Source organism: Rhinoderma darwinii, chromosome 11, assembly GCF_050947455.1.
Source record: "Rhinoderma darwinii isolate aRhiDar2 chromosome 11, aRhiDar2.hap1, whole genome shotgun sequence".
In the NCBI taxonomy this organism is placed as follows: Eukaryota; Metazoa; Chordata; class Amphibia; order Anura; family Rhinodermatidae; genus Rhinoderma; species Rhinoderma darwinii.
Window position 1 is genome coordinate 29,497,246 of NC_134697.1, and position 144,179 is coordinate 29,641,424.

Sequence of the window (144,179 nt, forward strand, 5' to 3'; positions counted from 1 at the left end):
TGCTATGAGTCTCTCCACATCCATCTTCAGGAACGAATGTGTACTGTAGTCTGTGAGTCTGTGAACTTTGTCTCAAACAGCCATTGCTATGGCAACGGATCCGTCAAAAAGAGACGGCACACGGAAGCCTTCCGTGTGCCATCCGTTTTTTTGACTGACCCATTGACTTCTATGGGCCACAAGGTCACTGAATCACTGACCAAAGTAAGATATGCTCTACTTTTGATGGAATGGAACAACGGATCCGTTTAAATAACTGAAGTGTGCATGGGCCCATTGAAATGAATGTGTTCAGGGTGCTATCAGTGACAAAAACGGATAGCACCCTGAAGGAAAAAACTGAAGCATGAAGCCTAAGAGATTACAATCTAATATAACACTCTGCTCCCTAAGAGCTTACACTCTAATATAATAACACTCTGCCTAATATAATAATAATCTGCTCCTAAGAGCTTACAATCTAATATACCAACACTTTGCTCCTAAGAGCTTACAATCTAATATAACAACACTCTGCTTCTAAGGCCGGGTTCCCATGTGTCGGATACGCTGCGTAAAAATCACGCATCGTATCCGACCTGGAACCCGCACGCAGTACATTCCGTTGTAAAACCGCCGCGCCTGTTCGCAGCGTTTTTTTCGTCTCCCATTGATTTCAATGGGTTTTTTTTAGGCGGAAAACGCCTCAAGATAGGGACAGCGCTTTCTTTTTTCCCACAAGCGTTTTTTTTCACTCATGGGAAAAAAACTACCTCCACCTCCCATTGAAATCAATTGGAGGCAATTTCGGTTTCCCATGGCAAAAACCGTGGCAAAAAACTCTGTGTGAACAGGGGAGTTTTTCTTAAAATCACTTCATGCCCTCGGTTTGCCGCTTTGTGACATTTTTCACCACATTGATTTCAATAGAAAAGAAAATGCTACAGAGAAAACACATCAAAACGTATGTACACAAACGTTTACATACGTAATGACACATTTTTCCATTAAGCGAAATTATGGAGTGGGCTCACCTGCTGAGCTCGCTCCATAATTAGCGGATGACGGCTGTGTAATACAGCTGACACCTCACTGCAACAGGTGGAATCAAAGGTCACTTTGATTCCGCCCGTTTAACACCTTAAATGCCGCGGTCAATCGCTACCGCGGTACTTAAATAGTTAGAATCGGGGGCAGCCCCGTACGACATGCTATCGACCAACACAACGCGATCGCGGAGTGACCATGGTCGTCATGGCAGCCTGGGGGCCTAAGGAAGGCCCCCAGTTCTGCCATCTTTGTACTCAAGGAGACTGTCACTCTGACACTCTGCTCCTAAGAGCTTACAATCTAATATAACAACACTCTGCTCCTAAGAGCTTACAATCTAATATAACACTCTGCTCCTAAGAGCTTACAATCTAATATAACAACACTCTGCTCCTAAGAGCTTACAATTTAATATAATAACACTCTGCTCCTAAGGCCTCATGCACACTTCCATCACTGTTTTATCAGCCGTTTTTGACGGATCCGTGTGTCCGTTTTTGTTTCCGTGTGCACTCCGTTTCCGTTCCGTGTTTCTGTTTTACACGGACGTTGTGCTTCCGTTTGGCTTCGGTTTTTCCGTTTAAAAAACGTAAGGTAAACTTCATTTGAACTTGTCACATGTCCCAGGAAACACCCATAGAAAGGTTACAAGAAGTTTTTGGTGCTGTTTTCTTTAGCTTTCAGAGCTTTGTTTTTTAGGGATTTTTGGAGTGAAATGTGTGCATTTACTTACTTATATTGTGATGCTGGGCACTAGTTCCCTGTTGCCATCTGTGCGTAAAAAGCTCCTTTGCAAGTTCCTCCCACGCGGCGTCCTTTTTGTAGCGGTCGTGGTAGCATTCTGCCCGTGTATCCCACAGTTCTGGGTGATCATGCACCAATGCTATGAGTCTCTCCACATCCATCTTCAGGAACGAATGTGTACTGTAGTCTGTGAGTCTGTGAACTTTGTCTCAAACAGCCATTGCTATGGCAACGGATCCGTCAAAAACAGACGGCACACGGAAGCCTTCCGTGTGCCATCCGTTTTTTTGACTGACCCATTGACTTCTATGGGCCACAAGGTCACTGATTCACTGACCAAAGTAAGATATGCTCTACTTTTGATGGAATGGAACAACGGATCCGTTTAAATAACTGAAGTGTGCATGGGCCCATTGAAATTAATGTGTTCAGGGTGCTATCAGTGACAAAAACGGATAGCACCCTGAAGGAAAAAACTGAAGCATGAAGCCTAAGAGATTACAATCTAATATAACACTCTGCCCCTAAGAGCTTACAATCTAATATAACACGCTGCTCCCTAAGAGCTTACAATCTAATATAACACTCTGCTCCCTAAGAGCTTACACTCTAATATAATAACACTCAGCCTAATATAATAATAATCTGCTCCTAAGAGCTTACAATCTAATATACCAACACTTTGCTCCTAAGAGCTTACAATCTAATATAACAACACTCTGCTTCTAAGGCCGGGTTCCCATGTGTCGGATACGCTGCGTAAAAATCACGCATCGTATCCGACCTGGAACCCGCACGCAGTGCATTCCGTTGTAAAACCGCCGCGCCTGTTCGCAGCGTTTTTTTCGTCTCCCATTGATTTCAATGGGGTTTTTTAGGCGGAAAACGCCTCAAGATAGGGACAGCGCCTTCTTTTTTCCCACAAGCGTTTTTTTTCACTCATGGGAAAAAAACTGCCTCCACCTCCCATTGAAATCAATTGGAGGCAATTTCGGTTTCCCATGGCAAAAACCGTGGCAAAAAACTCTGTGTGAACAGGGGAGTTTTTCTTAAAATCACTTCATGCCCTCGGTTTGCCGCTTTGTGACATTTTTCACCACATTGATTTCAATAGAAAAGAAAATGCTACAGAGAAAACACATCAAAACGTATGTACACAAACGTTTACATACGTAATGACACATTTTTCCATTAAGCAAAATTATGGAGTGGGCTCACCTGCTGAGCTCGCTCCATAATTAGCGGATGACGGCTGTGTAATACAGCTGACACCTCACTGCAACAGGTGGAATCAAAGGTCACTTTGATTCCGCCCGTTTAACACCTTAAATGCCGCGGTCAATCGCTACCGCGGTACTTAAATAGTTAGAATCGGGGGCAGCCCCGTACGACATGCTATCGACCAACACAACGCGATCGCGGAGTGCCCATGGTCATCATGGTAGCCTGGGGGCCTAAGGAAGGCCCCCAGTTCTGCCATCTTTGTACTCAAGGAGACTGTCAGTATAAAGATATACTGCAATAGATTAGTATTGCAGTATATCATGCAAGCGAGTTTTTGTTAATGTTCCAAAAAAAAGAAATAAATGAAAAGTGCAAAAAAAAAAACCCCAAAAGCAATGTTAATGAACTATAATATAGCGTTGTTTAACCCGCTTGGTGAACGCCGTAAAAAATCTATATATGTAAAACACGAAAATTGCTATTTTTTCGTCACCTTAGCTCTCCAAAAAAATGGAATAAAAAGTGATCAAAAGTCGCATTTACCCCAAAATGGTATTGCCAAAAACTACAGCTCACCCTGCAAAAATAAGCCCTCACATTGCTCAATTGATGAAAAAATAAAACAGTTATGGCTCTCAGAAAATGTTGACACAAAACAATTTTTCTTTTAGCAAATAGTTGTTTTTTTTCAAAAAGTAGTAAAACAAAAAAACCATAGAAATTTGGTATCGGCGTAATAGTATCAACCCGTAGAATAAGGTGATCATTTAGTTTTTACCGCCTTGTGAACGCCGTAAAAACAAAACCCCTCAAAAAATGGCATAATCGCAGTTTTTTTGCCCATTTCACCACACAAATTTTTTTTTTCAGCTTCCCGGTACATTATGCGGTACAATAAATGGTGTCATGAAAAACTACTACTTGTCCCGCAAAAGAAAACAAGCCTTCATACGGCTATGTCGATGAAAAAATAAAAAAGTTCTGACTTTTGGAAGGCGGGGAGGAAAAACGAAAATTGGAAAATGAAAAAACAAAGATTGGTCGTGTCCTTAAGGGGTTAATGGTGCAGCTCTGAACTTCACCACACGCTCCCAGAACTACACTGTGTGAACGAGGCCGGGGAGCATGGAGTGAGGAGCTATAGTACATACCTCTAGACTGGTCCTCTTCATGCCGTCAAGTGACACAACCGGTTTCAGTTTTAGAACTTTACACACCGGTAACTGTAGGTGATTAATTGTGATGTCATGAGCCTTGTGAGGTCATGAAGTGTTCTGGGGTGTCTATGATGTCATGTGTCTTGTGATGTCATCGTGACTGACTGCCACTGCTAGTTTATATTATCAGTTGAATTGTTTACTAAATTTGGCAAGTAAGGTGAAATTAAAAACGGCATTTATTTTTATATGGAATTAGGCTGCACCTTTCTAACAAAAACGGATGGAATACATTTTTTGGGCATGCTATAAAAAGCTTTATAAACATTCAACAATAAAACATTTTCCTGATGATCTCAAAGATTTCAATATGTGATTATTTTGGAATGATACGCAACCATACCAAATTGTATATGTTATTCTTTCTATCGAGCACAGAGCACAGTTATGGGTAGAAATATGCCATTTTTATCAGTTTAGGCTTTCCACAACTCAAAGCTGTAATAGATCATTCAACACATTAAAATATTATTGGACAAATTACTGTAGCAGTAAATGTAATAACACAAAGGGACAAATAATAATATTGTATAAAAAGCCTGTAAGGAAATATCTAGAGAAATCTTCTCCATAGTAACCTTTTCAGGCGGCGGTAAATATTCATGGAATTGGGAATTAGGGGGGCAAGAATAAGACAACTACAGAAGAATTCCCATTAGAATGGAGGCAGGGCGTTCCAATTATACCGGGAGAAGGTGTGACACGTGATATGCATAATTCATATTTAGTACCATTATTTGAATAAACTGTGGCTACAAGACAATTGCATGAATCCCTATTAATGTGTAACGGAATATGAACTCGCTATATTGGCACTTGTGATTGTTCGTATATGTAGCAATTAAGTTTCTTGTTACAAGAAGTCCATTTACATAGAGACAAACATGAAAATGATGAGCCTAACCTGATCACGATCATTATTTCTTCACAGATTGAATTTTTACTTACATAACACAACAGTCTGCAGTTTTAGCTTGAAGCGCGGTTCGCTAAAATAAATGTGACAGTTCTACTCCAAATATCTATTATTATTGTCCCTGAATTAGATGAGCTGTCACCATGTCTGTGATAAGGGTTATTTTTACCTGCTTCTATTGAATTGCCTACTCTGTACACGGGAGATTATGAATACAAGGGGTAAAGCTGATGCATAGCACCAGTGTCCATCTACTGGTCCCATAGTGAGTACAATGTTTCTGACTCTAAAGTCTTCTAATGGTTATTCAAATCTAGGCAATAAGTTGCACCGGTACGGCTTCATGCTTAAAGGATTTCCTTAAAGTGTAGCTAAACGTTCAACAAACTTCTGACATGTCAGAAATTCTGATTGGTGGGGGTCTGAGCACTGAGACCCCCACCAATCGCTTAAATGAAGCGGCAGAAGTGCTTGTGTGAGCGATCAGCCGCTTCGTTTCTGTTGGCTTTCTCCGGAAAGCCGATGTATCAGAGTATGGGTTTATAGGCTTTCTATTGAGCCTGTGCTCTGCTACATTAATTTCCGGGAAAAAACTAACAGAAACGAAGCGGCTCAGCGCTCACATAAGCACTTCTGCGGCTTCATTTTAGTCATTGCTGGGGGTCTTAGTGCTCAGACCCCCACCAATCAAAACTTCCGACATCTCACTATGACATGTCAGAAGTTTGTTGAACATTTAGTTACCATTTAAAGGGGTTGTCCAATTTGGACAATCCCTTTTTGGAAGGATGGTCTCCCAAAAATAAGCAGATCACAAGGCATCCCACTGCTGGTACACACAGACGCTCTTTGCAGCTGTTCTCCACTCTCGCTAATAGATGAGAGTCCTAAGTGGGAGACCCCTTTCTTTTTATTCAGAATTCCCTAATTGGGTCCGTCTGATTTTATATAAATTAAGCTTATTCATTGCATAATGAAAATGTAAGCATGTTGCTAATGTACTGTGTGTTTCAATTGCTCCCAATTTTCAAGATCTTTGATCCTGCAGTCATGTGTGTTATTCTCTTCCAATTTGTCCATTTCTTATACTGTCTGTATGGTAGCAAAGTTTGTAGTCTGTAACCACGGAGACACATATGTCTGCATAGGAGCTGTAGTTACAAAACGACAGGAGATTTTAAAATTAAGATTATTTACTAAGTTGATCCACTTTTTATTTGAAATGCATTGGAGTAATACAAAAATTGGCTACAAATGTGTACGTATCCCTTAAACCCACCCATTAAAGTGTACTTGTCTATTAGGGTGACTTTTCAGAATAGGCGTGTGTGTGTGTGCGTGCGTGCATGCGTACGTACGTGAGGAATAACACTATTTCTGCCCGTTCTATGACTTGTATATGACATTTTTACCAGTTCCCCGTCTGCAGGTTCTCTCTCTTATTCTCAGTTCTCCCTGAGCTACTGAGTAAGTGCTGTGATGTCTCCCATACACTTAACAGAGAAAAGAAGAGAAACCTGCTCTTCTATCTCTCTAGCACACCCTCAGAAGCAGCAGCAACATGGAGGACATCATACAGCAGTACTGAGCATATCTGTGAATGCAGCACTGGGGTGAGATTGAACACTTACTGGAAGCTGCAGCAGCATCTTTGTGTGTCTCTCTGTCTCCTTCCAGCAGCTCCATCCCCCTCTGCTCTACATAGACTTCCATTGGCAGCAGGTAGCCTAATCCCTCAGTATGATGGTAATCCGTCTCAAGATGGATATAAGCAGTGAATTTAGTGTGAATGATAAGTGCAGGAGGCAGGGAGAGGAGGAAAAAGTGGAGAAAGAGGCATTTTTCTGTAATGAGGTATATTACAAAGTTTCTTATATTGTACTATTGATTTATGTTGAGTTTATTGAAAGGTTAGTGACCATTTAAAATGTTGGAACTTGTGAGTACAAGTAATAAATAGAGTACCTATAAAAGTGTTTCCTCATCTTTGAAGGTTACTAAACATAAAATGTATAATTCCATTCAGCCTCGGATTACAGGCTCAGTAATCCATTATGTTCTTACATGAATTATAGTGTTTTTATCTTTAAGGAATGTTCTATGTCATGAATATGAATGAGAGTTTGTCACAGCCCTGCGTGTTGCTGGTATGACTGAATGGTAATATGTCTTTGTTTTATGTATTGATCTACAGAAGTACATTACAATATGAGAGGATAACAACAGCCCAGATCCCTGACCAGGGATCAACAAGAACTGCTGATCGAGAAGATGTTATTATTTCATCCTTTAATCCCAAATTCATAGAAAATTATTTAGTTTAAGGATGGACCTAATTTCTCCTGCAAATTTTCTCCAGTTTGGTTAGTAAATTCTCTTTTTTTTTTTTTTTTTTTTTTTATATATAGGGATTCACCCGGGAAATGGGGCTCTGGCCAAAATCAAAATGAAGATAAACCTCTAGGTGAAACGGCCACCATATTCTCCCTCTATCCTGGACAAGGTGCTTGTTCAACTACCCCTTCCAGCGTTAGATTATAGGAAGGTCAAAAGGGACTCTGAGGGCCTCCACCTCCCAGTTCCCTTCAGCCTGTCCTAGACTCCCCCAGCAGAAAAAACATGGGAGTTTGAAAAGATTTAAATTGTACCTCTAATAATATAAATGTTTTAATGATATTGCTACTAAGGAGGAGAAGCCCACCAAATGTTTTATGCAGGAGCTCCCACCAATCTTGATCCATCCCTAATTCTTTCCGATCCTTTATAGGAGGGAGGGGTAGAATGACCCTTGTTTGCTAATCTTATTGTGTCTGTGGTTGGGGGCAGCCTTGAGGACCATCAGTGCCCATATGAAGAGAATTGTTTTTCTATTGCCATCGCAGCTGCTATGAGGCCTGGAGGGTCTTGTAACCCGATCAAGTGCAGGGATGTTGTTCCTTTTTGTGGGAACAAAAACAAGGTTGGTGGCTGTTATCTAGAACTCTTATGTGTGGATTTCAAGTAAAAAATGATATTGCTGTTACACCTTCCCACCATACATAAGTCATGTCTAGGGTATGTAAGCCCTTGTCTATATACAGTACAATGCTCATAGTATAAGAACAAATCCCGTACTGATCTGTCTATAGACAATTTTATTTCTGTATGTTTCCAAGTGAATGGTCAAGGGTAATTCTTTACATTTACATGTTCAAAGGGTTATTCCCATCTAATAAACAGATGGCATATTGGCAGGGTATGCCATCACTTTATGATCACTCAGGGTCCGACGTAGGGAACCCTCTCGATCCTGAGAATAAAGGGGCCACAGCGCTGGTGTAGTGCTGCTTCCCCTTTTAAGTTTTCCCTGCACAGCGGCGCTCCCTGCTATCCGGCTGTCCAGGGAAAAACAGTGAAGGGGACGCAGTGCTAAATCAGCGCTGCGCTCCCTTCATTCTCAGGATCCATGTGGGCTCCAGGGTTGGACGCCCACCAGTCATAAAGTGATGGCATATCCTATCGATCTGCCATCACTTTATGAGATGGGAATAACCCTTTAATGGCTGACTCTATACATAGAATTGGTTGTAAGTACCAGTCATTGTATGTTACATAATTTTCGGAACCCACATGCTCTTTATACGTCTCTCTCTCTAGTATTGCTCAGGCTGTCATTGAAACTCGGAGTGATAGAGTTAAATGTTCTAACTTTCTACAATAAATGGTGATGTCAATGTTATATTTCATATATTTTACATAAGATGCACATTATTTAGTATGAAGTTGCCTGCAGCAATTAAATGGGAAAGATATGAAAGATTTATTGGGTATGTCAGTTTTCTAGAGCAGGTCTTCCTACTTAATGGTCCATGGCTTGGATTGTGCTTCAGGGGTTTTCCAGGGCCTCTGCCCCCCTAATAAATGCACAGCCTCTATGGTTTGATTATTTATAGTTTATATGTAGTCCATCCAATAGACAGGAGGCAATATACTTACAGTGTTCAGAGTTGGCAGAACTGCCTGTGGGCATCTAAAAGGGGAATCTTCCTGCATCACCAGTATTCAATGCTGGTCTTAGACTGATTACAAAAAATATTTGCCCCTACAATGATAGAATTGTAATATTAAGTGGTGTCTGGTATTTAAACAAAATGTAACATGAAACAAATTGAAACCTTAGTAAACACATAACATATTTCTACACCTACATTTAAGAAATAGTTACCCAACACCCATATCACTCATATAGCATATGCTGAAAAATAACTGCGCTTACTGAACATAGCCCAGCTTGAGCGCAGACAGTCATGCATTTCTGGAGAGACTGGACAGAATGGGATTAATGGGACCTATTAGGTAGGAATTGTAGAGGTGGGACCCTCACCGGTCTGACAGGTATGGCATATTTAGACAGGTATGGTATTATGAAAATTACTATATACATGATGGACCACATCACTTTGAAATATCTGTTTTACATAGTGCAACATTAGATAGAGTAATTGTGTGCACGTTTGTAGTTGTAGTACTTTGACGGTGGGGTCTGAGCACTGTGACCCCCACCGATCACTAAAACGAAATCAGCAGAAGTGCTCGGGCGAGCGCCGAGTCACTTAATTTCTGATCGGCTTATCTCGGAAAGCGAGCAATTGGTGTATGGGCTCATAGATTACTTTCTATTGAGACCGTACACCGTTACCTCGGCTTTTCGAGAAAAGCCGATCAGAAACCAAGCGGCTCAGCACTCACTCGAGCGCTTCTGCAGCTTCATTTTAGCGATCGGTGGAGGCCTCAGTACTCAGGCCCCCACAGATCAAAACTTCTGACATGTCATTATGACATGTCGGAAGTTTTTCGAAAGTTTAGTTACCCTTTAAGGCTTCCGCTAAGTGACATCATTAGAGCAGGCCGGTCAATAAAGAGGTTGTGGTCGAGAGCAGTGCTGAATCTGGTCAAGGTAAGTAACACATACAGTATGCAGCTAGCTTCATTTTGGCAGGAGATTTGCCTGCTCTGCTAAGAAACCGGAAGATCTAAACTATTTTGGGAGACTCGTGAACAATCCAGGAGAGTAGGGTATGTGCATAAACATATGGATAAGAGTGATTTAGAAATACAATTGCAGTAGGTCTCTGTATTAGTAAGTGTCCATGATATACCTCCATAGCTAATTTGGTCTTGTTCATGTAGAATATTAATCTCATATTTTTTAATTTTCACTATGGATGTAAATTGTAATGATCTTCTGAATAGAAAATAGCCTATAAACATTTCTTCTAATGTCATTTGGATTTATGCCATGATTGTGGCCATGTTCTTTGGAAGTTTTGTGATTTGACCTCCTAGAAGTTGTCTGACCTGTCTCTTCTTATGAAGAATGGAGTCTCTGAGCACTTCATCATCGTGCTGGGTGTGTGGAGTGTGACAGCTTGATGGATTGTTCATTGCTGGAAATTCTGACAATGAAATGATAGCGCCAATGAGAAATAAAACAAAATTGCATTTTAAATTTTTGCAATTACATTTTTCCCAGTGCAGTGATCTAAACCGGATCTCTATGGTAACATTGCACTAATAATCACATATGTGAATGGTTCACTGCTCTGGACACTTGAGCTTCATTCTGGATAGATATTTAACTCTATTTGTACTGGAAATTAGAACTATTATGTATAAAAACTCTATCCAAGCAACAATCGACATGTTCCAGATGTTTAAAGGAACGTGAAACCTAGAAATTAATGATAAACATAAGTACAGATAAACTTGCCCGGACGGTTTGTCAGCCTGTACAATTTTCAACATGTACTTGAGGCAAACAATATTGCACAAATCCTGTAGAGAACACAGAGGTTACATTTCTTCAGATCCTTCCCATTTTTAGTCTGATCGAAACGAGATGGGCGGAGCTTAGCAGAGGGGCGTGGGTTTATAGTCTTTATCTCCTATTGCAGACAGATGAGTGGGGGATTACTTCTTTAGCAGCCAGTTGTCTAAGACTGGATTCACACATCGCGTACTTGTTGAAGGTTTTGGGATAGATTTTAAAGAGGCTGACCAATCAGTGACCAATCAGTGTCCTACACTTCTCATTGTTCCAGCCCAGCATAATCCACAGCACAGTGAGATTGTGCAGTGAAAGAAGCTGGGCTGGAACAATGAGAAGTGTATGACACTGATTGGTCGCTGATTGGTCACTCATTGGTCATTGATTGGTCAGCCTTATACACTTCTTTACAACACCCACTTGGTCAAAAGTAAAAACACGCCCAGTTGGGCATTAAGAAACTAAATCTAAAATTGCTCATAACTTGCTCAAAAATGATCGTTTTTCAAAATAAAAACCACTGCTGTTATCTACATTCCAGCGCCGATCAGATTATGTAGGAGATAGGGCACTTATAATGCGGTGACAGAGCCTCTTTAAGCCAAAGTCAGAAGTGGATCCAGGAGGAAGGAGAAGTGTAAGTTCTCTCTTTATATTTCCCATTCCTTTAGAAACCATTTCTCACTTCAGATCAAAAATCAGCAACAAATACAGCCTTAAGGCCGGTTTCCCATGGGTCGGATATCCTGCGTAAAAACTGCGCAGCTTATCCCACCTGGAACCTGCATCACCTTCCGTCCGAAAAACCGCACCACATTGAGGGATCTGTGAAAACAGACAAAAATAGGACATGCCCTATTCATCACTGGCCCTTCACACTGTCTGTTAAAACAACGGCCGAATAAACAGCCCCTTAGAAATATATGCAACCGTGTGATGGCTGTTAAAAAAACGTTCGTCACACAGCCGTTTTATACGGTCGTCTCAATAAGACATTAGGGTAAAATGACTAATCTGGGAGACACGTAAAATAATTATTTATGTATTTCTGATGGCGAGATAAGAGAATACATAGACAAAGGAGAAGACGATATTAAAGGCTATGCACACCTTTGAATACTATTTTTTTTTATAAAAATATGTATCAGTGTGTTTGCTGCAACTTTCTAATTACTTTTTAATTAAAAATAATTTTTACTTTTTGAGATATAGCTGCTTTGTATCCTGTATACAGTGCAGCTGTATTGTGCACTGAGACCAGAATCCGTCAGGTCAGTAGGACTGACTGGTTCATTGACAACAGGATCCATCTGTTATTGATTACATCTAAGTTATGAACTTAGATGTGATCGGTAACAGCTCGATCCTGCGTGTCAGAGACACCCAGGACCCGCTGTCACTGAACCTGTCAGTCCCGCTGACCTGACGGATACAGGTTTCAGCGCTAGATACAGCTGCTCTGCATACAGGATACAAAGCAGCTGTATCTCAAAAAGTAAAAATAATTTTTAATAAAATGTAATTACAAAGTTACACCAATCACACTAATACAGATTTTTATTAAAAATAGAAATAAACAAATATTATATATATGGTCCAAAGAGACAATACAATTTTTAGATGTAGAGGTGAGATTGTTCGAACGGAAACTGTCCACGACTCTATATGTAAAACCAACAGATAAGAATAATTTGCTGAAATTTGATAGTGATCATCCATGCTCAATGATTAAGTCACTGCCTTATAGTCAATTTATTAGGATAAAGAGAATATGAAATAGGAAAGGAGAATTGATCCAGCGCTGTTTGAAGATGAAAGGGATACTAAGTTCCCACTTTTATTGATACGAAAAAGTTGTTAGAATTGGAAGGAGACGCAGTAACAAGGTGGTTTTCGTACGGGCGAATGCCCGAGCCTACGCATTTCGAACACTGACAGTGTTCTTATTCATGCCAGAAATTCAACTGCGACGTGTGCCTTCCTGGTCTATATCCAAAGTCAGTGATTGGGGCGGGATAATTCTGAAAAGCACCTGTGGGAATTAAAGATGCAGAACAAAATATAACCCTCAAGGTTCTGGACAGAACCAAGGTAAGAGGAGCTTATGAGAAAAACTCTGCATACATATATTTAGAAAAAAGACCACTGATATAAGTAGGTGCTTTTCAGAATTATCCCGCCCCAATCACTGACTTTGGATATAGACCAGGAAGGCACACGTCGCAGTTGAATTTCTGCTATGAATAAGAACACTGTCAGTGTTCAAAACGCGTAGGCTCGAGCATTCGCCCGTACGAAAACCACCTTGTTACTGCGTCTCCTTTCAATTTTGACGATTTTTTCGTATCAATAAAAGTGGGAACATAGTATCCCTTTTATCTTCAAACAGCGCTGGTTCAATTCTTATTTCCTATTTCATGTTATCCACCGTGGGCCGTCGCGGAGATCCGAGTGAGGTTCGAGTGTGGGATGCCGGATTGGTGAGCTGGAGGTTTCCTCCCTTCTCCTCTTTTTTCTCGATAAAGAGAATAGTCAGTGAGGAGGATTCACTGGATGTTAAATTGGACACACTTATATCTAAGTTCAGAGAAAGGGGTTACCCTAATGCATCCCTAGAGAAGCATCGCAGTAGGGTTAATGGTATAAAACGCAAAGACCTACTGAAGGGAACAAACCGGGGGAATGAAGATAAAAACAACAGAATCCCATATGTGTCCACGTATCGTGAATTGAGTTAACTGATCTCCCAGATTATACGCAAACACTGGCCTATTTTAGGGGGTCCTTCCGCAACATTCCTGAGTTTGGGGTACCACTACTTTTTCGTATCGGCGTCCATGTAATTTAGGTTACAAATTGGTGAGGTCAGAGTTGGGTTCTAGAAAGAAATCTTTACAGACGTTCCTGGGTCCAAAGAAGAAGAGTTGTTTTCCATGCCTTAATTGCATAAACTGTTCCCTCATGATTAAAGGTAGTACATTTACACATCCTACTACACAAAAGATTATTCATATTGACTCTTATTTGACATGTCAGACTGATTATGTGGTATATTTGCTACAGTGTCCTTGTCCTTTGCAATCTGTTCTATGTAGGTGAAACTACATTAGATCTTCAACATAGGATTAATCAACATCGCTACACAATTCGGTGCAAACGCTTGGACCTACCGGTCTCTAAACATTTCATTGAAGCGAAACATTCTGAGAAATCATTGCGCTTTTGCGTAATAGACACAGTCCCCCCAATGAGACGAGGTGGAGATAGAACTCGTTTACGAAAGAACAAGGAACTAGAATGGATTTTTAGGTTGAATACTTTAAAACCTCATGGCCTAAATATTGAGTATACATTGGCAATATTACTTTCCAGTTTTGGATTTTGATTGCATATTCTAATCTGCATAGGATTGAAGTAACAATGTGTCTGTCTTCTTTTTTTGATCCTATAGACGATTGTTTATGCATGGTATATTAATACTTCTCTTTCTTTTCTTCTAGGCAAGAAATCCTTGTCTATGTACATGTATAAAAAAGCCTTTATATGAAATTAACATAATGTGAACCTACTCTATGGAGCTGCATACACGTCATGGTTGTCCTGAGAAAATGTTATTACACTTTTTTGTATATTTATGTCTATACAGGGAATTTTTCCTATAACATATTAATGTTGCCCCAAAAAAAATTCTCTTTTTTCTTTTTTTCTTTTCTTATTATATTTAAAAATACAAAAACAAAATATTAAGTAGCAGGTTATCTAAATGGATGCAATTGGGTGCCCCGTGTGGCGTTATGGTTGGTGATTTGGATTGAACCCCTAATCCCATCATCTGACACACATACAGTTTGGAGAGTGCTACTGCACATTTTCAAACTGTCGAGTGTCTTTTGTAGCTATATACATCTATAGAGGTTACATGAATCAAGAGCACTCTTTTGTATTCTTTCTTTATAACTCCTGGATAGATACAATACCTGTTGGAATATGATACATCTATGACACTGGCGCTTTGCCATTTTCTAAAATGGCCGAAAATGCAGCAATGTCCTAGGGGAATGATCTCTGTACTGAGTTACCTGCGTTGACATGCGCAGTACTTTCGGCTGGACGCCGTTTTTCAATGCTCGAGGCACTTTAACTGTGTTGGATCTCCATAGAGTAAGATGTTTCTTTTTAATTGTCAACATGTGTTTATATGTTTTTATGATTCACTAATTATGTATGAATTATGGCTGTGTAGCCCTTCTGTCACTTAGAATTTATGATTCTACCTAAATACGCTCTTTAAAGAATTTTGTGTATAGGGTATTATGTTTTTAAACTATCCCCGTTTTTTTCAAATATGTATTTTTGTACTTTATTCACTTTTATTACTATAATCATGTTATTACATTGTATCCTATATAAATCACATGACATACTTTGTTATCACTGCTTGAGAAAGGCCCATGCTAGGGCTGAAACGTTGCGCTGCTGATGGGTGAATAAACACAATTTTTCACTTGAAACTATAAACTAAGGAGTGCTGCCTTCCACTGGCGTAGCTATAGGGGTCGCAGCGGTCGCAATTGTGACCCGGCCCCGAAGCCCGGGGGGCCCACAGCCCCCCGCACGACATCAATAAAAAGTTACTATAGTAACTCGGGCCGCGGGCCCCTGTTACTATAGTAACAGACTGTACTTACCTTCCTGGTTCCGGATCGCAGCGGAGGTCCTGGCGTCAAGCGCTGTGCTATGCGCTATGCGCCGCACACAACATCGAGAGGACAGGACCTCCGCCGCGGCTGAAGAGGAAGGTAAGATTAGTAGCCCTGACTGCTAAAGCTGACTGGCGGGGTCCGACTACCGGGACCTGCCAATCAGCTGTTTTGAAGGGGCCGCAGCACTCGTACGAGAGCTGCTTCCCCTTCATTCTGGTCACACTGTGAATCGGTGTCGGCGATTCACAGTGCGAGCGAGTAAGTGAAATGAAGGGGAAGAAGCTCTCGTACGAGTGCTGCGGCCCCTTCAAAACAGCTGATTGGAGGGTCCCGGGAGACGGACCCCGACACATCAGCTATTGATGGCCTATCCTGAGGATAGGCCATCAATGTTTAGGGACTGGACAACCCCTTTAAGTCTACGATGTGGCAGGCTTAGAGGGCCCAGGAGACAGGATCACAGATAGTGTGATGCGGTCTGCTGGGCCCTGTATCTAAGCCAATCACATGGTAGGCTTAGATACAGGGCCCATGAGTGATCCTGTCTGATGGGCCCTGTATCTAAGCCTACCACACGGTAGGTTTAGATACAGGGCCCCAGCACACAGTAATCATATACTGTATAAGATTACTGTCTGCTGGACTCTGTATCTAAACCTACCATGTGGCAGGCTTAGATACAGGGTCCCACAGACAGTATCACACATGGGCCCTGTATGTAAGCCGTTAACACGTGTTACTTATCGTTTTTTTGTGTGTTTTCTTACAGGTTCGGTCGTTGGACTATGTCGAATTCCAGGACTACTTCGATGACGGCTTTTTTCTTTTATTATCAATAAAATGGTTAATGAGGGTTGTGCGTTTTTTTTTTTATTTCATTAAAAAAAAAATTCTATGTCTTTGCGTCTTTTTTTAAACTATATTACTACCGCCTTAGTAATGGCCGCCGGCTGATTGACAGCGTCCATTGCTAAGACGGGGCTTAGTGTTAGCCGGTGCAAAGGCCAACACTAACCCCCTTTATTACCCCGGTACCCACCGCCACCAGGGGTGCTGGGAAGAGCCGGGTACCATCCAGTACTTGACCATCTGTTGTGCACTCTTTTGCTCAGGCATTTCAGCAGTGTCCTAAATCGGAAAAGCTGGCTATGAGGTCACATGCCATGTTGAATGTTGTGAAACCTTCCACGGAAAAAAATAATACCATTAACTATACTTCCTACTGGCAAACTACTTCGGGAAGGAAATGTTTGCGACACAAAATGTTTAATTTCCCGTAAATTATGTAAAAAAAAAATGCCCCCAACCTATTGCCCTTGAACACATAGTAGTGCCAGCATCTGTAGCCCATATCAATGACAGCCACAGTGCCCCTTCTCTTACAGCGGTGGTCGTGATGGCATTGGTAGTTCAGTGTTGGCAGCAGGGATCTCTGTCCCTGCTGCCTGCACAGTATAGGCTGCATACTTACAAATACACGCTTAGACACTGTACTGCTGTGTACACACATGCTACTGTGCAGGCAGCAGGGACAAAATGCTCCCTGTCACTGAATAGCTGCTGAACCTGGGAAAAAGGCCTTTGAGCGTCCGGTAAGTCTCCCTTTTTTTGAGAGTCTCCTAGACATTCCAGGATTTACAGGCATTGGGAGCATTTTTTTCCCCTCCTACCCTTTTTCCTGTGGCTACACTGTCTTTACATTAAAAAAAAAATACGCCATGTATATGGGGCGGCAGGCTAATTACGTTATGGGAGCCACAATAATGGCTGGCTGCCACTCAAGAGCTAAAATCTTGTAAGTACAGAAATGTGGTCGACCCTAACCCCATACTTGTAATCCAGGCAACACCACCAAAACCAACCCTATAAGCTAGTCCTCACTGTTGTGTCCATAAAGAAGTGCAGACCAAATAGTAATAACATCAAAAACAAAGAACTACCCGAAGTGGAGTGCTCAATCTCCTATTGGCTCAGTTCACACTAGTGCATCTTTTCTATTAAGGAACGAAGCTTATGAATTGGATCTGACATCGGCTCCATGATTGTTTCAGTTATTTATCTATTTCTTCTGCACGTCATCCTATACTAGGAAGATCTCCATCACAAAGCAGTCCTGTTCCTTTTCAATGTGTCTTGTAGGCAGTGTCAGACTGGGGTTTCCTGGGCCAATCCGGTATGGAACACGTGCACATTCATTATTAACTTTGTCATAATCTTAGATTAATACGATTTTTTGGTGGATCAACCCGTAAGAAATAGACCCCCAGGTCTTCAACGTCAGCTCCAAATTGGGTGGTTTTCTGCTGGAAATTTGGAAATATTTATGTTAGAGCCTGGAACCACAGCAGGATCCTCCGGCAGGGTAAGTTCACACGTAGCGTTAATATTGTGAATTTTCCGCAACGGTTTTCATTGTGGAAAATCCGCAGCATAATACAGTAGCAGCAAAGCTTTTCAATGGGGTAAACCTGCAACACAAAAGCAGCGATTACGCAAATATAATTGACATGCTGCAGATTAAAAAAATCTCATCCACACGCTGTGTAATTGATGAGCGGAAAATAAGTTTTTGTGTTGCGGGTTTACCCTATTGAAAAACCTGCAACAATAGCCAGGTGTTGCGTTTTTTTTTTTTTTGAGGCAGAAAAGCAGCGATTCCCCTGCCTATAACACAACTCAGAACAAAAAAAAAATGGTATACTTACCGAGAATTCTGTATTTTTTTGTCCAGGCCGGCCTGCTGGGATGATATTTCATCCCATGTAACCGCTGCAGTGAAACACAGGCTGCAGCTGTCACATGGGATAACACGTCATCCCAGGAGGCCGGTCTGCAGATGGACGCGTCGCCTTGTCTACAAAAGTATGTAACCTTTTTTTTTTTATGTGCAGCTTTGCGCAGTGGACATTTTGGCCGAAAAACTGCACCACAATTTGGTGCGTTTTTTTATCTGGAATTCCCTGCGGCGCACAGGGCGGATACGCGGTGTGCTTTTACGCAGCCTATCCGTCCTGTGTGAATATACCCGTATTATGCTAGGCCAGCCCATCCTAGCCTAGCTTGTGGTAATCCAGGATGGTCTACCTGAATGTCAGCTTGTTGTTCTGTTGATAGTCAGGAGCATAATGTGTATGGCCACCCTGGGTATACAGTATATGGGGACCAGTTTTTCTGTGCAGCACATAGGACCCATTCATACAGTCAGGAAGTTGCCAGATTGTACTCATACATTGCATAACCTGAGAAGACCGGTTCTGAAGAGAAGGGCAGATGAAAAATGTAATGCAGTTACGGGACATAGAGCTTCTAGTTTTGCCCTGCTGGCAAAAATACTAGCAAATTAGTGTCTGAGTGGCGTTCGGCTTAAAATGAAAGAAGTCAGCAGACATGCACACCTATGCAGAACCGCAAACAGGCAGGAGTGCAGAGCCGCAATCAGGCAGGAGTGCAGAGCCGCAATCAGGCAGAAGCAGGAGTGCAGAGCCGCAATCAGGCAGAAGCAAGAGTGCAGAGCCACAATCAGACAGAAGCAGGAGTGCAGAGCCGCAATCAGACAGAAGCAGGAGTGCAGAGCCGCAATCAGACAGAAGCAGGAGGGCAGAGCCACAATCAGACAGAAGCAGGAGTGCAGAGCCGCAATCAGGTAGAAGTAGGAGTGCAGAGCCGCAATCAGACAGAAGCAGGAGGGCAGAGCCACAATCAGACAGAAGCAGGAGTGCAGAGCCACAATCAGGCAGAAGCAGGAGTGCAGAGCCGCAATCAGGCAGAAGCAGGAGGGTAGAGCCACAATCAGACAGAAGCAGGAGTGCAGAGCCACAATCAGACAGAAGCAGGAGTGCAGAGCCACAATCAGACAGAAGCAGGAGTGCAGAGCCACAATCAGGCAGAAGCAGGAGGGTAGAGCCACAATCAGACAGAAGCAGGAGTGCAGAGCCACAATCAGACAGAAGCAGGAGTGCAGAGCCACAATCAGACAGAAGCAGGAGTGCAGAGCCACAATCAGGCAGAGGCAGGAGGGTAGAGCCACAATCAGGCAGAAGCAGGAGGGTAGAGCCACAATAAGGCAGAGGCAGGAGGGTAGAGCCACAATCAGGCAGAAGCAGGAGGGCAGAACCACAATCAGGCAGAGGCAGGAGGGTAGAGCCACAATCAGGCAGAAGCAGGAGGGTAGAGCCACAATCAGGCAGAAGCAGGAGTGCAGAGCCGCAATGCAATCCATGCGTGTCATATATAGGTTGTGTATTAAATTGTTCAATATAGTTTATATCCATGTACTTGTGAGACTGAAAAATTGCATTTACCAGTAGACTGGCATTGTCTAAGACAAAAAGCAATGAGTATCGGGCACTACCAGTAGGAATCAGGAGATGGCAGTATTGCCTAATTAGGTAGCATTAAACCATTCAGAATAATTGTGATAATTATATACCGGGATTATACAGGAGCGGCTAACTGTATTTATATTTATAAGCAATTCCTTATCTTGTCAGAATTTAAACAAATAATATGCCCAAAAAAACCTTTTTAAATAGTAACTGCATTTGAGGTGCATAAACCTCCTTTTGCTTTGTTGCTTTATCACGGACTTACCTTTATGGTGATTGTAATCATTCTCCGCACGGGAAGGTCGTCACAGGTCCACCCCTATCATTTTTAGATCCTTACCTGGAAGGCCATTTTCATTAAAAGTAATATATTGAATAAGAAGTAGATGATTTGCACCAAAAATCCGCAACGAATCCACTATGTGTGTGGGTACCCTAAAATCTTACTCATATAGCGCAGATTTTATGCAGATAAAAACAGCAACGGAACCTAAAACAGAAGAAATGTATCCAGGAGAGGAGATGCTTTAAGGACTTAATTTATAGAATTCTGGTTTTGACTTTAAAAATGCATGCAAAATCTGCAGCAAATCTGCACTGTGTGAACAAGACTTAAATACCAGCTATTTAATTGTGAAGGAAATCCAGAAATATACTGTATGAACAGTAAGCGTAAAACCAGAAAATATATTTTAGCTTCTGTGTATTATTGCACAACTTCTAGAAGAATTATAGATTTTATTTAGAATCATTATCCCTACTGCCTTCATTTTAATAATTATATATAACAATACGGTATGTTTTATTAATACAAATCCCCCACTATTGGTACTTTTTATGGATTTATTTTTCTGGCACAAAAATATTGAGTAAGGAGCATGTAGAGAGAAGAGACATGAAAGGAGAGATTTCACCAGTGATTCTGGAGCAGAGTTTTAGCTTTGTTAGAAAGAAAAAAAACGCTTGAAATGAACAGAACAGATTTCCCTCCAAGCTGCATTGTAGACTGTGGATTGCTGTAATTATCTGTGTCAGTTTTCTATTAAAGCCATTACTCACAGCGCTGTATGAAAACCAAACAAGGGAGTACAAATAAGACGTAGCAGACAGAAGCAGCGGAACATCCATATCGACGCAAGAAGGACAAAGACCGATTTTTTTTTTAGAAATGTTCTTTTGTATTCAATTAAAGAGGAACCATTGCCTTGACTTATTTCATTATTGCATAAGGACGCTGTAGAACATAATTACACTGATTACAAACATTTTAATCTCAAGTCAATCATCAATATTTTCTTTAATGTTTCAATTTACAGGAGAAAGCAAAATGATTGAACAAGGTCCGTAAACCGCGCAGCGGGCTGTTTACGTGTAATGACGGGAAAGCTGTGCTTTATTCAGCTTCAAAAAGTCATCATCGTGGAAAGCCTTTAATTCTGTTTGCAAGAGGTGAGGATATAGAACAAGGAAAATACCGGTGATGTGTAGCAGGGTGGAGGCAGAGTCGCAGGAAGGTGCAAAAGAGGGAACAAAAGGTGACAGGTTTGCTGGGAAAAAAAAAAAAAAACATAGCAACTTTACACAATTTCAACCTTTGTTGGATATTTTAATTCAAAGCTTGAGAAAACAAAAATTTATACAACCTCATTTCCATTGCAAAGTACAAATGTGCGTTAATGATAAAAGCGACCAATACTGCACATGACACAAAGCTATACATATTTTTTTTTACAAAAACTGAGAATAACTAAAAGATTGAGGTTGATGATTAATTGAAGACTGATCCTTAGGACAGGCTGTAAATGTTTGGTGGGGATATGACCCCTAGTACTCCCATCGATCAGCAGAATGGAGGGGCTGTGGCGTTAGAGAGTGCCATTGGTGCCCTCATTGTATATTCCGGCACAGCACTCATACGTATGTGCAGCTGTGCCCGGTACTGCAGCTTAACATCATACGCACGATGGGCAGGGGTCGTGAAGGTAAGTGACCCCACTGATCACACATGGATTGCCTATCATAAGAATAGACCATCAATGTTTTAAACCAATAAAACCCATTTTAAAAAGAAAAGTTTAATTTTGACTACCTTTTATACTGAACTGCACGGATATTTAGATAACTGATCACTTTTTAAATCATTTTTTATTTGGAAAAAAAGGTACCAAAAAAGATGTTTTACAGGACAATACATTGTAGGATTGGTTGTTGTGACTAATGATAGCAACAGACCAAACAATAGACCTGCCAAACTCCAGTGAAAGTCTGAGTTATTTTTACCGTTTTGTAGCCATGTATTTGTAGAACAGAGTTGTTAGTGTTATACATGAAAAACGAAGCTTTAACGTGCTCATAATGGTTCTAGCTCTTTTAGTTAGCAAAGTACTACACTTGTTAAAGTAGCAGTCTTTTCTTCCTACTGAAATGGAGGACAGAAAGTAGCATCCATAAACCAGCCATTTTGGAGGCAATGGAGAACGATTTTTGGTCACCCAGTCACCAACCATGAATACAAGTATAAACAAACACTTCCTTGCTTCCTTTCCTTCTCCACCTCTCATTGTCTGACAGTCTTGTGTATCTTACTCTCATTGTTTTGATGCTATAGCTATTGTGCTTACTTGGATTGGTACACAAGAAGAAAGTACTCCTACACTAAAGGTCCGATTACACGGCTTGATATGAGATGTATGTATGTATGTATGTATGTATGTATGTATGTATGGAGGAGCGACGAGTATCAAAACAGCTCGTTTATGGGCGCTCACTTTCTCCTTTCACAATACGGGGACGGACGATTGTTACCACGATAGTTTGTCCCTATATATTTCCATTATGTACAGCTCTCTGTTTACGATAATATTTATTGCTGCATAAATGAGACGTTCAGCCAATTTATATTAACGCTTATTTTCCCAATCATTGGCCCGTATAACAAAAATATGACAGCCCACATGAACCTTGATAGCCAAGTATGCAAACTCCACCTTTCAGGGTTTCCATCGTTTTCAATGGAAGGAGTCAGGCAGAAATGAACTATGGTAAGACAAGAAATTCATACATTCAAATATAATGTTTTAATAGTGCAATCTGAGGTACATCTCGAAGTGACATTTTGAACCAATGACTAGATATCTCCTTTAAATATGTAAAAGTTTTGAATACATTTTAAGCTTTAAGATTGCACATTTGTTTTGTGTTATGAAGGGATCCTTATTGTGCAGAAACAAGCAAGGACACATACACATGACCATATTACTGCATGGGGCCTTTAATGTACCTCAGTATACCTCTGATTTCATATGGTGGGATATAGAGGATTGGACAGAAAGAAAAAAATAAATTAATTGTGGCATGATCCATCGGATGCCGTATGCACAGAGCTATTCTCCCCTAGAAGCATTACGAATGTAGAAGTGCGGTATGGCAGCACACAGAATCCGTACAGCTCCGTACTAGGGATCGAAGACTGGTCTTACAGATAAAAATGTTGAGTACCTGAATCTTTAAACTTGTAGTACGTTCTGTTTGGTTATGATCATATGTATAAATACATCATGTACACCACAAAGCAATATGCACAGAGCCTGTATAGCGGTACACAGAATCTTTTTGGTTTTCTATGACGGAGCAGTAGGCACTGTATGTATGTACCATCATATAATACCTCTGTGAGGCACTGTATTCGCCCTAGTAACCAAGCTTCTAGAGGAGAATACTTATGTGATATGGCATGTGATGGAACACGCCACCATTTTTTTCTTACAGATATTGTAAAAGGCACCCATGAGAAAGATTCCGGCCATGTACAAATCTGGATAAAAAGAGTTTATTTTGCAAAAGACAAGTACGCTACCATTAAAAGATCTTGAGTGCGGATTGAAATATATCTCATTTAAAATCAATAAAATGAAAATGCGAACTATAAAATGTAATTGACATCATGAAACTATCATCCTAAACCAGAGATTACTCTTGTCTTGTTTCATTTCATTTAAATAGATAAATAGAGACTAAAGATAGACCGTATTTTTCGGACTCCACTCCATGATGTGCCGGGAACGTCATGGGTTGGGAAGGGGTTAAGTAATGATGCCGGGTCCCTTGACTGCGGACTATAAGATGCAGGGACTTTTTAGCAAGAATTATTCTTGCTAAAAACTGCGTCTTATAGTCCAAAAAATAAAAAAATATATATTTACTTAAAGGGTAACTAAACTTTTAAAAACAACTTTTGATATGTCATAGTGACAGGTCAGAAGTTTTGATTGGTGAGGGACCGAGCACGGAGACCCCCACAATCGCTAAAACGAAGCAGGAGAAGTGCTTTAGTGAGCGCTGTGCCGCTTTGTTTCTGATCGGCTTTCCTCAGAAAGCCGAGCAAGCGGTGTACGGGCTCAGACTTTCTATTGAGCCCGTACACCGCTCTGAGGAAAGTGATGCTTCGTTTTAGCAATTGGTGGGGGTCTCAGTGCTTGGACCCCCACTGATCAAAACTTCTGACCTGTCACTATGACATGTCAAAAGTTTTTTAAAAGTTTAGTTACCCTTTAAGGATTGCACATCATTAGGTGTTAGTGCATTGGCAGCAAGTTACCAGCTGGCTTTTAGATTGAATGTTGGAGAATTTCCAATACATGCCATAGGTTATGGTTAAAATCATACAGCCCATATGCATATTCACGTGTACATGGGAAACATTTATGATTTTTAAAGTATGGGCTTAGTGCTACAACATTCAATGTTGTCTAATTTTCCTATTGGAGACTCCTAGTATGATCCCTAACACATTATACAGGTTGCCAACTTTAGACTCCTAGTATTCAGCGGTTATCTGTGAGGGAACCCAGCAGAAAGTGTTCACTTTCTCTGCAGTGCCACCACAGGAGAAATTAAGCATTACACAATTACTCAATGCTGACTGTACAATAAACGGACAAACTAGGTCCTCCAGAGCGAGAGACACTGTGTAATCACTCTCGACTCTGGCTATGTGGGTCCTAAATGGAGAACGTCCCTCTGTTAACTCTAATATCCTAATACAGTATTTGAAAATTGATTTTCTAAATCAGATAACCCTTTAAGTCTGCAAGTTTTACTTGTGTTACAAAAGTAACAGATATAATTATTCAAAATAATATACCAAAGTGCTTCTATTCCATAAGACCTGTATCAAGAGGTTTTGATAAAAATTAAAACAAAACCAAAAATTGTAAAGACCATTATATAATTATACAAAATTAGTTACTTTACCATTTAAACACATTATATGAAACATTTTTTTATTATTATTACCATAGCAAAGATTAGTTATTTATCAAAGTTTTGCAAACAATTTTTACTGCACAAGGCCTATATAGGTATCTACACACATATAGAAACAAAAAGATTGGCCAATCAGAATAATGCATTTATAGATATCTATGTACAACACGGAAAAATAAATCACTTAGGGTTCCATATTTGCTGTAAACACAATGATATCCAATGTACTTTTCTGCATTGTGGCCTTATTGATTACAAAGAACTTGGGGTTACTTTTCATACCATTAAGTTTTTTCTCATTAGCTCCAAAAAATGTTTTAAAAAGTATTGTTGGTGTAGATATTCACAGTTTAGCATTTTCTCAAGTTTCTTTGTCTTAACATAATACATCGTGTTAGTGCCAGTCAAAAGACTGATCGACCATTTGGTAGAACCTGTGATTGTGTTCTCTGAAGTAAGAGTAAAGTTGCTCCAGGACGGTTTCATTTACTACAGGGTGGGGACGTCCCTTGGACTCATGTAAACACCTCTCTTTCCCATCACTTCGAATGCAGTAGAATCCCTTTGTTTGGTTAAAGTAAAAATTTGAAGCCAAAATTCGAGAAGGGAGATTGAGGAACCTTTCTACCTTTTGCAGTTCGGTCAAAGGTGTTTTTATTAAAGTATTACCATCCACTATATGAATCTGATTCAAATGAAAGTATTTCAGCCATCTCTCCATATGCACGTCATACAAGCTCCTTTGGATTGCCTTATATTTGGTATTAAGTGCACCATTTTTAATCACTATGCCCTCAAAGGGTTGTACTGGCTTGTGATTTTCAAGTCGGTTGTAGTATACCTGGGTATAATCTGATATGACCCTCTCTGTTGGATCTCTCAGAATAAGAAGTAATTTAATTGAGCTGTTCATACTATGAATCCTTTCCGGTGCCTGCAGAGATGTGAAATAGCCTGGCGTTTTCTCAATAGTAATTTGATTTTCAAATGAGTATGGCATAAGACTCCGGTACCACTCGATCCCTTTGATGTAATTTTCATCCCAGTCAAAAAAATGTACTTCAGTTGCTGCTACTGCAATGTTGGGGTGAATGTCTAACATCTCTAGCAAAGCTCTGGTCCCACCTTTCCGTACGCCAATAATGATAGTCTGCGGTGTTTGACGAATTGTACCTGGAGGTGGAGTAGTGAATGAGAATTGTTCACTCGTGTTATTGATTTCCCCCACTCCCATCTGAAGAGCCTCTGGAAGGGAAGTATTTGTAAGAAGTGGGTAGTCAAAAGGAGCTGCCTGACACTGGGTCAGTAGGAGGAACACGGAGACAAAATATACGGCCATGTAGAGAGAAAGAGAGGTCAGTTCCAGGAGATGTAAAGTTTGACTGGTGTACTCATGCACGCTACTGACTTTGAAATGCGAGAAGTAAATAGGGGGGAACTGCAAAGAGTGTCCAGATACATCTGTTGAAATACAAAAAATACATATAGATTAGAACAGAACATTAATGTGCCTTATCATATACAAAATCAACCAGTATTCAAACAAATCTCTGTACAAGTTTAATGCAATGCATTACATATACTCTTGATATGCATCAGGGGCTCTTTCGCATCATTTTATTGTTAAAGTATTAAACTGAAGTGGTTCTTGAACATTACAATTTCTTATCATATATCTCATCTATAGAGCCACAAAAATAAGTTAACACTAGTCACGACTAACAGGAGCAAATGCAAGTCCACATAGATATTTATATTCTGTACTTTCTATGGAACGTAATGGTCAATTTTTGTTGTTGACACATACACAATGAGAACAAGTCAGGAAACTAGTGAAAAACTAATACCGTCATTTTTCTCATGAAACGCAAGCAAACCCAGAACCCTTTGAATACAATATATACAGCATTTGTGGACAATAGGACCATGAAAAGTCAAAATGACCACTTGTATGCATTTCATGGACAGGATTGGATACATACAGTTAAACATTTGAACCTATTCAAATGGTTTTACCTACAAAGAACATTAACCCAGATCTGACCCCTGAATCAGATCGACCCATCAAGACTCTCTGATGGGCCCAGGCTCTGACTCAATACTGGGGCTCTGCCATAACAATCCATAAGATTTAACAGCATATAACCTCATCTGAAAATAAAAAAAGTGAAGCTTTAATGGGATTAATCCCTATGTCATTTTTAGGCACCCCTCACAGATGTCCAGCAATCCGTCAGTTTCCTTCAAGCGATTTTGTACTACATAGGAGGGATCCGATAGACAAATTTGTTCCCATAATTTGGTGTATGGTGGCATCAGTTGTCATGCCGGTTGTCTCCCTACACTGGATAGAAAAATGCAGCATTTTTCTGTCGGGCAAAAGACGCCGAACTGGTGCACAAAAATTGAATCAGTTGTGTCCAGCTCAGGCATTAAACCGGCAAAATACAAATGATTTAGGTGAACCCAGCATTAATGGTATGGCTTGTGTGCAGAAACCATGTAATTTATGATACAACAAAAAAAAAAAAAGTTAAAAAAAAAGTCCATTTAGTTCAAACTTTAATCCTTACATGCCCAAGCTGGCATGCAAGAACCAGACAGAATGGCCATGTGAATTTGTAAGAAGTCTAGTTTGACATTATGCCAGTTCTCCACACATTTCATTGGCTTCCAATAAAATGGAAAATTGTATTTAAGATTGGCCTTCAAACCTTTAAAACAATCATTAACCTGCGCGCCACTCATATCTCAATTTATCTATATCTCTATACCATACACCTCTACCAGTCCCCTCTGTTCCTCTGACAAAAAAAACCTTGATGTTCCCAGAATCTACCTAGATCTTATGGTGTTTGACACTTCTCACACTGTGGAACACACCCCCCCCCCACCTCAGTATGTTGGACTCCATCCAGGGACATTTTATATATATATATATATATATATATATATATATTAAAAAAATACGGAAGACATTAGTTAATGCGGGCTTATGGGAATCATAAGAAACTGCCTTTGGACTGTGATTTTCCCTAGTTGGGCCTTTGATTCCAAGTGAAGAAAAGCGCTAAACAAATAATTGTACCAATTTGTCACATCTCTTAATTTGACCACCTACATCTCTTATTCCGGAGGATCCAGCGCGTCTATACATTGCAAGGAAAGCCCCTTAATTTCAATCAAAACTGGGTCATGCTTAATTTCCTTTGTTTGGGGAGTTAAACAATTGCTGCCAGGTTACCGTTCAAATTACAGTGGATTTATGAGGGTGGCCGCCACAGGATCAGCTTATTGTCGGGGAACCCTTCTGAAAAGAAAGGATTATCAAAAGAGGACAACCTCTCTTTATACCTAATACAACCTAAGATGACAAAATCAAATCAATGTCTACTTAACTAGTTTTCCAAAATGAGTGGCATAGGAAAATCAGTACTCTAAAAAGTGTTCTCCATAGTTTCAGGGATTATCTTTATCATAATTTAGTCTCACTTTAATAAAATGTAGTATGGGTTTATGACAATAATTCAGATTTTGGTTCTCCGAGAATGAAGGTTTTCAAGTCCTCAGAGGATTGCTGACCACCATGTACATTCCCATGGGATGCCACAGTCAGACAAATGTTAATTACGTAAATGAGACTGCTGGCCGGATCCTAATTACTTTGTAGAATTGAATTAATTGGCAACTGTTAAAAGGAAAAAAAAAATAAAAAAAAAAAAAAAAATATATATATATATATATATATATATATATATATATATATATATAAATAAATAAATGATAAAATAAGACATTTCTCTATTCCAAAATTTTTATGGATTACCATAATTTGGGCAGATGTGTTGTATTAATGAGCAGCTGGCAATTAGATTGCTTATATGAAATCCTTTAGTCAAGATTTTTCCCAGTCAAAGCTGAATGTGGTCGTCACAAGGCAAGAGATAATATGGCAAAGTGTTGAACGGGGTGTAACTATAAGGTGTGCTGAGGTTGTGTTTGCCCAATGATCCCTCTGCTTCAAATCAGATCAGTACTATACATTATAGTCGGGAGGCCCTGTTACATATTTTGCATCCGGGCAAATCATGAACAAAATTTCCAATGACCGAATTTATGGCTAAAAACTTTATAACAGAGTAAAACACAATCAGCAGTGCAAGGGTTTAATTTCTTCTTTGGTAGTTTGGCCACTATAATCTTGTTTTATTCAGAAAGAGTCGGCCATCACCTGTCAAACCCTCTTACTTTTAAGAAGGAAACCGTCTATTTTTTACTTCACCTTAAATTGTTTTCAACTTCACTGCCTGTCAATCAAAAAGATGAACCTTGAGACAACAGCTATTTGAGATGCAGAAACAAAGATTCAGCACACACACACTACTACATTGTCACTCGTACTAAAAGATTTGTTTCTAAAACTTTTCTCTTGTTATTTTTCAACTTTTTCAACTAAAAAAAAAACCCCAATGCACTTAAAAGGCTATGTCCACCATTGAATACCATTTTACGGTTATATCAAATATAAAAAGTATGTAAAGCTGAGATACAATGTATTTACAATATTAAACTTTTTTGTACTGATCCTTCGTTGCCGTTATTGTCATGCAGTGTCCTTCTGTTCGCCATTGGAAACAGTCAACAAGGTCATTATCAGACAGATCCCTACCAGCCTAGATGATCTCGTAACTGATTCTTCTACACCAGGTTACTGCACAATACCTGGTGTAAAGATTGGACTTCCCAGATTGCAAATCATTAAAATTAAGTTCTGTGCAGACCTTAAGCGAGTAAGGAATGGTGGAAGTTGTCAACTCTGAAGCCAGTAGAATTGTGCATGCAGCTCTGGAATGTAATTTATGGCATAATTGAGGATCGGTACAAGACGAGTAATGAAGTGTATTTACAAGATTACTCAACTTTTTATGTAGATTAGATTTCTATGTAAACTGTTAAAAGGTCTCTGAAGGTGGACATACCTATATCCGGTTGTCACACACAAATTCTTGGCTTATTGAAATGTAACAAAAAGTAGTGGTGTTAACCGCTATCAACCAAGAAATATGATGAAGCACATCCAGCAAGGGTTAATATACCATAGAGGCAGAGTGTGTGGCTGCTATGGGGCTCCTGGAGTGAGAGGGCCTAGTCCTGGTTGGTCCAGTCCCTTTTTCTATTGGGTGGCGAGAACTTGTGCAGGAAGACCCTCTACAGAGGAAGCGCATAGTTAGGTTCGGAAATCGTTCAAGGGATCGTAGGAAGCGTGTGGAAGGGGAAAAAAACACAACAAAAAACCTCCAGGCCATTCTCTCCTAAATAATGGGAGGGGGGGGGGGCCTCTTTCTTTTATGTATGCCACTGAAGTCCAGTAAATATTTTACGGATGAAAAATAAACTTTGCGGTGAACAGAATATTCTGATTAGAGATGAGCAAATAGTTTCTGTACAAATAGAGATCGGTCTGAATTTGCCCAATTTTTTGGATTCAGCAAATTCAAAAACTTTTATGGTTTATGGCACCCAAATTGACTAAAATGGCAGTCAGCAAGCGCCGACTACCATTTTACAGATTAGAAAAAGGCTCACATGGCCTCGGGTAACCTTCCCAAGATGCATTGCGGTTGTCCCTCCCGCTACACATATATGTTGGTATCACTTTCACATTACATGCTGCCTTGGCAATAGAGTTGAAAGGGGTTGGAATTAGCTTGGATAAAGTCCTAAAAGACATCAGAGAGCCAGACACGAGTTTTTAGGGCAAACACGGCACTTGCGATGTGAAGCAAATTTATTCAGACAGAATGGAATGGCCGATTTTAACGAAACAGACCAGAAACAAAAGTTATGAGAAACTCACTAGTCTCGAATTCTGATATTTGCAATGTCTGCTTCTTTATGTAACAGCTCCCTGATTAAATTATAACTGATTAGGATATTTATTACAGGTGGGTTGGAATCCCACAAAAATAGGATTCATCAATTGATCCACATTCCTGTTTTTTATTTCATCCATGAACGTAACAAAACATTTACCAGCGAGATTTTTGGGAAGCCTATTGTATACTTAATATGTGTATTTTATTTTCATTCCTGCAATATTTGTATTATGCTTTTACAGAAGTCTCTACGTCCGCTGTGGCAAGGTTGAATTAACTATTGGTTTGAGAGTAATGATTTAGCTAAAGCTTTAGTCTTTTTGAACAAAGAACTCAAAACCCTGGATGCCAGAGCTAGGAACTGTGTACACAACAACAAGCAATAATGTACCGTGCGATGATATTTTAGCCTCTCGCAGACATGGTGAAGTGAAGCTAAGCTAAGCACTCTGGCTGTAACATTCCAGAGCGCTTTGTATTCTAGATTAGAAATAGGGTATATCTCCTGACCTCATTTCTCATCAGGGCAAAATATATTATATATATATATATACACCGAGTGTACTTGACAACTGGGAGGGAAAAGGCGGACAGCTTTTATTCTGCTAAATTCTAACTGACATGTCCCATGCAAGCAACTTGGTGACAAACACTTCCAGACAAAATTGCGATAACCGCAGCACATCCACAAGAACTGTTTAGAAATGTGAGTGGGTGCACAGTCATCAAAGGGCCCAGGTCCATGGACCTCCATAGATACGAGAAAGAGAGAAACCGCGGCACTGATAAAGTATAATAGTGGGTTTATTCACCTAACGGCATGTATGCAATGTTTCATCCGCAGAGGGTCTTTGAAAAAGACCCTGTGGCATTGAAACGTTGCATACATGCTATGGAGTTAATAAATCCACTATTATACTTTTATCTTGGAGTGCTGCGGTTTCTCTCCTTTCCAAACACTTAGGATATGTTCACACAGCTTATTTTCAGCCGTTTCTCGGGTCGTAAATGCCCCTAAAATTGCTGAAAAAAAATGGAAGCTGAATGCCTCCAAACATCTGCCCATTGATTTAAATAGGAAAAACGGTATTTCGTTCGGACTGGTCGTTTATAAAAATGGAGTGTAAAAAAATGCCCCGTAAAAAGAGCTGCATGTCACTTCTTGAGCCGTTTTTCATGGTGTCAATAGAAAAACAGCTACAAAAACGGCCACAAAAAACGCATCGAAAAATGTTTGATGCTTAAAAAATGGCTGAAAATCAGAGACTGTTTTGCCTTGAAAACGGCTCCGTATTTTACACTCGTTTTTAGTTTAGCGTGTGAACATACCCTTTCCGCCCACATCTCCACACGTCTCCTTCAATAGAAAGTGTCTAGTACATTTCCAGAGGGATTTTTTACTGTGATGTTAGGAAATCAGTACCGTTTTCAAAACTGGAAATCTGAAAAGGTTTGCATAGTTTTAGACTAAAGAGAATATGTGACAATAGACAGACTTAATATAGTCATCTGCCACTTTGGAAGTTCTAGATTCTACTCCCAGAACCACATTAGCCTGAACGCTTCTAAATGAGTCCTTGTTCATTTCTTACCCAGGAACCACTCAGCAGCTACAGGGGCTGCCTCTATGGCATGTATGCCCTTGCTGCCTCCATGGCATGTATGCCCTTGCTGCCTCCATGGCATGTATGCCCTTGCTGCCTCCATGGCATGTATGCCCTTGCTGCCTCCATGGCATGTATGCCCTTGCTGCAATGGGGGCCCTTGAGAAGAGAGAACCCAGCTTAGGCTAATAAGTGAGAAGGAAACAGCCAGAGCGTCTCCTATAAGCGATGAGAAGAGAGTAAGGGGGTAACAAGTTCTGGGCCCTCCTGTACCTGTATATTGGGGTATGATGGACTAGAACACTAGCAAAGGGTCCCATTTTGGGTCTGCTATGGGGCTCGCTTTGCTTTATGTGCACCACTACTTTGCAGTCCAGAGTTTAGAATGTGTAAATGTAACTTTCATTTAAAGCGCCTTAAAAGAAACAATTCAACAAAAAAAAAAAGTTGCCCGTTAGGGGAAATCTTTGGACCATCACTGTGTCTACTGGGCAATGCCCAAATATGTTTGGCTCAGCAACAGGCACTGCAGTCAGATCACAGTGTAGGATCTCTTTGCCCTATGGAGACCATCAGAGTTGCCTGCCAATAATCTACCAATAAGTGTACAGTACAATAAAAATTCTATTTCAGATGGCTAGTATGAAATAAGAAGTCCATTCATGGAACAGTCATAAGTTTTCATTATTTATATCCTGTTGCTTATATAGCACCATTTTTTCTGCACAATCTAATTTCCTTCTCTGAAACACACATACGAGAAATTTCACAGGAAGCCAATTAACAGAATGGAGTGTGGGAAGAAACATGCAAACAGAGGAACAACAGACCTACATGCCCTTAGCCAGCACTGGAGTCCCGGATTCTTTTCTGGCAACAGTGATACCCACCGAGCCACCATGCGGCCAATTATTATTGCAAGGTAGAATTGCGGAGCTTACAGTATGTTCACGTGCAGCTAATTTGCTTTAGAACTTTCTGCAACTAAAACTTTATTCCATACACCTGAATGGGATGGTTTCTGCAGCATGTGCATGGATTTCTAGAAAACCCTATTCAAACATATGGGACAGTCACAGAAATGTCTGCAACAAATCTGCTGCATGTGAACACACCCTTACTGGAAGCTCTCCATTTGTAGGACCAGTAATCGGATGACACAAGCAAAAGGGATGAAGTGTGGATGTGAGCCCAGTCAGACAAGTGCATTAGAACCAGGGCAGAGCTCTGCAAAGCACGTAAAACCATAAAAAAAATATATATATTAATGCACTTAAAGTTCGGTCGTAAACATAAACAGACATCTTTGTAAGGCGTAGGGGGATTAAAAAAAAAAAGTTGCCACTTTAGCACTCCTTTATAAACCACAATGTAAACTGAATGAATGTTTAATATATACCGTATGTATAAAACAGATTAACTTTCCAAATGTTTGTGTCTCTTCATCATTTATTTGCATATAAATAAAAGCTATTTTGCATAGATAAAATATACAACTGACATTTGCATTTCTAATCATCAAACACATCAACTATTTATAACTTTGGATTAATTAATATTTAAAGTGAAAACATGGCACAATCATCTGCGGAGCCAGAACGAACTTGGTTTACGTTCATCTCAGCCAGAACCCTTATCCACACTCAAAGTATTTAGGAAATGAAGGGTTCTAGGGATATTCACTTCCTCGGGGCACTGGAAACCTTATGTTATGATATCGAACCAGTTATTAAAGCCAAAAGTATATAGAATGTGCAAAATCTCATTTAAGCCATTTTATCTTGCGGTTAATTTAATTAATAAATTTAGGTTCATTTGTATTTACTGAAGAATTATTGTATTAAATATCTGTGGACATTGTCAACATCTTGCAAAGATTTTTACCTTTAAGGGTAAGTTCACATGTAGCGTAAATACTTTTAATTTTCCGCAACAGAAATAATTTGCGAAAAATCCGCAGCTTAATACAGTAGTAGAAAAGTGGATGAGATTTGAACAAATCGCATCCACACGTTGCATAAATGCGGAGTGGAAAAAAATTCTGAATTTGACGTGCGGTGAAGAGTTTCATTCCGCAGCATGTCAATTGTATTTGCGGAAACGCTGCTTATTTGTTGCGAGCTTCCCCCTTTGAATTCAATGTGGAAGTAAAACCCGCAGCAAATAGCAGAAGGTGCGTTTTTTTGCTGCGGAAAAGCATCGATTCTGCAGCAAAAATGCAAATCAGAAAAGAATCTTATACTTACCCAGAATTCTGTGTTTCTGCATCCAGGACGCACAATTTGGTGCGTTTTTTTGGCCGGAATTCCCTGCGGAGTACAGGGCGGATAAGTGGTGTGCTTTCACGCAGCGTATCCGCCCTGTGTAAACATGCCCTTACTGTGGTGAACTAGGAGTATACCTCTCCTGCACTTGTGAGGTGGAATAACTCGTAAAGAGAATGTAAGGGTATGTTCACACGACAAAGCAAAATACGTCTGAAATTACGGAGCTGTTTTCAGGCGAAAACAGCTCCTGAATTTGACGTTTTTATATGTACTCGCGTTTTTTGCGGCGTCTTTTACGGACGTAATTGTAGCTGTTCTTCATTGGAGTCAATGAAGAACGGCTCCAAAAACATCCCAAGAAGTGTCCTGCACTTCTTTGACGCGGGCGTAATTTTACGCGCCGTCTTTTGACAGCGACGCGTAAAATGACACCTCGTCTGCACAGAACATCGTAAAACCCATTGCAAGCAATGGACAGATGTTTGCAGATGTATTGGAGCCGTCTTTTCAGGCATAATTCGAGCCGTAAAAAGCCTGAATTACGTCTGAAAATAGGTCGTGTGCACATACCCTAAGCCTCCTTTACACACACTTTCTTTAGTGCTTTAAAACACATCTTAAAACTGAGTTTTTTTTGCACATGCATTGTTCCTGGCTTTTTTAAGGTCTATAGAAAAGCCTGCAATAAAAAAAAAATAATAAAAAAATAATAAAAAAAAACACACGACATATTGTATCTTGAGAATGCTGCGTTTTGAGCAAAAAAAAAGCCACTGATTCTAAAAAATGCTACAAAAAAAACACCACAAACCAAAGAGCTGTGCCTGTAGGCTCGCATATATTTTATTACACGCGTTAAAATAACATCTGCTCGCAGCATTTTTAGGCAAGAAAATTCAAATGTTAGAAAACAAAACAAAACACTGTAAACGCAAATAAATGCAGTATGTGAATCTAGCCTAAAGCTGGACATACACAGCCAAAATGTTTGATCCCATTTTAATAAAGAATTTTATGCAGGAACTTTTAAGGACTTCTGATGATCCACTATGGTGAAAGTATCTGTGACGACCTGAGCCTTCCCTTTTCTCAAAGAACAGGTAAACGTCAGACTCAAGAAAGGACTCCAAGGAACAAAACACTTCTCACTAACCAATGAGCATCTTCTCATTACCGGAACTTCCCTTTTACTCATAGAAAATGTAAGGTTCAGATATCCACTATATGGATGGCACCAAAAAAGGGACTCCAAGAGAGAGAGATAACCCACCAACTATTTGACATCTACCTGCTTATCATGCCTTACAGTGTTGCTTTCTTTCTGTGATCTAGAATATCTTTATCCACTTTTAGATTAATGTCTTTAATGACCAAGGTCCTTTTACACCGGCCAATTATCGGGCAAATGAGCGTTCACAGAATGGTCATTCCCAATAATTACTCTGTAAACAGAGAAACATGCTGCTGACATGATAGAATTGTATGGGGACGAGCAATTCTAGTAACGAGCGCTGGTCCCGATACATGGCTGCTTGTGAAAGGAGCAAACGAGCGCCGATCAACGAGTAGTCTGGTTGATCGGCGCTCGTTTACACGACCCACATCAGACCAGGTAAGAGAATCCTAATTCTGGCCACATGACCTTTTTCCAACGAATGCACATAATGGAAGCAGTATCACAATATTACCAGAGCAGATGCAGAGGATATTGGAGAACGCTTTGGAAGCCTCCAAATGCCTAAAAGCAGGGCAAACTGAGTTTTCAGAACAAATATACCAATGCCCTGCACATTTAGAGGGTTATGGCTCATGCACACTGCTATATTATAACTTCATTCAAGCTTCAAAGTTGTATGGCACATCAATATGAGACCCATAGCAAACAGAGCACCGAGATCGCAGTTGTAACCAGGTACTGATGTCTGGGGAGGCCAAAAGGTTCCTCTGCCACATAAGAGGACACCGGTATTATAAATGGCACATGGTAAATGGGGGGCTCGTTAAAGATATGGGTTAACGTCTTAGCTTAGCCTTGCCATAGATCTGTCCAAATTGAGTTAAAGTAGTGTAGAAAATTCAGAAGAACATATGTGAAGCGCTCTGATTCCTAGTGAAGGAAAAAAAAGTGCTATAAAACTATTATTTGCATACATGGGAAATAACCAGGAAATCGGTCACTAAGAATCAGATAATAAATTACAATATTCCACCCAATATGGTATTTTTTAGACTTCAGCAGAATTAATGTATCATACAAAAAGCAGATAATTTGGTATGACATGTGACTGGCACGAGTACATTGTGAAATAGATTTCCTGCACTAATAACAAGCTCAGCGCTAAGAAGGAAGGAAGCTTTTTATATTGTAACTGATGTTAAATTGCAGATCTTAGTACTGCAGGTGCAGACAGAATGGTTGGCGAGATGTTCCAGTGCTTCAGGTCAAAACTGAAAGCAGAGAGAGAATCGTATAGAAAATGTCAGCTTGTAGAATCCCTCATCTGTTATTTAGGGAAGGTTAGATTTTCAATTTCAGCAGGTCAAGAAAAGGTTTCACAACAAGTGAGTAGGAAGGCCGACCGACAAGATGTCACATGACCACAACAAGAACAACGCAAATGTTACTCTTCCGAGGCAGAAAAGAAAACACAGCTTTATCTGTACAGGACATGATTCTTTTCAGACTACTTTCACCAAAGAATAATATCGGCGATCCTAAATTCTAGAATATATCATATTTAGAATTTCACTTTATATTCATATTTAAAGCTTTCCTTAAAAAAAAAAAAGGTTTAACAATAAGAAAAAAAATGCTAAATTATCTCTTTCTTTTTTGTGTCTTGACCGCAGCTGTCAAGTACTCGTGCCAGAAATGCATCTCCAGCCCTTTTTCAACATCTCGTGTAACACAACTGGATCGCCACCGAAGTAGGAAGATCCGAGAAGGTCACCCACAAGCCATGACATCCATTGCTAAGCAGTGGCTAAAACTCAAACAGTGGAGAGTGACCTGAAGAGAGCTCAAGCCATTCAGTGACCATTTACAACGGCGGATTTAGAGGGCTACATTGCTTCATTGAACCTTTTATGCTGGTCTTGATGTTTGCTATTAAGTAAAAGACGGAGTTACATCTTATTTTAAGACAAAACATTTATCTTAAAGGGGAACTCCAGCTGACCATAACTTGGAATCTGATTTTTCATTGTGAAATTTTTAATTGATGCAAATCTTCAGAGGAATAAACTTCGTAGACTTCATCTAAGCCATGAATAGATGTTTCGCAATTATGGTCGTTTCCAGATTTTTCTGTTTATACAAAAAAAGTTTTATCCAAAAACAAAAAGTTTCATAATTTGGAAAACCGAGATATGGTTAGAAAATACCAAATGTCTTGACAATACCTTGAATATAAGACAATAAAAAGAAGGAATCCAGGTATCTGGTTTAGCATACAATTATATTCTCTCTAAACAGTTTTGAGGCCTTGAACTCATTCTATCATTCTCACTCTGATTAAATTAAAAACTTTTATAAACCCTTCCCTGTACTGTACAAATAAATCTACTGTCAGATAAGCAGATCAGAAATGCGGCATCCTGAATTATTTATTTTATGCAACAAATAAATATGCATTCATAATTTTACTAGGGCTGATTCACGATCAAAACATGGAAATCTTGTGGAATTTAGTTTATTAATAGGCAAAATTATTTCTAGTCGGTTATAAAGCAAAAAAAAAAATAAAAAAAAATACTACAGATAAAACTAAACCTTTCTTCAGATTACTTAGCATACTGTAAATCAACGCGCTACTATTTAGCTGCAAGGTGCCCCAAGGCATGACATCATTTTCAGGCGCGTCCAGATACAAGCTGGAATTAAATTCACATAACTTCTATTTTGGCCATAGAAATTTATATTTCCTTCAGTATAGAACTTTAGAAAAAGAAAAATAGTTTTAGGTGTTAAGGCCAATTTTAGTTTTTTCCTCTCCGCCTTCCAAAAGCCATAACTTTTTATTTTTTCGTCGCCATATGAGGACTTGTTTTTTTGGCGGGACAAGTTGTAATTTTTCATGGCACCATTTATTGGTACACACAATGTACTGGGAAACTGGAAAAAATATTGGGGTGGTGAATTGGGCAAAAAAACAGCGATAACATCATTCTGGGGGGGGGGGTTATTTTTATGGCGTTTATCAGGTAAAAACTACATGTTTAGCCTATTCTATGGGTAGATACAATCACAGGGATACCAGTTTTTTTTTTTTTGTTTTACCACTATTGTAAATAAAAAATTATTTACTGTCAGTTGATAGACGGTAAAATTATTTCATTTTTGCGGGGGCGAGCTGTAGTTTTTACTGGTACCACATAAGGGTACATGCGACTATGTGATCACTTTTTATTCCACTATCCGATAAGGTGACCAAAAAACAACTTTTTGGATGTTTTCAATATTTTTATGGCATTCACTGTGCGGCTTAAATAACGCTATATTGTAATAGTCTGGACTTGTATGGATGCGACGATACCAGTTATGTTAACTCTTTTTAACATGGTGAAGGTATGCCAGACAAGCGCCCCAACGCGCGTTTCGCATAAATAGCGTTCTCAATAATAAATTAGCTTTCCCCCTGAGAAAGCTACTTTACACGAAACACGCGTTGTGGCGCTGGTCTGGCATACCTTGACCCCACTCTATGGTTAAGACATTACTTAGTTATAAACGTGTGGCTTAGTGTCCCAAATTTGGGACTCTTTTCCCTTATTTCCCAGCATCTTAACGATGTGGATTTTTGTTTCACTGCACCTAAATACCTATAGTTGATTCTACATTAGAGTCTATACCTCTTTCTTCTGTGGAACTAATTAGTATTTCTGTTTATACGATTTTGCGCAACATTATGGTCGGTTGCATAGTGTTTATTCCATGTATGCAATTGTATGTCTGCCCATTGTCTTATATTACATAAGTATCTGCATACACTTTGTGATTCTACAAAAATTGAGACCTTGTGGTGTCGTTTTAACATTGTATAGATGCAGACAGTTATTTTGGTCTGGATCTTTTGCTTTTTACCATCTATTTTAGCTTTTTGCTACATTAAAGATTTTTTCCTATTTTCAATAGTGCATGACTCCCTGTCCCCTTGTTTTTCATACATTCTAAGATTGTAGGATTCTAGAAGTAACCCATATGTAATAAAAAAAATGAATCATGAGGGTCGGATCTATACATTAGCTGAACCGCACACAATTTCTTCTGGCGCCCAAGATAGCCATCGCAAATTATAAAAGTAGATGGAAGGAACTTTATTTTGGAGAATAGCATGGTATTGTTTTGCTATTATGGGAGTAATATAAACTTCTAGTTTATAGAAGTGGAACTTTTACGGTGTTACCTCACTCTTCGTTATAGAAGCAGATGTCTATACTTCAAATTATCCAATATACAATCATAAAATTTTTTTTATATTTAATTGAATTACAAAACCACCAATAGCTTTAGGTTTACAAAGCCTTCAACTTTGTGCAGTACTTCAGTAATGGCGCATCATCATCTCTAGTGACCTATAGGACATTATATTACGAATTTTATTCCACTATCCGATAAGGTGACCAAAAAACAACTTTTTGGATGTTTTCAATATTTTTATGGCATTCACTGTGCGGCTTAAATAACGCTATATTGTAATAGTCTGGACTTGTATGGATGCGACGATACCAGTTATGTTAACTCTTTTTAACATGGTGAAGGTATGCCAGACAAGCGCCCCAACGCGCGTTTCGCATAAATAGCGTTCTCAATAATAAATTAGCTTTCCCCCTGAGAAAGCTACTTTACACGAAACACGCGTTGTGGCGCTGGTCTGGCATACCTTGACCCCACTCTATGGTTAAGACATTACTTAGTTATAAACGTGTGGCTTAGTGTCCCAAATTTGGGACTCTTTTCCCTTATTTCCCAGCATCTTAACGATGTGGATTTTTGTTTCACTGCACCTAAATACCTATAGTTGATTCTACATTAGAGTCTATACCTCTTTCTTCTGTGGAACTAATTAGTATTTCTGTTTATACGATTTTGCGCAACATTATGGTCGGTTGCATAGTGTTTATTCCATGTATGCAATTGTATGTCTGCCCATTGTCTTATATTACATAAGTATCTGCATACACTTTGTGATTCTACAAAAATTGAGACCTTGTGGTGTCGTTTTAACATTGTATAGATGCAGACAGTTATTTTGGTCTGGATCTTTTGCTTTTTACCATCTATTTTAGCTTTTTGCTACATTAAAGATTTTTTCCTATTTTCAATAGTGCATGACTCCCTGTCCCCTTGTTTTTCATACATTCTAAGATTGTAGGATTCTAGAAGTAACCCATATGTAATAAAAAAAATGAATCATGAGGGTCGGATCTATACATTAGCTGAACCGCACACAATTTCTTCTGGCGCCCAAGATAGCCATCGCAAATTATAAAAGTAGATGGAAGGAACTTTATTTTGGAGAATAGCATGGTATTGTTTTGCTATTATGGGAGTAATATAAACTTCTAGTTTATAGAAGTGGAACTTTTACGGTGTTACCTCACTCTTCGTTATAGAAGCAGATGTCTATACTTCAAATTATCCAATATACAATCATAAAAATTTTTTTTATATTTAATTGAATTACAAAACCACCAATAGCTTTAGGTTTACAAAGCCTTCAACTTTGTGCAGTACTTCAGTAATGGCGCATCATCATCTCTAGTGACCTATAGGACATTATATTACGAATTGTGAGAGCCGGAGAATGAGGGGTTCTGATATACTTAAAAACGTAATAATTTAATGAGATGGTGGGCATTAAGACCGAGGAAAGTCGATTTTCTACCAGAATTTAAAGGGAAACAAAGGCTACGTAAACCTTTGTAGCCTTTTTTTAATATAATGTATGAATTTAGTATTTTTTAACATTTCTGTAATAAATATTTATTAAAAGTTACATGGCGCCGCTGTAAGCCATATTACCCGAATACCAATCAAACCTGAGTTGATGAACTTAGTAAAATGTATATTCCAAAAATGTTTAAAACTGTAAACATACATATAAAACATGGTTTTACCCAGACGGTCATGGTTTACCTGGTATAAGGGTAAGGCCACACGGAGCAGACCCGACTGGGTCGCAACGCAGCTAACAACCGCGCCGGCACCATGTTCGGCGTGGCTGTCAAACTGCCTGTTAGTGGCCGCACGTTAATGTGGGTAAACCGTCCCGTTATCTGCAAAATCATCCGGCCATGAATTATTACACCCTTTATGGCCGCACGATTTTGCAGGTTACAATAAGTTACCCCCTATTCATTCTCTATGGCAGCGCCGGAAAATGCGCATGAGCATGTAACCAGAATATCCCTTAACAAGGTTTTTGACAGTCGCGTGGTTGTTGGCCGCGATGCGACCGTGTCAGGGCCACACTGTGTGGCCTTACCCTAAATGTTGCCTATGCACAGTGCAATGAAAATCAAGAAAAAAAAAATCAATTCTAAAAAAAAAAAAAAATTACAATTGTTGTCAAACTCTTTAATTCTCTCTTAGGACAACAATCCAAAAAGTCTGCACAGAAGAGGGTTATCCTCTCTAAATATATCTGAGAAATAACACCGTTCAGAGATTTTCCCTGCAGACTGTCTAATGCGAAGGACTAACAAATTAATGAACAACATGGGCAATCAGATGGCAGGGAGAACAACCCAGCATGTTGCCTTCAGGATACGTCCAAGAGATCAAAGAACCCTGTATCACATGCTGTCCTGCAGGTCTGACAATATCGCTTTAAAATATCATCTGCATATTAAAACAACTTGGCCGGGGCTAAATTGGACAGTGTTTGCAGCGCTGTCATGTTTTGTGTTGTGCATTTTCCCTTCTCTCTGAACTCGCAGTACCTGAGGCGTACATCTGCTGACCTGCATCTGCAATCTGTATTTTTATCTGTGATCTGCTAGACATGAGGCACTATCCTCATAATGAGAAGCAGCCTGCAGCCAAGGCCCAGTCTAGAACGGCAGACTTCTAATGACATTTTTCGTTTTTGGGCATCCCCCCTCCATTTACAAAAATAATGGTTGCCTATAGTTTCAGTAGAATTTATGTGTTACCTTTTGCTTGCTTAAATGGAATTCAAGAGAATATCCAATATTTTCTCGAAATAAAAACAATATAAAATACACAATTTTGCAGTAACTTGATTTGCTAAGGTTCATACCGTATACAAAGTCTCCTCCAGGCCTAACTCACAGTAGAAATATTAAACAAAAGTACAAGACATTTTGGTATGTATGTATGTATGTATGTATGTATATATGTATCTATGCATGTATGTATGATGGCATTAACTGGGTAGTGTATTGCAATATTATTATTTCGGTATTGTGCAGCAGCATTTTTTATGCACTGTATGGCAATATTATTTGGGTACTGTGTGGTTGTATTACCCGGGATATGGGGGAAAAAAAAAAAAAGACCACTTAAAGTCTATATACACTTTTGATTTATTTAAAAAAAAAAATGTTCAATGTTTTAGGTGATTTTAAGCAACTTTAAACATTTTTTTATAGAAAAAAATGTTTACTTTTTGAGATACAGCTTCTATATATCCTGTATACATTAAAGATGTACCTTGCCGTCAAAGTCGATTCCGTCAGGTCAGCTGGACTGACGGCTTGGCTGAAAGTTGGTCCTGCGAGTCTCAGACATGCAGGATCCAGCTAATAATGATCACATTTAAGTTCACCTCATTCCAGCCAAGTCAATTTCAGTTCATGTAGGTCTCGTATCCTCAACCTGAAAACATGAAGCGAGAGTAGCGCAACACCGTACAATATTTATTACGTTATACATAAAACAAAAAGGTGTCGTACGGTGTTGCACTACTCTCGCTGCATGTTTTCAGGATGAAGATACGAGAAGGGGTACTACAAGACACATATGACCTATCTGGACTAGCATCAGCACCTGTGAACACATGGGAGCTAAACCTCTTTCTCTCTCTGAGTATTTCGTGCAGGAGTCTGACTAACCCTTGGCTGACTAACCCTTTAAGGGCTGAGATTTTTAGATTTGAACTGTGACTATTTTGGAAAGTGTCGAGAGTCATTTCTCGAAGGTCTTAGATTGTGTCAGATATAGGCTATAGGAAAGCTCAGTGCTGAACTAGAATAATAGCGATATTGGTTTTGACACTTAAGCTTTAAAAAAATAAGACCATTGAATTGGTTCTTGTCTTGTCCTACTTCTGTCAAGTTCTTATCTGAACATAATGATGATCTAATACACAACAACATATTGTCACTCACGCCTGCTCCTCCAAATCCTCAGCTTTGATTATTCACTTATCAGGGGACCTTGAAACAGGTTACAGTAAGGTCAGTGTCAGATGGCTGTAAAAAAGCCAGATTTTACCATCTACTAAACCAAACTACTATCCCTATTGGTTTCTATAGTGATCTAGGTTTGTTTCAGAAGAACCCCAAGAGGTCTAGTTCTTTTATCTGTAAAAGGTTGTTGAAATGTGGCCACGTTACAGCCATCTGACAACCACCTTATAGTGTTCAGTGGTGTTCTATCAGTATTCAATATATGGAGTTCTATTAAGGATGAGTAATTGGATTTTATACATTTACACTGCTCCGAGAACAGAAATCACAACACCAATAAAGATTTACATCTATTGACATGCATTTGCTTTGGCAAGATTGTATCTATAGAATAGGTTTTTACAATAAGGAATCGTTTATTTTTCGTAAGATAGAGTAAGCCATGTATGAAGATTTTATCACAATCTCCATATCCTCAAGGTCAGTCAATAACACAATGATAAAACAAATAACCTTTTCTATTTGAGCATTGTAAATGGTTATTTTCCCTTTGTTTATGACCACGCTGGGCTATTGAGTTGTCAGGATTTGAAAATGTTCTTATTATATTACAGGGAAATTTAATTAATTACTTTGACTAAACTGGTAAATAGCACAGGTGCTTTCTTTATGTAAAAACCTCAAGACTTGACCTGTTGGGGTTCCTTAAAGACTGGATTGGAAAACCCTGCCGAAGAGACTAGCGGTGGAAATTTTTCATGCAGTGATAGTAATGATGTCCTAAATTCAATATTAGGAGAATCCTGAAAATAAGACGGGTTAGGAATTCTTGTGGACTGGAGTTGAGAAGCACTGCCCTACCTGAGGGTAGAAATCTAACCTGCCCTGAGGTTCTCCAGTGCAGAATTAAATAGACAAGTGATCTTCAAATTGTAACCCTACAGCTAATATGAAACTGCAATTTCAAGCATTTCCCAACAGTTCAGGCTGTCAGGTCATGTTGGGAGTTGTAGTTAGAAACCACTGACTGAATTAAACAACCTATCTGGGTGAGAGTCTATTACTCAGTGCTGTAAAAACAAGTCTCTCAACATAATATTTGTTATTCTTGAGACATGATTAGCATTTATTATATTCAGGCGACATTATATGATCTACAATGAAATACGGCCATAGCTTTCTACAATTTCCATAAATCACTGCAGGAGGAGCAGACAGTGGTGGCAGCCACGTCAATGTATACCATTAAATATTTGACAGAAGACAAAGTGACGGTCTTATTATAATGCATGTTTACCATGACCTATTGGCATAAGAAAGGGTCAGCGGTGCTTGCTGGGGTGCCACGGCACATCCAGGAAAAGTAGTGTGTCCATACATGTGGCTATGTCTGGTACTGCAGCTTAGCCCCGTCACATGATCAACGTGTATTTTCACTTTAAATTCCGAGATATGTTCTCATAAGGGAAACATTCTGCAAAAATATGTAATGCTGCAACTCCCAGTGGACTGAATGTGCAGTTTTTGTTCACACAATGTCCAATACTTTATCTTACAAAGTTAAATATGTAAGTCATTCAATCATGACACATCACTCTGCAGACAACTGCAAAACATCGGATACCTGCTCCTTGGTCCATCTGTTACAGGTCTTCCCTACCAGCTCAGCAAAGTCTCGCTTTGTGCCTCGGGCATAGGAAGTAAAAATCTAAATCTATGTCATCTTACAAAGCAGTTACATAAGTTACCTTGACAGCCTGAAAGCCCTAACTGTACATTATTAGCATTTTAGAAGTAAGAGTTGCATTACCAAACAACACATTTATATTCTGCATTATTTTATCTGCTTAGGGCCTCATTTACACGAGCGTGATTTTCGTCCGTGCGACGCGCGTGCTTTTCACGTGGGTCGCATGGACCTATACAAGTCTATGGGGCCGTGCAGACAGTCCGTGAGTTTTGCGCAGCGTGAGTCCGCTGCGTAAAACTCACGACATGTTCTATATTTCGGAGTTTTTCGCGCATCACGCAGCCATTGAAGTCAATGGGTGCGTGAAAACCACGCATGTCACACGGAAGCACTTCCGTGCGAACAGCGTGATTCGCGCAACAGCTGTCAAACTCTGAATGTAAACAGAAAAGCACCACATGCTTTTCTGTTTACAAACATCCAAACGGAGTGTCATAATGATGGCGGCTGCGCAAAAATCACGCAGCCGCGCATCATACGCTGATGACACACGGAGCTGTTAAGTGCCTTTTGCACAAGCAAAACGCTGCATTTTTATGCGTGCGCAAAACGCACACGCTCGTGTAAATCCGGCCTAAGAAATACAATGCATAAATAGAGGCTCAGCAAGAAAGTTGTAGAAATCCAAACTTTTTTCATCTTAGTGGCATACAAACACATAATAAACTAATACATAGAGGGAGTATTTTATAAAACGTACCTATAGGCAAAAGGGAAAAAAAAAAAAACTATGTTGTACACAGCAACCAGTTTATAATATGTCTAATGCCTCGTGTACACTGTGTGGGGCTCCTAGGCGGAGAACAGCTCTGTAATCTGACTTCATATGGAGAGTTGTGTGGCATTATCCATTAGTTGCCATAACCATACAGAGGTACAGTAGGGCCCCATAGAAGTCTATGGGGAATTTATAAACTTTGAATGCCAGCTTTCTAGAATAGTAAAGTCGCAAGTTGCAATTTTCAGGAAAAATTCTGACTTCTAGATCAGTTACGCAGTTATCGATACTATTCTAAAAGGGAAAAAAAATAAAAATATTGGAGCTCAGTAAAAGGCCATCAGCAGCCTGAGAAATTTATAACAATCTATTCAAATTTAGGTCCCATGCTAGGGCCCGCATACCCTTCATGATCCCATAATGAAATAAAGGAAAATAAATAAAATAAAAAAAAACTTAATCACCTCATTGCTCCACTTCTCCGCTCAGGATCTTCTCAGGCTCCATCATCAGGCCGTGGCACATACAAGTCCTGGCGCAGGGAAGTGTCAGAGTCTAATATGCAACGCAGCACAAAACGGTCTGACGCTGGACATAGCGTGCTGCTTGCCTGCGTTGAATATAACGTCCTGACGCTGTATGTGCCGCGTCCTGATAACAGAGACTGAAGAGATCAAGAAAGGGGGTGAAGCAGAGCGATGAGGCAAGTAAACTTTTTTCGTTTATGTCCGATTTGGTCGGGGGGCTCATGATAGGGCCGGGCGCACAGCCACTGCAAAGATGCGTCCAATTCTTAATAAATCTGTTGCATCTTACTCCAGCGGAGCAGAGAGCGGGGACTGGTGTATGAAACCCCAGCCTTAGTAAATCTGCCCCTATGTATAATACCCCTGCCAGATGTAGGGGTCATAGTTATGCTTTCTTTTACCTGGGGCAAATATTCAGTTCATTGCCCTAGCCCCACTGGCGTAGCTATAGGGGTCGCAGCGGTCGCAATTGCGACCGGGCCCGAAGCCAGGGGGGCCCACGGCCCCCCGCACCACATCAATAAAAAGTTACTATAGTAACTCGGGCCGCGGGCCCCTGTTACTATAGTAACATACTTTACTTACCTTCCTGGTTCCGGATCGCAGCGGAGGTCCTGACGTCAAGCGCTGTGCGCAGCGCATGACGTCACAGCGCTATGCGCCGCGCACAGCATCGAGACGACAGAACTCCCGCCGCGGCCGAAGAGGAAGGTAAGGTTAGCCCTGACTGGCGGGGTCAGACACCCGGGACCCGCCAATCAGCTGTTTTGAAGGGGCCGCAGCACTCGTACGAGAGCTGCTCCCCTTCATTCCGGTCACACTGTAAATCCGTGTCGGCGATTCACAGTGTGAGCAAGTAGTGAAATGAAGGGGAAGCAGCTCTCGTACGAGTGCTGCGGCCCCTTCAAAACAGCTGATTTGCGGGTCCCGAGAGACACATCAGCTATTGATGGCCTATCCTGAGGATAGGCCATCAATGTTTAGGGACTGCACAACCCCTAAGCCTACAATGTAGCAGGCTTAGGGGGCCCATGAGACAGGATCACAGATTGTGTGATCCTGTCTGCTGGGCACTGTATCTAAGCCAATCACATGGTAGGCTTAGGGTATGTTCACACGGCGGGGGTCCGTAACGGCTGAAATTACGGGGATGTTTCAGCCTGAAAACATCCCCGTAAATTCAGCCGTACCGGCATGTGCAGGCGCTTGAACGCCGCGTCAATTACGGCCATAATTAGCGCTGCTATTCATTGGAGTCAATGAATAGCGGCTCCAATTACGGCCAAAGAAGTGACAGGTCACTTCTTCTACGCGGGCGTCTATTTACGCGCCGTCATTTGACAGCGGCGCGTAAATATACGCCTCGTGTGAACAGACAAACGTCTGCCCATTGCTTTCAATGGGCAGATGTTTGTCAGCGCTACTGAGGCGCTATTTTCAGACGTAATTCGGGGCAAAAACGCCCGAATTACGTCCGTAAATAGGCCGTGTGAACATACCCTTAGATACATGGCCCATGCGTGATCCTGTCTGCTGGGCCCTGTATCTAAGCCAATCACATGGTAGGCTTAGATACATGGCCCATGTGTGATCCTGTCTGATCGGCCCTGTATATAAGCCTACCACACTGTAGGTTTAGATACAGGGCCCCAGCACACAGTAATCTTATACTATATAAGATTACTGTCTGCTGGACCCTGTATCTAAGCCTACGTTGTGGTAGGCTTAGATACAGGCTCCCACAGACAGTATCACACATGGGCCCTGTATCTAAGCCTAACACACGTGTTACTAATCATTTTTTGTGTGTTTTCTTACAGGTTCGGTCGTTGGACTACGTCGGATTCCAGGACTACTTCGATGACGGCTTTTTTTTTTCGTAATAAAATGGTTAATAAGGGTTGTGTTTTTTTTTTTTATTTAAATAAAATATTTTTTCTATGTCTGTGTTTTTTTTTTAACTATTACTACCGCCTTAGTAATGGCCACCGGCTGATTGACAGCTTCCATTGCTAAGGCGGGGCTTAGTGTTAGCCGGTGCAGAGGCGAACACTAACCCCCTTTATTACCCCGGTACCCACCGCCACCAGGTGTGCTGGGAAGAGCCGGGTACGATCCAGTACTTGACCATCTGTAGTGATGGTCGGCCACTGGGGTGGCTGCAGGCTGGTATTATCAGGAGGGGAAAGGCCAGATACAGTGGCCCTTCCCACCCTGGTGATGCTAAACTTCTGCTGCTTTATTGTATCTGGCTGGTTATGAAAAATGGGGGGGACCCCACGTCATTTAAAAAAAAAATAATAATAATTGGAAAGAACGATGTGGGGTCCCCCCCAATTTTCATAACCAGCCAGATACAACACAGCAGCAGCAGGCAGCATTACAAGGGTGGGAAGGGCCACTGTTTTTGGCCTTCCCCAGCCTAATACTACCAGCCTGCGGCTGCCCTGGTGCCCGACCGTCACTACAGATGGTCGGGTACTGGTTCGTACCCGGCTCTTCCCAGTACCCCTGGTGGCGGTGGGTACCGGGGTAATAATGGGGGTTAGTGTTGGCCTCTGCGCCTGCTAACATTAAGCTCCGCCTTAGTAATGAAGGTTGTCAATCAGCCAGCGGCCATTACTAAGGCGGTGATAATAAAGTTTAAAAAGATACAAGCACATAGAAAAAATATTTTATTGAAGTAAAAAAACACAACCCTCATTAACCATTTTATTGAGAATAAAAAACGCCGTCATTGAAGTCCTCGTATCCGAAGTCCAACAACCGAACTTGTAAAAAAACACAAAACACACAAAAATAATTAGTAACACAAAGAAGCAAAATTATTATTCTTACCTATCCTGGGTCCAGCGCTGGAGATGCAATGTCAGCGAGCTGGGCCCTGTATCTAATCCAATCATGTGTGATACTGTCTGCTGAGCCACTGTATCTAATCCTATCATGTGTGATACTGCCTTCTAAGCCACTGTATCTAATCCTATCATGTGTGGTACTGTCTGCTGAGCCACTGTATCTAATCCTATCATGTGTGGTACTGTCTGCTGAGCCACTGTATCTAATCCTATCATGTGTGATACTGTCTGCTGAGCTGTGTATCTAATCCAATCATGTGTGATACTGTCTGCTGGGCCCTGTATCTAATCCTATCATGTGTGGTACTGTCTGCTGAGCCACTGTATCTAATCCTATCATGTGTGATACTGCCTTCTGAGCCACTGTATCTAATCCTATCATGTGTGATACTGTCTGCTGGGCCCTGTATCTAATCCAATCATGTGTGATACTGTCTGCTGGGCCCTGTATCTAATCCAATCGTGTGATACCGTCTGCTGAGCTGTGTATCTAATCCAATCATGTGTGATACTGTCTGCTGAGCCCTGTATCTAATCGTATCTTGTGTGATACTGTCTGCTGGGCCCTATATCTAATCCGATCATGTGTGATACTGTCTGCTGAGCCAATGTATCTAATCCTATCCATAGTTTATAGGGTCGTAGTGCTATAGATATGCTATGCTGTCTCCTATACACACATTTTTTGGGGGCGGACACATATGTATTGGGGCTATTTCCCCGACATTTTAAGCCCTGAGGGTATGTCCACACGGCAGCATCTGTTACGGCTGAAATTACGGTGCTGTTTTCAGGAGAAAACAGCACCGTAATTTCAGCCGTAATGGCATGTGCAGGCGTCTTTCGCTGCGTCCATTACGGACGTAATTGGAGCTGTTTTTCTATGGAGTCCATGGAAAACGGCTCCATTTACGTCTGAAGAAGTGGCAGGCACTTCTTTGACGCGGGCGTCTTTTTTTTACGCGGCAAAAAATGACCGTCGGCACAGAACATCGTAAGACCCATTCAAATGAATGGGCAGATGTTTGCCAACGCTTTTGAGCCGCATTTTCGGACGTAATTCAATGCTAAAACGCCCGAATTACGTCCGTAAATAGTGTGTGTGAACCCAGCCATAGTGACGCCCCCGGCTGCTAGTGCTGCATTGTTGGGTCACTTAGGAGACCCAGCGATGCAGCTGAAAGCTGCGGACCGTCGGCCATGAGAAGTTTGCGGGGGGGGGGGCCCAGTAAGAATTTTTGCATCGGGGCCCATGAGCCTTTAGCTACGCTCCTGCCTAGCCCTGTACCTAAACACCCTGTCAGAGGCAGAATGGCTTGTTGGCGCCCCCTCTGACTCTCAGGGCCCCGCAGATCTCAGGGCACATGCCATACTCCCAGTTCAAGTTAAATAGCGTTCCATGGAGAGAATATTGCTTGCTGGTACAATATTAAAGTGTAGCTTTACTGGCTCTTTAAATATTCAAATGATTCAATTGCTCATAAAGTTAGTAGTTAATAAGACTTAGAATTTATTGATGTAGTTTGAGAAATATAGTATTTTCTCAGCATAATTGTAAAATCTGATATTTTGTGAGTTATGGGAAGACGTTATTCATGCAACCTCAGCCATATCCTGCAGTGGAAAGATGAATGGGAAATATATGCACATGTAAATGCCTGTTTTCAAATCTGTGCCATCGATCATACCCAACAAACCCAGTTTTTCCCTTTTACCATAATATTTTGTCATTTTAATGTAAGTTGTTACGTACAAAATTCTCATGCATTAACATTGCAGATAAGCACCGTGAAAAATGTGTTTACTCTCTCAGATGTCATATACAATTTTTTCGGCATAAAGTACTTTTGAAATATTGGGAGCTCGATGGATCATTAATTATAAGTATTTGCAAATGCATCTTACAGTAGCAATAAGAAGGGGTCTTTTCTATCAAATTTGCATTGAAATTCTGTTTAGGCTAATTTGGTTTTCCATCTTTCACATTAAAGATTCTGTAAGTAAAGCAGTTACGGGATGTGTCAATGCACTTTCATGGTCACAATGACCTAAAATGACTATGGTTCATTTATTTAGACTTTACCTGAAGAATTGACAAGGGATTCCGTGTATATCATAAGATCAGGGAAAAATAAAATCCAAATCAAAATATATATTGGAGATCAGAAGTCTATTATCTTGTCAGGATCTTCTAAAATTGGGTCAACGCTCTTATGTAATGTCATGTTCAAAAGGTCCCCATAATAAAATCCCACCATCTTACCTCCAATAATGTCACGCATTGCCATTTATTATGACAGATGCTCCATATACACTTACTGGTCAGTTTATTCGAAGCACCAAGTTGCTCCTTTTACCTATTAAATATATTGTAATGTCCACTAAAGTTCTATACATTGAGAAGCAGGGATCTGACTTGATCCCCGATTCAGATGTGACTGCTGCTCATCAGTTTTTCCCTTACAAGTCTAACAACCTTCTACTCAGTTCCAGCTTTAGTAGCTATTTCCCAGCACAGACATCGCATCCAGTCACTGATTTTTCTCCACCCTCTGATAACTTTAACAACGTACAAGTGATAGTTTTGTTTCAGCTCACACCGGAGCTTCACCCACAATCTTCTGTTCAAAATTTGTGAGATCAGATAGGTGTTCCCATTTCCTATACATTCTAAGGGTATGTCCACACCAAGGTAAACGCCCCGAAAAACCGGCTAAAAATTTGGAGGCTTGACGCCTCCATGCATCTGCCCACTGATTTCAATGGTAAAAACGGTGTTTCATTCCCACGGGCGTTTTTTTATGTGGTCTTTCGAAAAAGCGGCGTGTAAAGAAACGCCCCGTAAAAAAGAAGTGCATGGCACTTCTTGAGCCGTTTTTCATTGTCTCAATAGAAAAACAGCTCCAAAAACGTCCGTAAAAAACTCATCAATAAACGCTTGATGCCTTAAAAACGGCTCAAAATCAGAGGCCGTTTTCACATGAAAACAGCTCCGTATTTTACGGCCGTTTTTCATTTGCCGTGTGAACATAGCCTAACACTTCAATCAGTGCGGACAGTTGTCATTTTATACATTGCCTGCAGGAATAAACCGAGGAGTGGCACAAAGATAAATTCTGAAAAAGAAAAAGCTCCAGGATTATTTCATGGGGAATACAAATTTTTCGGACAGGTCCTCTTTAAATAAATACTATCATGCATATAAATACTTAACCCCTTCCCTCTTTAGCCACTTTTGACCTTCCTGACAGAGCATCATTTTTCAAATCTGACGTTTCACTTTATGTGGTAATAACTCCGGAATGCTTTCACGTATCCAAGCGATTCTGAGATTGTTTTCTCGTGACACATTGGACTTTGTTACGGTTAATATTTGCTCGGTACATTTAGTATTTAATTGTGAAACACACCAAAATTTTGTGAAAAATTGCAAAAATTACTATTTTTCTAAAATGTATATGTATCTGCTTGTAAGACAGGCAGTTACACCGCACATAATAGTCGCTAATTAACATCCCCCATATGTCTACTTTAGATTGACATCGCTTTTGAACATCCTTTTTTTTTCTAGGACGTTACAAGGCTTAGAACTTTAGCAGCAATTTCTTACATTTTCAAGAAAATGTCAAAAGGCTATTTTTACAGGGGCCAGTTCAGTTGCGAGGCAGCTTTTAGGGCCGTATATATTAGTAACCCCAAATAAGACACCCAATTTAAAAAAAAAGTCACCCCACAAAGTATTCAAAACAGCATTTAGAAAGTTTCTTAACCCTTTAGACGTTTCACAGGAATTAAAGCAAAGTAGAGGTGAAATTGACAAATTTCATTTTTTATTTTTTTTGCAGAAATTTATTTTAAATTCATTTTTTTGTAACACAAAGTTTTACTGGAGAAACGCAACTCAATATTTATTGCCCAAAATGTATGGTATTCGTTAATGGTTCTCCTGCGTTGATTGAGAAAGAAAATTAAATCCATATCTCAGAATGGAGCACAGACTCAACATGCTCAATTCTGGTTTCTCCTAACATCTGCCTTTGGGGAACAGTTGGGAGACCCCCATACACATTATATCGGTGGATCCGGCCAACATTTTACTATTGTGTATGGTTAGTTTTACCATTTAGTTTTTCAGCGATATTTAGAGATTTTCATAGACCACCTTAAGTTACTAACATAACGCCACCATTTTTTTAAAAATAAAAAGCCTACTTCAATATTTGGATAGATTAACCGCAGAGTATCTTAGTGGTTAGTAATGTTGCCTTGCAGCGCTGAGGTCCTGGGTTTGAATTTGACCAAGGACAACGTGTGTGTGTGTGTGTGTGTGTGTGTGTGTGTGTGTGTGTGGACAGGGACAACATGTGTGTGTGTGTAGACAGGGACAACATGTGTGTGTGTAGACAGGGACAACATGTGTGTGTGTAGACAGGGACAACATGTGTGTGTGTAGACAGGGACAACATGTGTGTGTGTAGACAGGGACAACATGTGTGTGTGTAGACAGGGACAACATGTGTGTGTGTAGACAGGGACAACATGTGTGTGTGTAGACAGGGACAACATGTGTGTGTGTAGACAGGGACAACATGTGTGTGTGTAGACAGGGACAACATGCGTGTGTGTAGACAGGGACAACATGCGTGTGTGTAGACAGGGACAACATGCGTGTGTGTAGACAGGGACAACGTGTGTGTGTAGATAGGGACCACGTGTGTGTGTGTGTGTGTGTGTGTGTGTAGACAGGGACCGCGTGTGTGTAGACAGGGACCACGTGTGTGTAGACAGGGACCACGTGTGTGTGTAGACAGGGACCACGTGTGTGGACAGGGACAACTTGTGTGTGTAGACAGGGATAACGTGTGTGTGGACAGGGACAACACGTGTGTGTGTGTGTGTGTGTGTGTGTGTGTGTGTGTGTGTGTGTGTGTGTGTGTGGCAATGATAAAATCTGTACAGCACAGAGGAATACATTGGTGCTTTAAAAGAAATGAGAATAAAAATAAAATATTGTAACAATGCCTTTAGTTTAATCAATTGTCTCTACATAAAACAAGAAATTGCTCTTTTTCCTACATTTTTTTGTTCCAATAAAAGCTAAAATGACAAGTTAAAACTGTAGTATTTAATATAAGAATAGAAGAACTGTAAATTGAGGACGTGTTCCTGTGAATCAATCCAAAATACATATTTTGCATATATTCCCTTAAGTCATTCTTCTGATGCGTGAACAAATCTTAGATTTTCAGTTTTAGAAGGAATTTAGCATTTTACATGCAGATATTTTATTCAACAACATCTTCCATAATTAGCGATTTAACAAGTCTTACATTTCTAGATGAATACTGAAGTACAGTATAGGAAGAGATCAGTTTAACCTCAAGTCTGAATATACTCAAAAGCTTTAACACCTTGGGGACTCGGAGGTTGTCATCATGTAACTTGTATACCCCAATGATGTCTAGACTAAGTAAAGAAGTAGTAGAAAAGCTAAAGCAAAATACCACAAAGTGAGATGTAAAAAGTAAATTGGAGAAGTTGAAAGAAATACAATAAAACGAACACAAATCTGCACTGTGCAAGCAATATGGGAGTTTGTTTTATGGACTATATAGGTGCCCCACTATTGCTACAACAAATCGAAAAATTTAGTCCTGGCCGTCACTGAGTGAATGAGATGTAATGTGTTGCCAATGGGCTAGCTTTCCCATCTCGGAAACTAAAAATATTATATATACACACACACACACACACACACGCACACACACACACACACACACACACACACACACACGGTCTAACATCATAGAACTTCCGGCAAACAGATATTCCTCCTGGCTCCACCATAAACTCAGCTGAAGAGAGCATGCATGAATAAAATGCTGCCTGACACTGGATTATCTCCCACAATTACAAAAAAACTGGCATGTTGAAATCTAACACGTCCGATCCTTCTTTCCCTCTGAAATCTGAGTCAGGAGACCCCTTTACACATTATAATCAGCGGGTTTGGATGACATATGTAATGTGTATCACCAGCTTAACATAGGACAGCAGTGGTACAAAGCAGTTTTACACTGCTACGCAGTATTTGATGATTCCACGTATCAAGACTACACAAAAGTATGCACCATGTGAAGGAATGCTTTATAGCCCCATGGCAACACCGCTACCCATTATGCCCCATATCAAATGCCCTTTATTATACTAGTCTAGATATAAATGTGATACCAGTCAAAATGCTGCAGTAGCCATTGGGTACTCTATCTGGGAGTGTCATTGCTGCACAGCAAAGGTTGTCACAAGAGCAAAGCGCTAGGCAGCAATAGCTATTGTAAATGTCACAATGAGCAACTCAAGATAGTAATTGCTCAGTGTAAACGGACTTTGAGGCCCTTTTTCACGGCCTAATATGAGCTGTGCAAAGGAGCGGTGATCATTGAGACAGCTCGATTGGCGGTTATCTGCTCCTTTCACAATGAGAAATGATCGGTTATGTATGGTGACAAGCGAACATTACTACGATCGTTCGTCCCCATACATTTCAATCATGTCTGCAGGATATCTCCATGTTTACAGAGGGAGATGTGCTGACGACGTTTGCTCGATCATTGAATGATCGTTGACCTGTTCACACAGAACAATCATCGGGAACGGACGTTTGTATGAAAGCTCATTTGCCCAATTATTCATGAAAAATCTCATCCACATGCTGTGGGAAAAAAATCTGCAGCAAAGAAGTTTGGAGATTGATCTGCGGTGCAGATAAACAATCTGCAATAAGTCAATTTCTTTCGCGAAGATTCAGAAATTCTGCACTGAAAATATGGTCGGAACTTCTGCTACATGTGGTCGTACACTTAAGGTATGTGCAATTCTGTCAATGCTCCAATATGAGAAAGAACGACACGTAACCTAAGTAATTTAATTTGTATCTACTGTGTAATTTATATTTTAATAAAAATGTTATACACCTGTGTACATTTACAATAAAAAACATTAGTCATATGGCACTATAGGTACAGAATTTCAAGCAGTCACCCACCACCACATGTCACCCTAAATGTATTTAATTTTTTTAAGCTCATACTGTAGTAAATTCTGTAAGTGAAAGGTCTCGATTAGTAAAACAACCCAATTAATAACATAGCTGAGAATATTTAGCTCTTACAAATAACCTTTATAATACAAAGTACCACAAAACTCCCAAAAAGTGTTCCTAATTAGGCCTCCAGTTTCTTACAGGCCTTTGTCATTTCTTAAAAATAAACTAACATAAGAAAAGTTGTTAAATTATAGTAATCTTGGAGGAACAGCAAATAATAGGGATGTCAATTCCAACAGCACCAAGATCACTCAAGTTTTCTAACTAATACTTTGTAATTATGGTAAATGCAGATAAGTGTAGACTATTAAGGCTTATTACAAAATCCCAAATGCACGTGTAATGGGAATGTGAAACGTTACAATGGACCAAACAAAATTACCATAGATAAAAGTTCTACAATTATTTACATTAAGCCAAAAGAATAAAGCGTAAACTAAAAAAGGAGAATATGACTGGCACCCCTCAAATTCACCCCTCTCCATCAAATCCATTAGTCCTTCCACTTGATGCCAATCCCCCAGAGAATTCAAAATCCTTACACCATTATGCAATCGCTCTTAAATCTGGTTCCTTTAAATATCTCTTCATTATTCTTCAGATACCGACCGAAATACAATCTCCACTCTACCCATGACATTCTAATGTCCTCTTATTAGTTTACACAACGGGAAAAGGTGAGGGATCAACAGCGCTCATCCGAGGCAATGCGTGGAGAGAAAAATGGTATAGGTTGCCGGCTGCCACCCACTGCAGTCCCTCGGTACTAATGCCTTAGCACCGGGGACAGGGTATGTAGATGATAAAAAAAAGAGCAGGAAAAAAGCAGTATAGTATCGGGTATCGGCGCCAGGCTCAGGAGGACCTCCTGCTCTTTTATCTTCTTATTGGTTTAGTAATTTCTCTAGGACCTCACGGAACGCTCATGCCGATCATTGCCATGTGTAAATAGGGCAACGATCAGCCAATGACCAAACAAACACTCCTTCATCAGCTGATTGTATCGTTTATGCAACATGAAATATAGTTGCCGGCAGCACATCTCCCTGTGTAAACAGAGAAACATGTGGACGACTTTATAGAAATGTATGGGGACGAGAAATCTGAGTAACGAGAGCTTGTCCCCATACATAGCTCTTTGTGAAAGGAGCAAACGAGCGCCGATCGAGTGGTCTTGTTGATCGGCCCACTTTTACGTGGCCCCCTTAGGCTTCATTTGGTGTAAATCCAACAGCTGCGAACATTAATCCTGTTTAAGGCTACAATCAGAAAGTTCAATGACTCAAACTAACAGCATCATAGAAATCTATGATTCTCTTAGTTCAGATCATTAGACCCATGGTTGGCCCATATTAGACCCATATTATCCCAGTACCATCTCCATTAGGCTCAGTTTATACTGAAGTTTTTGCCTTTCTGTGGGGGTTCTAATTTTTTTGCCAGCAATAGTGCAGGTTCTGAAGCATAAGTGTTGCTGCCAAAAATACTGGAAAACCTGATAGACATTATAAGTTAATGGGTTCATCATGATTAGTCGGAATTCATACAAAAATAGATCTGGCAAAGTCGTCATGACTTGGATATAAACAGAGGCCATGACGCTAGTGTAAGCAGAGCTTTTTCTAACAAGGTGCACACACCCATTCTTAATATCCCCCAACTTTTGTCTTTATTACCAAAGATTGCAAGCTGATCCAGGTAGGGCTCTCTTCTCATGATGCAGTTACGGTTATATCTGAAATTGCGGTGATAATTGTATTTCTATTTCTTATACTCTTGATTCAAAATAATTTCAGTTACCAAAAGTAAAAAAAAAAAAAAATGTTTAGCCCTAGTTAAAATTGTTCACTTAAAAATGAACTTTAGAATATCCTTAATGAAATATTTAACAACTATAAAAAGGAAAGTGTCTTTTATTAGACTTCTTAAACGGTCTTTAATTAAGAATTCAGCCGGCTTTCACAATGTGTTGTGTTTTAAAAGGATTCTGGAATTAAATTTCAAGCTATGTGATAATAAGGGCATTCGTGACAAGGAAGAGGGAGACAATCCTTGTAGATATAAATGATGCATATGGGATAATGCACCTATAATTCTTGAGGAGTAGAGAAAGGCCAGAGCAGACTGCATTATGAGACGCTGTACTCAACACAGACATTTTTAACTGACTGTTACATTTAATGCTACTCGGATGCTCTTAAAAACCTTCCAGAGTAACTGTGATGCACTTCAATATTTTATTAGAGCTGCTACATTTCCAGGATTTTTTCTGAAATCTACCTGCTGTATAATAGATACTGTCAGTATATGAAAACATTTCCACCTCAAGTATTACATTTGCACTGCAAGCTATAGCGGTTCTGATTTTACTGTATGATAAAATCTAAGCCAAAGTATTTTTTCAGCCTTAAAAAGGGAGTACCCACTCTTGAATAATAACTTTTTTTTTTTAATTCTAAAAAATTCTGTGTGGAATGGTTTTCTAATTTATATTTAACGTGATTGGAGCTAAAAATACATAGCTCCAAATCCCTGCAACTAAAGAGTGAACTTCTAAAATTTTGGCTACCGGCAACCACCAGTAGAGGGAGCTCACAAGCTATGTGCATACAGTTTATACAGTACATTGAACTCAATAATAAACAATATGCTCTTAAAACTCCCCCTGGTGGTCGTTACAGAATTGTATAATTTAGCCCGGGGTATGCAGGGACTTTAGCGCTCTGTATCAGAATATAGTTCCACCCACTGTAAAGATATATGAACCAATAAACATGGTGTTAAAATGTGGACATTACTTTAAAGGGCTTCCTCTCCTCCCACCAATAGCAAATGGAGGCTATGAAGTAACAAAATCACTGCTCGTAGATAAAATTGCCCTAAAAACAGTTGTCACTTCCCTTCCCCCACACAGCTCAAATCTAAGTTTTCTGCCACTCTGCAATGCATCAGTCTTGAAAAGGTCATAAACATAATATGGAATTTTAAAAAGGTAGAGAAAAATCATAGTGTATGTTTATACACGAATGCGGTTTGGAATAATGTGTAAGGGAAGACTGCGGAGAGACATGTAGGGTTTTGGAAAGTCAATCACTAAAAATGTTTTCCAGTTTAGAAATGTGCAGTGTAATGCTTGATTTGCCCTGTAGTGGCGCTGCATTTAAATTGAACACTTACTGCCAGGTTTCCCCACAGAATGAAGCGGATTGATGGGTTTCCAACAGATGTACACTTTGTAGTCTACCTATTGTTGAGGGACCCTTCAAATAAAAATATAAAGTACAGTGAAGTTTACCGCTCAGACGGCACTGGTAACAGTCCAATATTATTCAATATGGGCTCTCTCCCAGAAAAATGCAGTGGACAGTCCGCAATCCAATGAGGGTGTGGATGGTAATTCTTATCCTTGTAGTTCCACCAAGCTCCATATCGTCTCTCTCCACATTCAAAGAACTCCTGGTAGGAAAAGGATCTTATGTCTCTAATAGATGGAAAAAGGAAGACACATAGTGCAACACCCTCTGCAAAAAGATTGCTCCACGCCAAGTTTAATCCATACTCACAGAAGTAACAAGAAATAAAAGCATTAAGGTAAGTAAAAATCTTTAAAATTTCTAGGTGGCACGCCAAACACTCTCGCCCGACCCTGGGTTTCGCCCTTCCGGTTTCCTTCAAATAAGTAGGGATTGTCTAAAGTGGAGAACCCCTTTTCATTTATAATTTTTCTTGCTTATGATCAAGAATAAATAACTAGCTTAACTAGTGTTAAGCTACACAGATATAGAAGAGCAGAGTGTCATTTGACGACCCTCATTGTAGTGTGTTACCGGTGATTTATGTTAACGCAAAAGAAACGGTACAATAGAAAATGCAACCCTGTTACAGCCTTAGGGCTTATTCAGACGAACGGGATATACGTCCGTGCAACGCGCGTGATTTTCATGTGCGTCGCACGGACCTATATTAGTCTATGGGGCCGTGCAGACAGTTGCGTGATTTTTCCGCAGCGTGAGTCTGCTGCGAAAAAGTCACGACATGTCCGTTCTTTGGGTGTATTTCGCGCATCACGCACCCATTGAAGTCAATGGGTGCGTGAAAATCACGCATGCCACACGGAAGCACTTCCGTGGGACGCGCGTGATTCGCGCAACAGCGGTGAAAAGGATGAATGTTTACAAACATCCAAACGGAGTGTCATAATGATGGCAGCTGCGCGAAAAGCACGCAGCCGCGCACCATATGGTGATGAAACACGCAGCGTTTTTCGCGTGCACAAAACGCACACGCTCGTGTGAATCCAGCCTTATAATTCCCATTACATTAGTGAATCTCTCAGTGTTTTGGTTTTAGTTTCAATTCCATTCATAAATCTGGCCCTGAATTGGGTTGCAGAATCCAATAATTCCTGATCCAGTAATCAAATGAAGTCAAATAAATCACGGTAACATTTTGCCATTTTACATTCTAGGATTTTCTATTTTGATAGTGTGTTTGTACAGCGAAGACTCACTTCGTATGTCTGACTGGATCAGATCCTTAGACAATAACTGAGGCGCTCTATCCTTGCATATAATTATTTTCCATACTATGAATCTGATTGTTCTAATTGAAAATAGAGGGATGCTGTTGCTGTAAGGAGGAGTTTACAAGGAGCAGCGGTCAAACATGCGCCCTGACGCTCCATTCAAAGTCTATGGCACTGATGGAAAAAGCGGAGCGCTGGAATGCCCTTTTAATGTAAATACGCAAACAACACATTACTAAATAGAAGATAATCTCAATGGAATAAGGGCTGTTTTACACAAGCCAATTATCATGTGCAAACGAGCATTCATATGAACGCTCGTTCCTGATCATTGCCCTGTGTAAACAGGGCAACAATCAGCCGATGTACGAGCAAAAGCTTGTTCATCGGCTGATCATAACATTTATACAGCAATAAATATTATAGTGGTCAGCAGCACATCTCCCAATGTAAACAGGAAGATCTGCTGCCGACATGATAATAATGTATGGGGACGAGCGATGGGAGTAACGATCGCTCGTCCCCATACAAAGCTCCTTGTAAAAGGATTACATGAGCGCCGATCAACGAGCTGTTTTGTTCTTCGGTGCTAATTTTTTACGGCCAATATTACCCAGTGTAAAAGAGCCCGAACACGAAACAAAAAGTGGGAGCATAACCTCCAATCAAAATTGTGTGCAGTCTTTCGCCTGTAAGCTCATTTGATTGTTCCTGAGACTTCGGCTTCAGTTTCTGATACAAGAAGTCATTCTCAGTCTACCAGATTAGCGCACATGGAAGCACTATCTTGCTCCCCCAGTAAGAAGTCTGTGTCCGCATGTTAGGGTATGTTCACACGCCCTATTTACGGACGTAATTCAGGCGTTTTAATTCAATGGTTTTTACGGTGTTCTGTGCAGACGGGCCTTTTTTTTTACGCGCCGCTGTCAAAAGATAGCGCGTAAAAAGACGCCCGCCTCAAAGAAGTGCATGTCAATTCTTGGGACGTAATTGGAGCTGTTTTTCATTGACTCCATTAAAAAACAGCTCCAATTACGTCCGTAATGGACGCCGCGAAAAACGGGTGCACTTGAAAAAACTTCTGAAATTCTGGAGCTGTTTTCTCCTGAAAACAGCTCTGTAATTTCAGACGTATTTGGTGTTACCGTGTGAACATACCCTAAGGCTTCTCGCTTCTATTGCTACATAGGTGACAGCTTGCACAATTCCATTTCCTCTGTTTTGGAAACAAGTACCAGAGGTGTGCCAGTGCAAGCTACCACAAATACGAAATGTCAAGCATGTGAGTATTGGCTCATGCGCAGGTTATTGCTCTATGCTACATATACATATATGCTACTTTACGGATTGTCCAAGAGAGGATTTGATCCTGTCCTTGGCACTAATTATACAGCTCATGCACAGAACACTTATATAGCTATGTGCATTACCATAGGAGGAACTTTAAGCTCACCCACCATGTGCCATTTACAATACGGATTTCTTATGTAGCCGAGGGGCCTTTGAGCTCCTTCTAACACCAGGGCCCGGGTATGACTGCCATTTCTGCACCCACCTTATGCGTGACCATAAATTTGATGACTCTGAAATGGCATACTGGTACTTGGATTAATCTGTGGCTCTCCAGATGTTGTAAAATTACATAACTGAGGGTGATCATTAGTGACTGTGTATTCTGTGGAAATAGGAGCCTAAATTCTTCAGAGTTTGCAGCTTATGTGCAGTCTAGTGCATTACAAAAAAATAATGATTAAACAGGAAACAAAAAAACAAAAAACAAAAAAAACGGCACCATTTCAATTGTATACCCTGTGAAACATACCCAGAATATTTTGTTCATATCACACGGAATGCACTTTAATGTACAGCGCTAACCGAGGAATGAAAAACTAATTAGTGGTAACTGAAAATTAGTTAAACATAATAAATTGGAATACCATAAAAATGATCTGATTAGTAATGAGATTAAACCTCAGGGGAGACCAATTATTTCATCTGTTCAGAAACATAACAAGTGAACAGGTTGTAAGGTTTCTGAGATGAAAGGAATGTTCTATTATTAACCTTCTTTATATAGTAAACCATAGCAGGATTTCAAAATTTGCATTTCCACAGCATAGGCATTGTGAGAAAATGAATTTTATTTTCTTGAAAATGTATTTCCAAAGTATAAAAACGGGCAAAGGCTTTTTAATTCTGCTATTACTATCAGTATATATTTTTTTTTAATCTCCATATTCAATATATATTTTTTTAATTAATTTGATGTATTGAAAAGGGAAGTTTCATAGCATGAAGAAACAATTTTGCTCTTTTATTTTCAACTTCATGGATTTCTCCATACTTTCCAAGAGGACTTGAAAATTTAGACCTTTTAAATTGAAATGGAACAATATGGGTGAACTTGTAACTGAACATTATATATATATATATATATATATATACATACACACACACACACACACACACACACACACACACACACACACACACACACACTTGAAAAAAGTCCTAATGTTGGACTCCTGAATATTGATACAGTCCTAGGATCTGGACTGCTTGCTGCCACCCGTTCACATATGTAAGCTTTCTCTTACTGAGATTGAGTGCTGCTGCTTTCTCTGTTTGAATACATACATACATACATACACACACACACACACACACGCACACACACACACACGTACGTACACACTTAATCTAGCGCACTAAAGCCGCATAATATAAGATCTGTAGAATTATTTTTAAATGGATACACACTTTACCAACTAATGCTAATCTAATAGTATATTTAAAATAGATCAACTTTTGTAATTTACTTACTGTTAAAATGTAGTTGTTTTATTCATGCAAATTGTGTGCGAAGTTACTGCCACTAGGTTCCTACCTTCCTGTAATCTGCTGTCCACCCCCTGTTGTCAAGCAAAATCTGTCCCTAGTTACAGAGCAGAATTGACGGTCTGCAGAAGGTGGGGGTTTGTCTCTTCAGTGCCTGCCCATAGAAGTCTATGAAAAAGGGGTGGGGAAGGGAGCAGAGAGAAAGCAAGTCAGCAGACAGGTCAATGGACAGGGAGCAGGGGGAGGAAGCTGGAGCAGAGTGAGAAAGTCACAGGAGTGCAGCAGCTGCTGGTAAAATTTATATATCACTCCAGTGCTGGATTCTCAGCTACACTACTCAGTACTTCTGTATAATCTCCAAGCTTATGCAAAATATATATATAAGAAATAGTCTAAAGAGGGGAAAATTGCTAAAAAATGAAAAATACAAGTCATATATAATAGTGTTATTCCTCATGTACACATGACAGTGTATTCTGAAAGGTTAGGTACACAAACTCACTTTGATTGAAAGTAGAATGCAGGATGGGTTTGAGAACCAGCAGAAAAATAATACCCCAAGCAGTGAGAATTTCAGGACACTATTTGTACGGTTTGCTAAAGAGTCATAGATGATGGTTCCCGGTCAATTTTGACTACGACACAGTCCCCATCTCTTCCACATATTTTTAACACTACACCAAACACGTTCTTGCCTTATTTGCACACAAATTGCTTCATTCGAGCAGAATGGCAGCATTTAGCATAAATGGATAAAAGCACAATAAATACAAATGAGATCTAAAAGATTTGTAAAGCACAAACTGTTCCTCAGCACATAAATCTTACATTTGATTTGGCCACGATACTGTGCATTTCACCTGGCACTCAAAATTATTCATCCAGATGAAAGTATTTAGGTTCCATCACGAATATCTCCAGTCTTGTTCCATTTGTCAGGGACTCTACTCTCCTGGGCTTTCATCTCCAACATCCCTACCTCTCTACATACCTAAGTACCACACATTTTCTAATACAAGTTTATTTATTCAACATTTATTCACCATTATGCTTCTCATCATCCATGATTACTATTATTTTTGTGTTTATGACAACATTCTAAAATTGGAAAACCTTTTAAAATAAATAACAATAACCACATGCTAAAACTGAAAAAGTTACTAAAAAAGTGAAGAAAAATATAACCTTCTACAACTTAATAGGGGAGATCCAGAAAAAATGATCAAGGATGACCACCAATTTCCAGAATGAAATGGGAGCTTTTGTGTAATAAAACTTCCTAAGCACTGCACCAGCACTTGAAATCTGCCACTCCAAATGTCCATTCAAATGGCAGGTATCCATTCACATATAACTGAGCAGACAAAAGGGGGTTTCATCACTCAATAGAGCCTTTAATTCTGGAAATCAGTAGTGGTCTTAGGTTTAAGTGGGAGCTGTGATCTATCTATGAAGATCAGAAGATTGTTTTAGCTAAATCTGCCCTTTAAAATGATCCAAGGCTTTATAAAAAAACAAAGCTTTAGCCCACCCTACACACATTACTGTCAAGTTATGTAAAAAATATAATTTATTGGATACATTCTATATCCAGATCGCAGGAAGTTCTGCTTCCTGACAAATTGACATGGAGTTAAATATATAACGTTCTTTCAGCCACCACTGTGGTGAGTTTAGGAGCTTAATGGCTACTGTGTTATAATAGAGTTAATTGTATGCACTGTATGCAGCAAGCTTCTAAGCTCCCTCTAGTGGCACTTGCAGGCAGCCTGGAATTTTATATTTAAGTCTGTTGGGGTTTTGTGTGCGGATTTAGAAAAATCTAATCTGCAGCTACTTCAAAATCTGTGCTAATTAAATTCTTAATATACTTTTAGTGTTAAAAAGAAGGATGTTCACTTTACCTTTTCCTTAAATTCGCTTACCAAAATTAAATATTCTTTACATGTTTTATTTACAAATCATTGCGTAACTGTAGCAGTGACAATAACTGAACATGGTGATGCTCGCTTTCGTTCTAAGCCGACTACCTACCGTCACCCATAGTCCAGTAGGTTTCCCCATCTTTATTCTAGTCCTAGCACCTTTTACTTCAGTAGAATTAAATTTGTTCTAATTAGTTTTAGGGGAATATCTGTGATTGCATTTCTTAGTGAGACCTTTGTTATCCACCATGAGAAGATTTCCACCCAGGGAGGAATAACACTAAAAAAGTAATTAAAGTTCAGTTACAGTTCGTTATGTGAAATGCTCGGCCTTAATTGCAACGCTGTGTTTTTCATTATGTTGAAATCTATATTCCAAGCAGATTTGCCAGCAGCAGATTACTGACCACCACTATACCAAGCAGTCTAGGGAGCCAATTGTTCACATTATATTTCTGCATTGTACAAAATACAAGGCTATGCATGCTGTGCCCTCTGTCCTGAGTCCACAAATGCAATTCCCATATATGCCCTTATTTCCACTACAATCACTTCACTTTTTAGGCAATACTATTTTATTACTTAAAAAAATAAAAAACAAAACATTAATGGAAAACATTGTATCTTTCATTCTACGCACTACTGTATTCATAAAAATACTAATGTGTTTCTTACTCTCCTCGTCGTCAATTACAATAATAATATTCCACTTCCATTGAAACAATCTCATGCTTTCTCCATGCGTTTTACTATAAAACTATCTAGTTCTTAAGTTTGGCTCCCTGGTGGGCACTACACAAGTTTGACCCACTTACCAGATTTACAACAAGCAATGCCCTTTGTATACTGGTAACAGTGAGAATACTACGATATAGGATTAAAATGTTCTTCACACACAATACACATTAAAGGGGTTGTCTCACCAAGACAACCTCTTCTATAAAATAAAAATTTTCTGGAAGTCCTACAAAGCTGGAGCTGACCTTAGCATACAGATCTTGGCTCTGTCTAATATAGGGAAGACCCCTTCTATAAATGCTCATATGCACCAATAAGCCACATGGACAGGGGGTTGCCATCATAAGAAAACCTTAGGAATAACAAGAGAGTCTTACTTTGGACATCTTATGAAAGGACTCCGCTCACTGGGAAAGGCAGTTATTCCCAGAAATGTTGTGGATGGAAAGAGATAGAGGACAACCGTAGTCACAAAACAGACTTTAATCCCTTGATGCATTATCACGTACATGTACATGATAAGTGTCATAGGGAAGTATGGAGGGCGCTCATGGGCTGAGTGCGCTCCATACTCAGCAGATGGAACACAGCTGACAGTCGGGACTAACGGCTGGGAACGGAGATCGTGCGGTTCCTGGCTGTTTAACCCCTCAAATGCTGCAGTCAATTGCAACCGCAGCATCTGAGGCGTTGAATAGAGGGGGACGCCCACTCGGACAGCTCATCGTGCCCCTTGCAACGTGATCGAGGGGTGACTATAATGGTCATGTCATCCCATGGGCCTAATGAAGGCCCCCAGGACTGCCTTCACTCTGCCTCTGTTAAGCCCTGCCTGTGTGGCAGGGCTTAACAGAAGCCTGTAAAAATGACAATACACATACACATTAGTATGGCAGTGTATTTTACCAGCGATCGCTGGTTCATGTCCCCTAGAGGGGGGCTAATAAAATGTGTAAAAAAAAAAAAGTTTAATGAAAAAGTTGTTAGTAGTGAAAAAAAAAATCCTCTCTTTTCTGATATTTCCTCTGAAGTAAATAATAAAAAAAATAAACAAAAAATGTGTATCGCTGCGCCCGTAAAAGTGGGGACTATTACAATATACCTTAGCTCTCAAAAAAATGTTAATACAAAAGTGATCAAAAAGTTCTATGTAAAAAAAATGGTACCATAAAAACTACAGCTCATCCCGCAAAAAATGATAAATAGTTTTTTCATTGTAAAAGTAGGAATACACACACACATACATATATATATATATATATGACAAACTAAATTTGGTTTTACCATAATTGTATTGAGCCGCAGAATAAAGTTAAGTTGTCGTTTTTACCGCACGGTGAAAGCCGTAATATTGAATGCCAAAAAACAAACAATGGAGGAATCCATTTTACCCAATTTCAGCCCGCAAATAATTTCTTTTCCAGTTTCCCAGTACATTATAAAGGTACTTTAAATTGTGCCAATAGAAACTACAACTCGTCACGCAAAAAATAAGCCCTCACACCGCTCTATTGATGGAAAAATCAAAACATTATGGCTCTTGGAAAGCGGGGAGTTATGGCTCAGTCCTTAAGGGGTTAAGAAGCCTGAAGATTCAAAACAGAGGGTAAGGTCTTTAGAAATAACTTTCATCTAGTTTGAAATAGTGGAAATAAACTTGATGGGACAGAACTACAAACTACTGCCACTGCTCCACATGTTTAATATCTGCGCACACTCAATAGACTTCCTTACTTATATACAAAGTCGCAGTTCTGTACACACACACACACATATATATATATATATATATATATATATATATATATAATCTCAAATGTTTTTACTGTATCTCAAAAGGAACATTTAAGAAATACTTCATGAATACGGTTCTTATTCCAGAACAGTTCTATATCCCAATGCAAATCAAGAGCAATTATCCCACAAGCTTGGAGAAGAGAAGTGACAGGGTCACAGGACTGGTTGAATATTTACAAAAATATCCCGGCTGGTACCTGCAGAGAAGTAATGGCATATCTTGTCAAGAGAAAACATACTTGACAAAGTAGATTTAATTTTGAATTGACATCTCAATGATCGGTCTCATCTGAAATGTGCAAGAGAGCAAAGCTAAAAATTAAGGACAGCAAGAGCAAATCTAAAGTGGGTCATCAACATGGAAAAGAAGAAAGGAGAGCTCGCCTCCTGCAGACCACTTCCAAGCAATCAGAATATTGTGTGGGCTGAAAAATCTAGACTTGACCCAAAAAGAAAAAGCGGCATAAAGTTTAACTCTTCATCAAGCATTCAAGCCGGTGTCAGTGACATAAAGAGTTGTGATTCAGAGCTCTGTAGTCGTCCTTGCTAATCAGGAGAACCTGAATATTATATTGAAAGCCTTATCTGTAACTGCTGAAAAAGCCAAAAATAAAAAATGCTCCTTTTAAATTCAATTTATTTTTTATTACCAGGTAACCTTCAAACTCCTGTCTGTGTATTTCATCTTATTAATACTTTATTTGAGAATAGACATCCTCTGCATTTTTCAGTAAAAGCAATCTCTGTACAATGGCTCTACCTCCTAATACATTATGAATTAGCTAGATTTGATTTGATTAAGAAAGTCCCTTTGGGCAAAGTATTGCAAATAGGCAAGTTCTGAAGCAACATGATTTAGATATGTTTATGATCATACATGGGAGGAGCTTGACATATTATATAGTAGAACGTTAGACTAGGTTTATATGAAAAAATACTACATTTGGTTTCTTATGGGTTGCTTTATGTAGAAACTGATTAAATAACTGCCTTCAATTTATTGACTTAAAGAATTTTGTAGAATTTGAATTCTTAAAGGGAATGTGTTGCCAGCAAAACATGTATTTTTTTTTTTTAGTTAAACACTTAGTGTGTAGGTGATTAAACATTGTTCAAATTTTTTTTATTTTTTTCACGAGTCAGGAAATATTATAAATTAGATTCTAATTTATAATATTTCCCAGTGCTGGTCACTAGATGGAGCTATTCCCAAAATTGCAGCATTGCATGTGGTAAAGCAACCACATTGCTTTATGCTGCAAAATTGGGAAAAAAACACTCGCTCTAGTGAGCTCTGAGAATCCCCCCCTCCTTTATCCTGGCTAGTGCCGGGATAAACAAGGGGATTGAACGGTCTAACCTCCTACACGGTGTGTCGCCATTTTTTGAGCTAACACACAGTGTAGTAGGTTTACATACAGTAGTAAACACACACAAACACGAACATACATAGAAATCCTCTTACCTGCTCCTGCCACCGCGGCTCCCTCCGGCCCGTCCGCTCCGTCTGCTGCCGCTGGTCCAAGTGCACAAGTCCGGAAGCCACGACCGGAAGTAGTAATCTTACTGTCCGGCCGCGACTTCCGGTCCACAGGAAAATGGCGCCGGACGGCGCGCATTTCAAATTGGACTGTGTGGGAGCGGCGCATGCGCCGTTCCCACACAGACGGCGTACACAGAAGTGGATGGGACGGGCCCCGTTCGCAGTCCCTATGGGACTGTGGCTGCCGTATTCCATGTCTGTATGTGTCGTTAATCGACACATACAAAAATGGAAAAAAAAATGGCAGCCCCCATAGGGAAGAAAAAAGTGAAAAAATAGAAAAAAGTAACACACAAATAAATAAAAACGTTTTTAATAAAACACTAACATAAAACTGACATGAAAAAAAAAATTTTGGTGACACTGTTCCTTTAAACTTGGAGTTGCAGCAAGTCTTCAATTCTCCTGCAGCACCACCACAGGTCAAGTGGAGCATTACACTGTTCCCATTGAAATAAATGAACTGTCTGTAGAATGCTCTGAAGGACCCAACACAACAGATGTTCTTTGTAGCAGCTCTCCACTCTGGCTAAAAATATTCTCTAAAAGGAATGTGTTTCCTTTTTCTCAACTAGACAACCACTTTGATAAAGAAGAACAGGAAAACCTGGACCAAATCAACCAATATGCTTGGTGGGACAGCCCCATGCACCTGTAAAATCAACCTGACTATTAAGTCCTTTGTGGAGTGGAGGGTGAACTGGTCGTTGCTTTGTGTTGGTTTATTGGAAAAAAATTAAAAAGATAAAAAGTAGTGTTAAAAATATAATAAATAGCAGTCCAACATCATTAACCTGATAAATGAATGTTTTTGGTGAAGGGATATTACTAGCAAATAATTTACTTGTAAGTGTAGTAGAAAAAAAAAACCAGAGCCAACAATTAGGACCTGGTTGCCGCTCGTTCTGAGGAATTGAATCATTAACTGAAAGGGGCTTGTTCAAAATAATAGCAGTAAGGCGTTAAATTGGTGAAATCCTTCATTCTGTGGAATAGCAAGTGTCAATTTTGGCCCTTATTTAAGGTAGGAGGGTGGCAAATGTTGCACATGTTGGTTATAGTGCATTTCCTTCTGAAATACTGGGGAAAATGAGTCGTTCCAGACATTGTTCTGATGAAAAACATACTTTGATTAAAAATCTGATTGGAGAGGGAAAAACTTAGAGAAGTGCAGCAAATTATAGGCTGCTCAGCTAAAATGATCTCAAATGCCTTGCCAGTTGCAACCAAAACCCGAAAGACGTGGAAGGAAGCGGGGAACTACCGTTCGAATGGATCGAAGAATAGCCAAAATGGCAAAGGCTCAGCCAATGAATTGGTTAAAATTTGCCAAGGAACACATTGACTGGCCCAAAAAGAAATGACGCAACTTTTTGTGGACGGATGAAAGCAAAATTATTATTTTTTGGGTCTAGTGGCTGCAGACAGTATGTCAGACGATCCCCGAGCACTGAATTCAAGCCACAGTACACTGTGAAGACCGTAAAGCATGGGGCTTCAAATATCACGATATGGAGATGTTTCTCATACCATTGTGTTGGGCCTATTTATCACATACAAAGGATAATGGATCAGTTTGAATATATCAAAATACTTGGAGATCATGTTGCCCTATACTAAAGAAGAAATGCCCTTGAAATGAGTGTTTCAATTTGACAATGACCAAAACACACCAGTAAGTGAACAACATCTTGGTTACAGACAAACAGGAGTGAGGTAATGGAGTGGCCAGCCCAATCCTCTGACCTCAATCCCATAGAGAACTTGTTGGGTGACATAAAAAATGTGGTTTATGAGACAAAACCCAAAATTGCAGAACTGTGGAATGTCGTCCAATCTTCCTGTATTGAGTACATGTTCAGTGGTGCCAGAAGTTGGTTGATTCCATGTAACACAGATGTCAAGCAGTTCTCAGAAACAAGGGTTATGCCACTAATTATTAGTTCAGTAAAGTGAAATCTGAAAAAAAATATTCAGTTTATACATTACATTTTTGAGTTTTTAAAGAACAAAATGCTGGCCCTGCTATTTTTTTTTTTGAACAGCCTAATATTCCTTTTTCTTTACTTTCTATAAAGGATTAAAACAAACTGGATACGTTTTGTTATGGTTTTGATTTGGAATTGAATGTGTAGTATTTCCAGTTTCATTTAGACAAATAAGTTGTTATAATGATTTTGTGCTTTATTTGTTTTTTTAAGCCTTCCCGACATCTGCCGTATACACGGCGCACGTTTTGAGTATGGAGCGGGCTCATGGGCTGAGCCCGCTCCATAGAGTGAGAGGGTCGGCTGTGTGTTACAGCCAACACTTCAGAGTAACAAGCGGGATCCCGCTCGTGCACGATCCCACTTGTTTAACCCGTTAAATGCCGTAGTCAATAGCAACCCGGGCATTTAAATTACTAGAAAGAGGGGGGCAGCCCCCTATAACGTTCCAACAGCCCCCCCACGAAGCGAGTTGGAGGTGCTGTTGGTTGGCATGGCAGCCTGAAGGTCCCCAATCTTTGTACTACTATGAAGCCCTGCCTCAGGGCTTCATAGAAGACTGTAATGGTATGTTCACATGCCCTATTTACGGACGTAATTCAGCCGTTTTACGCCTCGAATTACGCCCGAAAAAACGGCTGCAAACATCTGCCCATTGAATTCAATGGGTCTTACAGTGTTCTGTGCAGATAGGCTTTTATTTTTTTACGCGCCGCTGTTTAAAGACGTAAAAAGACGCCCGCCTCAAAGAAGTGCATGTCACTTCTTGGAACGTAATTGGAGCCGTTTTTCATGGACTCCAATGAAAACCAGCTCCAATTACGTCCGTAAAGACGCAGAGAAAAACGCGTACACTTTCAGACGTAATTGGCGTTGCCGTGTGAACATACCCTTAGTATCACAATATACGTCAATACATTAGTATTTCAGTATATCGTGCAAGCGATCCAATGATCGCTGGTTCAAGTCCCCTAGGGGGACAAGTAAAAAAAAAAAGTGAAAAACAGTCATCTAAAGTTTTTTTAATAAATAAAATTTAAAAAAATTAAAGTTAAAAAATAAACCCTTTTCCGATTTTTCCTCAAGCACAAAGTAAAAAAATAAACAGAAATTAACATAACTGGTATCGATGTGTCCGTAAAAGTATGAACTATTACAATATATCATTATTCAGTCCGCACTGTGAACGCCGCAAAAAACACCAGAATTGCTGTTTTTTGGTCACTGAATAAAAAGTGACCAAAAAGTCCTATGTACCCCAAAATAGTACCAATATAAACTACAGCTCGCCCTGCAAAATATAAGCCCTCATATCGCTCAATCGATGGAAAAAAAAAGTTATGGCTCTCAATGTGGCGACAAAACTCAAATTTTATTTTTAACAATCAGTTTTTCCTTGTCAAATAAGTAAAACAAAAAAAAAAACTATATAAACTTGGTATTGCTGTAATCATATTGACCCGCAGAACAAAGTTAACATGCCGTTTTTACTGCGCAGCGAACGCATAAAGAAAAATAAAACTTCCCCCCCAAAAAAATTGAGAAATCTTTTTTTCCCTATTCCACCCCACAAATCTTTTTTTTCCTAAAATTGTATATCTCTGGCGAAAAAAAAAATACCCCAAAAAAAACCACAACAACCACCACCGCAACAAGTAATTAAGTGCTCACATAGTAGAATATGGGTTTGTGGCTCATTCTCTGGTTGAGCGTTTCTGGACAGAAATTTATCTGCAGCAAGCTGGGCTTCGATGCAAAAAAGAAAGAGGTTTAGGGGTATGCTCACACGCACGGTTTTCAGTCATAATTCGGGTGTTTTACGCCTCGAATTACGCCTGAAAAAACGGCTCCATTACGCCTACAAACATCTGCCCATTGCTTTCAATGGGTTTTACGGTGTTCTGTTCCCACGAGGTGTAATTTTACACGTCGCTGTCAAAAGACGGCGCGTAAAAAGACGCCCGCGTCAAAGAAGTGCATGTCACTTCTTGGGATGTTTTTGGAGCAGTTTTTCATTGACTCCATTGAAAAACAGCTCCAAGAACGTCCGTTAAATACGCCGCGAAACTCGCTACTCAGAATCCTGATGATCTCCAAACAGAAGACAGAAATTCTGGAGAAACACAGTTCAGATGGTCCACAGGCAGGCTTGCAATTTGGAATATGTTGGCCCCATACAGTCAAATAGTCATGGGCCATTGGACTTTCTCACTCTTCTTCTATCCCCAGGAATAGGATAGTGAATTTTTGTACTATGTGTGACCCTATGAAGAGAATGTAATGGGATAATATGATTTTTATATACTATAAATATTGGTTCGGTCCTATTAAACAGAGTAGTGGATAGTTGGCAGCATTTGACAGGAGCGTTGGCCTCTTTATAACCAATTTTTATCCTGGCCCTGACAGTCCCCTGATAGTGGCCCTGTCTCCAGCAGGAGAGAAAGACTTGACAGCAATTACAAAAAAAAATACAAAGTGATTCAAAAAAAGTAAAGCAATATTCCTAGTCAATCAATAATTTATTTCGTTTGCTTCTGCCCACACTATTTTAGTTTACTGTGTATTACAGAAGGTAATTATAAGAACTAACCTTATAAGCAAAAATGTATTGGCATGATAAAATCAACAGGAGAGAGAAAGAAAAAACACAAGAACAGGAGCACGCTACCTCATCTAAGAGCATACCTGCCATCTAAAAACTGACACCTAAATCATCCTCGTCAACACCTGCTGCTCTCGGTTGCTAGATGTTTGCGTTTTTTTGGTGGAGCGCGCTCTAATTAGGCTTGGTGTTAGCAGTTCAGTCAAAATATTTCAATGCATATTTCACAGAAAAAGAAGGATGGAATATCAAATGTGCTGTCAAAAGGGCTTCAGATTAGAGTAGGTTAGTTCAGTGTTTTACTTGCCAACAGAGACTCAGAAATCTTATGAAAGAAAATATATATATATATATATCTTTGTTCTGAAGTTTATATTTTACAGCCCAACAAATGTGGTAAGAATTTTCTTTAAAGTTTGAAACGACGAGGACTCTAAGGGTATGTTCACATGGCTTTTTTTTGGCAGTTTTTCGGGCCGGAAGCGGACAAAAAATCGGAAGCAGAACGCCTCCAAACATCAGGCCATTGATTTCAATGGGAAAAACGGCGCTGTTCCGATGGGCCGTTTTTTATGTGGCCGTTTTAAAAAACGGCCGTGAAAAAGTGCATGTCACTTGAGCAGTTTTTTGGAGCGGTTTTTCATTGACTCTATAGAAAAACAGCTCCCAAAACGGCCGTATAAAACGCTGTGAAAAACGCCAGTTGCTTGAAAATCGTCTGAAAACAGCTCCATATTTTCAGACATTTTTGATTTTGTGTGCGCACATACCCTTATAGTGGAACTTCCAGTAAAATACTATTATAGGGAGGTGTTGTAGGTTTAGATATGAAAGGGAACCTGTCACCAACATTTCACCTATTAAACCAGCAATGCCTGGATTTGTAACCTATAAATATCGTGTAAGTAGGTTCTGTACCTTTAGTATTCAATCTTTTAGTGTTCCCACACCATATTCTAATGAGTATAAAAGAGTCATATCTTCATTCCTCAAGTCTTTCTGAGTTACCCAGCCTCCTTTTGATTGACAGCTCCTCGCCTCCCCCCCCAGCACACATGAAATCTCGCGCATCAATGTCCTGTTCCGATTCGTGCGCACAACGGGACACCATAGCGGCACATGTGGAGTAACTAGATTTGAGGCCCGGACCAAGCAGGGAAGGGTATCGGCCATACATAATTTGCGCTATCTCAGGCAAGATTTTGTCATTCAGGGCGAGCCAGTTTTCGGCAGTGAGCGGGCATAAGACGAGGAATGAATGAGATGGTCGGATTATTACCATAAAAGACGCAAAATGTTTCCAGACCGTTATATATGGTTGGAGGAGTTTAGGAGAGGGGATGATGGCAATGAACTTTTGACAGCAGCGGCCAGCGAGGGGTGAGTAGAGTTCAATTGGTGAAATGCCTGTGACACGTTCCCGTTTAAGCATATTTGCACTTTTGCAACCATTTAATTTATTTTAGTTCAGTTTTGTGTAAACAGCTCCTATGCAAATGGGTGGGTCTACATGGTTACAGACTGCAAACAAATCCTGTGTGTAGTCTGATCGATTCATCAGGATATAAGCCACTCCATTTCCCCCCATTTCTACTATCCAGAAGTTCGCAAGTGTGGGCATGAGATTTTTAAGTCTCATCCACTTTGCTGCTACTGTAAATGCTGTGGAATTTCCACACAGAATTCAGTTGTGGAAATTCTGCAGTGTTTATGCTACGTGGGAACCCGGCCTTATGGCGTGCCTCTGTGGTATATATGCCTTGCCAATCCCTGTTTCTTCTTCCATTTGGGTAGTTTGGCCTTCCCTATAAACCTGAAATTTGTCAAGGATCCTGTGGATATCTCACAGCTTTGATCAACCGAATAAACCAGTTTTCCTTTTTCCAACTACATACCTATGAGGAGCTTTGCGGTTCTCTTTTAACCCAATATTGCATAGATTCTACAACATATTTATATTAGTTACAGATACATGGTTGATTGAGTGCAGTGAATACAGTGGACATAATAAATGTATTGGGATTAATGGAAGTCTACAGTTTCATATACAGTCAGGACCAGATCAATGTCGATTGAGGCCCCCTGGGAAAAACATTGAGTTGGGGCCCCTCCAATTTTTTTGTAAGGATGGCTGACACATTTTTACATATAATTTATCATACACAGTGGTATATACCATATTTCGGACCAGTTACATTTATTTTCTTCTATTCTGTAATTCAGCGTAAGCGGTGCCGGTTTTGGTAGCACCCTATTCAGGACTGAGTAGCTGTGGATAAACCCTTGGCGCGATCTCCTGTCCATAGCGAATGACTGGAACTAAATGAAAACATCATATTTTGTAAACTATATTGATTGATCACATTTAAGAGGATGATGGAGGCCCCCCTCAAGCACCCAGGTGGTGGCGACCCCATTTTCCCCTATAATCTGGCCCAGTGAGTAGTGCAAGAGAGGGACACATGGTTCTTCAAAGCAGCACTAAAATCTGATTTCTACAGTATTATTGTGAGCAGGTCTATTGTTTTTATAGCAGTGTGCAATGTTGTTTTTGAATGTAGTCATTGGAATGACATTTTTGTATCTTTATGTTGATCCAACGTGAAAATATTGATGTGACTAAATATCGTAGAGATGTTTTTATTGACTTTGTAAAAGTACTGAGAGGCCTATTGTTACATTAGATTACTACATCCACAGTGCCTCTTCCTGTCCTTTGAAAGTTAAGACTCTTAAGAGTAAGTCGGACTGTGCGCCTCCACCACATGCCGCTTGAGCCGTCTTATCTATTCATTAAACAGAGAATTTTGGCAGCGATGAGGCTATGAAAGTACTTTTTTGTAAATAAATCTGTTGCTTTATGTGTTCCAGGAATTTGCTAATGTTTGTTTGAATTTTTAGATTTTTTTTTTTGGGAAGAACGGGGCTGAATTGCCAGAGTTTCAGGTGCACAATTAGCAAGATAAATCTGTTCTTGAGCAGAGGATTGGAAATATATGTTAATATTTACATGGGAGACTTCACAACTCCAGTTAATTAGGGATTCAAATATTTGTATAGTGAGATTTTTGCTTCTCTAACACAAAGAAAATGATTAAAAATTGCTTTTTTTTTTCTAAAAGAGAAAAATTATTAATTTTTTTGTATTTTAAAGTGGTTGTCAGTTTGGACAATCCTTTTTTTGTTAGTAGGGAGTCCGACAAGAAGATGATCACAGGGTGCCATGATTAGGCCCCTAGCGATCAGCTGTAATCAGTGTTAACCTGAAGGTAAGTGTTTAAGTTCCCTGCAGTGCCACCACAGGAGAAAAGCAGCATTACACACATCTCATTTAAAATCAATATTCTGTGCATTTAATGCACAAACATGTTTGGTCCTCAAGAACAATAGACCCTCATCAGCTGCACACTCTCTCTAAAAGATAAAGGACTTGAAACGGGACACCTATATATAAAAATATTTATATTCAGAATGTTCTAATACGGATTGTTTTATTTGATAAAAAGGGGATTTTGTAAATCAAACAATCCCTTTAAGCATCAATTAGTAATGCAATTCAACCAAATCAGCAGAATTTGAGCCCCTGGGACAATTAAATAATAAATAAATAAAAATGACTAAAAATTTAATTTTTATTCAATTTTTGTTCTATTTCTTGTCAGTTTTAAGTAATCATACTTTGGAGGGAACTTCTGAATTCAAAGAAGACATAACAATATTGCATTAAATAAATTATTACATTACAAAAATTAACGAAAATAACTCAAGAACCCTACCATGTAAAGGTTTCAGCGACATCATACATCTAGACTGTCAGCTTTTATAACTCTGATGAGATTATAAATATCAAGGACTGTGGTATTTATTGCTCAATAGGGAAAAATCCCATCACAATGCAGACAAGCCAACCTTGATAAAACAGTAAACTAAAATGTCTAAATAAATGTCCAATAGGATAAAGTTGTAACATGTTGACGCTATTGGCAGGTCTACCGCACATGACTCATCCGTTAAAAGCGCAAACAAAAGCAAATTTATGGTGGCCAACTCAAAGTCTTAATCAATTGACAGGGCACCTTGGGTATTAATAAAATAGGTCAGAGACAGGAATTCCGTTAAGGGAGATGGTTTGTTTACCTACAGGATGTGTACATAAATCTTTATGGCAGTTGTATGTAGAACAGAAGAAGAAGAAGGGCAACTGTACCCTGGGTGCTCGCAGGTGTCTTCCTCCTGAAGAGTGTGGAAGCATGGAGGAGTAGGTTCAGTACACGGAGTCTGTCTTGGTTATTTGGCTAAACGGACAGTGTCTGGCAATGCTAGGGGGCACAGTGGCTGACACTGTTATAGAGGGGCACACAGTGCCTGGCATCATTAAAAAAAAAGTGATCCCAGAAAGTGACTGCCACTATTAGGGGGAGCACAGAAAGTGTCTGGCACCATTAGTGGGGAGTACAGAAAGTGACTGCCACCGTTAGGGGGAGCACAGACCGTAGCTGGGACCCTTGTAAGGAGCTCAAACATGCACGGTTGTGTGGGTGCACTGGTTGTTAGTGTTACGTCATCTCTATTATGATGGAATTGACTCTGGCTAGCAATGTTATTTGAGCTCTGACTTTGATAGGCATTTGTGCTGGTCAGTAAAATCCCCACCCCCACCGTACTTACTCCATGGTTGATCTGCACTATCACCAGCTCTTCTTCTGTCCCATATACTGGTAAGGAACACATTTAGAAATAGATTTTGAATAAATATTTGACTACTGTTTGCTAGAGTACAGGAATACCTCTAATGGATACTTTCATAGAGATCTTTCATTCAATCATCACTGCTAAATCAATTCCTGATTTATCGGAGTAATGGAGCAGAAAACTAATGTAAATACTTTTTGGGTGAAACATTACTTTTTACAGCGTCTTTAGCGCTTATCAATATTTATGGAGCGGCTATTAAACTAAAGCTTGCGGATGTATTCTATAAGATTGTTGGTAACAAGCGTTCCTGAGTGTAGTCGTCTAATATTCATTTTCATACATTATAAGTGTCAAGTTTTAACCTTTTAGAAAATAAATAAAATAAAATCAATCAACGCATAGAAAGGTACTTTGGGTGCACCCTATAAAATGCTAATTTATAAGCAAAATGCAATGCCATGCAACCTTGACAGATTGCAGCCGGAGATGATGCATATTTTTTTTTTTCTTTAAAATATATATTTATTTTACCATTTAACGGATGGTCTTTCATGGGTCCTTCCACAACTCAATGCACATTCTCGCCACAGCTATTTGGGTAGGCCTAATCCTAGTACATAAATAATATGGCATACTTAAAAGGGAAGACTGTCACACAGCCAGAACAATAGAAGAAAAGTAGTAGGAAGGCTCTAATGCTGCATAGACATGACCGTGTATGAAAAGCTGGGGGACCATTATCGTTACTGGCTGTGCCCCCAACAACATGGTGTAAATCACGATCAAATGTTTCTCTTTCTACAGGATGTGTGACCAGGTCCAATTGTTAGTACCTCATGATGAGCAGAATGAACAGGCCATGGCGCTTGCTAAAACATCTTGGCCCCTTAACTGCAATAACTTACACAGCACTAATTAATGTATCTATGACTGTTACTGCCGTTCGGTTTCATTCAAGTGAATAGTGTAACCTGCAATACCAGCCACCACCACATGTATCAGAGGTGCGCTGTGTCATGAAATGCTGTCTGCTGATAGGTGGCCGTACCTTGGCTTCACCTCTTTGTCACAGAATGTTGTTATAACCTGAAAAACCTCTCCGTCTACTAGATTAAATTTTTTTTGGTTTGTTTTTTTAGGAGTAATCGTTCAGGTAGTAAAAAAAAAAAAAAAAAAAAAAGAAGAAGAAGAAGGACAGGTTTTACATTTAGAAAGGCATCTGTAAAATGGCGATAAGGGGTTAACCCAATAGGTATTTCCGTTATGGAGCTTAAACCTGCGCAATGCCTCCAAGTGGTCAGAGGAGGGAAGAGGTCTCTTGGAAATGCTGATTCAGAAAGTCATTTATAAACAGGGCTTTCCTATTAGGGCACCATCTACCCTGCTCATCCTACTGGTATGCTCTAGTAGAAGTAGCTGTAAAGTGGGTGCTCTTGGTGCCCACTTGGTTAATCCTTCATGAACATTTACATATTTCCTTATTTAAAGGGATCATAAGAATATGTAGTATTGTAGTCTAGAGCTATGGTAAAATATGTGACCAATAAATATTACTATATAATATAATAAGTAGTCCGGCATCGATGGATTTAAAAGCGGTCTACATTCCAGATTACTAAGTATTACATGAGTTTTCTGCTAGCCCCATTACATAACCATCTCCGAGCATCCGAGGGTCTGACAGCTATGTAGATAACTTATTACAGCAAAAGCCTATTTAAAATAGAAGGTAAGGGACTAAAGGACCGATTCTGAATACATAAAACTAGCAAATGATCTATAGAGGGAATATATTTTGCTCCATGTACAGCAGTTCTCTTGCGTAGATTAGGAAGTTCTGTGGTAATGCTAATGAAACACACGGCAGAAAGCTACTGAGAGCCACTTAGGAGGATCCCAAATGCCCAATACCTGTAGTGGGGAAGGATATAGAAATACATACAATTTTAATCAACTTCCAATGCACTGACTCCAGCTAATTTATCAGGAAGGGGTAGGAAAGTCACAAACACTTATTCAGCTAAAAAGAATTTCTATTAACATACACCGCTAAAAAAGTTTTCTTCATCTAGAACACAAAGAATTAACCATATGGTTCACAATGTATTCCTCCTATTTTTACAGCCCTTCTGGGCTGTGCTGGAGTTGCATGGAGCCTTAATACAGCACACATAGAAGTCTATTGTGCCGTACTATACCTCCATGTGCCTCAGATGTCATACGAGAAAAAAAAAAAAAGAAAAAACACGGTGGTATGTTCAATTGAATACTGTCTTAAAGAGGTAGTCTCCCCAAGACACAGTGTCTGTAGTCATTTTGTGGTGAGATGAAGCATTCATATGCACTACTTGTGATTCAAATGCCTTAGATTGGGGGCCTGCCCTATATAAATGGAGGGTAAAAAAAAAAATAGGTTGTGCTGAGCTTAACACATCATTTCTTAGAATCTCCCTGATGTCATTTCTCAAAAGTTGGTAAATACGATTTAAAGTGACCATGTCATCACTTCATAATGAGAATCTCTATGATGATCTTTATAAAGAGATTCAGAGGGTACTATTAGACCCCCATAACAGGGCCCAAAACAGAAATTTCAAAGACGTGTGCTTCATGCCACAAAGGCATTGGCCGAGAGAAATCTCAGTGTTGCAACCACGGTCCTTCTGTACTAAACAAAGTCATAGTCTTGACCATTATACGCTCTAGGGTTATGGATGGTGGTAACCGTGTAGAATAATGGTATTGTTCAGTTAGTGTCTTGATACTGATATATTTTTCATATCAATACATTTCAGGGATGAGGGTGTGAAGAATGTGAAACCATCTCCCTACAATATAAATGCAACCAATATCCCGGTGACAAAATATTCAACAATTATACCATTATGATAAATTACTTACAATTTTAATATGGAAAAGCACGGATAACAAATACGTATAGTGGAAAAAGGTTTTAATCATCTCTTTGGTGATACCGAGAACCCTAACCTTATGACGGAAGGACAGAAATGCAAACATCGAGAAGTTATTGTGGCAGTATGTGACCCCTGGTATGCCAATAAGGGCCTGTTCACATTAGTGTTAGTTTCCGCTGAGGAGTTCCGTCTGAGGTTTCCGTCGGGTTAACCCTTCAGCGGGAAGTCAAACGGAAACCTCAGCTTCGGTTTCCCTCACTATTGAACTCAATGGTGACGGAAACCTAGCTAATGGTTTCTGTCTGTCACCGTTGTGACAGGGTTCCATAGTTTTGGACGGAATCAATAGCACAGTCGACTGCGCTATTGATTCTGTCTAAAACAACAGAAACCATTAGCTAAGTTTCCGTAACCATGGAGTTCAATGGTGAGGGAAACGGAAGCGGAGGTTTCCGTTGGATTAACCCCTCAGCGGGAAGTCAGACGGAAACCTCCGACTGAACCCCTCAGAGGAAACGAACGCTGTGAACACACCCTAATTTAGCTGCTTGGGTGCTTTTTAGCCCTGTTCCATGATCCTGCTCACACAGCTGTAGTTTGTTACAATATATCAATTTAGTCCCATCTGGACAACCCCTTTATGAATAAGGACCCACTGGCGATTAACTGATCACCACAGTTCAGACAGCTGAAAGACCTGGTAATGAGATGTTGTAGCTAGTGGAAGCTATGGGTGGCTGCACATTTTTTCATTTGGCCATAGGTTTTACTCAGTATTGGATTGAGTGGCTAAGGGCAATAATGGTAACGGACCCAGTGCCAGCATTAGCTGGGGCAAACTGGGCAATTGCCCAGGACCCCTATCCTCTTAGGGCCCACTATAGCAGCCGTAGCGGCTGCTACGGGGCCCGAGGCATGAGGGGGCCCACGCTGCCCAATACAACATTTATGGAGCGGGCAGTACAGGCCCCCTCGTGTCCGGTGGCGTTGCTAGCTTGTGGGGGGCCCGGTACTAGCGACAGCCACATTCGATTGCATCTGCATCCTCAGGACATAGATGCATTTGAATACTATATGTTGCAGGCCACATTATGCCTGCAGCCTATAAGGCACTGGGAAGAATTCCTGCGCAGGCCGGCGTGCATCACGCTCTGTCTGTCATGGAAACGGGGCTAGGTAAGTACAATTTTTTTTGGGCAGGGCTGTGTGGCACTATATACAAGGGATGGGGGAGCTGTGTGGCCCTCTATCCAAGAGGAGGGGGAGCGGTGTGGTCCTATATTCGAGGGGGGGGGGGGCGGGGGAAGGATGTGTGGTGCTATTTATAGGAGGGCATAAAGGGGTAATTATTACTGTGGGGACAGAATGGGGGCATGGTTACTGATGTGGCGTTTTTATTGTGTCGAGCACTAAGGGATCACTATTACCATCTTGGACACTGCGGATTAAGAGTTTGTTTAGAGGTATATTGGTATGCTGTAGGTGTGGAGGGTGCTGGAAAAAGCAAGAAGCCAACATGTCTGTGTCAAATTCTGCAGAGAGACAAGTCGCGGCTGGATTAAGTCGTCACAGTGGTCTGGGCCTGATGGAGGAAAAAAAAAAGGGAAAGTGAACGACTCTAAATCAGAGAAAACATCACCTGTGAGTCACTGGATATATATGTGCTGTAATAACTTATATCGTCTACAGAGCTCCTGTGTATAACTGGCATCTACCACTATATGGTCCCCATATGGTGATTATGTTGTTCTTTGTATAGTGGTTTTTATTCAGTAACAGTATGGGGTATTAGTCAGTCACTATGTGGTTATGGTGTGGCGGTATTATTCCATAACAGTATGGGGGTATTGTTTCGTCACTATGTAGTTATGGTGTGGCGGTATTATTTGGACCTTATATTGCGTTATTATTGGTAATATTGGTCTTATAATAGTGTTGTGTTCAGTAACAGTATACAGTAAATATTTCATCTGGTATAGTGATATGATTTAATAAATATCCTTTTTTTATGTGAGAGGGGGGACATATGCTTTGCGGCTTGCAACACTCCTGGACGAACTAGAAATCAGCAATGCAGTTCTCTGCACACCGACTTATGAACTGCCTGCATTATTGATACAGTAATTCAGCATTTGGGGCACCACTTTTAACTTTGCCCAAGGCCACACTGTCAAAAACCAGCCTTGAATGGACCCCTTACCAACCACCACAGTTATGCACTTGAGCTGGGTTAACATGATGGATTTGAGCAGCATTTATCAAATTGTGCATTGGTTGTTTATGTCGACCCTGCACTTAAAACTTTAAAAAGGCACTTGATTTAGGCTAGTTCACACAACGATTGGGAACTTTGTTTGGCGGACAACTTTGAAAAATTCCTTACATATAAGATTGCCTCCCATTGTTAGGAAAATATATATATCACATGGTATACTTTTTTATTTGCATACAGTTGTATTGAAAATTGTACTCAACTAGCCTTCTCAATACAGTTGAATAAAAGGTATACTGACATACATTGGCCAAACGTATGCCAAAACACTCTTGGCATACTTCCAACTAATGTGTCCATAGATTTCTATTAGACATATATGTTGGGAACATTTCGACGCATACGCCAAACATGGTGTTAATCTAGCCTTAGGGTCTGTTTGCACCTTCTAGCCATGGTCCCGCAGGTACTGCCCAATGGCTGAATAGTCAGTCCACCTCTAGTTGTCCCAATAAGACAACACCTTTAAGAGCCAGCAGCCTGAAATCCACTACATGAGAAAGATTGGAGTTGCTGCTTAGTTTAGCTTGAAAGAGGATTGTCTACACGGATACATTGTAACAAACCCACTGTGTCAGCAGATCTTGGTAGGGGTGAACGTTTTCGCTTTCTTAATCTAAACATGTATGTTTCTATTCATGGATAGGAAGCACATTTTTTTTTTAAACAATTAAATCAATTGAAACAGGAATTCGATTAGAATTTTGTATAATTTTTCCATTATGCAATGATTAAGATTTACATGGAGTGGACAACCCTTTTAGAGATGAAGAAATCAATTTAATTTTTTTTTTTTTTTATGAAATGTTTTTTGTTTTTTTTTACAGATTATGGTATTAAGTAGAACGTACTTGTAAAATAAAAGGAAAAAAAACAAACTAAAACATATTGATAAGAAGGAAAGTATCCCGAGAGGTTGTCATGCTGGATTACCAATATCTCGTGTAGCTTTTAATGGTAATAAAGTCTTTGATTTTCATTTTCTCTCGATGACCCCTCAGTGCTGATCATATTGCAGCAAGCATTTTTGTTTAATGGTTTTATACTTGCCAGCCGTCTTCTGCGCATAAAGCAATTGTATTAATGGATGTTCTGCTTTCAATGCGGATATTGGATTTTTTTCTTTTAGGATGAAATTTTAGGTTATAAGAATGATTGATAGTTCCTAATAATTCACATGTCCACGTGTCTTTTTAATTGTTTCATTTAAATAATAATACTTGCCCTTTTCGTCTAAGAAATATTGAAGTAGCAGAGTCTTTGTTACTCATCCAGGTATATAAAACTCAGTCGGAGTATAATCACAATTATGTGATCTTTGTGTTTTGAGAAATTCAAGCATTTAACCTGTGTGAAATACAAACTTACCAACCTTTGAGAAGGAACAAGATTTTTACTTTACCCTGCCCATTTATATTAGGATTCCCCCAGCCTATGGCAATAGAATCACAAATAGTGCAAGAGACCAACTTCATCACATCCTAAGGCCTCGTTTACATGAGCGTGATATACGGGCGTGCAACGCGTGTGCTTTTCATGCGTGTCGTACGCACCTATATTAGTCTATGGGGCCGTGCAGACAGTCCGTGAGTTTTGCTCAGCGGGAGCCGCGTTTTTTGCGTGCGCAAAATGCACACGCTCGTGTAAATCAGGCCTAAAATGAACACAGACCATGCCCCTTAAACTAATACAGATTTCCTTAAACTAGTACAGGCTGAGAAGGAGACCAAAAGATAAAGGCTGCAACCCAATGAGACAATAGGTTTTATACATTTTGGGATTTTAAATGCATAAATATTGAACGACCTGGAGAAAACCAGTTGACTATAGAGAAAGACTTTATACACTTCCTACACATGTGGATTCTGGGGTAAATGAGAAGTGTTCATGGTTGTCCGGAGGAATGCTTTAAATGGAATATTCAGCTCTGCGACAGCTGGACGTTAATTATATGGAGTTTTGCTTGGTGGGTATTATGACATTAACGGTTCCTTTTCAGGAAAGATGAAAAAAACAGAGCACCTCTATGATGGGTTGTCCAGGCTTAGCGGTGTCTGGTATTACAGTTCAGCTCAATTCACTTATATGGGGAGAATCTGCAATAAGAAACACAGCACATGATGGACAGGACCCCATGTACAAAAGAGCTCACGTGTTATACAGTATATCTCCTGCTTAAGGTGCAACAAATTTATAGAATACTGTGTGACCTATTCATTGGTTTGTTACAGACTCCGCGGCATTACAATTAAAACAATGTTTTCCAAAATGTCATGAGCCAGATTATGAAAAAATCCCATGTCATTGAAAAAGACAATCATGCATGTAAGAGTCGAAGGAGCAAAGAAAAAAAAACAGACAACCGGCAACAAGATGGATAGATACGATCATATAAGTCATCAACATACTACTGAGAAACTTAAAGACCTAAAGAAAATATACAGATATGTTCACCCTTACCTTTGCTTGAATTTGGTTAAAGAGGCTCTGTCACCAGATTTTGCAACCCCTATCTGCTATTGCAGCAGATCGGCGCTGCAATGTAGATTACAGTAACGTTTTTATTTTTTAAAAACGAGCATTTTTGGCCAAGTTATGACCATTTTTGTATTTATGCAAATGAGGCTTGCAAAAGTCCAAGTGGGTGTGTTGAAAAGTAAAAGTCCAACTGGGCGTGTATTAGGTGCGTACATCGGGGCGTTTTTACTACTTTTACTAGCTGGGCGTTGTGTATAGAAGTATCATCCACTTCTCTTCACAACGCCCAGCTTCTGGCAGTGCAGACACAGCCGTGTTCTCCAGAGATCACGCTGTGACGTCACTCACTTCCTGCCCCAGGTCCTGCATCGTGTCGGCCACATCGGCACCAGAGGCTACAGTTGATTCTGCAGCAGCATCAGCGTTTGCAGGTAAGTAGCTACATCGACTTACCTGCAAACGCCGATGCTGCTGCAGAATCAACTGTAGCCTCTGGTGCCGATGTGTCCTCGCTCGTCTGACACGATGCAGGACCTGGGGCAGGAAGTGAGTGATGACACAGCGTGATCTCTCGAGAACACGCTGTGTCTGCACTGCCAGAGGCTGGGCATTCTGAAGAGAAGTGGATGATACTTCTATACACAACGCCCAGCTAGTAAAAGTAGTAAAAACGCCCCGATGTACGCACATAATACACGCCCAGTTATACTTTTACTGTAAACACGCGCAGATGTAACACACATAATACACGCCCACTTGGACTTTTGCAATCCTCATTTGCATAAATACAAAAATGGTCATAACTTGGCCAAAAATGCTCGTTTTTTAAAAATAAAAACGTTACTGTAATCTACATTGCAGCGCCGATCTGCTGCAATAGCAGATAGGGGTTGCAAAATCTGGTGACAGAGCCTCTTTAAGGACATTTTTTTATAAAACCAATTCAATACAATATAGCGACATGCTAGCAAAACTCTTGACAGGTTGCAATTCACATCACAACCACTAGGTGGCCACACACATATAGCATAGACATCTCATGACAGAGTATCTTGAATATTTTTTTGGTCATCTCACGCCACACATCTCAGGATATGTTGATATAAGAGGAAAGGTAGAGAAGGTTAAATCTGTAGGACGTTCTATAAAAAGACACTAAATGCCACAAGTTAAAAACATTTTGTCAACTATTTCACTATCTAGTGATAATCCCATTTTAAAAACTGCCACCAATGAGGTTTTAAAAATGTATTTGCATTTTTTAAAAATATGTCATCCCTCTGCAACCCCTTCTTGGAAAGCAGTCACCCGAAAAAAATCAGCTGATCTCTGCAGTTCCAGTTTTTTCAACCCCAGAGATCAGCTCGCACGGTATTGCGGGGGAAGCTACAGGGGCTGCTGCTGCAGGAGAAATATAGTATTACATGGCCGCCATCTCATCGAGTATGCCAAAATGGGATCCAGGTTTTTAACTTCAGAAGATTAATTTCTAAGAAATTCGGGCAATGACAAAAATATCAAACACACATGACACTTGGACAGGGGATTATTTCCACCAAAAGCAACGATTCCGGTTGAGATTAAGGCTGTACTTCTAAAAACATGTAATGTTGATAAATATGAAATGGAACGGTCTCATAACTACCTCTCTATCTAATCTATCAATCTAGCTATGTACGCAGACAAGCCGCAGATGCATTTGAAGGACACTATAGCAGTGGACAAGGAAGGCTGCTCTGTAGAATCTGTTGTTACATGAATCAGTGCTGATGATAATTGTATCTGACATGGGAACAAATTTCTGGTGTCCTCGAAAGAAAACCTGAAAGTCATCATTAAACAAATGTAACACCAAATCCCAGCCAATCGGAATGTGCGCTGACAAAGAACAAGCAGGTAATTTTACGACCGGACAAAAATAGTAAAGAAAAAAACAAACCAGAATTATAGTTAAGGAATACGAAACTAAAGAACAGAAGCAGAACACATTCTTTTATGACCTTGTATTTACATATTAGATACAAATTAAACAATTGTTTTTTTTTATAGCGTTATTGATCTCAACTCCGTTATTACAGACAGAAAAAGAATTGTGGCGTGCTCTATCGCATGCTGTATTACGAAGGTATTCGCCCCTGGAACCCCCACTTCTAGGAGACCATATCGCCACATAAGGCCCCCTTCATATGTAACAGATTTGTTGCAGATTTTACATCCAGATTTGCTTAAGACTATTTCAGGCAACTGGATAAGATTTCAAAATCCACATTCTGTTGAGAATTTTCTGCACGGAAATCATAGCATGCTGCGGGTATTCAAATCCACGGCATGTTTATTCTATTTTGGATGTTCTCTATGGGTATCCCCCTTTTCAATGTAAAACCGTTCAAATCCGCTGGTAACTCTTTTGCAACAAATCCGCTTTATGCGTGGTGCCGTATGGTAAATCCTTATAGACTAACCCTACATATCGTGAGGGCATTAACGGTATCGACACACATGGATTTTTCTGCAACTAATCTGTAGCAAAACCCGCGCGTGTTATGTGCAGGTTTTACCCCTTCTACCTTAAAAATGGGGAGATCCTCTAAACGTCTGCAATAAAAGGAGCATGCAGCAGATTTCAAAATCCACAGCATGCTCGGATATCCATGCAGAAAATTTTCTGCGTGGAAAATCCAGAGCATTTTCATCCCAAGTTCAGGGGGCCTCTCTATGACTCCATCTAAAGTCAGCACATGACATTCAGACTCGACAATAGGGTATGTTCACACAGGGCAGATACGCTGCATAAAAGCATACAGTGTATACACCCTTTGCGCCGCAGGGAATTCTGGCCGAAAACACACACCAAATTGTGGTGCAGTTTTTCGACCGGAATGACCACTGCAGAAAACTGCACCTAAGAAAAAAAGTTTCATATTACGTAACCCTGGCGACACGTCCCTCTGCCGTCCTGCAGGCTGGCCACCTGGGATGAGGTTTCATTCCATGTGACCGTTGCAGCCTGTGATTGGCTGCAGCAGTCATATGGGATGAAACGTCATCCCAGGAGACCAGCCTGGACCAAGTAACACAGAAATCGGTGTAAGATTTTTTTTTCTGGAGTTGCTTTTTGTGGCGGAATCGCTGCTTTTGTGCCGCAAAAAAAAAGAAAAAAACTGCAACTTCTGCTATCTGTTGAGGGTTTTACCTCCCCATTAAATTCAATGGGGAAAACTAGCAATAAATATGCAGCGTTTACGCAAATACAATTGACTTGCTGCGGATTAAAAAACTGCACCGCAAGTTTTTGTTTCCGCTCAGCATTTACACAGCGTGTGGATGAGATTTGTTCAAGTGTCCTCACTTTTGCCGCTACTGTATTATGCTGCGGATTTTCCAAAACAAAATCTGTTGCGGAAAATACGCAGTATTTATGCTACGTGTGAACTTACCCTAATAGATAGCTTTCCAAAGCAGATCTTCCGAGATCCGTTCTTTCTTTGGCAAATTTCTAAAAGGAAATGCAGACCCCAAAAATATAGGCATATTAACAGCCCATATATAAATACTGTACCTACACATACAGATAACACAGAGTCGCTTTTCTAGTCTTTGAAATTAGACAGAGCACTAAGCGTAAAAGGAGTGCACGTCTGATAATTATACTGTGCCACATAAATTTGCACCCCCCCTAGGAACCCCACATCAGGTACATGAAGGCTATGTGCGGCACCATAGGTTTAAGGCATCATGCACATAAGCATAGTACAGCTAATCCCTTCATCTGGCAGTGTAGTATGGAGTGTGCATGAGGTCTAATTGGGCTATTCTCTTTTTTTTTTAATAATCATATTCAGAGTAAGGAAAATAATATTTAAATAGCCCCTAACATGGAGTTTAAAAATCAATGCCCTCAATGGTTCCTGATATGTAGGACAGACAGAAACAGTGTGACGTTTTACTCTGTATGCAAGTTTTTAAATGGCAGATTAAGCGTGTGATAGATCTGCTGCTATGTGTTTCCGCTACATTAATAAGCAGCCTTCAAACTGGCTTAATGGAAGAAAATTAGGTCAATCTTTGACGCAAAGGATCTAAAAGCACTCATTTTCAAACAGCGGCTTCTCAAAGAGCATGCTAGACCAGTCACACAGAAATCAATGCCTTACAAAAGATGGTTAGAATGTATGGCGTCAATACAAGAAATCACAGACCCCAAAATAAAATCACTCCAGCTCTCGTCTAGTCTTGATGGTTAGTCCGCTAAGAAGTGCCCTTCAAGACTTATACAATATTATACTGCGGATATAAAACCTTACATGACCAAGGGTTAATAATGGGTTTTGAAATAACACGTTCCAAAGAGAAAAAAAAAAAATGCTGTGGGACATTCTTGCCTTTTATTTTTTTTTTACACAAAAATAGAACGGTTAAGCTTTTCATTTTGGACGCCATTATATAAAGTAAAGTGGATGGAAAAAAAACCAAAATAAAACATATTTCTGTAGGTAAAATGAACATAAACAAAACTTTGGCTACTGCTCAAATATTTTGATTTACTAATATATTGTAAATTTTTTTGCGGTGGGTCGAAATCTTTTAAGTGTGGCGTTATTCACACGGCCGAATTGGTTTTGAGGTCCACAAATCCACGGGTCACTTGTGGTCCATCGGACCGTAATAAACGTTGTTGTGCATCTGTGTGTCATCAGGACTCACGGATCCACAACAATTCACCAGTATTGGTGAATGCGCAAATTCAGGACCGTAAAATGACTTGTCCTGAGTTTTTTCGGTCTGGATTTGAAGCTCCCACATGGATCCGTGTAACTCACGCTCATATGCATGGGGCCATAGAAAAGAATAGGTCCGCAATTTATCCGCAAAAATGCAGATAAATTGCGGCCGCAAAAGCACGGTCGTGTGCAGGAGGACATAGTTTCCCCTACTTCATTTGGCATTAGGACCCCTACAAAAATCTTGGTTGTGGGTTCATTAGTGTTCCATTAATAGCAAGTGACAGCTTATTAGTAGGGTATGCCTTTACTTCCTGATCGATGGGGGTCCAGGGTTCTAGGGCCGCTACCAATTGTGAAGTACCATGAATGAAGTAGTATCTGAATTTTGAGGTACCCTACTTAAATCTCATGATTCAAGGGTGCTGGGTCCCCTACAGATCAGATACGCAGTGACTTGCCATCACTGAAATACCCAAAGGAGGGCTCCTATTTTTGTGACGGGACATTTAAAACTTCCAATAAACATGTCAATATCTACAAGAATGACGCTATTGTTTTGGTCTCCCTTCCTGTTTAGGAGAAATAAACACTACATATGTAAATAGTAGCCCTCAAACCTGCGGAAAAAAAGTTCATTGCACCATTACGAAAAAGTGTCCTGGTCACGAAAAACAAGAAACCAATACTATTAAAATATGGAAATATGGCCTTTTCCGTAAGCATGGGTTATTTTTAGTATCGGAATCCCATACAATGCTTTTGCAATAAGGCCATTTATTTATGAACCTCGGCTTTCATCGCAGACAGAAATAAGAAGTCTGAAATATGTTATGTAAATAGCAGCCCTCAAGAGATCTGCATGGATTTACATCTTGTGACAGCAGTTTGTGTTGTTCATACAATATCTGTGCCATTGACTACTTAGAGAGAAGAGCAGCTTTCAGACCGCATACACATTTAATTTTTTTATGGATCATTAAGAAATAATGAAGCAAGTTTCTACCATATGCGGTCATTATTTGAAGACTGACATTGATAGACTATAAAAAAAAAAAAAATGTGCAATTTTTGTGCCATGAAATTTGTTTGGCAAGGAACGCCATTTATAGTAGGTATTCTTATTATAGAGCCAAACAATCAAACCATTCATACATGGTAAGATTATATTAATAGTTTAAAACACAAATTTATAATGTATTCTAATAATATATTGGGGGAAACATTAAAACCTATGTTTAGTGACAAAATACGTGACTTATGTTCCATGATTGTAGTCATTATCCTATCGGATGCCCCCCTTCTGCTCCAAACGAGAAGCGTCTGCATCAGTCAAATCACTTCTTATCGCATTGACCATGTAGCCTCATCTCCAACCATGAACATATTTACCAATATCTGAATCTCAAAATTTGGACGTTTAGGAGGCCCACCCCACTATAGCCCAGTAATTCCTTCAATTTTAGATACAAATTAGCATATAACGCACTAAAAATACCCCTTCTGCGGCCCCGTTTGGAGGACTGTCCCATGAAAATGGGGACTGTTGGCGAGTATGCTAGAAACAGTAATAGAAGAGGACTTCCAGTCCTGGGCCAAGTTGGGAGAACGTGTGCGTTAACTGGGGGATGGGACAAAGAAAAGGGGTTTGTTAGATTGGTAAAGGGGAGCATTTGTGGGGGGATGGATTAGACTTTAAACACAGTGGACTATATTTTTACTAAGCAGAGGCTATTTGGAAAATTAAATTAATTGGTTGCCATGGGAAACTGCTCCACTTTTACTCTGCAACGGTTTCGATAAATCTCCCCAGTAAGTCTCACCTATATGTTCAATAGAGAAATGTTAGGATTGCAATATAAAAAGCCAAAGTCTACAATAAATACAACGAACTATACTGCAGTCATAGAAACTGCTGCAACATTTTGACATGTCATCCTTAAAATCTACATCAATAAATAAATACTTTACTCATCTTCTGCTGCTTTCTGTTACAGGAGGTTTTCTTCTCCTTACATTCAGAATTCTGATTTCTCCAGTTACCAGTGGGAGCTCAGATGAGTTTTGCAGTTAGAGCCGAGGTTTTAGGTCACGTCGGTCAACAAGGTGGAGTAAAACTGTTGACCATTACCAACGGCAAGCAGTATAATTTGTTTCTTCAAAAACAGTTTTTATAGCATGGTAAAAACGTTTTTTCTCAGTTCTAAACAAGTAACACAGACAAAACAGGGTAAGGGAAGGGAGAGGGTTGTCATCGGGTGAGAGGGCCCAGGATAAATGGACTCCCAGATAAGCGGAATATAGTTATCCCTCGCAAGGGGGAAGATGATGACCGAAGAGTCCAATATGGTTCAGAGCTCGTCCCCTTACATTATCATGATGTTGGCAGCGTCTCACTGTTTACACAGGGAGATGTGCTGCCGACAACGATAATATTTCACTTTTTTAAAACAATACGACCAGCAGATGATCGAGTATTTGCTCGTTCCTCTGCTGATCGTTCCTGTTTACACTGGGCAATTATCGGCAACGATCTTTCAATGAACGCGTGTCTGCCCGATAATCGCCCAGTGTAAAACCCTCTTAAGGTCGAGACATTGGAACCCAAAGTGTTATATGAAGCTTGCAATTTTAAAGGCTATGTACACATTTGAAAACTTTTTATTTCTTTTAATAAAAAGGTCTTTTTTTAGAAATTTGAACTTTTTGAGATACAGCTGTTTTGTACCTGTATACAGAGCAGCTGTATCTTGCGCGGAGACCTGAATCAATTAGGTTAGCGGCACTGGCAGGTTGAGTGAAAGCAGGTCCTGCGTGTCTCAAAAAGTAAAAATAATTTTTAATAAAATGTAATTACAAAGTTGTACCAATCACACCGATACACATTTATATATATATATATATATATATATATATTTATACATTTGCAAAAGGTGTACACAGTCTTTAAAGTGAGGATAAGCCTATAATAACTTTTTATATGATATTAGATCTGTATTTGAAGCTAAAAGTAGCAGCGAGTGGACTTGCATATATCATGTAACTTTGTAACCTGTATTTAAATCTTGTGATCTCTTCATTATTTAAGCCTCTCAATCCACCTCACCGGTACAGCGGAGACTCCTGAAACGCCACAGCGAGGTGAGGAGGCATGAGAAAGAGAACTCCGCATTCTCGGCTCTGAAACAAAAAGAGGAAAAGAAAGAAAATAATAAAAAAAGAAAAAGAAGGACCTAATTATGTCCAGGTGAAATGGCTTGCATTGTATGTTATTTCAATTCTTAAGCCCGGAATAAGGTGTTTCTCCGTGAATATCCTGCGATAACTGATTGCTAAACTGTATATGAGAAGAGAGGAGCGAGACTCCATCTTGCAGGTACCTGCTACTACCACTGACCCTTTTTTGTTGATGTACAAATTACTTTATCTCAGCGCATCCACAGGCCTCTTGAACAACAACAACCTACTTTCTCTGGACACTACGCACATTTCATTTTGGACTTGAACCATACTGGACTCTTCGGTCATCATCTTGCCTCCTGTGAGGGACAACGGTATTCTGCAAGTTCAATTATCCTGGACCCTCCCACCCCACAACCACTTCCCATCCCTTACTTTGTTTTGTCTGTATTAGGCCTTATTTACACAAACGTGTTATACGTCCGTGCTACACGAGTGATTTTCACGCGGGTCACACGGACCTATGTTAGTGAGTGGGGCTGTTCAGACGGTCAGTGAATTTCACGCCGCGTATGTGCGCTGCTTAAAACTCACGACATGTCCTATATTTGGCCGTGTTTCGCGCAGCACGCACCCATTGAAGTCAATGGGTGCGTGCAAATCGCGCACGGAAGCACTTCCGGGTGCCGTGCCTGATGCGCGCTACAGTAGTAAAATCAATGAATGAAAACAGAAAAGCACTTTTCGGTTTGCAAACATAAAACCAGAGAGTGTCATAATGATGCCGGCTGCGCGGAAATCACGCAGCCGCGCACCATATGCTGATGACACACGGACCTTTTGCGCTCGCAAAACGCAACATTTTTTGCGCGCGCAAAACAGACACGTCCATGTGAATAAGGCCTTACTTGTTTATAAAACTGAGGAGAGAAAGAAGTTTTTACTCTGCAATAAAAAACTATTTTTGAAAAAAAAATAAAAAATTCTGCTGCTTGCCGTTGGTAATGGGCAACAGTTTTACTCCACCTTGCTGACAGACAGGTAGTCTCAGCTCTAAATGCAAAACTCATCTGAGCTCCCACTGGTATCCGGAGACATCCAAATTCTGAATGTAAGAAGAAAACCTCCTGTAACTCAAAGCAGCAGAAGATGAGTAAAGTATTTACAAAGGTCCTTTGATGTAGATTTTAAGAATGAAATGTCAAAATGTTGTTGCAGCAGTTTCTATCACCGCAGTATAGTTCATTGTATTTTTTGTAGACTTTGGCATTTTATGTTACAATCCTAGTTTCCTCGATTGAACATATAGATGAAACATACTGGGGGAGATTTATTGAAACCGTTGAAAATTAAAAGTGGAGCAGTTTCCCATGGCAACCAAGTAATTTAATTTTCCAGAGCCTCTGTTTAGTGGGGAAAAAAAAAATCCACTGTGTAGTCTAATCCCTCCCTACACAAATGCTCCCCCTTACCACTGTAACAAACCTCTTTACTTTGTCCCATCTCCTAGTTAACGCACCAGTCCTCCCAACTTGGCCCAGAACTGAAAGTAATCTATTACTGTTTCTTGCATACTTGCCAACAGTCCCCATTTTCGTGGGACAGTCCTACAAATAGCGTCACATAAGGGGTGTTTCTTTGGGTATCATGTAAATTTGTGCCTACAATTGGGGGGGGGGGGGAGGCAGAAAAAAGTAGGGCAAGCCTTTAACATGTCCCGAAATGTGGAATTCAGATGTTGAGTAAGATGTTCACGGGTGAAATTGGTCTGTTTGGAGATGAGGCTAACGGGAAGTGATGTCATTTGACTGATGCAGACGCTACTCATTTGGAGCACAAAGGGGCATCCAATAGGATAATTACTACAATCATGGAACATAAGTCACGTGTTTTGTCACTAAACATAGGGGAAAATATTAAAACCTATATATTAGAATACATTATAAATTTGTGTTTTAAACTATTAATATAATCTTACTGTGTATGAATGGTTTGATAGTTTGGCTCTATAATAAGAATACGCATTATACAGATGTAGCAGTCTTTATGTTGACTTTTAACGCATTAAATAAACAATGGCTAGCTCCCTTATCTTGACTTTTTCAATAGCTTTTGTTGTGGGATATCACGCTGCAGCAAGTTATCAGAGTCAAGATAAAAATGGCTACATCTGTAAATACCGTTTCTTGGCAAACAAATTTCATGGCACAAATATTTAAAAAAATTCTATCAATGTCATATTAAAATTATACTTGATAGAGTGAAAAAAGGACCACCGGCACTGCTATGGTGAACAATGTGGAGGCTTAGACAGGCATGAAGAGAAAGTATTTCATTGTAAAAATCAGAGGCTACGCGTTTCAACGCCGGACCGGCGTCTTCATCAGGCCGGTCCGGTGTTGAAACGCGTAGCCTCTGATTTTTACAATTAAATACTTTCTCTTCATGCCTGTCTAAGCCTCCACATTGTTCACCATAGCAGCGCCGGTGGTCCTTTTTTCACTCTATCAGGTTACATTTCGACAACAAACTCCGTTTGTTTTGTGCATGGACCTGGCAGCAGCTTCAGTACTTTTGTGACATCTATCAGTGTCCACATTTCAAGGTGAGCATCTTTTTACCATCAAGTTGCTCCCGTGTTTTACCTGGCTTTTATTTGCACTATGTGGCGCCGTGGCGCTTTTATTCTATTCTAATATAAAAATTATGACTGAATGAGCATAGATCAAATATTAAAAAATAAAATAATTAAATTAGAAGGAATTGGAGCAAAAAAAGGGAAAGGGGATAAGGCCTCATGCACATGTCAGTATTCTGGTCAGTATTTGGAAGACAAAGCCAGTCGTGGAGCATAAACAAAACAGAGAAAACCAATAATGGAAAGATTTGCACCTCTTGCATGTTTTGGACCCACTCCTGGTTTTGGCTTCCAAATACTGAAGCAAAATACTGACCAGAATATTGACAGCCACAATCCAGAAAAAGAGGCAGCACTCCCGTGTTGTAAAAAGCCAACATTTTTATTCACCCAACATATAGGCAACGTTGAAGCTTGAAAATGCCTTCAATGGGAAGGTGAAACATTGCCTATATGTTGGGTGAATAAAAATTTCGGATTTTTATAACACGGGAGTGCTGCCTCTTTTTCTGGATTGTGGCTGTATGTATTTGGGGTCTCACGTCAAGTTTCCCCTGAGGATAGCACCCATATTGCATACTACGATGCAGTTCCTATATTCTGTTTGTTCCGTGACCAGAATATTGACGTGTGCATGAGGCCTAATAAAAAAAAGAAATCTTGTAGAAAGAAACAGGACGTACGTTCCCATGAAACAGCAGTTGCTTCGTTCACATGTCCGTTAAGGCTCAATTCTGAAGTTCCGTCTGAGCTTTCCGTCGGAATGGAGTCCTGACTGACAGAAACGGAAACCGTAGGTTTCCGTTTCCATCACCATTGATTGGTGGCATGCAGAGTTAGCCTGAGGTGACCTGGAGGACAATATCAGGGGGAGCAACGAGGGGAGCATACTTTTTTTTAATTTTTTATGTCCGATAAGGGAGGAGGAAATGAATGTCACACGACCGCAGACGTTATGCAACATTTGTGGCACAGGGTCAGTCGAGAAATGTCATTTATTAAGGGGCGTTCGGCTCTTAATAAATGTGTTGCATCTCACTCCAACTAATCGTTTATTAAGAAAGGCATTTGAAACGCCAGCCATAATAAATACACCCCTACCACTATGTGTCCAGGAGGTGTTGCTCCTGCTCATTTACTTGCAAATTTGGACCAGGATTCCAGAACCATTTGTGTACCCAGAGGATTTGCAAACCATTGTGTGTCTTAGATTAAAGAAGATTCATTTCCATAATGTCTTGACCTCCAGCATGGATGGATTGGATACCACTTAGGCCACTTTAACACGACAGTATTTAGGTCAGTGTTTTGCATCAGTATTTGTAAGCTACAATCAGCAGTGAGTCCAAAAGACAGAGAAATTACACTTTTTTCCCATGATACTTTTTCTGTTTATTTTCCAGTTCTGGTTTTAGCTTAATAATTCCAATGCAAAATACTGACCAAAATGCTGCCTTGTGACAGTGGCCTTATGACGTAACAAACCATGTGTTGGTCAGGGAGAGAGATTTACGGTTACTGTATAGTTATTAGCTCGGTCAGGCGTGGAATATGCCCTCTTGATACCCAAGGCAGGGATCTCAAAATGCACCTCACAACTCCACTCGGTCCCTGAAATGTAGCTCTATATGGACAATCATTCATTGAATTTACCGGTGTTCTTTAGGTTTCCCTACCAACTCTTGGCATATTATTTATAATACACACTCACCATTAATTTCATAAATGTTTAGTTGTCAATGTTGAGCTGAGTCACCACCCAGCTACATATCTGTAGTAGAGTCCACCAGCTCCATCCCTTAAATCACTAAAATATAGTATTTGTGCAACAGGCACAGATACCATTCCAATGAACTCATAAAACCTGGCACCTAGAGCATTATCAGCAGCTCTGAGACATCGTAAAATGGTAGAGTGTCTTATTTTAATTTAAAAAAAATCCCCCCTCCTCGTTAATGGTGCTCTAGGCAGCTGTCTACACTGCCTACCCCCCCCCCCTCATCCCAGCCCGGAGAGCTTGGGGGTCACAAAATATAGAGCAAGACCTCATTTAGAAGGCCTTAATGCGGCCGCTTTCAATGTCCATATTTCGACCGCAAGACCAGGACCTCCTGTGGTTCAAATAAACTGAACTAAGATCACCAGAGTGACGTCGCAATAAAAAGTGCTAATGCTGTAGAACATAATTCTAGATTTAGTACTTTACTAATAACCATTGTTATTGTAATTTAGTTTCTTAACCAAAAAATAAGTTGTAGTCAAAAACAAAGACATTAAACATTGTTGAATAAGTTGACTCGTCACTTTACATTTGATGAAAGTTAATAACAGTGATGTGTGCCGTAACGATTAGAAGAAGGGTTTTAAGCCGAGAACAGAAATCGTGAGTTTTTATCAGTGTTATTATAGCTGAGAAAATTTGAATTTGAATCCAATGTAATCATTTTTATTTTTCTCTTCGTAGGACTACAGAACTATTATGTTGCCATCATCTGCAATAGACAAGCTGAAGATATATAAAAACAAATTGTCACATTATTCTAACAGTAAAATGAGTACGGCAGGTCGTTTTTTTCGACTTTATCGGAGGATAATGTTTTCTACTATAAAAGGGAAGTTTACAAATGTTGTGTGTCAATGGGCAATATTACAATCTTAAAAAGCAATAAAAGGTCATAAAACTATTCACAAGAGATTTAATAATTACAATATAGATGTATCAGGATTTCAAACACAATACAATGTACCGATTAACTTGCCCTGAAAACTCATGTCTGATTCTCTGATGTTTTATGGGATCAGTACCGATGTCTTCCTCTATGAAGCTTTCGTTACAATTGAGGTCTTCGGGTGGAAAAGGGGCACAAAATGGTCTCACCTAAAGAATCCAACGTTTGGGCCCCAAAGAAGGAACACCACAAACAAAAATTCAGTGGGGCATATTTATCAGTATATGGTATCAATTCATTAAAAAAAGCCATTCTGCCAAAACATCACATTTATAGAGCCCTTTGCGATATTTTTTTTTACATGATATACAAATGTGTTGGCAAAAGGGCACAGACCACAAGTTATTTAGCAACATTTTTCACCCATTTATTTTTTATTTTTTTTTTAAACAATTCTGTACTGGAAGAGACTGGTACACTATTCCGTTTTAATAAATCTCCCCTATTGTGGGTTGAAAACGTCATATTCTCCAATCTGCTTAAAAATTATGCCACATAAACGGCTAGTGAGAATCTACAGCAGCTTAAGACCACATTGCTGATTTCTCTATAGACCTTACAGAACTAGGAACCTGGGAATAATGCGACATATGGAAGTTTTAGAAAAAAAAATGATATATTAGTATATTAAAGAGAAAAATACTAACTACTCATCTTCTGCACACAGACCAGGGTATCCAAAGTAGTTTGAGACCCCCCCCCCCCCAAATAAAAAATCAAGGTGCAATAGGTTTTCTAAATAATGGCAGATGTCTATTCAATGTGACTATGAAATGCTCCTTTTGCATTTACTATTTGAGGACACCAGCATTAATGCGCACATCTCCCCAAAGGCAAAATAAGCCATGTTCGCTGCTTTCGTATCCCCATTGGTTTGCACTTGATTAAAGGAATCTGCTTCATTATAAAAAGCAAGCAGCAATTCCTTAGGGTATCACACTTCATCTTCTATCTGAAATAATAGGGAAATGTGGAAGGTATTCTTTTTATAAAAAAATTATAATTTAACAGTGCTGATTTATCCTGCATTTTCCTGTGTAGCGGAAAACTAGATATGAGTTTTTACTCTTAGTTAAACATTGCTTTTAAAGTGAAGCTCCATCTCTAGAGCCACTTTGAAGATTATATAAGGAGATTTAATTTATAGCAAATCCATAATTCAAATGGTATCAAAATCATTCCATTTAACCATTAAAGTGTCCAACCGCAGGCATCCTGATTGACAAATATGGGTTTGTCGAATGCCAGGAGAACGCTACCTACCAGAAGGGTAAAGACAGCTGTAACCGTAAAAGAGGTCCAACTCTTTAATATCCCGCATACACAGCAGCTGTATCGTGCGCTGAAACCTGAATCCGTCAGGTCCGCGGGACTGACTGGTTCAGTGAGAGCAGGTCCTACATGTTCATAACTTAGATGTGATCGTTAACCGATGGATCCTGCGTGTCAGACATGCAGAACCCGTAGTCAATGAACCCGCCAGTGCCGCTGACCTGACGGATTCAGGCCTTAGCGCAAGCTCTGTAAAATGTAAACTTGCTATTTTTTTATCCAGGTATGGGGGAATTTGATGGGAAGGAGGTGGAAAATAAAGATGATTTTATTAATCCTTGCTATCCATGACAAATCTATTTTGACCAATTTCCTAACATCTTCCCGAACCACTTCAAAGAGCATCTTTTGATTTAACTCATTTGTTTTTGCGTTACGATTTGCAATTTTTAAACCTAGATATCGCATATTATCTACCCAATGAAATGAGATTTTTTTCATATGTTCTTTCTAATTTTTTGTAATATTAAAAAGGTAAAATTTGAGCCATGTTTTTCTAATCCTGTACAACCCCTTTAAGGGTCAATAAGACTGTGAAGCAGATTTTGAAAGATGTTGGTCATCAGTGAACACAAGATCACACTGACAAGCAGTCACATAACTGAAGGCTCACGGGCCCTGGTGCAAAAGATCAGCTTGGGACCCAATAGCAATCCCTATAGCTACACCACTACTGACAAGTCAGTCACTTAAGTTTTTTATATAACTGTAGCAAAAATTATATATAATAACATATTCCTGATCGTAAAGGCTTTGTACTCCATGTATTTACTATTACAGTACGGTATCTACATGATAGCAACTCATGGATACTATCTTCATGGCTTTTTTTTTTCAACAAAAAAAATTTGTCGCCCATTTGTGAACTACCTTCCCCTGTTTAGATCTCAGGCGTGATTCAGCTAAAACACTTTAGAATATTTAAAAAATGGCATCTGAAAATACAAGTGATCTTTATAAAATAAGGAATTATTCACATATCCATTCTACTGTATATATTGTTCAATTCTTATCACAGGTGTCCTATAGATGGATCATCAACGAAAAATAGTTTTGACTGGAGTTCTTTTCGTTTAGGAAACATTTTGCAACTAAACAGATAAAATGATCCCAATAATGTAAATTATTCAAAGAAAATAACACCTACAAAAGCTCAAAATATTATTTCATTCTAAAAGAACATACAAAAATATTTTGACAGACAACCACTTCTTCAATGCAACCTCAAAAACACTCTTTAAAAAAAGCTCTTTTAATCATCTGTAGTAGGATTGGAAAAAAAATACGTAAAATAGTAAAAAAAAAAAACACTCAAAAAGGCTCTTTACAGGAAATATGGTTCTTTTGCTGTGCGTTTCACAGCTAGGTATCTAGAATGCTAGAGATAGCGTGAGAATTCAGCAGAGTATGAAAATAATAAGGCTTTTCTCCTGCTTCATTCTCGAGTGAACATGTCAAATACTGAACTTCTAAATGCCCTAGAAGAGAACAGGAGACTGTATACTGCATGCAGGCTCACTTAACAACATGGTGCATCCAGAAACTAAAAATGTCTGTCTACCCACAGAAACATAAAAAAAAACACAAAAAGTAGAACACCTATAGAACAACAACAACAAAAAAAAAAGTTATGCCATTACAAGGGGTTACGTAAACTACTACAAAATTCAAGTGTGTTATCTTGCTTGAACAGAATTTCTGACATTTATTCAATATACAACATGCCAAATGCAACAGTACAATAGTATCAAGAGTTCTGGGACTAGTTAAAGTTATTCTTGCTCAGAAGAGACTGGTTTTGTTTTTCCATACAAGTACAGGGAGGATAGTTTTGAAGCATTAAATTCTATTTTGGTTTATATCATCCCTAAGATTTTTGGTGGCAATGACTAAAATTCAAAAACTATTTACATTTTATTATTATTTGATCAGAAAATACACAGAGTAAAGCCTGATTCACATGAGCGTGTTAAACGTCCGTGGGACGGCCATTGAAATAGCGGCCGTCCCACGGACCTATGTAATTCAATGTGGCCGTTCACATAGCCGTTGTTTCAACGGACCGTGTGAAGAGTCCGTGCGAAAATAGGACATGTCCGTTTTTTTCACGCATCCCGCAGCGCTGAGCACGGATGCACCTTGGACATGAAAAACGGCAGTTTTTCACGTCCGAGATGCGCCACGCTCGTGTGAATCAGGCCTAAACATGTACACTGTGGACAAAAAGGCATCAAAACTAACCGGAGGCCTCTAATGGTGTGTGCCCCCAGAGGTCAACTGCAATACTTCATCCTCTTTTCTCCTCAAAGCTTCCAGAATTAGACCATTTATTTCATCATTATATAGCTGGTATGGTTAAAAAGACACACGTCCATCAAGTACAACAGGGAATAAATCTTAGAACTTACGTAGAATAAGGTAAATAACCCCAAAATGAATGAGACAATCTACCCTAGATGGGAGAAAAACTTCCTTTGTGACCCTGCTTGGCGATCAAACTGATCAACATTCAAACAAGATTCTATACATTGACAAACGTGTTTGTTGTTTTGTTTCAAGACGTTATCTAAGGTTTTCTTTAAGCTGTTTCAGCTAAAATCATTTGCGGAGGTGAATATTCACAGATCCCATCGTAAAGAAGACTTTTATACCTCTGGAGATTTGAACCTTTTTTTTCTCCAGACGGAGTAAAAAAAAAAACAAAAAAAAAACACACAAAAACGCACTGTGTGAATACTCCCTTAGTAGTAGTACTGCTCCCGATCAATCTTTCCACTACATGCCAATTACCCAGTGAATAAAAAAAACAACAACAATCTGGCTCATGTATACACTACACCTAGCACAACCTCTGCTCTGCACGTAACCTGATCACCTCCAGGAATATTGACATCACCACCGAAAATTATCTGTCTCTCACCTACAAAATACATTTTATCAATAAACGCATGACACAGGGATTTAACGTTTTGGCGTCCTTTGAACATCTAGCGCATCGTATTTCATGATGTCTAAGAGTATGTTCACACGCAGAGTCAGAAACGTCTCAAAATACGGAGCTGTTTTTAAAGAGACTCTGTCACCACATTAAGGGCATGACCACACATGGCGGAATTCCTCCGCAACTGTCCGCATCAATGCCGCACAGAATCTGCGTTGCAGATTCTGCAGCGGATCTGCACAAAATGTGCAGAAAATTGATGCGGACTGGCCGCTGCGGACTGCAGGAAAAGTGCTTCTCTTCTCCCTATTCAGTGCAGGATAGAGAGAAGGGACAGCACTTTCCCTAGTGAAAGTCAAAGAAATTCATACTTACCGCCCGTTGTCTTGGTGACGCGTCCCTCTTTCGGCATCCAGCACGACCTCCCTGGATGACGCGGCAGTCCATGTGACCGCTGCAGCCTGTGCTTGGCCTGTGATTGGCTGCAGCCGTCACTTAGACTGAAACGTCATCCTGGGAGGCCGGACTGGAGACAGACGCAGGGAGTTCTCGGTAAGTATGAACTTATATTTTTTTTTACAGATACATGTATATTGAGATCGGTAGTCACTGTCCCGGGTGCAGAAACCGTTACTGCCGATCGCGTAACTCTTTCAGCACCCTGGACAGTGACTATTTACAGACGTCTCCTAGCAACGCTCCCGTCATTACGGGAGCCCCATTGACTTCCTCAGTCTGGCTGTAGACCTAGAAATACATAGGTCCAGCCAGAATGAAGAAATGTCATGGTAGTAAAAACAATACGCTCCGCAGCACACATAAGATCTGCGGACTTCATTGCGGAATTTTGACTCTCCATTGAAGTCAATGGAGAAATTCCGCCATGAGTCCGCAACCAGTCCGCCACTGCTCCGCAACAGACAGAGCATGCTGCGGACACCAAATTCCGCTCCGCAGCCTATGCTCCGCAGCGGAATTGTACGCATCGTGTAAACGAACACTGCTAAATTAAAGTGAAAGTCAATGGAGAAACGGCTCCGCTGCGGATTAACGCTGCGGAGTGTCCGCAGCGGAATTTAAGTGAAATTCCGCCATGTGTGAACCCGCCCTATAAGTGCCCTGTCTCCTATATAAGGAGATCGGCGCTGTAATGTAGGTCACCAGTAATGCTTTTTATTTAAAAAAACGATCTTTTATCACAAAGTTAGGAGCGATTTAAGTTTATGCTAATGAGCTTTCTTAATGCCCAAGTGGGCGTACTTTTACTTTCGACCAAGTGGGCGTTGTACAGAGGAGTGCATGACGCTGACCAATCGGCATCATGCACTCCTCTCCATTCATTTACACTGCACTAGCGATATAGTTATATCGCTATGTGCAGCCTCATACACAAACCCTAACATTACTACAGTGTCCTGATAATGAATATACATGAAATCCAGCCTGGACGTCATGTGTACTCAGAATCCTGACACTTCTGAATCTTTTTTGTGAGATTCCAGCAACGGATACGAAATCTCGCGAGATCTCACTTGCCGGAATCTCACAAAAAAAGAGTCAGAAGTGTCAGGATTCTGAGTACACATGACGTCCAGGCTGGATTTCATGTGTATTCATTATCAGGACACTGTAGTAATGTTAGGGTTTGTGTATGAGGCTGCACATAGTGATATATCTATATCGCTAGTGCAGTGTAAATGAATGGAGAGGAGTGCATGATGCCGATTGGTCAGCGTCATGCACTCCTCTGTACAACTCCCACTTGGTCGAAAGTAAAAGTACGCCCACTTGGGCATTAAGAAAGCTCATTAGCATAAACCAAAATCGCTCCTAACGTTGTGAAAAAAGATCGTTTTTTTAAATAAAAAGCATTACTGTCACATACATTACAGCGCCGATCTCCTTATGTAGGAGACAGGGCACTTATAATGTGGTGACAGAGCCTCTTTAAGAGAAAACAGCTCCTGATTTTCAGACATTTTTTGTGCCACTCGTGATTTTCGCTGCGTTTTTTACGCCCGTTTTTGGAGCTTTTTTCACTAGAGTCTATGGAAAACAGCTCCAAAAACTTCCCAAGATGTGTCCTGCACTTATTTCTCGTGGCCCTTTTTTTTACGCGTAAAAAAACGCAGCGAAAAACGCTTCGTCGGAACACAACGCCGTTTTCCCATTGAAATCATTGGGCAGATGTTCTGCCTCCGATTTTTCGGCCACTTTTCAGGCGTTTACGGCCGGAAAAACGGCCAAAAATAGGCCATGTGAACATACCCTTAAGGAATCGAAAGTCTGACTGAAATCTAAAAAAAATAAATAAAAATAGATTTAAATATATATATATATATATATATATATATATATATATATAATTAGTATCTTAGCTAATTGTAAAGGGTATGTTCACACGGCCTATTTACGTACGTAATTCGGGCGTTTTAACTCCCGAATTACGTCCGAAATTACGGCTTGAAGGCGTTGACAAACATCTGCCCATTGAAAGCAATGGGCTGACGTTTGTCTGTTCACACGAGGCGTATATTTACGCGTCACTGTCAAAAGACGGAGCGTAAATAGACGCCCGCGTCAAAGAAGTGTCATGTGACTTCTTCAGACGTGAATGGAGCCGTTTTTCATGGAAAACCAGCCCCAGTTACGTCCGGAATGGACGCCGGCGTTCAAGCGCCTGAACATGCCGTTACGGCTGAAATGACGGGGCTGTTTTCTCCTGAAAACAGCCCCGTAATTTCAGCCGTTACGGACGCTGCCGTGTGAACATACCCTAACACACACACACACACACACCCCTCTTCAGATATGCATTATACATTTTTGCTTCAGCCATTGCTCCAGCACTACATCCTATCAAGCCGTGAACTATTCTTACACACAGCTCACAAATTATTCTACCCTATCAGTAAGGCGTTTGATGCGTTTTAAATGCATGCTTTAAGCTTCCCATTGACATCAATGGGAAAGCGCATTGTAGCGTGCACAATACATTTTTTTTTACGCTCGCGTGTTTAGAAAATCACGTTGTGTAAAAAAAAAAACGCCATGTTAATTCTTGGCACGTAAAACGCACCTAATTTCCAGAGTCAATGGAAATCCTAATTACGTGCCAAAAAACGCGCAAACGCATCAAACATGCCTGTATTTAAAAAAGCGCTTTACAAAAAATGCTAGCGTTTGAGACGTTTACACGTTTTTTTTGAACGCCACGTAAACAAGGCCTTGCACTGTAGATTGCAAGCTCATATGATTGGAACTCTCCTACTGCATCATGTGACTTCCATTTAGTAGGTGAATTAGAAGTTCAGTCTTGTTTGTGATCATGGTCTATGGGTTATTCACATCTTAGACATTTATGGCATATCCACGTGGGTCGGGTGACACCCCGCTCTCAACATAGATGCGAGTCCCAGAGCTAGCACCCACATTTATCAGCCATTTATGGTATATCCACAGGTTATTCCAAATATGTCGAACATGGGAATGACCCTTTAAACCTTGGTGTTGTACTCATTTTGTACAGCATTGTAAAGGGCTATAAATGTTATAGTGCTATATAAATCATTGGAGAAACACGCCAGGAAACAACGTACCTTGCCTGAGAGGGCGGAGCATGACACAGGGATTACATTTTTACAAGAGAGAATCCTGGATCATGCACCACCCCCTCAGGTCTCTACCTAGGCACAGCGTATAAGGTTTTGCTAGGACTATTCCTTTAATGTATATTGAACCCGATAAAAAAACAGTAACCTGCATGTGCCATCATTATGGATGGATGATCACTTTGAATCATTATGTTTAGAAAAATATCTGCTATTCGACTAAAAATCCTCACTTTTTCTAATCCTGGATGTATTGCAGATATTCTGAATGTGATTATAACAATTCCATCTGCTCTCGGTATATGTAAAAGGCTTATTTTTACAGGACAGATGCAGAAAATATGCTATTTGCAGAATAACAGAACCGGTGTTAGTTCTTTCTATAATACATAATGAACTTAACAAAAACATTTGCTTTTCTAATACATGATCAATTTTGGATTACACCGACACCAACTGTTCAGACACATAAGCACACTACAGATCTGTGACCATGTCCAGGCCAGAAATGCTCACACACATTTAAATAAAGGGACTCTAATAACATATGTTAAGTATCACCTATCAATAGCATGCCAGGCAACCCGAAGTCTTGGCAGAAATAGGTCACCACCGAAATAGCTAGAATTAGTAAATTCAATAGGTAGTAAGAGATCGCTATATTCGGCAACCCTATATTACAAAGTCTCCAGAACATTATTGTTATTCCAGGGCATGGTACGTCAGAAAAACGGTTGTATGAAATCTCTCATTTTGCCACGTTTATCAATCAAATAAAAAAAAAAAAAAAAGAACATTTTTATTTTATCCACAAAACAATTTTTTTTTACAACATATGCCACTTTTGGATAATAGCGTCCCTACAAGTAGTAGTGAGAAGTTGCTCTTTGTAGCGATACAGACCCTTCAGTAGAAGTTCTGTAGGATGCAGTTGGAGTCAGCGACCATCTTAATAAGTGAAAGTTGTATTTACATTAGATTGGCCAATTACAATGGAAATTCATGTTTATATGGGGGGGGGGGGGGACAGGGGTATCTGGAAAGGAAAAGCTCCTTTCATCTAACTTGATACATATTGGGTTTTTGAACAAGTATTGGACAGAACCATGGTTGAGAACCCTTCCATAACCAATTCTCAAAATGATGTTCAAATATTATTTATCTTAAGGGGGCGCTACTATAGACACGGCAAAGCAACTGATCAGGTTTTCTGATGGGTCAAGGTGGAAAATCATTGTGACCAATTAATTTGTTTTTTAAAGGAGAAATTTTGAGCTGTGCTTCATTGAGTTCAATGAAGAATGGCTCAAATTACGTCTGAAAGAAGTGCCCTGCATATAACGTATATAAGTGTCCTGCACTTCTTTTGACGAGGCTGTATTTTTACGCGTTGTCGTTTGACAGCTGTCAAATGACGACGCGTAATTGACAGGTCGTCTGCACAGTACGTCGGCAAACCCATTCAAATGAATGGGCAGATGTTTGCCGACGTATTGTAGCCCTATTTTCAGACGTAAAACGAGGCATAATACTCCTCGTTTACGTCTGAAAATAGGTTGTGTGAACCCAGCCTTAGGTTCTATACCAGGCTTTTCTCTGGGTTCTCCAAAAAAAAGGGAAGTCTCTGATTCAGCAGAGGTGTAAGTTGTACAGCCAATCAGGAGTGACATATTGCAGGGTTGTGTCATGCATTATATAACGTGTCACATCCCTGCCATATGGTTGAGTGCAGTGTGACGCTGGCCTTATTTCCAGAGTGGAGAAGGACCTGAGGAGAACACAGTCATTCATTGTCAATGTGCAATAGACTTGCAGTGCTACCTCGCTACTTGGTAACAAGGTGAAAGTCCAACCGAGCAAAAAACTCCCATGTTCTCTGCAGACGACCTTGGAACAAGAACCAGCAACCTCAGATTCCCAGCCATACAGCATTTAGAAGCGCTCTGCTTGCAGCATTCAACAACCAATGCACATTATTCTGTGCCATTTTGTTCCGTGATGCCCATTCCATGTTCCATAGTTTGGGCACATTTATGCATTTTCATTCAACAAGATGTAGTTAAAAGTCTGCAGTGTTTTGTTGGATTTGGGCCTCTCATCTGGTTTTTCATTTAGTGAGTGTATCGAATAGCAGACCAATATGCAAACTGACGAAGTGGTGATGGCCAAAATGACCTACAATCAGTTTTTTTCTAATTGCAGTTCTTAGGAGTGAGGGGTTATTTGGGCTTTCCTGAACTTATCACATGGGATCCGATCCGGTTCTTGGCGCTACAAATATGGCACATGGTGATATCTTAGTAGCAGCATTTATATTATAGAACTCCTCTAAATACTTACTAAAAAAATAAAAAAAATAATTAAGGGGAAGAAAATCTTTCATCACATGTAGCGGGTAGATTTAGAACAATTGCTTTATTATTCAATTACATTTTATCTTTTTGAACTTGTAAATCTCTGTCAATTTTAATACAGTTATAACCTAGTTACCTGTGCCGAAGTTAAAGACATAAAACAGGAACAGATTTATTTCTAAGCCAAAATCTCCCTGATTGATGACTTCTCTACTCATAAATCTGCAATCCAATGAATGCTTAAAATAGCATGAAAATGTGTGAAATTTCAATATGTCTGTAAAGTCGCATATCTTGTAGCCGGAAGTACATGGGAGAAAAATGACAACTGCATAACATTACACTTATGAGTCATGTTCTTGTAAAGTACATTGATCAGAGGGCTCTTACATGTACTCGATGGTTCGGTCTTTACATCTCTATGTGTTGACTTTTTTATTGTATTTATGCGATTTTAGCATTATATATATATATATATATATATATATATAATATCGACATTTACAAATCCGTGGAGGAATTATTTGTTTTTTCCAGTTAATGACAGTTTGCAAGGTTTATAAACTGCACAGATTAACTTCTCCTTTAAGTGGCCACTTGAGAGACTATTTGAGTTTTGCGATGTGGAGTTTTGGCCAACTGGGATTACAATCAATGATTCTTTTCTTTGGACTTTGATTTCTCCACTTTACTTTTGGATAAGCTTTTACTTTGAATGTTACAAGTGTAAAACTTTTTAAATGATTTCTTATATTAGAACTTTCACACAACATATGTGGTACTTCTGTACAGAAGATTGAATGTGACAGTAAGAATACTTCAGATACTTTAAATATATTTTTATAAATATGAAGGGTCCCCGTCTGGTACAGAACAGGGGCCCAAACTTTATTCCTTGCTCTCCACTTCCAATTCCATGTATATTAAAAGAGCAGTGTGACCCTCAAGCCAGTCCTCCCTCTCTTACTTAGCAATGTATTTAGAATGGGGTGACCTGGGAAGGACATCGGAGTTTACCACTTGACCTCTAGAAGAACCTCAAAGCTGCTACAGGAGCTTTTTCTCCAACCGGTATGCCCTTACAAGAAGCATTAGATAACTCTAAATTCTGGCGCACACATTGGTGATTACAGTGCAATTTTGTGACCCCCCCCCACCCCATATCAGGAAGGGGAGGGTTAAAGTTTTCCTTAAAATCTCCTGAACAAGGCTGAGCCATGTGAATGGGTTCAGCTTAGAGGCACTCTGTGTGCCACCATATAGGGCATCTGATGAAGCCAATATTTTTTTTGTAAAATTTATGAGAATCTGATAAAAAAAAAAAAAACATACAACAAAAAACAACCTCATTAAAATCATACATAGTTGCAGTAGGGACCCATAAAAGTTGATAAGTTCCATATTATGACTTTGTACAACTCAGAGGTACTACAGAAACCCAATACAGTTATGTGCACGAGCCCTCACACCTTTCTTCCCTGTTGGTTTTTATCCCCGAAGCGATTCCAATCATAATGTTAATGTTATATTAATGGGGTTTTCCCATGAAGGGCATTTATGACATATCCACAGAATATGCCATAAATGTCAGATAGATGCGGTCCCACCTCTAGGACCCGCATCTATCTCTAGAACTGGGCCCCCTAAACCCTGTTCAGCCGCTCTGTGTTGCGGCTGAATGAGGTGAATTCCAACCATAGAAAAGGTTATATGGTCGTGAGTTACGAAGACAGCGTAACTCACTGAGCTATGCTGTTTCCGTAACTCCAATACCAGTGAATGGCAATTATGGCAGCAGCATAACATGCGAGCTACGCCGTTTCCGTAACTACCATTCAGTTCTCTGGGGCTTACGGAAAAATAATAGCTCAGCGGGTTAAGCTGTTTTCTCCTTCATGGTTGGAAATCAGCCGGAACACAATGAGGTAGAACAGAGTTTAGGGGCCCCGCTCTAGAGATAGATGCAGGTACCAGAGGTGGGTCCCGCATCTACCTGACATTTATGACATATCCTGTGGATTTGTCATAAATGTCTCTCATGGGAAAACCCCTTTAAGGAATTGCTGTTTGGGCAATTTCCCATTATATTTTATTAAAGATGTCTTCCCAACTTAGACTTTTATGGCATATCCACAGAATACACCATTGAGATCTGATAGCTCTGGCACCAGCAATTATATTGAGAACGGGGGTCACCAAATCCAAAACACGCCTGGTGCGTTGCCCTCAGATTCCGGACGCTAGTGGAGAGCGGTCCGCGTTGCTTGGCTGTCTCTAACGCCCGAACAACAGAATGGAGAGAGGCACGTGCATGCGTGTCCCCCTCTGGAATCGGCAGCTTGTAGTCGGGTGACCCCAGTTCTCGATATAGGTACAGGTACCAGAGCTGGGATCCGCATCTATCAGACATTCCATAGAGAATTCCATAGAGACATTCCAACAGAATATCCTGTGGATGTGCCATAAGTGTCTAAGTTGGGAAGGTCATTTAAAACATACTTCTATAAGTTTCTATCACTATGGTTATATCCAATTACATCTGGTCTTGCCGCTTACTAGCTTTACATCATTCAGGGTCTGTGAAAAGTTGTATGACACCCCCGCTTGTACGGCAATGTAATGGCTGACATTAATGGTCGTCACACACTACTTGTTATCTGAAAAGACAGAGAGAATAGCTAAAAAGAGTTTTTAAAAACTTCAAAAAAAGTGGAAAAACCAAGGACTTCCATTAAAATAATTTGCACCTTGCAATAACTGCTGCATAGCCTTCTGATCATATAATAATGGTATACAATACAAAGGGACGTTTATTTTATTAAGAGCTCAGAAAATAATGCATAAGAGTGAATAAAAGCAGAAAAGCTTATAATACGTCCATTATGGTGAACTAGTCAGCTCTGCCATTTACTACCTTAATATACAAAAGATGCCCTGTTGTACTGACCTGCTTTTATTCCATAATACAACAGACAGACATTTCAATTTCATACTGTGGAGGAAAAAAGTCTCTGCTCCACTTTATGATACATAATGAGGAAAACTGGGGAGGTTAGAGAAAGGCGCTTGTTTCACCACATTAAACAGAATGTGTCAAACTGGGCATTTTTCTTCAGCGGTTCAGGTAAGACAGACCTAGGAGATGCTCGGTTCCTATGTGCACATATAGCATCAAATGCTCAGGACTCGCTGCTGGGAATTAATGGAGCATATTCTGTGTGCTATGAACACGTGTAACAATGTCTTTAGTGCATACAGAATCTCTCATGCTTATTATTTCTGATGGAAAGCATTAGAGCTCATATGAAACATGCAAAATGAATCATATAGGGAGAAAAAAAACACAACAACTATTAATCATACGCTTAGAAGGGTCTGCTTTTTTCCAGAAACAGCGCCACTCCTGTCCATGGCTTGTGTCTGGTATTGCAGCGGAGGTCTAATCATTTAGGACTGAGATGTAGTGCCAAACACAAGCCATGGAGATGAGCGGCATTATTTCCAATTTTTTATTTTTTTCAAATTCTAGACAACCGGTTTAAAAAAACGGGTGCCTTCTGTAGATAGGTATTGATATAAGCCCTATGAGGACATGATGGGATTAAAATGAGGCTGCTTTACCTGAGATCCTTACTATTAGTTAAAACCAAGGGCTGCATTCAGAGTGACTTTGGCTCTGTAGGACAGCACAATGTCCACTGAACACGATACACAGGATGGATGTTCATTGACTTTATTGGGCACACTGAAGTTAGCTTTAAGGGTATATTCACACGTGACAGATGTATTGCAGAACTTTCTGCTGAATCGGGCTTACGGAATCCATGCAGAAACAACCCCATTCAGATGTACAGATCTCAGTTTTGAAAATATCCTTACACTGTGGGTTTGGTCATCTTGACTAAAGGGGAATCCCAATCGGATACTGGGTTCTCTGGTTTGGACCATAAAGTTTGACCACATGTATAGTAGCATGGTGTAGATAAATTACTGAAGTTAAAAAGTGACAAACACTTTAGGAAGTCATGTACAGATGAATGCTGAGTGATTTCATTTCATACTGTGTTAGTAAATCAACTCTATACAACTATACAATATTATGGACATACAAAGGGATAGAGATATATCGAGATATATTTACACACCGCGCTGCAAATTACCAATGTAGATGTTTGACTAGTTCTGACTACAGCGACAATTTTCCAACAGGGGACATGTCTAAGGTCAGATACATAATGTGACATTTATAAACTGGGCAAAGTCTATTATTGCAGGAAATGTACATCGCACAACTAGAGGAGTCTTGTGTGACGTATTCCCCCTTATGCCATGCACTATTTCTGCAAATACGTCGCACAGATGGCATACATTTTGCGACATTTTTCTGATTTCAAAATCACCATGGGAACAAGTTTTACACAAGACCCCCCTCCGCCACACACATAATCGACTTTAAATCTAGGAATATCAAAGTCAATAGTGAGAAAAGCAACACTAGCCATAAACTGCATTTAAACCAATAAAGATGAAAACCCCCCATAAAAATTATATTTTTTTGGGGAGGGGATCTCAATGGCTAGAACGGTTTTGCGACAATTTGATCATGGGTATAAAATCCAACCAGGACAATGCATTTAGCCCCGGCTATTACAGTTTCCTACCATTTACATGTGTGTGCCTGAAATTAGATTGTGAGCCCAACTAATGAGAGGAACAACACAGAAGGTGTTGGTGCAAATAATATATAATACAAGTACCAATTTAGATTTAAAAAAAGAGAGATAAAGTGTACTATACAATGACTCGATTGTAGTCTATCCCTTTAATGTACCATCATCTCCATGACTGAACATCTAAGACTTATTAACCCCCTTCAGCAGGTGCCTCAGAGTGAAGTTTACTGTGCCAGGTGCCCTATAGAAATACAGGGGAGAGATCATTCATCACTAGCAGTCTAACTATATAGCTTTTCTATAATACATGAATACTGCTCTAAAACATAAAATAGAAATACAATACTATAAATAGGTCATCACAATATACCCAGCATATAAACCTCATGATAAAGTAGAATACCTAGCCCCAGGGGGAGATAACAAAGATGCTTCAAAATACAAAGCTGAACCTCATCCAAGTTATACAACAAGAATAAATATTTATATTAGTCTTCAGATACATCTAAAGATACAGAAGTGATACAAAGTATCAACAGAAGCTGGTAGGGCTGTCTATGTCAGTAAGAGTACTGTACCTCTGATAGAGCCATGTAGAGGGAGCAGGGCAATGATGTACAAAGTGCCCCCAGCTTTTTCCAGAGAGATAGCAGAAATCTGACAACAGATCAGGAGCCTGACAAACTGTTAAGATCTCAGTCACTGTCCTCTTCCACTGTGAAGCCCATGGCAGAGTCTGCTCCACAGAAATGCATTAACAGCAGCCATATCATGACTTATTAATAAGTCCCAGTGACCAGAGTAGAAGAAGAGACAGAAAATAAGAAGATCTTGGGTGGAATCTTGCGAAAAGCAGCAGCAGACAAGTCACCTAAAGCTTCTTTCTCCTCTGAATTCATCCTCTCCTCTGCTCCTTGCAAGCTCACAGAGGAAAGTGGCAGCAGCAGCAGCACTCAGCACACTCAGCTCTGGATTTTACCAGGGTAATTGAAGCTGTTAACCAGTTCAGCTGGAGTTGTGATGTATTGCATTGTGTGATTGGAGAAAGCAGGATATCCCTATTGGGCAATCACTATTGTTTTCTTATTGGTGACAAGACATTTAGCTTGGCTTGCTTGCTTGCTAGCTATATAAGCATGCCCTATGTAAGAAAGTCTGATAGTGCCCTGCAGGTAGGAGATGTGTTGTGCTGGCTAGTCAATGGTTTAGGGAGGGGATAGGATACATCGTTTATATCAGGCTGGGATAATAACAAATGGGTTCTGTGAAAAGGGAAATGTGCAGAATGTTTTGCTTTAAAAGCAGATGGAGAGGTGGTCATTTCTAGTGCAACAGTTTTAACATACAGGGGTGTATATATACAGCTGGTGCAGACCCAAGTGCTGTATGAAAAGAAATTAGAAAGTGTGGTCACATCTGCTTATTATATATATCATCCACTATTGATATAGTACAAATAATCTGTTATAGACACTGTGCACCTTTCCAAATAAATATACACTAGTCCTTCTCAATGAATTAGAATTGGGCTTATTTAATATTCACATTTTCTGAGGGACCAAATTTTAGGTTTTCATTAAACATCAACATTAAAATAAAAAAAATTCTAGCAATAGATCACTGTGTGTGTAATGAATCTATATAATATGAGTTTCACTTTTTGAATTGAATTACTGAAATAAATTAACTTTTTGATGGTATTCTAGTTCATTGAGAACTTTGAGAAGGACTAGTGTATGTATGTATGTATGTATGCATGTATGCATGTATGTATCTATGTATGTATGTATGCATGTATCTATGTATGTATGTATGTATGTATGTATGTATGTATATATACACTACCGTTCAAAAGTTTGGGGTCACCCAGACAATTTTGTGTTTTCCATGAAAACTCACACTTATATTTATCAAATGAGTTGCAAAATGACTAGAAAATATAGTCAAGACATTGACAAGGTTAGAAATAATGATTTTTTATTTCAAATAATAATTTTCTCCTTCAAACTTTGCTTTCGTCAAAGAATGCTCCATTTGCAGCAATTCCAGCATTGCAGACCTTTGGCATTCTAGCTGTTAATTTGCTGAGGTAATCGGGAGAAATTTCCCCCCATGCTTCCAGAAGCCCCTCCCACAAGTTGGATTGGCTTGATGGGCACTTCTTGCGTACCATACGGTCAAGCTGCTCCCACAACAGCTCTATGGGGTTGAGATCTGGTGACTGCGCTAGCCACTCCATTACAGATAGAATACCGGCTGCCGGCTTCTTCCTTAAATAGTTCTTGCATAATTTGGAGGTGTGCTTTGGGTCATTGTCCTGTTGTAGGATGAAATTGGCTCCAATCAAGCGCTGTCCACAGGGTATGGCATGGTGTTGCAAAATGGAGTGATAGCCTTCCTTATTCAAAATCCCTTTTACCTTGTACAAATCTCCCACTTTACCAGCACCAAAGCAACCCCAGACCATCACATTACCTCCACCATGCTTGACAGATCGCATCAGGCACTCTTCCAGCATCTTTTCAGTTGTTCTGCGTCTCACAAATGTTCTTCTGTGTGATCCAAACACCTCAAACTTCGATTCGTCTGTCCATAACACTTTTTTCCAATCTTCCTCTGTCCAATGTCTGTGTGCTTTTGCCCATAACTAATCTTTTCCTTTTATTAGCCAGTCTCAGATATGGCTTTTTCTTTGCCTCTCTGCCCTGAAGGCCAGCATCCCGGAGTCGCCTCTTCACTGTAGACGTTGACACTGGCGTTTTGCGGGTACTATTTAATGAAGCTACCAGTTGAGGACCTATGAGGCGTCTATTTCTCAAACTAGAAACTCTAATGACTTGTCTTGTTGCTCAGTTGTGCAGCGGGGCCTCCCACTTCTCTTTCTACACTGGTTAGACCCTGTTTGTGCTGTCCTCTGAAGGGAGTAGTACACACCGTTGTAGGAAATCTTCAGTTTCTTGGCAATTTCTCGCATGGAATAGCCTTCATTTCTAAGAACAAGAATAGACTGTCGAGTTTCACATTTTGAGAGTTTAATCGAACCCACAAATGTAATGCTCCAGATTCTCAACTAGCTCAAAGGAAGGTCAGTTTTATAGCTCCTCTAAACAGCAAAACTGTTTACAGCGGTGCTAACATAATAACCTAAACTTTTGAACGGTAGTGTATATATATATATATATATATATATATATATAATGGTCTTTGTTTCAAAATACCCTACTATTTTGTGTCTTCATGGATATAGACTACACTAAGACCATCCCTTTCCATGTGCCCTATTAGGGTATGTCCACACTGGGCGGATTAGCTGCAGATTTTCCACTATGGATTTCATTTCGGAAAGTCGGCAGCATATTACAGTAGCTCCGTGCACCCCGACCTCTGTAGCCAATCGCAGCCTGAAGCGCTCAAGTAGGCTGCAGAGTCCTCACAGGAGGCTAGCCAGCATGGAGAACAGAGGGACATGTTGCTATGGCAATACCAGTGAAGGTTAGTATTGTGTTTTTTGTTTATTGGTTTTTTTTCAGCTGTTTTCTGTAGCGGCGATTCTGTCTGAAAATCTGCACCACAATTTGGTGTGGTTTTTCGTCCGGAATTCCCTGCGTACTTTACGCATCTGACCTGTGTAAGCACACCTTTTGGGTATGTGCACACGACTTCTTTTCAGACGTAATGGAGGCGTTTTACGCCTCGAATTACACCTGAAAAGACGGCTCCATTACGTCTGCAAACATCTGCCCATTGCTTGCAATAGGTCTTACGATGTTCTGTGAAGACGAGCTGTCATTTTACGCGTCGCTGTCAAAAGACGGCGCGTAAAATTACGGCCGCGTCAAAGAAGTGCAGGACACTTCTTGGGACGTAATTGGGGCCGTTTTTCATTGACTCCAATGAAAACCAGCTCGAATTACGTCCGTAAAAGACGCCACGAAAAACGTGTGCACTTGTAAAAACGTCTGAAATTCAGGAGCTGTTTTCTCCTTACTATGTTCACACATCACAATTTGGTGCAGATTTTGATGCAGATTTTTGAGCAATAGCCAGTAGTGGTTTAAAAAGGAATGGGACATATAAATAAAGAACTTATACTTCTCCTTCCTCCCGGATCTACTACTGGTTTTGACTCAAAAATCTGCATCAAAATCTTCAACAAATCACAATGTGTGAACGTAGCCATATGGACTTCATAGCGAGAGAATCCCCCACCCTCAGGAACCACTCTATGGGCCAGAGCCGCTATGTATCAGAGACTTCCAATGTGGGGGACATGGCCTGTCCACGTGTTACATGGACGGACGGTAATTTGTGGGCCGCATGTAATGCTATATTTCCCCTGTAGAGGGGAAATGAGCAGCTGACCGAAACTTCCTTCACCAAAATTGTCTGTTTGCTGGGGGTCTGTGATGAGAACTGATTGAGGCTGGATTCACACTCCGTGTTTTGCTGCATTTTTTAGTGATGTTTTTTAGATGTTACATTAAAGTCTATAGTAAGATATAAACAGCACTACACACAACTGCATTTTGGTTTGTGGTGGTTTTGTGGAAATGTTGTGGTCTGTGGCTTTTTGTTTCCAAATGCAGCATGCTCTGGGTATGTCTCGTTGTTTCAGAAGTTTTTCCCATAGGTCTTTAAAAACGCTATAAATGCATGTACAAAATGACACTAAATTAAAAAAAAAATCACTGAAAATGCCTTAAAAAAACGCATTTTACATTAGAAGCATTTTTGATGCATTTTAAATTGCCAGAAAAACTATGTGAAGGAGACCTTAAAGGGGTTTTGCCATGAGGGACTTTTATGACACATCCACAGGATATGTCATAAATGTCAGATAGATGTGGGTCCCACCTCTGGGACCTGCACCTCTCTCTAGAACGGGGCCCCCTATACCCCGTTCTAGCTTTTTGTGCTCACGCTGACTCCCGGCCACTTATGGATGACATGGTCGTGGGTTACAGAAACAGCGTAACTCGCTGAGCTACGCTGTTTCCGTAACTGCCATAGTAGTGGAGATAGGTGCGGGTCTATCTGACATTTATGACCTATTCTGTGGATATGTCACAAATGTCCCTCATGGGAAAACCCCTTTAATTCTAAAAGTGTGACTTGTAAGTCACAACATTTTTGTTTAGGCAAAAAGGAAAAATATCCAACCAGTCGAAAAAATTCTGATGGCTACTTTAATAAATGGGGGGGCACATTTAAAATCCTATATTTTCCGATGTTCTTGCACGCTTTCTGTCCTTTCTGCATTACAATGCAGCACATTTATTTTACTAGTGCCAGTATGTTTTAGTGTAGTGTGCACTCCTTTCCCCAAGGGGGCACAGTTCTATTGATGAATACAAACTATGTCAGGCTGTGCTAGGGTGAGAAACCGTGGTGTTATTTTATTTATTTTTTCAAACAAATAAAGCAATTTCCTAGGTAACAACAGTCTGGGGGGCTTGATAAATATGAGGTTCAACATGAGCGTCATTCCTTTCAATGAAATTATGCCAGAAAGCTGTGATAATTGCAGTGATAAATATCCCAACTGATTCACGAGGCCCATTATTGTGTTTACTGCAAAGTTTTACAGTTGTATGGAACAGAAGACCGACCTATAATATATAACCGAACACCTGCAATACAAAGGCAGATTTAGCATATGAAAAGGAGACACCTGGACTAGAAAAAGAAGCTGTAGCTTTATAGTAAGAACACTTGTATTATAAAGTGGTGCAGTTATCTGTGGCTGGCTGATCTTCCCTGTGATCACATCTTTGTTCAGTAAGTGTCTTATTTGTAAATACTATAAATTATATTTGTATTTGTTCCATCAGGGAATATTACGCTGTTAGGCTTCGTTCACATCTGCGCTAGGGTCCCTTTCCGAAGGAACATCAGGCCTTTCGAAAGCTCGGACGAAACGGGACCCTAGCGCAGATGTGAGCGAAGCCTTAGTTATATATTATTTTAATATTAGGATTACACTGGTTGCCACCCTAGGCTTGCCCTTCTTGGTGTTGCAATTTCAATGTTGAGGAGTGTATATTAGATTCAAAGGGCTTAGCTATAAAGGGTGCAGAGGTAACAGCTGCACTCGGGCACTGGTGTCTGAGGAGGTCCTAGGTTTCCTCTGCCAAATAAGACACCAGTATTATAAATGACACATGGTAGAGGGGGTTAGTTACAGATTTTACTGTTTATAAGTAGGCTTTAAAGGGGTTGTTCAATTTGGACTCTTTATTAGAAGGGGTCATCAATAACTGTTCTGTCCATGTTGTACATACATGTGGTTGGTCCTCTAGCGTGGGAAACATTCTTTGTAGCTGCTCTCCTTTCTGGGTTTCAGTTGAGGGTCCTGAGTAGGGGACCACCCTGTCAGTTAACTCAGAAATGCTTGAAAATGGGTAATCTAAACAAGACAACCCATTTAATGTAAATGTCCACCTCTTAACATAATGTTATTCTTAGATCCAAAATTATCTGCTCACTAAAAGGGTATTCCCATGTTCAGTGGCGTAACTACAGCTGTAGCAGCCATAGCGGCTGCTACGGGGGCCTGTGGCTTGAGGGGGCCCGTGCCGCCTGCCGTCGCGGCCCCCCCTGCTTAGTGGTGCTACTACAGCGGCAGCGATGCCACATAAAATAGTATCTGCATCTTTCAGACGCAGATACTATTGAACGTTATGGCAGAGCAGGGTGGTAGCTCCCTACTCTGCCATTTACTAGGCTACAGGCCACGTTCGACCTGCAGTCTATCAGGCGCAGGGACAGGATCTCTGCGCAGGCTGGCGTGATGATGTCACTGGATCACTCCGGCCTACGCAAGGATCCCATTGATGTTGATTCACTCCGTTTGTCACAGGAACGGGGCCTAGGTGAGTATGAGTATGACGTATTATTTGTTTGGGAATCGTTATATGGCGCGATCTACAGGAGGGGGGCTGTATGGCGTGATCTACAGGGGGGTTGTATGGCGCGATCTACAGGGGGGCTGTACGGTGATATCTACAGGGGTTTGCTTTATGGTGATATCTACAGGGGGCTGTAAGGCACTAAGTGGGAGGTGGATGGCACTATCTACATGTGGGGTGCGATACTGTCTACAGGGGTGCTGTATATCACTGTTTACAGGGAGGCTGTATGGCACAATCAATAGGGGGCACTATCTACAAGGGGAGCTTTGTGTGGCACCGAGGAGAGGGGAGGGAGGGCAAGTCAAATGTTTGCTATGGGGCCCAGTCTTTTCTCAGCAGAGTGCCCTGCACCTTCGGCTGTGATCGGCGCTCCTCGTTAGACTGAAGACGGGCTTGTAGACGTTCGTTGTGAGCCTGTCTTCAGCCTGACCAAGAGCGCCAATCCCAGACAAAAGTGCAGAGCACTATGCGGAGTACTTCTGCACCTTTTGTTTCAGCGAAGGTGGGTGTCTCAGCAGCCGGTCCATCTATGATGAAAACTTCTGATACGTCGTGACGTATCAAACGTTTTTTATAGTGCAGTTAGTCTTTCACAGTATGTATTAAGCCCCTGAGACCCGTACTAGTGGATTCTGCATGAAGCCAGAATATTGTCTTTTGAATCTGTCTATGCAGCTCTGTATTGAAGCTCTGACCGTTAGAAGGCCTGGCTCACACAGTGCAGACTTGATTCAGATTTTCCATGCATTTTTTTTTTAAGCCAAAACTAGAATTGGATACAGGAGAGGAGACACTTTAAAGCCTTCCTTTTAAATATTTCTTCCGTTTAGGTTCTGTTCCTGGTTTTACTGTGTGATCAAGGCCTGAAGGGCTATTAGGAAATCCGCACAGAATTTTTAAACTAAATGGTATTCAAGAATGGACAGTCACTTTAAAGATGACGTTATTTTAATCTGATATAGTAGCAATACCATCCGGGCACTTGTGCTTGTGTGGGGTCAAAGACCCCCCGTCACATAGGAAGACACCAGTATTATAAATGGTACATGGCATGTGGGGGACCCTGTTATATTTCAATGGGGCCCAGGAGCTTTAAGTTACGCATCTGCCATGTCCCATAAAGGTAATACTAGAGCTTCATATCATATATTTCTAGAATCACTACAACAATATTGTCAGCTTGAAAACTTCCTAAAGCAACGAGATGACCCGTCACCATCGCTGCTATGGATTCTAATAAAATGAATATTGGATAAGAATGAAGCAAGCTGCCTCTATATCTGACCGTTGATGTTAAAGTCTGTTCTGTAGGCAGGCGACTGCCAATGGCTTCTGACAGCATACAGGCAACAGATTGACACTTTATGTAGTAGTGCAGTTATGATTTCTGCAATGATTTTGTGTTTTATGTATATGATTTTTATCATTTAGGTTTAATTGTATCTTTCAGATTGTAGAGTCAGAATATAGGAGTTTGGAATGAGATAATCGGTAGTCTGTTCTTCAGTAACTTCGGAGTTCCACCATGCAGGTTTTTTTGGGATTCTCTTGGCTTGCACAGTGATTCTCCTAGACCACAAAAATATTCTGGCATTATCTTCATCCGTCTGGTTAATGTTTATTTTTATTTTTTTGCTTTAAGTTAAAAGAATTGACATAACAGTCACATTTTATGTAGTTTGCATGTTCTCCCCATGTTTGCCTGGGTCTCCTCTGTTTACCCCTGTAATGGATACAAAAAAAGAATATCAGTCTTTTCTTCTTACCTTTCCTCGAAGTGTACTAAAATTATTGTCTATATGTAATCCCTGATGTGAGATGGTTTACACAGTGTTCCAAATTATTATGCAAATGTTATTTTTCGCTGATTTTCCTAAATAGTCGATGCAAATGATAGTCAGTATAATCTTCAAGCCATCAACCGTTGGAGTATAATGTGAATTTTATTGAACAAATCTCCTAATGATAAGAGATTTTTTTTTAGAAGTAAAAAACGCAAAATGCACTGTTTCAAATTATTATGCACAACAGAGATCAAAACATTTTAAAGGTTGTAAAGAGAACTAAAATTGTAATTTGTTGAATTTGCAGCATCAGGAGGTCATATTTACAGAAATCAAAAGCTCTTTCAATAAAAAAAAAAACTTAACAGGCCAAGTTACATGTTAACATAGGACCCCTTCTTTGATATTACCTTCACAATTCTTGCATCCATTGAATTTGTGAGTATTTGGACAGTTTCTGCTTGAATATCTTTGCAGGACGTCAGAATAGCCTCCCAGAGCTTCTGTTTTGATGTGAACTGCCTCCCACCCTCATAGATATTTTGGTTGAGGATGCTCCAAAGGTTCTCAATAGGGTTGAGGTCAAGGGAACATGGGGGCCACACCATGAGTGTCTCTCCTTTTATGTCCATAGCAGCCAATGACACAGAGGTATTCTTTGCAGCATGAGATGGTGCATTGTCATGCATGAAGATAATTTTGCTACGGAAGGCACAGTTCTTCTTTTTGTACCACGGAAGAAAGTGGTCAGTCATAAACTCTACGTACTTTGCAGAGGTAATTTTCACACGGTCAGGGACCCTAAAGGGGCCTACCAGCTCTCTCCCCATGATTCCAGCCCAAAACATGACTCCGCCACCTCCTTGCTGACATCGCAGCCTTGTTGGGACATGGTGGCCACTCACCAACCATCTACTACTCCATCCATCTGGACCACCCAGGGTTGCACGACACTCATCAGTAAACAACACGGTTTGAAAATTAGTCTTCATGTATTTCTGAGCCCATTGCAACCGTTTCTGCTTGTGAGCATTGTTTAGGGTGGCCGAATAATAGCTTTATGCACACTTGCTGCAAACCTCTGGAGGATCCTACACCTTGAGGTTCACGGGACTCCAGAGGCACCAGAGGCTTCAAATACCTGTTTGCTGCTTTGCAATGGCATTTTACCAGCTGCTCTCCTAATCCTATTAATTTGTCTGGCAGAAACCTTCCTCATTATGCCTTTATCTGAACAAACCCGTCTGTGCTCTGAATCAGCCACAAATCTTTTCACAGTACGATGATCACGCTTAAGTTTTCTTGAAATATCCAATGTTTTCGTACATTGTCCAAGGTATTGCACTATTTCACGCTTTTCGGCAGCAGAGAGATCCTTTTTCTTTCCCATATTGCTTGAAACCTGTGGCCTGCTTAATAATGTGGAACGTCCTTCTTAAGTAGTTTTCCTTTGATTGGGCACACCTAGCAAACTAATTATCACAGGTGTCTGAGATTGATTACAATGATCCAAAGGGCCCTAAGACACAATACCATCCATGAGTTTAATTGAAAAACTAATAATTAAATGTTTGACACTTAAATCCAATGTGCATAATAATTTGGAACACGGTGTAGTACCCAAGTCAGTCCCCTATTACCTGTCTGCTCTCATATTTCTCCTCTTATCTCTGTAGCCATGGAATAATCTTACCTCTCTGTGATCTACAGGAGAACTGTGTGAGTGTTACTAATAATCTCATCAGGGGTGTTTCGTAGCTATATGGGGTGTAGATTTAGCAGTCACAACCAGGTCCTGCTGCCTGATGGGGCTAAAGGTCCTTCTTTAACATTCAGGGGTATAACTAGGAAAGACTGGGCCCCATAGCAAACTTTTGACTCGGGCCCCCCCTCCCCTGGGTGTCACACAACCCCCCCTTGTAGATAGTGCCTTTTTTACAGCCCCCCTGTAGATAACACCATACAGCCCCCTGTAGATAATGCCATACATCCCCCCTGTAGATAACGCCATACAGCCCCCTCTGTAGATAGCGCCATACATCCTCCTGTAGGCAACGCCATACAGCCCCCCCTGTATGTAACACCATACAGCCCCCCCTGTAGGTAACGCTATACAGCCCCCCCTGTAGGTAACGCTATACAGCCCCCCCCCCTGTAGGTAACGCCATGCAGCCCCAACCCCCCAAAAAAATCCGACCTACAGTGTGTCCTACAAAAGACATGTATCCCCTATCCACAGGATAGGGGATACATGTGTGATCGCTGGAACTGATAGGCAGAACGGGGGACCGAAAGTCCCCCGAAGTTCTCCATGACTAACCTCTGACTTCCGGCGTCTGCGCAGCTCAATAAAAATGAAAGGAGCGCTGGTCACGCATGCGCACAAGCGCAACCGGCGCTCCATTCATTTCTACGGAGCTGCCGACACAGACCCCGGAAGTCCGAGGTTTGTGATGGAGAACTTCAGGGGACTTTCAGTCCCCCGTTCTCCCTATCAATGCCAGCGATCACACATGTATCCCCTATCCTGTGGATAGGGGATGCATGTCTTTTGTAGGACACAATGTACGTCAGATTTTTTTGGGGGGTTGGGGCTGCATGGCTAAGGTACACATAATTAATTGTGCAATCATAAGAGGTAATAGTACCCAAATGTACAAGGTCATTTTCAAACAAACAGTTCAAAATGATACACAAAATCAAATTGACATTAGGAGCTCATTAAAGAACAAACAAAAACTGAAAAACATAGCTCAGCTTTCTATTCCATACAGGAAAACAAGAAAAAGACAGATCAGAAAAATGATGCAGCCTAAACCAAGAAGTTCCAATGGAGGATTGGGAGGACCAGTAGACACAGAGGTAGGTATCCAGCAGTAAAATAACGACAAAATCATCAGAAACTAATTGTTAGTGTGTAGGTTGATTGTTGTTTCCTGCATTACCCAATCCTCAAAAAAAACACAGGCTGGGAGGACAAAAACACTTTATTTTAAGAAGGTCAATTTCCCCAGGATGAAGGCTACAATTCAGAACATAGACTGGGAAAAAACTGATGTAAAATAAAGGTACAAATGATACATGGGAGATCTTAAAGTCCACTTTGCATAATTATAGTGCAAAATTTATTGCTATAGGTAACAAGTATAAATGACTAAAATTAAACCCACATGGCTTATACCTTCTGTAAAAAGTGCAATACATGACAAAAAAAAGGGCATTTGAAAAATACAAATCTGAGGATACAGCTGTAGCCTTTGTAAATTACAAAGAGCTTAATAAAATATGTAAAAAAAAAAGTAATAGAAACAGCAAAAATACAAATTGAAAGGCAGGTAACTTTAGCTCTGTATATGCAACAGAAGAAAGAGCAGCTCATGCAGCCGCTGCCAGTGCTGTTAATATATCAGTTGATATACTGAATTGGCTGAATGTAGATATGGTCCAAGCTAAGTTAAATAAAATGGGCACAAGGCTCCGGGGCCAGATGAGTTACACCCTAGAGTTCTTAAAGAGCTTAGTTCAGTTATTTCTGTCCCCCACTTCATAATATTCAGAGATTCTCTAGTGACTGGTATAGTGCCAAGGGACTGGTGCAGGGCAAATGTGGTGCTTTTCAAAAAGGGCTTTAGGTCTTTCCCAGGTAATTATAGACCAGTAAGCTTAACATCCATTGTGGGGAAAATGTTTGAGGGGCTATTGAGGGACTATATACAGGATTATGTGACAAAAAAAATAGTATTATAAGTGACAGCCAGCACGGTTTTACTAAGGACAGAAGTTGACAAACCAACCTGATTTTGTTTTTATGAAGAGGTGAGCAGAAGCCTAGACAGAGGGGCTGCTGTGGATATAGTGTTTTTGGATTTTGCAAAGGCATTTGACACTGTCCCTCATAGACGCTTTATGGCTAAACTAAGGTTCTTAGGTTTAGATAGTATAGTTTGTAATTGGATTGAAAATTGGCTCAAGGACCGTATCCAGAGAGTTGTGGTCAATGATTCCTATTCTGAATGGTCACCGGTTATGAGTGGTGACCCCAGGGTTCAGTGCTGGGACCACTATTATTCAACTTATTTATTAATGATCTAGAGGATGGGATTAATAGCACTATTTCCATTTTTGCAGATGACACCAATCTATGTAGTATTGTTCTGTCTATGGAAGATGTAAATGACAAGCCGATTTGGACACACTGCGTGTTTTTACATCCATTTGACAAATGAGGTTTAATGTAGATAAATGTAAAGTTATGTATCTGGGTACCAACAACCTGCATGCATCATATGCCCTAGGGGGAGCTACACTGGGGGAGTCACTTGTTGAGAAGGATCTGGGTGTACTTGTAGATCATAAACAAAATAACAGCATGCAATGTCAATCAGCTGCTTCTAAGGACTGCAAGATATTGTCGTGTATTAAAAGAGGCATGGACTCGCGGGATAGGGATATAATATTACCACTTTACAAAGCATTAGTGAGGCCTCATCTAGAATATGCAGTTCAGTTCTGGGCTCCAGTTCATAGAAAAGATGCCCTGGAGTTGGAAAAAATACAAAGAAGAGCAACGAAGCTAACAAGGGGCATGGAGAATCTAAGTTAAGGAAAGATTCGAATAATTAAACCTAATTAGCCTTGAAAAGAGATGGCTAAGGGGGGGACATGATTAACATTAATAAATAGATGAATAGCCCATGCAAGAAATATAGTGAAAACCTGTTCCATGGAAAATCCCCCTCAAAAGACAAGGGAGCACTCCCTCCGTCTAGAGAAAAAAAAGGTTCAGTCCCCAGAGACGACAAGCCTTCTTTACTGTGAGAACTGTGAATCTATGGAATAGCCGAACGCAGGAGTCGGTCACAGCAGGGACAGTAGATGGCCTTAAAAAAGGCTTAGATAATTTCCTAGAACGAAAAAATATAATCTCCTATGTCAATGTGTAGAATTTTTGTTTCATCCCCTCCCTTTCACCCATCCCTTAGTTTAACTTGATGGACATACGTCTTTTTTTGCAAACTATGTATCTCTGTATCAATGCAAACTAGACCTCGTCCCACACAAAATAGGCCCACATATGGCTACATCGACTAAAAGATACAAAAGTTGCAACTCTTAAAATGTCGATGCGAAAACAAATTTTCTTTAAAAGTGGATTTAATGTGCAAAAGTAGTAAAACATAAAAAATTATACACATTTGGTATCCCAAACAATCGTACTGACCCATAAAATAAAGCTAACATGTTATTTATGCCGTATAGTGAACGTTTTCAATTCCATCCCCAAAAAATAGTTAATAAAAGTTAATCATTATATTATATGTACCCAAAAATGGCATAAAAAAAAAAATATTTCATGCAAAAAATAACCCCTCAAACATCTACGTCTATGGAATGCAACTCTTGGAATGTGACGATGGAAAAATCTAAAAAGAATGCTTGGTCATTAAAGCCAAAATTCCCCTGGTCGTTAAGGGGTTAACTTCTGTCTTAAATTGTGACAAGTGTCCCCATAACGGACAGTATCCTGTTGGAGAGTCGTGAGGACTGGATTCAAGGAACACCGATGTAGATTTGACATTTTACAGTTAAAAACCCAAATTAGAAAAAAAAAAAAAAGCTGCAATAATTAAGATATGTGAATAATTGTTGATCTGCTTTGTCAGTAAATTATTCCCACATCTAAACTGCACATTCAGCCTTTGGATATAGGTTTTATGAAGTGTTGGGTACAATCTCACGCAGCAGAACATTTTGAAAGCCCCCAACCTCCCAGTCTGAAGCTGCCCATGAGAATCACGGCTCATGGTTTACAATAACGCTTTTGATGTACAGCATAATGATCTAAAGGGAGACATCTTCACAAATTTGTTGAAGTGACTGTTTATAGCAATGATTTCTGCAGCAGCATGGCTGCCAGCAGGAATATATAGAACTAGGGGATTTTGTGATAGTGATCCCGACCAGAGATCATGAAATTGCAAAAAAGAAAAAAAACCTTCTGCATTCTCTGAGATTTCTCAAAGTCATGACTTGTTAGTTTACAAATCAATAAGAGCACTTATTACCTTTGTTGGTTAAGAAACATCTCAATCTTTGGATCTTTACATTTTAATTACAACAAAATTACTTCTTGTTTAAATCTTTTTTATTTTTTTTGTTTTGTAAACGTGGTGGTATATATTTTTTTTAATTTTCCAATTTTAGTGTGTTAAGTATTTTTCAGACTATAGGATGCACCTATAATTTGAAGAATAAAGATAAAAAAATATTTTCATGCATATTTTCCGTGTGCCCCAACCACCATGCTAGCCACCGTGCCCCAACCACAATGCTAGCCGCCTTGCCGCAACCACCATGCTAGCCGCCGTGCCCCAACCACCATGCTAGCCGCCGTGCCCCATCCACCATGCTAGCCACCGTGCCCCATCCACTATGCTAGCCACAGTGCCCCGACAACCATGCTAGCCACAGTGCCCCGACCACCATGCTAGCCGCCGTGCCCCGACCACCATGCTAGCCGCCGTGCCCCGACCACCATGCTAGCCGCCGTGCCCCATCCACCAAGCTAGCCACCGTGCCCCATCCACCATGCTAGCCACGGTGCTCCAACCACCATGCTAGCCACGGTGCCCCGACCACCATGCTAGCCACGGTGCCCCAACCACCATGCTAGCCACGGTGCCCCAACCACCATGCTAGCTACGGTGCCCCAACCACCATGCTAGCCACGGTGCCCCAACCACCATGCTAGCCACGGTGCCCAACCACCATGCTAGCCACGGTGCCCCAACCACCATGCTAGCCACGGTGCCCCAACCACCATGCTAGCCACGGTGCCCCAAACACCATGCTAGCCACGGTGCCCCAACCACCATGCTAGCTACGGTGCCCCAACCACCATTCTAGCCACGGTGCCCCAACCACCATGCTAGCCACGGTGCCCCAACCACCATGCTAGCCACGGTGCCCCAACCACCATGCTAGCCACGGTGCCCCATCCACCATGCTAGCCACGGAGCCCCAATCACCATGCTAGCCACGGTGCCCCAACCACCATGCTAGCCACGGTGCCCCAACCACCATGCTAGCCACGGTGCCCCAACCACCATGCTAGCCACGGTGCCCCAACCACCATGCTAGCCACGGTGCCCAACCACCATGCTAGCCACGGTGCCCCAACCACCATGCTAGCCACGGTGCCCCATCCATAATGCTAGCCACGGTGCCCATCCACAATGCTACCCACGGTGCCCCATCCACAGTGCCCCATCCACAATGCTAGCCACCGTGGCCCATCCACAATACTTGCTACAGTACGCATCCACAATGCCAGCTGCTGTGCCCCATCCACAATGCCACCGGCTGTGCCCCATCCACAATGCCACCCGCTGTGCCTCACCACAATGCCACCCGCTGTGCCCCACCACAATGCCACCTGCTGTGCCCCATCACAATGCCACAGAGTGCCCCATCACATCGCTTACTATGCTGCCCTCACCCTTCCCTGATCTGACCAGACAACACAAGTGTGGAGAGGCAAGGGTTAATTTAAAAAAATGAATTTGCTCCCTGTATTTACTGCTTCCGTTCTTAGGGACAGGGCATGGCTAAAAGGTCCTGGCAGAGCAGTACCTGCAAAGATTTAATGTGCTATATACAAATGTATGTGTTATTTGCGCATTGAGCAGTCAGATTTGACAGAAGTCTGTGTGTAAGATGTGACGGTTCAGTGGGGAGATGACACAGGGGTTCTGTACACACAGCGCAGGACTCCCATTCTCCTGCATCTGAGCTCTGCCTCTGCTGATAACTGCGTGCATTCGGACTATTAGGCTACGTTCATATGTAACATAATTGCTGCAGGTTTTCTGGCGGAAAATCAGCAGCGTATGACCGTAGCAGCAAAGTGGATGAGATTGTAAAAATCTCATTTACGCGCTTTAAAAAATGTCTGCGTTGTAGATTTTTTTTAATCCTCAGTATGTCAATGTATGCTGCGGAATGGTTGCAAATTTGCAGCAAAAATTGCAAGTAGAATTTTTTTTTTATTCCAAATAAAACACTATACTCACCTCCCCTAGTCAGTGATGCCTCAATGCACCCCCATCTGGTCTGTAGTGACGGCCTCCTGCGATTACTTTTCATCCCATTTAACCACTACAGCCAATCACAGGCCGCAGCTGTCACATGGGATGCTACGTTATCCCAGGGCAGCAGAACAAAGAGCAGATGCGGCAGTATCAACGCGTCGCTTTGGGAACGCTGGGGGAGGTCAGTCCAATATTCTCCCCTCTTCTTTTCCATAGCGGCAAATATTTAAAGACAAAATCATAGGTATTAAAGGGGTTTTCCGGGCATATGTGATCGATGTGGGTCCAAGGGGTCAGACTCCCACCAATCAAATATTTATGGACTCTCATATTAGCAGAATAAAGGGGCTCCGTGGTCTCTTTGTTCTGCTGATTAGTGGCTGTCCTGGTAGTTGAACTCCCATAAGGATAGACCATTACTGAATATTCCTGTAAAAACCTTTTCATCTAGAATTTGTTCCATCTTTTGCTGATCTAGCAGCCTTTAATCTTCGCCGGAAAAATATTTTGCGGGTTTTCTGACTTATTTTTTTAAATTTAGTCTTATTCATACACTGCCTGATAGTATTGAAGATAAAAATGTAAAAGTTTTATTGAATTGCAGAGACAGTACAACCAAGTGTTTGGGATTATAAGCAAAGATATTTTTTTATAGAAATAGCACCACTCTCGACCATGGGCTTTGCCTGGTATTGCAGCTAAGCTCCATTTACAGGTGAAACTTCAGAGTCAACCAATCGATACAGAAAAAAAATGTTCTTGATGTCCAAAGCAACCAACTAGAGCTGAGTTTAAAAAAAAAAACAATTGGGGGGACTGAGGAGGGTTTTGAACATTTTACAGAGAGTCTAAAGACAGAGAAAGGGAACTACTGGAAGATGAGGAAGATGTCACTTTCTGCTCATGAGATATATTACAAAGTTTAATTTATTCACATGTATTCCTGATTTATACAAAATACATTATAACAATTGGTACACACTAAGATTTATTTAAATGTGTAACATTAGAGTATATTCAAATTGGTATACTAAATTTTAATTTGACTAAGAATTGATATGTCACCCAAAACTGTGCTACGTTATATTCTCTTAATAAACTGTATTTTAATTAGGACTCTAAATTGTTTGTCACATAAACGCTTTTTCATATGAAAGAACAGCAGCAGGTGTGGTTGAAATGAACATAATAAATTGTATACCAATTATAAGCATCACTTTTCAGTCTAACAAATCTTCTAGTAGCGGATGTTGGAATTTATTTAATATGTTATAAGCTTGTATATACAAACCACATAGCACAAGTTGAAAATGCAATGGCCATATGTCAGCTGTGAGCAAAGGTGTCATAGTGCCAGGTGCACCAGAGTGATGTTGCGGCGCTTTTTTGGGCTGGCAAGACGCTCTTAAAAGAGGCATACCCATGTACTAACCTCCTTAAGCCTGTTTGCATCCAGTACCTGCATTTCGGTAACTCTTCTTCTTGCATGAACACACAGCGTAGAAATTTTGCCATACTATACCGCAGTCACTATATGCATAAGCCCGCCATTTATTGTCATGACCACGCCCACAAACAAAATAAAACCTGATAGCTCTGCCGTCGCTTTAGCCCTTGTTTTTCTGAGTTACATTCGGCACAAATTCACAGTTTTTACAGTAGAGAAGGCTTATCGTCTCTGGAAATTGAACCTTTTTGTTTTCTCCAGACGGAGGGAGTGCCCTCTTGTCTTTTGAGGAGATTTTACATGGAACAGTTTTACACCTAATTTTTGTACGGTGTCATGGGGTTCGACAAAGTTGTCATGCGGTTTGTTAGGTTATTACACGATCAACAGAGCCAGTAAATACGGGGCAACTTCAACCAGGTTTATTGCATCCAATGCTGACAGACCAGGTCGCCTTCCACGCAGGGACAGCACACAGTCCACCAAATCAGGTAAACCCAGGAAACTCCTCAGAGCGCTGGCCTCAGCTTCAGCTCTCCTGAAAGTCTAAATCCAGAACTCCCATCCTCCCCAGGACAAGCCCTTATATACCCCTCAGGGGGAGGAACATCTTGGCAGTTTCTAGTCACCAGTCATTTATTATAATATTGACTTTAGTTTGTATATTTCTACTGTCTATATGTGAGTTATGGTCTTTTATACTATTATGTGTATTGCCCAACTAATGTTTGCCACAGCCAGGATGAGGACACAATGGGGGGAGATAATTGGATCTGCTTCATTTGCTGGTCTGCACACTAGCTGAGTGATGGTGGTGCCTCCTGATGGAGACTGGACAATGAGGGCACTTTATGTATTGTAGCTGCACCTCTGACTCACCTGATTGTCCATATGCTGGAGACACAACCTGTGGTACCTGATTACAGAATGCATTCCTCTCTGCTGAGCAATTACAATAAAACACACATAATGCACCAACACAACTGCGACATTTACAGTACAGCTTAAGGAACCTTTCCATGTTGCAGACATACTGGTGTTGCAGCCCGGTCACTGTAACTATTTCTACTAGTCTGCTAGCTCACATTACTCTTGCTACTTCCCCCTCACACCTCTCATGCTGCAGAGAGGGAGTGACTCCTTGCTAGACTCCATATCAACGTTGCTGTAGTCACAGGACTTTATTATCTGGCTGTTTCTCTCTATAGACACTCTCTATAGTGTGTACGTTCGGGGATGCACCATAAAATGCGCCTGGCACATGCACTGAATGGTCTGACCCCTATGGGTCCAATGGATGACAAAAGTGTGTCTTTTTGGCATCTGCCAGCAACTATATGTCAGTACTTTTTTTTTTTACAATGAGGACACTTTATGTCTTGTAGCTGCACCTCTGACTCACCTGATTGTCCATATGCTGGAGACACAACCTGTGGTACCTGATTACAGAATGCATTCCTCTCTGCTGAGATGGGTCCAATGGATTACAAAAGTGTGTCTTTTTGGCATCTGCCAGCAACTATATGTCAGTACTTTTTTTTTTGTTTACCTTTTATAGGAAAGTATAGCCTTCTGCACTTTACTATACAGTTGGCAAACGAAAAAAAAAAGTATACCACATGGTATACTTTTTTTATATAAGGGTGGGCTGTGAGTGATTTTCCTGGCATATGAGCCAAACATAAAGCCCAAACACAATGTGAACAAAGCCTTAACTGTTGAAAAAAAACAAAACATAATTAATGAACAAGTTTTTCCTTTTTAATGTCCATATTTAGAAAGCTCCATAGATAATATATCAATATGCAGCTTCAATTACTTGAAAGATTACTACTAAATGCAATATAAAGCTGTTTCATTAGTGGCTATTCATCAAGCAGCCCTGTATGACATTTATGTGGATGTATATTTAATCTAGTCTGTCAGGATATGAGATATAGGAATCTAGAGTGGTGCTACCAATGCTTTTGGGGAAACATTTGATTGACTGGCACAGTGGTGGACCTAGACAGTAGAAAGGTCCTGTGCAGGAACAGTATGTGGGCTCTGGCCATTCCACATCTAATTCAGGGATTATAGGGAGAAGACGTGAGATAAAATACAATATGGAGATGCTTAGAAATAAATGTTATGATTTATGGGAAAAATAACGTAAACTATGAGATGGATGACATTATGATATAGTGGGAATAACAGGACATTAGCTCGGCCACTCCACAAATTACATTTTGTTTGTTTTGAGCTATTCAGAGGGGGACTTGCTTGTGTGCTTCAGATCAGAGGCCATGAACTGACGGGTGGACATTCTCCTTCAGGGTTTTATCATTGAGAGCAGAATTTATAGTTTCATCATTTATGACAAGTCGTTCAGGTCCTGCAGAAGCCAAGCAGCCCCAGACCATCTCACTACCACCACCATGTTTGAATGTTGGTATGATGTTCTTATGTTGAAATGCGGTGTTAGCTTTACGTCAGATGTAATGAGACTCATGTCTTCCAAAAAGTTCCACATTTGATCCAGTTAGTCCACAGAATATTATCCCAAAAGTCTTGGGAGTCCCCTAGATGTTTTTTGTTAACTGCAAGATGAGCCGTTGTGTTCTTTTTGGTCAGAACTAATGCAACTTGCGCCTGGGAACTCTACCATGGATGCCATTATTGCCCAGAGTCTTCCTTTTTATGGAGTTGTATATATTTACCTTAAGGGTGAGTTCACACAGAGTTTTTTGCAGGAGGAAAATCAGCCACAAAATTCAGTTTTGAATTTTGAGGCAGATTTTACTCTGCCTGCACGCCGATTTTCGCTGCGTTTTTCGACCCGCGGCCATTGATCGCCGCGGGCATAAACGCAGCGAAGTACGCTTTCTCTGCCTCCCATTGATGTCAATGGGAGGTCAGATGTGTAAAAGCCCGAAGATAGAGCATGTCCCTTCTTTTTCCCGCAAGCCGGTTTTTCCGCTCACGGGAAAAAAACGCCTCTGCCTCCCATTGAAATCAATGGGAGGCATTTTCGGCCGTTTTGTGGCGCGGTTTCTGTCACTCGCCAAACTCCGTGTGAACTCCCCCTTACTGAGGTAAGTGAGGCCTGCAAATCTTTAGGTGTTCGTCAGTTCATTTGTGACCTCCTGGATATGTCTTGGTGATATTTTGGTAGGCCAGCCGCTACTGGGAAGGTTCACTACTGTTCCAAGTTTTCTCTATTTGCGGATAATGGGTCTCATTGTGATTTGCTGGAGTCCCAGAGCCTTCGCAATGGCTTTCGTAACCCTTTCTGGACTGGTAGATTTTAATTACTTTGTTTGCATCTGTATTTGAATCTTATAGGGACGGGACATCATTGCTGCTTTTTGAGACCTTCTAGCCATCTTCACATTGTAAGACAGGTACCATATAAGCAATGTTTATATTCAACATGTCTGGCTGTAATCATGCCTTGTTGTGGCTAGTGAAATTGAACCCAATTGTTAAAGAGGCTCTGTCACCAGATTTTGCAACCCCTATCTGCTATTGCAGCAGATAGGCGCTGCAATGTAGATTACAGTAACGTTTTTATTTTTTTAAAACGAGCATTTTTGGCCAAGTTATGACCATTTTTGTATTTATGCAAATGAGGCTTGCAAAAGTCCAAGTGGGCGTGTTTAAAGTAAAAGTCCAAGTGGGCGTGTATTATGTGCGTACATCGGGGCGTTTTTACTTCTTTTACTAGCTGGGCGTTCTGACGAGAAGTATCATCCACTTCTCTTCAGAACGCCCAGCTTCTGGCAGTGTAGACACAGCCGTGTTCTCGAGAGATCACGCTGTGACGTCACTCACTTCCTGCCCCAGGTCCTGCATCGTGTCGGCCACATCGGCACCAGAGGCTACAGTTGATTCTGCAGCAGCATCGACTTACCGGCAAACGCCGATGCTGCTGCAGAATCAACTGTAGCCTCTGGTGCTGATGTGTCCTCGCTCGTCCGACACGATGCAGGACCTGTGAGTGACGACACAGCGTGATCTCTCGAGAACACGGCTGTGTCTGCACTGCCAGAAGCTGGGTGTTCTGAAGAGAAGTGGATGATACTTCTCGTCAGAACGCCCAGCTAGTAAAAGTAATAAAAATGCCCCGATGTACGCACATAATACACGCCCACTTGGACTTTTACTTTAAACATGCCCACTTGGACTTTTGCAAGCCTCATTTGCATAAATACAAAAATGGTCATAACTTGGCCAAAAATGCTCGTTTTTTAAAAATAAAAACGTTACTGTAATCTACATTGCAGCGCCTATCTGCTGCAATAGCAGATAGGGGTTGCAAAATCTGGTGACAGAGCCTCTTTAATTGAATTTGGTTAACTGGTTGATTTAGAAGCTAAAGGAGCAATTCATTTTTTTTTTTTTTACATAGGGCTAGGTAGGGCTGAACAGCATTTTTCATTTAATAAGTAAAATCCTCTTTTCAAAACCACATTTTGTGTTTACCGGGGCTATCTTTATCTAATATTAAAAGTAGTTTGATGATCTGAAACATTGATACCAGACTTTTTAGTTGCGGGTGGTGAAATCTTGAACCATTTTGATCTTTGTTATAAGGCCCCCTCTCTTCTTGCGGGGTTGTGTAGCAGACGGGAGGGGAACAGTATGTGTGTACATGCTAATATGTTCTTAGTACAATATATAACTTATTTATTCAGTTATGAGCACAGCCGAAGAAATGAAAGTGGGTAGCAGAAAAAAGGTTCAACGATAAAGATAGTTTCCAGATATTATTCACTGTCTACATAGAAGATCTATACCAAAGCCAAAACTGGCCATACACGAGAGGAAAGTCGTCAGAACTTGCCAATATAGATGGGTTTGGCGGATAATCTTCTATATGGGGGTCTTCTCAGGGGCGTAGCTAAAGGCTCATGGGCCCCGATGCAAAAGTTCTTATTGCCCCCCCGCAAACTTCTCATGGCCGACGGTCCGCAGCTTTCAGCTACATCGCTGGGTCTCCTAAGTGACCCAACAATGCGCACTAGCAGCCGGCGCGTCACTAAGGGCTTAAAATGTCAGGGGGAATAGCCCCAATACATATGTGTCCCATACACAGCTTCCATACACAGCTCAGCAGACAGTATCACACATGATAGGATTAGATACACAGCTCAGCAGACAGTATCACACATGATAGAATTAGATACATTGGCTCAGCAGAAAGTATCACACATGATAGGATTAGATACAGTGGCTGAGCAGACAGTATCACACATGATAGGATTAGATGCAGTGGCCCAGCAGACAGTATCACACATGATAGGATTAGAGATAAGGCCCAGCAGACAGTATCACACATGATAGGATTAGATACAGTGGCTCAGCAGACAGTATCACATATGATAGGATTAGAGATAGGGCCCAGCAGACAGTATCACACATGATAGGATTAGATACAGTGGCTCAGCAGACAGTATCACACATGATAGGATTAGATGCAGTGGCCCAGCAGACAGTATAACACATGATAGGATTAGATACAGTGGCTCAGCAGACAGTATCACTCATGATAGGATTAGATACAGTGGCTCAGCAGACAGTATCACACATGATAGGATTAGATACAGTGGCTCAGCAGACAGTATCACACATGATAGGATTAGATACAGTGGCTCAGAAGGCAGTATCACACATGATAGGATTAGATACAGTGGCTCAGCAGACAGTATCACACATGATTGGATTAGATATAGGGCCCAGCAGACCGTATCACACATGATCGGATTAGATACAGGACTCAGCAGACAGTATCACACATGATAGGATTAAGGGCCCAGCAGACAGTATCACACATGATCGGATTAGATACAGGACTCAGCTCGCTGACATTGCGGCTCCAGCGCTGGACCCAGGAAAGGTAAGAATAATAATTTTGCTTCTTTATGTGTTACTGATTATTTTTGTGTGATTGTTTTTTTACAGGTTCGGTTGTTGGACTTCGGATACGAGGACTTCAATGACGGCGTTTTTTTATTCTCAATAAAATGGTTAATGGGGGTTGTGTTTTTTTATTTCAATAAAATATTTTTTCTATGTGCTTGTATCTTTTTAAACTTTATCATCACCGCCTTAGTAATGGCCGCTGGCTGATTGACAACCTCCATTACTAAGGCGGGGCTTAATGTTAGCCGGTGCAAAGGCCAACACTAACCCCCATTATTACCCCGGTACCCACAGCCACTAGGAGTGCTGGGAAGAGCCGGGTATGAACCAGTACCCGTCCATCTGTAGTGACGGGCAGGCACTGGGGTGGCCACAGGCTGGTAGTATTAGGCTGGGGAAGGCCAAAAACATTGGCACCTAATGCTGCCTGCTGCTGCTGTGTTGTATCTGGCTGGTTATGATAATTGGGGGGGGGGGGGCCCAACATCGTTCTTTCCAATTATTTTTTTTTTTTAAATGACGTGGGGTCCCCCCCATTTTTCAGAACCAGCCAGATACAATAAAGCAGCAGCAGCCTAGCATTACCAGGGTGGCAAGGGCCACTGTTTTTGGCCTTTCCCTGCCTGATAATACCAGCCTGCGGCCACCCCAGTGGCCGACCATCACTACAGATGGTCAAGTACTGGATGGTACCCGGCTCTTCCCAGCACCCCTGGTGGCGGTGGGTACCGGGGTAATAAAGGGGGTTAGTGTTAGCCTCTGCATCGGCTAACACTAAGCCCCGCCTTAGCAATGGATGCTGTCAATCAGCCGGCGGCCATTACTAAGGCGGTAGTAATATAGTTTAAAAAAAAACACAAAGACATAGGAAAAATATTTTATTGAAATAAAAAAAAAACACACAACCCTCATTAACGTGTGGCCATGACCTAACTTGCACTGAATCCTGTATCTACCAGATCCGCGGGATTGACGGGTTCAGTCACAGCAGGTCCTGTGTCTCTGACCCGCAGGATCGAGCTGTTAACGATCACATCTAAGTTCATAACTTATGTTTGATCGATAACAAGTGGATTCTGCGTGTCAGAGACACAGGAGCCGCTGTCACCGAACCCGTCAGTCCTGCGGACCTGACGGATTCAGGTCTTAGCGAACGATAGAGCAGCTCTGTATACAGGATACAAAGCAGCTGTATCTCAAAAAGTAAAAATAATTCTTAATAAAATGTATTTAGGAAGTTGCACCATTCACACTGATACACATTTTTATTTAAAAAAACAACAAAAAATAATGATGCTCAAGGTGTACATAGCCTTTAACGTTTCTTTGTCGTTGAAAAAGTTTGTGCATGCATGAAAGAGCTTACTTAGATGAAAGTGCTTCCTAAATATAAATATTGGCAAAATAGGGAAAAAAAAAAAAGAATGTGACATTTTCGTCAAAGCTATTGCTAGTACAATAACAAATGGTTCCTTTGTTTCCCATTGCACCACTTCATTTTATTGTTCTGGTTCGCTTAAAAAATAACGTTAGAAAGACTCATACATCAATTCTATGTTTATTTAGCATTGAGACATAATATTAGATACAAACACATTAAAAAAAATGAAAAGCAAAAACTCCTACTGCCGCATTTCGAATTATTAAGACACCCCCCCCCCCTCTTTTTCAAGCTGCTGCAATATATCTGGAAGGTGACAGCTGCTTTTAATTGCATTTGTAGGACACGATATTCTAAAGGATGCCGTATATAGAGATCAGAATTCAAATGAGGAAATAGAAATAGATTTCAGCTATAGAAATGGATAAATGTGTCACTTTTATTGCCTGTCATTTGAGAATGGACATTTTCTCAATTAAAAAACAAAACAAAACATGGATCAGCAGCACGCATTATTGTTTTACTAACCTGCACTATTTTCCATTTTCCCAACATTAGATTAGGATATATATTCTTCATAAAAAATACATGAATTAAAATAACACTCCAGCAAAAACTGATCCACTGTGTTACGCATAGTGCAGAGCCCGAGGGGCGGTGCATGACACAGGGATTCAAAGAACACCAAGGACGGAAGTCATGTCCCACCCCTTTAGGCCCTGCAGCAGACATTACAGTGTATTAGTATTTGCTGGACTATTTTTTTGAATATAACTCTTGTAACACTGATAACAATTGCCTTTAATATGTACAGAGATAAGTAGGGTGAATCAATAGCTTCTTCTATGGACCAATTTATAATAAAGATACTTAAAGAGGCTCTGTAAGCAGATTATAAGTGTATGACGCTGATTGATCACTGATTGGTCACTGATTGGTCAGCGTCATACACTTCTCTGTACAACGCCCAGTTGGTCAAAAGTAAAAACTCGCCCAGTTGTCTATTAAGACATGAATTAGCATAAAGCTAAAATTGCTCATAACTTGCTCAAAAATTATAATTTTTCAAAATAAAAAACACTGTTGTTATCTACATTACAGCGCCGATCAGATTATGTAGGAGACAGGGCACTTATAATTTTGTGACAGAGCCTCTTTAAGGATTTCATGGTTTTATGTTTTAAAGGGGTTGTATTAAATTAGAAAATGGGTCTGCTTTTTTTTCAGGGAACAGTGCCACTTTTGTCTTTTGGCTGTATCTGGTATTGCAGCTCAGACCAATTGAATAGATTAGACTCATAGGGTGGCACATCTGTTTAATTACAATAGTGCATATCTTGCCACGCACCAAGCAAATCATATACAATTGAAGGTATGCAAGAAATGTGTTTACAAAAAGTTACAAACATTTTATTTCAATCATACAAAAGGATAGACATGAAGTAAAAACAATTAAACACTATCTGACTAGTACTATAAAGCTCAGGACAATTCACTTGGATGGTGCTGAACGTTGTCACGTTGTCACGGATCCCCCATAGACTAGAATCTATGGAGGGAGTTGTGACAGGCAGTAAAATAAGACATGTCCTATTTTTTCATGGACCCTTCACACGCTCTAATGAAACAACTGTCGTGTGAACGGCCTCATTGAAATGCATGAGTTTGTGTGACGGCCGCTGTTTTAACGGCCATCACACGGATGTGATACACGCTCGTCTGAATGAGCCCTAATACTAGACATAGCCCATGTGTGGCAGTGGCAGTGCAGACTTTTTATTTATTATCTTGTCCAACCCTTGTTAACAATAAAACACAAATTAGTTGTTTTCAATTGCAAATATACTACATGTCAATGTTCAGTCCTAAGGGGTCCTAGAATTATGAATTAAAGTGGATCTATCATATATTTCTGCTTCCCTGTCTGACGGGGACTATCCTGAGGACTGCAACCTGGGAATCTTACCGGCTAAGTCCATACCTCCCTACAGTGAAGGATGGGTGATTCCATACACTCCACACCCCAGGTTAGCCTGCGCCAACTCAATGAGGGTATGTGCACACACACTAATTACGTCCGTAATTGACGGACGTATTTCGGCCGCAAGTCCCGGACCGAACACAGTGCAAGGAGCCGGGCTCCTAGCATCATACTTATGTACGATGCTAGAAGTCCCTGCCTCGCTGCAGGACAACTGTCCCGTACTGTAAACATGATTATACTACGGGACAGTTGTCCTGCAGTGAGGCAGGGACTCCTAGCGTCGTACATAAGTATGATGCTAGGAGCCCGGCTCCTTGCACTGTGTTCGGTCCGGGACTTGAGGCCGAAATACGTCCGTCAATTACGGACGTAATTAGTGTGTGTGCACATACCCTAACGGTTTCAGTTATTCATTGTTCCTGCTGGCTGCCAAACTTCCCACCACACTGTGTAACTCTGCTTCACTGATCCTGAAACTTTCCAAAACGCTGTGCAACTCTGCTTCACCATCCATATGATGTCCCGCTGTGTAACCCTGCTTCACCATCCATATGACGTCCCGCTGTGCAACTCTGCTTCACCATCCATATGACGTCCCGCTGTGTAACCCTGCTTCCTCGTCTTTCAGACTTCACCCAAGTTCCGACCATGCTAGCCGGAGACCAGCATTCAGATTCCTATACTTATATTTTTATACGGAACGTTACAGTTTTCCCCGCTATGTTAATAAATTTACAGGTAAAATCTTGAATATTTGGTGCAGTTTCGAATGCCATTCTGTGCAAAGGATAAAGTAGAGCTGGAGGGTTGTGCATCTAGAAAAATAAGAGGGATGGCAAGTCTTTCCTACAGCAATATTAGGCTTCATCAGCTT

General features: G+C 40.4%; 1 protein-coding gene across 1 annotated transcript; it reads right to left on the reverse strand.

The window, feature by feature from the left end:
* Positions 1-24,377: 24,377 nt before the first annotated feature.
* On the reverse strand, positions 24,378-116,490 carry LOC142664192 (heparan sulfate glucosamine 3-O-sulfotransferase 1-like). The gene is made up of 2 exons (XM_075843233.1): positions 116,383-116,490; positions 24,378-26,690 (listed from the first exon to the last, which is right to left on the reverse strand). The coding sequence occupies exon 2, from the start codon at positions 26,566-26,568 to the stop codon at positions 25,624-25,626; it is 945 nt and encodes a 314-aa protein (XP_075699348.1). The 5' UTR covers positions 26,569-26,690; positions 116,383-116,490; the 3' UTR covers positions 24,378-25,623.
* Between the last annotated feature and the right edge of the window lie 27,689 nt (positions 116,491-144,179).

What these genes read in the sequence shown, in the direction of transcription:
- LOC142664192 (XM_075843233.1), bottom strand. Translation starts at nt 26,568, where the DNA reads ATGGCCGTATATTTTGTCTCCGTGTTCCTCCTACTGACCCAGTGTCAG.